The following is a 117,674-nucleotide window of genomic DNA, read 5'->3' as shown; positions in this document are numbered from 1 at the left end:
ATATTCACATCCTTAAGAGCCTACGTTTAGTGGATCTAAGTTGATGTGTCCTTTTTGTTTTTGTTTTCTCAAAAGCTTTGAAATACAGTAAGACAAAGTAGAGCTAGACCTGCGTATTTTGAACTCACAGCTTCCTTAATGCCAGAAGCAATATTTTCAAATCCAACAGTACTGTTTACTCCAGGAAATGTTTTCTTCAAAACCATGACAAAATCAAACACCACATGCTCTCAAGATCCAGCAAATGCTTTATTCTCCTCACTAATGTCTCAAAACTGTTGGAAGCCAAACCCTGAAAAAGTCCTTCAGCAAAAATGTGAACGTTTTACAGAAAAGATGAAAGAAAATGCAAGAGGATATCAGTTTCTGTTAATTGTATTTCTGAGCATTCTTTCCTTGATAAAGTCCCCAAACTTGAATAAATTAAGTACAGTGTCGATAGAAATAAAAGAAGTAATCTGTGAAGAAAATTCCAGCGAAGAAAGAATCCGTTGAGCAGTCAGCTAAGCCCTATAAGAAGAGAAAAAAAGAGGGGCAAGATTAATGTAAAAATTAACTGTCATGAAAGCCTTTCATTTATCTATTTATTTAGTAGCCAATTTCTTACTCACTGAAAAGGAAAAGAAAAAAAAAAAGCAAGCTTACTGGTACGGCTACACGGAAATGGTATGCGCTATCAGAGAACAGGGCCACCGGGAGGCTCCAAATGTGCTGATATCCCTAAATAATGAGTGAGAGAGATTCATTTCATAACCACATTTTACACTCAGTTGGAAAGATATAGGCCAAGGAAACATTCCCCTGACGACTATAGAAGGAGCTTCTGTGATAACAGCTTTGGTAGGTGTCACTAGAACAATCTGCAGCTTCTGAAGGACACAAGGAAGATGCTGAGCCAAACCTTATGGCCAGGGTCAGCCAGCAAGAGGAAACACTGGCACCTAGCTCAATGCATCCTTCCCTCAGTAGGGAACAATTCTAAATACACTTCTGCTACAAACGGGACAAAATGTCAAGGAGTCAGAAAACATTACCTGTGTCATCCCCTGGGAGAAATCTCCAAGGTTTTGACTCTTTTTGGTTTCCTTTTGACTATGGAAACATATATTCCCAAGGGTGTATTTGCACAGGAAGACAACCAGTGGCTCTGTTGTGCTTCAAAAGACAAAGGAGATGGGGGAGGGGTAAATGGAAAAGCAGCAACCAGTTCTTATGAAGCTACACCTTGATAATAGGTACTGATGGGAATGTAAGCTGGAAATCCCTTCGAAATTCACAGTAGGCATCTTATCATATAATGCTCAAGGAAGCCAATAGGTTACGTCACATTTTATTACTGTAAAAAAAAAAACCAAAAACCCTACCTTCAGATGACTACTGACATAGCATATGATAGTTTCTAAAACCTAGTATCATGACTCAGATAATCTTACATCAGATTTTTAATAATTTTTAAAACAAATTTTGGATAAATCCCTTCTCTTGTTACCGGCAGCTGAATTTGTTCTTATCTGAAACTCTTAAGACTGTGGATTCTGCAAATTCCTGATCTAGGTAGAGATTGTTGGAAATAGCAAGGCAAACAAACACAAAGAGGGAGTTGAGGTGAGTCCCATTAGAAGTCACCAACTTTTAAAGTCACCAGAGTGGAAGACCTGCAAGAAAGGATGGTTCTTTTCTGGTGGTCAATCCATTAATCGTCACTAGCAGGATGACAGTCATCCTTTTGCACAAGTGGGAACAACCTATAATCTCAGTAGAGTTTACAGTAATCCCCTCTTATCCATGGGTGATACATTCCAAGACCCCTGAAACTGCAGATAGGACTGAACCCTATATACACTGTCTTTTTCCTTATACAGACATACCTATAATAAAACTTAATTTATAAATTAGGCTTAGTAAGAGATTGACAATAATAACAAATAACAAAATAGAACAATTATAATAATATACTGTTAAAAACTTAGGAAATTATTTTTTCCGATTTTTCCATCCAATATTTTGGGACAGTGATTGACAGTAACTGGACTTGTAGGAAGTGAAGCCGTGATGGAAGGAGAGGAAACTGTTATCCGTGCTATTTTAAATCACCCATATTTGAAAAATCGTTCATAAAGCAAAAGGCCTAAATTAGTAGCTCAACGCTATCTTCTGTCACTTCTGGGGATATGACATATGATCTTATTTCCTTCTGTTGAAAGCTAGAATGAAAAGGAAATGCTATTCCAGGTTTCTCAAGGAGTGCCAGAGAATAGACCATTTAACTTGGAAGAATAGTACATTTACTTTCTCTCTGCCTGAAATATGATGAGTTCTGAGTCATGAAACAAACTGAAACAAATCTTTTCAAGGCAAGCAGTTGCGTGGAGAGATTGCCTCCTTGTATAAGCAGAGGTGGTATGAAAAGGAATATGAAGCTAGGGTGAAACAGGTGATAGAAGGGGCATGGTGAGTGACGAAAGAGGAAAACATTGCTGGGGGAACAGGGGGAGCATAAGGAGAACAGAGGAAAAGGCAAGAGAGGGAATAAAAGGAAAGAGAACAAAGGGGATATGGAGGGGGAAAGAAGAGACTAAAATCAATAGGCAGAAAATAAAACCCTCTGTCTTCATGGTGAATGACTCATTGTATAATTTTTGAGTGAAATGGGTTGAAAGTCTTAAAGTACCATTATTTAAAATATAAGATAAGAAATCAGGTGTGATAGTACATGCAAGTGATCCCAGCACTCGGGAGACAGAGGCAGGAGGATCTTGAGTTTGAGGTTAGCTTGATCTACAGAGTGAGACAAGAATAGGTTAGAGTTCTATGATTTTGGAGGAAAGGTAGATGAAATAAAAACTACCATTTATTGAATACCTTCTATGAGTCAGGAGGGGCAATAACCTTACACCTCATAGGTGAGGCAGGAGGTCATGACTGAGTAAGCGAGGCTGTGCTCGAAGCCCAGACCTACCACTTACGAGCTATGAGTTTTGTAGCACTTTTTTTTTACTTCTCTATACTCAAATGTTCCTATCTATAAAATATAAACTGGAGACAATCATCCTGGGAGGGTTGTTGTGGGGATTATATAACCATGTATTAATGTATATAATATCTGCCATGTAGCCTGTGTTCAGTAAGTGGTAGTTAGGCAATACACATTTTACAGATGAAAAAAAATGGTAGCTCAGAGAAAATAAGTGGTTTTTCCAAGGTCATAGTGATAAAAACAAAACTTGAAGCTTGGTCTACCCAATTCCAAACTCCAGTAGCTTTTTTTTCTGTGGCAGGGCAAACGGGGTGCTACCTGCATTTATTTTGCTACCAGGAGCTCACCAAAATGTACAGCCTCCTATCCAGGGACCATGTTATTTATTACACATGTTCTCACCCCAGTTTGAAGGGAGATAGCCAGAGAAAGACTATAGCTTATAAGCATCAAACCAAAGTCACTCCCACTTCACAGATGTGAGTGTACTGTTCAGAGTCCTTCCATTCCCTAGAGGGACCTAGGCTATCTCAGCCCCCATTCTAAAATCTCCTCTCTGAGCTGGCCACCTCTCCACCCATCATTAGTCAACAGGGACTGACAGCTATCTACCTCCTAACTGAGAGGCAAATTCAGACTTGCTGTTCAATTAATGATAAAGCAAAATTGTTTCTTACAGCCAGGAACTTACTTGATTTCCAGAGAGAATTTGACATTGTTGGGTGTGTTCTTATTAACGGGAATATTGTAATTATAATGTTCAGGCCTAATTTCAGAAGAGAATAAAACCACAAATCAAAATATGCAGGAAAAGCTTCAAAAGGCTTTCTGCCACTCACTATGCACTATATAAACTGCAAAATATTATATAATAGATAATAAATATAGAAAATCAAGTTCCCTTTTATAGTTTATTTGGTTTATTCTTAGAGACATACTTGTCAAATGTCACAGAGATCTTGTTCGTGTCTTTTAATTTTTTTATTTAATCGCCTACATCAGTTAGATACATGACTATGATAGCCACTTTTTCAATACCAAAATAGGGATACAATCTTTTTCTTTTCTTTTGCTTGAGACAGGCCTCAGGCTGTTCTTGAACTCACAATCCTCCTGCCTCAGCCTCCCAATTTCTGGGATTGCAGGCATGTAGCACCATGTCCAGCTTGGATACAATCTTTTTGATTTTTTTAAAAATTTACTTCTTTTAAAAATTTTATCAGCATATATTAATTGATTGTTCATGCCTTAATGTAAAATATGCCCCTGAGATTTATAAATGATAAAAAATCAAAACCAAGACCAATTACCAAAATCAAACACACAGGAAATGTAAGTTTAATAGAGATGCAGATTTCAGAAGAAAATTGAGGCAAAGACCTCAAACTTAAGATCCCACTGGAAAGGAGGCTTGGAAATAGTATCAGTTTTATACCATAAGTCACTTCCTTTTAAACAATCTTACCAGGAAATACATACTGAGTCTACTTTAATTATTATAGCACTGATTGTTATTTAGTAATGGAGAAAACTATAAGGCAGATTTTTTTATCCATAGAACCTAATATCCCAAACCCCCAAATTTAGGACAAATACTTAGGTTGAAAGGGGAGTCCCAGGGATTCATATTTAATGAAAAACCCAGTAAAATGGAATATTGGTATGATACAAGTTTTTCTTTAAATTGCTCATCCTATAGATTTTTATATAGAAAAAGAACTTAAAATTGTAAGTAAGAAAAGAGCCAGTTATTTTAGATTCCTTTTAAATAATACTAAGCTAAGTTGTTAGAAATGTGAAAGCAAAAAATACAGGGAATTGAAATAACTGGCATTTCTCATTGTATAGGAATATCAAAACAAAACAGCACATTGTACATCTCGAATATATACAATTTTTACTTATCAATTATACCTTCAAAAAAACTTTTAAAGAAAGAATGTTACTTGTGAACCAAGTTGATAACACTGTTATTTCAGTGACTGGTGTATTAATATATACTGACGTATATAAAAAAAAGATCTGCCTTTAGATCAGGAGAGTTTTGTTTCATGGGAAGCTTAGATAAATAGAATTCATTTCCTATTATGTGCCTTCCAGTATCTGCGTGCTTGAAACCCAACTCAGTTGATAGAATCCTCATCTTACAGATGAGAAGTGAATATGCAAGGAGAATAATCATTTTGTCTAAGTCCTAGTATTTGAGCCTGAATTCTCTGATTCTTTTTCATAATGTCTACTACTTACTAAAGGAGTGATCTTAGGCAAATTTTTTCAAGCTCGTTGAAAACTATATAACAAGGATAAATGATACCAACATCTTAGGGTTTTTGTGAGAATTTAATGTGCTAATGAACCATAAACAAATCACAAAACACCATAAAGTTTATTTTTATAACTTAGCACCATAAACTTGAAGCCTAAGTTCTGTCAGGAAAAAAAGTAAGGCTGAAAACACTTAGGATTTGTGACATCCATTCACAATACAGCCCTTGACTTTACTTAGTGGGAACCCAGTAAATATTTACTAAATTAAGAAAAGTAGCTCCTCATTCTTAGTGCCTACAACTTGAATTTGCGCTTACTGAAGCAAATTGCATCCTATGCTTCCAGACATATCATTACTAGTGAAACGGCATATACTGGAGATGGATGTTACTGATAACTTTTGTAATATCTAGATTTTTTTTCCTCCTTACTGAAAAAGCTAAGTAAGTTAAGCTATATTTTTCAGCAATTAAAATAATGACATTCCTTATTATTAGAATATACAAATGTCAGCTCACTCATAACTGGGAGACATCAGTAACCATGCTTTTCTTGTCTATAAACACCATGATGCATGTGCCCTCAAAGAGTCAGCCATAGAACTGCTCCCGAGGCTTTTTGCTTTGAACTTAGCCATTAAATCAGGAGGCTGGAATCACTGGGACTGTGGCTTATTGACATGTGCTAATACCAACTGTTTTATGATTACCACGTACACATTGTAACCAATGTGCTTTCACTTAAGGAACAATGGAAGCACACATTGACTTCACCATGTACTTTTAGTTTCCATTCCAGTGTCAAACCTAGACCACTAAGTAAATTCCAGAGACAACCAGGGAATCATAGGGAAGCTTACCCACCCGCACTGGAGCCTTTCACTGCAGTACTGATGATCTATTATTTGCTGGATTTCCATAATCTGAATAGAACTGATTTTTGTATCGATCCCTGAATGGGAAAGAAAGAAAGAAAAGAAAGTAAAGTCTTGTGCAGGGAAGAATATTGTGCTCCAGTACTGTCCCCAAATTGCAGGATGTAAAATGAGAGTCTTAGATAGATTCTATTTGCATTCAAATGGAAGAAGGAGAAGGAGAAGGGGCCAAGGTTACTTGTTTTGTTTTTGTTATAGCAAATTTTAGGAAAACTAATAAAAATGCAGACTACCATAAGCAACCCCCAAAACATCCAGAAGAATTTCTATACCATGGAAGTCCTACTAAGTGAAAATTTACTGAAAATAGGGGGTTCCACATGAAATGCAATGTGGTTCAGAAAATAAAACAAACTAAAAATATAGTCAATAAATTATTAAAATCCACAAGGATCAACCACAACTTGTCTGGAAGTAAGTGACAATTTCTAATGGCTCATTAATGGTCAGGCTGGCATTGGTTATAAAAGATAGCCCCATGGGAGTGTGTGATAGGTGAGGTGCAGCCTTTCTTCCTGTTTCCCACTCCAGCTATGCTTTTACAGCTTATGATTCTGCCTGGCCCCATGAAGGAAAAAAAATATCACTTAAATGTCAACTTACAGTCACTCCTCCAGTCTGGGCTGAAGAGCACATTTCTTGCTGGGAATGATTTGCTTTTGTATTCTGAAGAGTAAAAACATCTGTCAGTCTTGAGTGCTTGCTAAGAAAGAGGGGAAGCACTGCATGCCCTTGAATGTTAATTGAATGCTTCACTGCCCTTTCTTTCTCACCTTTCATCATCCAGTCCTAGTTCATTCTCACTGTCATCTAGGAAGCCATCAACTATAGGCTGAACTGTCTACCCCTCCCCCATCATATGTTCAATCTTAACCTCCTGTTCCTCAGAACACGAATATAGGGCCATTAAAGAGGCAATTAGGGTGGGTCCTAACCCAGTGTTATAAGAGCAGGAGATTAAAATACACAGGGAGACACTAGGCGTGTCCAGGCATGGAGGTAAGACCATCTGAGGATCCAGCAAGAAGGCAGTCATCTGCATGCCGAGAACAGAGGCCTCAGAAGAAAACAGACCTGCAGACACTAAGACCTTAGACTTCCAGCCTCCAGAACTATAAGAAAACAAATGTCTATGGTTTAAACCACCTAGTCAGTGGTATTCTGTTATGGCAACTTAAGCAGACTAAGATACCACAGGCCCTGAAAAAAACAGCTGCCTCCTTTCCAATGCTATAGCATTTATTATTGAACTGCCCATGGGGTCCAATTAGAGATATATCTGTTGCTATACTAAAGGCATATTATCTCTGCGTCATCACTTAACTTGTCAAATAGTTTTCTCTTTCTTGACCATTTTGGAGTAAGGAACCTCTATTAACATTCTTTGGATCCACTGTAACTCCTGGCATAATGTCTGACTCATATTATAGAAATCATTTTTCTCTAATGACAAGCTAATGATACTTTTATTCCTCATCTAATTTCTGAATTAGTAATGTTGCTAATTACAATCATTAGAGTTAGATTATCTGGGTTCTTTTCTATGGACTTTTATGTTATTATCTCAAGATTGTTTATGCTAATGGCAAAAAGGGAAATAAGTCATCAAAGAATCCCTGTTTGAATATTTCCATTTACAGGGGATTCACAACTTCTAGGACAGCCCCTTCCTCTACTGAGTGGTGCTGAATACCAGGTTTCCCTTTCATTGAGCCAGTGTCTACCTTCCGGTCCATCCCTTTGGATCTCAATTCTACTAGAGTGAGTAGAACAGGTGCTAAAGGTAACTGCTTTGCCCAGCACAAGCCTGGCTTATGTGTGGTTAGTGATTTCTTCTTCTGAGTGAAGACCAAGATCATAAATGTAACATTCAGAAAATAGGCCAGAGAAAAGTCAGAATTTGATTTCTAAACCACTGCTGGAAACCCAGAGGAAAGCAAAGGATAGAACTGTTTAATTTAATAATCCCTTTAGAGTTGGATCTAGGTACCACCAGGACCTAGCATTGAGGGTGCATTTGTCCCCATTGGTTTTTCAGCCCTGCCTACTTTCAAAGCATCTCTGTGCATAATGGACCTTGTTAAATTATAGAATATAGCTCAAGGGCAATGGAAAGAGTGAGTACAAGTAAGGAAAAAAATAAGAGCAAGTCTATCTTGACAGTAAAATAATGAAATATTAGGCTTTGTACATTAGAGTTGGAGTCTCTGAAAGGAAAACTTATAAAACAAATTGAGTGTGCCTTCCTGGTTGTTTAATAACACGAATATGAAGTAATAGAGAAAATTCTATGGGTTATATGTATTTTTGCATTGAAGGGATAATAATAATTATCCCTACAATGCATTGAGATCTATTTATTGGACATTGTTCTGTGTGCCTTGCAACAGTCCAAGAAGGCAGTTATCCCCACTTGACAAACTAACTGAGGCACTAGGTGATTGTGTGGGTAAGGAATAGAAAAGGGCTTCCAGTCCAAACTGCGTAATTCCTGAGGCCACAATTTTGCTATCCTGGAAAAATATGAAATGTGATTCATTCAGGAAAAACAAAAGTTTAAAGCCTAAAGTAAGGACTGAGTTGCAGGCAGTTCAACTGATGAATCAGAACCAGAGGCTGTGGGACCAGAGCAAGAGGAGTGGCTATACCCTTGACATAGCCAAAAAGGGACTTAAAAAACAATTTTGAAAAGATGACTATTCAGATGATAATTGTTAAGGCTAAGGAAAAAATATCTTTTTGGCAGAATTGGGATTTTAAACTCAGGGCCTTGCCATAGGGCCCTTTGTTGATAGGCAAGCATTCTAGTACTTAAGCCACATTCCCAGCCTTTTTTGCTTTAGTTTATTTTTCAGATAAGTTCTCCTGCTTTTGCCCAGAGCTAGTCTCAGATTGTAATCCTGCTACCTCCTCCTGCTGAGTAGCTGGGATTACAGGTGTGTACCACCAAGCCTGGCCTATTTGTTGAAAGTGGATAGTGAAAGCAATCATTGAGTGGGTTGCTTAACAAATCTAATGGAAGAATTTATAGTTTGGGCAGTCATGTCTTTTAAATTGACAGACTTAGATCTATGTTCAAATTTCTATGTCAAATTTCAGGCTAGAAAGTAGAAGCAACAGGGCACAACACTTGGGGAAATCACTCCTAAGCATCACCCATCCTATGGGTGAGCAACCCTCACCCATGGTGGAAGGGTTGCTTTCTCTTCTGATGGTCTGCCCTTTGAAGACTCTGCCTTGTTCACACCAATGTTTCCCCAGATAGAAAATGCGAGGTTCACTGTTTGGCTGCTCAATAAATATTTGTGGAAGGGTAGAAGGAAGGGAGCCAAGGAAAAGTAGAGGGAAAGGCCATTGTTTAACCTCTAAAAAAAAATGTTTCCTGCTACATACTCAAAGGGGGAAAAAAAAAATCCCAGGCATTGAAGCAGAGAGATGTGAGAATGGCTGTGGGAGGCTGGGTTCCTTCACCCCCTTAGCCAATGGGAGTGAGCAGAATGGAAGGCTGAGCAAGCATCTGAGCATCCAGTCCAGTATGATGCCTTCTGTTAAGAAAAAAAATGGATCTTGGGATAGGAGAATTTTCTAGAATACTGAATATTTATTTCCCTTTACATACAAAGATATATGCTGCCCCAAAGCCCTCAGACTTCTTAAATTCTAATTAATCCAATAATAATTCTCAGGCACATGTCTCCTACTATTAGGGTTTTTTCTTTTTATTATTTTTTTATTTTGGGGGGTTGGGATTTTTTTGGTGGGACTAGGGTTTGAATTCAGGGCTTCGTACTCGCAATGCAGGTGCTTTACTGCTTGAGCCACACCTCCAGTCCATTTTGCTCTGGTTATTTTGGAGATGGGGTTCTTGAGAACTATTTGCCCAGGGTAGCCTCAAACTGCAATCCTCCCAATCTCAACCTCCTAAGTAGCTGGGATTATAAATGTAAGCCACCAGTCCCCAGATTCCTGCTATTAACTTTGGTTAAGACTGCTTCCATAGAAGGTTGAAAGTTTACAGGGCAAAGAGGTATAAAGAGAAATAGAAACTAGAATTTCTCTGTTCTGTCTCTTTTCTTCCCATACCTTTTGTTCTATTTTCCTGCTGAATTTGCAGGAAAATGACTCATTATAAATTCTGACAACAGAACTACAGAATTGCTTCACATCCACAGAACTGTTTTCCCAGGTCCCTGTAGACACTATAAATAGGATTGAGTATCAGATGGGATAAAGCATTTTTTCACAGTAATAAAAAGATGAGATTGAGAAGACAAAATTCTTCAGACTACAATGATGATGATATATTTTCAAAAGCAGGAAGTAAATTTTAAATCCCCTACAAAATACCTCCAGTTCTTACTTCTCTGGAAGCAAGATTCTTCAGTGCTGAAAGGCCAATTATTGGAAAATCATAAATCCTTCTGAAGACATATGGGGGTAGCTCTCATTTTACAAATGCTTCCCAGCAATATTCACTATAAGCTTAGCATACATTGTCAGTGGCTTTCATTAGAAAACTAGACATATATTTCACAACTGCCAGATAAGACCACTCAGTACACTAAATTAGAAACTTCTAGAGAGGAGACATTTAAGACACTGTCCAACCAAACTATATCTTGCCCATGGTAGAAGATGACTATTGCACTCTTGTAAAACTGTGTTGATGGCCATATTCCAATACAGCACAACAGATATCCTCTCTTCACCTGATTGAACCAGACTCATACCAGCAAGTCAATGAACCCTACCAATCAATGGCAAAGTTCTTTAACACAGGGGACCATTTTCTTTTTGACATTCATCTTCTCAAAATTCTGATCTCTAAAACAAAATGAGTATGAATTCCAGATGTCTTTATGCTCTGTTTTATTCTTTTTAATCTCACCAAACTCTCTTACATCTAGAGAATTCCATAGATGTTTTCCCCATAGTCACTTTACTTTTTAACATCTAATTCTCCTGTCTACTTAAATCTTTATTGTTCCATGAACTAAAGTCCAATCCATCACATTCACTTGGTTCTTCAGAGTAGAAACTCAATATTCTAAAATACTTTCAACTTCCTGATTAGTCTTGCCCAGACCTTTTATTAAGGGGGAGAACAGGGCAGGGCCAAAAGATTGAGATAATTTTCTAAAAGATACTCTATGCAGATTTATACAATTAACTTAGACCCCAAAGAAAAATAATAACTTGAGCTAAATGTATCATTAAAATGCTGATTTCTTGTCACTTATTTTATTATAGTCTTATTCCTCAGGGAGGAGGCTCATAAATGTGTTTTGGGGCTTGGTAAGCTGTTGGGATATTACACTGCATCCCACTGAGAGCTTTTCTACATATTTTTTTTATTCCGTGAATTTCTTTTTTATTTCTACTCCTTAATTTTTAATTGATCTTTAATGCCTTAGAAACATCTGTTTGAAAAGAATAGTTGCCTGGTTTTCCCATCTCCCACACTTAGAAGCCCTGGGGTTATACAGTGCCCAGGAAAAAGGGGAAGGATGCACCAGCAACAGAGTACAGAGCCTTTCCTCAGACCCTCAGAAATACCCAGTGTCAGGAACATCCTGATGGCTACTGGCAAACTTGGTAAGGAGGAGGGATAGAAGGGGATTTCTAGAACCATACAGTGGATACTTTCTGCATCTCCTAGAGTTGATCTCAGGTACATGCACACCCTGTGTCCACATTATGCATATTATAGGGTAGAGTGTGCTATGTCAATATATACAATGTGTAATGATCTGATCAGGGCAATTAATAGATCCATCCCTTCAAACATTTCTCATTTGTGTTGGGAATAATTGAAATTCTCTCTACTAGCTACTTTGAAATATACAACTAAATGTGGTCAACAATAGTTACCCTATAGAGCAATAGAACATTCAAAGTTATCCCACTTGGAGTGTGCTCAGAACCAGAGCGGTATGAAGCTCTGTGAGCGTTTCAGTGAGGTGCTGACACAATGCACAATTGCAAATGAATGTGTCTAACCAAGAAGTTCACACTGAAGAAATGGAAATCAGGTTCCAATGACCAAGTTACTTTATCATAAAAATGTAACTGATAATGAAAGTATGGAGTATAAAACCATAAGTTAAGCCTATCATTAATAGCCTCTTTGCTTCAGAGTGACCATGGACAAGAGTGCCCTGACTGCATGGAAGGCTAGGCAAATGTTTATGTGGCTCCCTTAAACCAGCTGTTGTAATGTTGTTATTTGTGAGTTAATTAGAATAAATTGACTTTCTTAAAAAAAAAAAGTCATTCCTCTTATCCACCTGTAACCCAACTGGGAAATTTGAAACAGAGTCCTGTGCCTCCATTTCATCAGCTGTAAAATGATTAAATTGGCATAAATTTCCAAGGCCTTTGGAACCCCAAGTGAGGGGTTTACAGTGCTGTCTGCAAACAGCTTGAAAAGTCTCTCCCATTGATTTGCACTATTTTTCAAATAATCGGATTAATAAAAATCATTGGGGCCAGTTGTGGTGACTTGCTTCTGTAATCCCAGCTACTTGGGAGGCAGAGATAGAGAGATAGAAGGTCAAGGCCAGCACACGCAAAAAAAAAAAAAAAGAAAAAAAGAAAAAGTTAATGAGATCCTATCTCAAATGACAAGCCGAGTTTGGTGGTACATGTCTGATATCAGCTATGTCGGAGGCATCAATAGGAGAATCACAGTCTGAGGCCAGCCCAGGCAAAAATCAGGAAACCTATCTTAAAAAGTAACTAAAACAAAAAGGGCTGGAGGCCTTGCTCAAGTGTGAGAATTTGCTTACCAAGCATAAGGCCCCGAGTCTGAACCCCAGTAGTCTCAAAATAATAATAATAATGATTTGCTTAAAAACTGAAGCTTAAGTCTTCCTTTATGTTTTTCTGAATCAAATTATTGCAAAAGTATGCTAATAATGGATTCCCAGGAGCAGAAAGACAGGATGTCACTGGTGTAGCTGCTCTCTACTATTTTATCACTCTAAATCTCAGAAAGTTTTCAGGTTCTTTGAAGGCAAATGTGAATCAAATATTTCAATCCTTTCCGTTTTTCTCCAGCTGAAAGAAGGAAGAGAGAACAGTTTCCTAGAGTGTCAGGGAGACTATAAGACAGAGCTTAGATTTAATTTTTGGTGAGAGAAGCTGCTAGTTCTGTCTAGGTAGACAGCTCCAGAAACCCAGGAGCAGGTCTTCTTTCTTTCAGGGTTTCTACAGATGTGAAGTATAAGATAAACAGACACTCACTGTCATGCAGAAGAGAACAAGTCTCCACCTGGTGCAATAAGAACTGTTCTTCCCTGTGTTCTCCAATGAGAAAAGCTAGTTGCTACTGTAGTAAATTTACTCGAAAGTAAAGAGTGGACCAGTCCATGGCCTCTCTCTGTTCAGGATCCATTGTCATTAGTATATCTTTTATAGTTGGGATGGTCCCTTCTGAGGACTTCTCTCAAAGAAGGATGTCAAGTGTCCCCTGTGAGGATGTCTGAGGTAAGAAAAGAGTTTGCCAGCCACAAATTTTCACATGCTTTCACAAGGAATGAAGGCTTTAGGGAATTTTGTAATAGTACTAGATTTTTATTTTTAAAAATATTGAGAATATGATGACTGAAACTAATTCCTTTCTTCAAAATGAAGCTTTATCTTAACTCTGTAGTAATGTATCTGTTCCCAAGTTCAATCCAACATTGTTTTCATGAGAAAATAAAAGTACAAGCATTGCCTCTTAAAGGTGTAGGGGGAAAGCTCTCTGTGCCTCAATTTCCTCTCTGGAAAAAAAATGGGCATTTGTTGTAAGCTATGTGGAGTAAGTTGTTTATTCACATAAGCTACTATGACAATGTTTTGCATAAAGTAATATCCCCATTATATCATGATAATGATAATGGTAATTTATAATGTATTTATCCATGACTAGAATATGAAATAATATCAAAAGGAAAGGAAATTACATTACTGTCCCCAAATTTTATACACTGACCATATTCTGTGTGTCAGTCATTAGCACTGCTTACCAAAGTTTTGTTTCATCGTCTTCTAGGCACATGTTAGATCTGCACTTCCCCATCTATTTTAAGTCAGACATGACCAAAATCATGCCTTATTTAGGTTTAATTGCTTTGGCTAATAAAGTATAAACTAAAGTGACGTGTGTTATATTGAGGTGGCAGCTTTAAGAGCCAGAGTGCGAGACTTGCTCTCTTACCACTACTTCAGCTATTGTGTATATACGTACTGAGATGGGCTCTCTGTCAGCTCAGTCCTGAATGACATGGTAACCCAAAGTCCTCTTTTGACCTACATTTGACATATAACGTGAGATCAAATTTTTGCCACATGAAGCCCTTTTTATTTGAGAGTTGTTGCTTCAACAGCATCCTAAAGGACAAGCCATACTAATATGTGTTGCTATTATTATTACATCATCATTAATATTTTACATACTTGTTAGTATGTGTGTAGAAGGAGATTTCTAAAAACAATAAAAAATTAGGACACATTTGGAAGAGCTATATTTAAACTTACAGAGATAATTATACTCATAGGCTTTGATCAAGTTTCTAAAAATTTTTTACATGAAAACTCTGTTACTTGACGAACAACTGCATGTGTGTATGTGTGCGTGTGTATCTAAAAGGAAAAGGAAGAGATCTTCTGAAAATGGAATGCCAGCCTTGTGTTTTTCACTGACTTAAAGCTTATTCCTTCAATCTAGAGTTTCCAATTTAGGCAGGGAGCCCAGATACCACACAATTTTTGAGTTCTATATGAGCCAAAAAAATCAACCCATGTGCACGTGATTATTTTGATAAAGCTACTATTACCATCTTTGTTGGCAACAGACAAGTGAGACCTTTGCATTTGTAAAAATTAAAAGGACTTGAATCAATCAACATTTTATCCCTGGGCAGAGAATTTGACGTATAGATGACTGCCAGTTTGTGTGTTTGTGTTTTTAAAGATTTGACCACACCCCAAATAGAAGATGGGAACCACTACCTGGAACCATTAACAGACTATTCAGGTAAATATTGACAAGGGAAACAGTTCAATTTCGAAGCCCTGGTTGTTTGTCTTTGAACATCCATTACCTGCCCATTGTCTCTGATGAATTTCCTTCTCCTCGGATTGTCTTGGCACAGGACTTGAAAAGATTCTTCTCATTTCCCAGATGGGGCAGCAGAAAGTCTCCTGGCATGGCAGGATCTCACAAAAAGTAACTTCAGGTACTTGGAAGGATGTCTGAGTAGTTGCCAGGGATGGATGAGGTGCTGCAAGGTATCAGGCAGAGGGAAGGGAGCAGGAAGGTTAACCGGCAAGGCTGGTTTCTTCTGTTGACAGTTCACAAGGAACACAGGCTGAGTTTGAGGATGAGGAATGTGAAGACCTTACCTGAGAGGGAGGCTGTGGGTGGCAGAGCTGGCTCCTTAGAGCTCGTGACATTGCTGGAGGAGGAGAGTTGAATGGTTAATGAAGGAAGCCTTCAAGAATCCTTTCTCCAAAGGAACACAAGATCTGAACTCTCACCTTGGAGGGAGATTTGAATCATGCCGGTCTTGAACTTTTAAGCTAAGTATGTAAAGTGTGACTATTGTCAAGACACTGTTAAGGGAAAAAAAAAAAAGCATTATGTGGCAGATTTGTTTCCAGAAATATCTTGCACATCCAGCTGGCCAAAGATTTACTCTCACAGGCCACGCAGATGGGAGGAGTGGGGGAGGGGCAGCCATAGCTGACAGAAACACCATGGAAACCAGAACAGTTAGGGTTTTCTGCCCTGGTAAGAAAAAGCCCTAGGCTTCCTGCAACTCAGATGCTCCTGGGGAGTGCCACACTGTGGGATTTTTCCATAGAGCAGCCCCATGGCCCTGGCAGTCTATCATATAAACAGCTGGAGGCAGCCCTCTGCTGCTTGCAGGACAGAGTCAGGGCAAAGCTCACATCCCACTGGCACAGGTAGATGAAAGGAGGGAAAGGCTTAATCAGCTGTGGATACCAAATCCTTTGGTCACTCTGATATCTTCCAGAGGACTGTCTTTTCAGCACAATACACAAATTGGGCAGAGGAAAGAAAAGAAAAGCAATAAAGCACCCATTTCCATACTACGTGACTTCAATATAATGAAGGTGTCCTTTCCTCCAATGATCAGAACTCATAGATCCAAATAGAAGCTTTCCTTAAAGGCTCGGGGCTTTGGGAAGCTAATTATTGCAATGTATCCAAATACTTGGTGTTCTTCCTCTTTTGGGGGTGACTTTAGAATGTCCACATGAGCCACATAAGAGAGTGACTTTTCATTCTCACTATGTGCTGGGTTTCAAACTGGATCACCTGACTTAGTACCTTCTCCAAACTCAAGGCCTCATGATTTTGTTCCCCATCGATTGGTAGATTCACAATCTAACACTGAGTATATATAAAGAAAGGTGCCACACATTTGAATTCCACTCACAAAAAATGAGTGTTCTTAGCAACAGCTGGTGACTACCCAGCAGGCCCAGCCTTGTCTGGGAGAAGTGGTGCTGATCACCAAAGTCACATCAGTAAGAATTTGCATTGTTACCCTGGCAACCCTTTGCCCTGGTTCAGTCTTGCTTTCTTTGTTCTCCCACTCTTCATCTCTCCATTACTACTCCTCAAATCCTTTTGCTGACTTGTCTTTGGCATCTACCTCATTGTACAACTCAGAGGACTTCTAGGACTATAGAATAAAACGAACATCTGCTTTCTTCTTAGGGGCAAACCCTGGTTTTGATCCTCTTCATGTATACTGGAGACCAGAAATAAGTTAATGAGCTTAGTACCTTCCATTTATGGTTAACAATATTAGAATTCATAAGATCTGACAAACTTGTTTTGAAAAGCAGTCTCTTCACCTTGACTTGGATTTCTTATCAGCTTTCTATTTGGCTGGGAATCTGGCTCTGAGGAATGGAAGTGTGCCTGCTAAAGGTGATGCTCACCCTCTCCTGGGCTCGGAATCCCAACAGGAGAAAGGTACAAAGGATCCTGATAGGAATTCTGTGTGGTGGAGTCAAATACTAGGGGATCTCCCCATAGTGGGTGGGAGCAAGTCATATAAGCTGAGGTATAGTCAGTGGTAGAGCTTGTGCTTAGCATGTTCAAGGGCTAGGGGATTCAATCCCCAGCATCAAAACTAAAAGTAAAAATGCTAAGGACAGAGAAAGGTACCCAGAGACCTGTACTACCTTCTGTAGCTGGGAAGCTACATTAGATCAAGGGACAAGCACCTTTGCACCTTTACTTGCTTTGCTTGGGTGAGCAATTGTCTTCCCCAAGACAAGGTCCAGAAACCAGTCCTTTCCTACACTCCTAAAGCATTTTTCATTTTCACCATGTGAAAAGTCAGACCAAAAACAAGAAAGGAGTATCCACAGGCCAAGAGAACACAGGCAGGATGACCGGGGTCAAAGGGCAGGGAGCCATCACAGCGGCAGCAGGAGCCTAGAGAGCAGAGGTCTGAGTCCTGCATTCTATCTAACAAGGTATCACTCCGCTTTCCAAGCAGAAGGGCAGTGATCAAAAACTGCCCAATTTGCTTAGTGGATACTGCTCCCCTTACTGCATTTGTTTGATTCAACTGTTCAGTAAATTTGCCTACAATTTCATCATATTGGATGAATTTTCATATATCTTGGTGTCCTTTTGATATAAAATCTTCACTGAAGAATCCAGAAAAATTCTAATGAATACAAACCAGTGACCAGGGTGAATTGAACCTGATTACCTGCTCACTCCTTTCTCTCAAGTAGACAGGAAGGAAAAGGACGAATTTGAGAAAGTTATTTGCAAAGCTAAGAAAAATACACACACAAATGGCACAGCACAGCAATTGAAAAAATAAATCAAAATGGGCATAGTGGCACACACCTGTGATTCCTGCTACTGGGAAGGTGGAGGCAGTAGGATCAATGCGCTCTGTGCAAGGCTAGCCCAGGTAAAGTTAGTGAGATGCTATCTCAAAAACAATATATAAACAAAAGGGCTGGGGGCATGGCTCAAGTGGTAGGACGTTTGCCTAGCTTGTGCAAGGCCCTAGTGTCAACTCCTGATATAGCAAAAAAAAAGACATCCTTCCTCTCACACTGCAGTGTGCTTTTTTTCTTCAAAATATGAATTTAAAGGGGCTCCCTCACCTCTGAGATATCAAAGATCAGTGCTTGGTTTAAAGGACTCCTTGTCTTCAAAGTAAACAAAAGAAAATAAAACATGGGATGGTGGAAAAAGGAGCTTGACATTGCATAACCTTAAAGTTTTTCTTACCAAAATGCCATCACACCAATTAGACTTATAACCAAGGTCTGGAAAACCCAGTTAGGACACGACTGGTTTTTTCCTGAAAAAGAAACCTGTAGAAAGTTTCATTAATGAACAGTGATAAATTGGTACAACATCTGTGAGAAGGAAGCCTAAAGACCCATCCGATCCCAGCAGGGATCTTTGCTGCCTCCATTGGGATGGTTCTTGTGCTAGCCTTAATTTCCTTCTTCCTTATTTCTACCTCTGAAAACAGTCTTCAAAGCCTACCCAAAGTCCCTCCCTCTCCTTGATACTCTGGGTTACAGCAATATCTCCTTTCCCTGACATCCTGTAGGACAATAAATAGTCTGGGCCATTCATCTACCACTTGTTCTTGCAGTTTTATGAGAAAAGACAGCCTCTGATTCTGACAGTGTCAGAATCCACATGTCCATCTCATACTATTTTATATCTCACTGGAACTGATGTCCTAATGGTGTGCTACACACAGAAGGAACTCAATGAAATTCTTTGAATTAATTGTAACTAAATAGTATTATTCTCAGAATAAACACTTTCCCCTCCAACCTTCCCTTCCCAGACTATGGGAAATTAAAAGGTCTTCCAGAGATGGAAAAGTAGATCCCCACAAAAGAATTTCAGGCACCACGACAAACCATGGAAAAGATTCTTGTGGCATAAAATCCTACAAGGATTTTATTGTAAGGAATAATAGGATTCCTTCCTTTTATTGTAAGGAATCCTATTCCTTACAATACATCTGTATCTGATTCTTCTTCCTCTTTATAAGAAACAGCTCTGGGCTCTTTCTTATTTATTCGTATATTCATCCTACAGGTACTACTATGTACAACATTGTGGGGGACAAGAAGTTACAGTTTCTAGGAAGTGAATGAGACACACCTTTAGGATCGCTACATACTGGCATGAAAACTTGCATTCGGGGCCAAGAACTACAGGATCCACAGCTGTGGAGCTGGAGTATGGGGGGATCCAGTTAAAGAGTTTCTCTGCTTGGGAAATGTGCATTTCCTACTAATGCAATGAGGAGATTATGTCTGTGCCCTTGTGGGAATCCAGGGTACCATCATGCTTTTGAGTGGAAGGGTGTTAAAGGGTGATGGCAATTAAGAGAGAGCTTAAAAGTAATGCTTACTTGTATTCTTGAACTTGTTACCTGATTAAGGAAAATGTTCTTCAATGTAAAAAGAAGGAACTAACCATACATTTCTTAACAAGTACACAAATGCTTGGGGCAATCGTAACTGAGTCATCCCTAAGTCCACTGGAAGCCAATCTGGTACCAAGAAGTCAATGGTTTGTACTATTTTATATCTCACTGGAACTGATGTCCTAATGGTGTGCTATACACAGAAGGAACTCAATAAAATTCCTTGAATTAATTGTAATTAAATAGTATTATTCTCAGAATAAACACTTTCTCCTCCAACCTTCCCTTCCCAGCTGCTGAACTATGTTAAATCTCCATGATTTTGCTCAAAATGTTTTGACCAAGCAAAAGGAAATGGCCTAAGACCTGGAGTCAGATTTGGAGATATTCCTTATCAATAAAATGGAAAAAATAATGTAATGCCTGCTTATATTTCAGAGTTATGAGATGGATCCAATTAACAATGTGTTTAAGGATTACTATGGAACCTATTAAAAACCTAAATGCCAGGGTGCAGGTACCTTGCCTCAAAAGATAATGCAAAGTATTTAGCCATGCTCATTCCTTCTTTCCTTCCTTCTCCACATGCTCTGAATTATAGCTTGAACTCTAAGGGTTCCCACCTCACCCACCACTGTACACAGCAGGAATCATCTACCTACCTCTTGGAGGTGGAGAAAGAGGAAAGGAAGAGCAACCCTATCAACTGGATGAGCACTAAATCAGGATACCTCAATCTTCCTCTGGACTGTGTCTCGACCAACACTGGGAGCTGTGTGGAAGTTGAGGGAGGTCCTAGCCAGGCTTCTTAACTCCGGTAAGACCCATCAATTGCTCACAGCAAGCACTTTGATTATTAACACCTCCCCCCATTCACACACACACACACACACACACACACACACACATCCAGCTTGAGAGTACCACTCCTCACCCACATTCATGTATTTCAATGACTCAGTGATCCAAGGAGGCCCCAAGGAACAGAGGTCACCTAGAGGGTTGGTGGTGGCATGCAAGGGAAAGTCAGCTTCTCAGAAACAGCAGAGAGATCCTATCAAGACTGCATGAGGAACAAAACACTTCCACTGTTTGTCCCTTGTCAAGTTCACTGGATGATTCTGCTACACAACCATGTATGAGAACTCTCTAAAATAATGGGTTTGAAAGCACTAACAGTAATCACATATCTAGCACTTACTGTGTTCCATGCATTCTTCTGTGGCTATACATACACCAGTGTCTAGATCTTTATCATCATCCTCAATAACCCAATGAGGCAGGCACTTTCATCATTCTGATTTTTGAAATGAGGAAAAGGAGGCCCAAGAATGCTTAGTTTCTTGCCTAAAATATACAACTAATAGTTTGCAGAGCCAAGATTTCAATTTAAAATTTTTGGCTCCATTGTCTGTGCTCTTAAACACAATGCTATGCTGCCTCCTTTTTTTCTGCCTGTAAAAACAAAAAGTAAAAAACACTATGCAACTTGAAATTATTGTTATTGCTCAAAAGATCTTCATGCCTTATCAAATGAATTTCTTAGTTGGTGTCCCAGGACATCTGAGTCTAACCTATATATATATTTTTATTGTTTTATTATTCATATGTGCATACAAGGCTTGGGTCATTTCTCCTCCCTGCCCCCACCCCCTCCCTTACCACCCACTCCGCCCCCTCCCTCTTCCCCCCCACCCCCTCAATACCTGGCAGAAACTCTTTTGCCCTTATCTCTAATTTTGTCTAACCTATATTTTTAATCATATCTTCACTCTCCTCCCCAACCAACTCTAACCTAATCCTTCAATGAAGCAGCTGCCAGCTCCAAGAATTTTGCTTAAACCATTCTATCTAAAACCTATTCCCCAGCACCATCGCAGTCTGGACAAAGCACACTGCCTTTAATTTCAGGACCCCTAAATACTCCTGTAGGACACTGAGCCTCTGTTGCATTTAGCACATCAGGTCCAACTGTTCTTCGTATTTTCTTCCCCTCTTCCCTAGCTTCCTTTTAACTTCCTTAGGACAAGAGATCACATCTGACTTATCTTTGCCTTCAACTGGTTTACAGACACTGCAAGCATCAAATGGGAACTCTTTAAGGTCTACGTAAGTTCTTCATACTTTGTCCACCCTACAATTCCATCCCATCTCCACACACATCAGAGACACTGAGTCACTTAATATTTTTAATCTAAATTGTGAGCCTTCAGGGCTATCTCCAGACTAGGCTCTCCACTCTTGTAGTCATCTCACAAATATTTCTTGAATTTCCTACAGGTGCTGGTCCCTGGGGACAAAGAGTGAGGAAGGCAGACACAGGGTCTGCTGTCCTGAACCATACACTCTAGTTGATATTCTGAGATAACTGCAAAATGAATAGAATATTTGGGTAAGATGGAAGCTACAGAGATTGCAGGTGACCAAATTGCACTTATCAGGGGTGAAGTGAATGTAGATTCTATTCTCTGCATCCTATTACAAAGCCGTTAGTACAAAGAGCACCTTTTCTACACTTTGTTTTTAGCATTTTGTGATTATTGCACAATATGTGCTGGACACTGTGCTAAGAGCTTTAGCATATTTAATCATACTCTCTGTGAATTTGTCCCTAGAAAGGGACTATTGCAGCTTTTCCCTCATCCACCCGTCTCTGTGATGGAGAAGATATCCTTCAAGTTAATAAATGATTAACCTTCACTTTTTACTAGAAATGTTATCCTACTTGATGTAAGGCTTTTTTATTCATTAATGAAACCATAATATTTCAACCTTTGCAAGCAAGTAAATATCTATCTTCCCATTTGCATATTTAGTACTAAATACCAAAGAGAAAAAAGAGATTTGAGGACTCACTGAAGGCCCTTTAGGGTCTTCCAAAGCCAAAAATAAGGGACTAGGTGAGGTCAAGGGTTATATATAAACTTGCAGCACACAGCTATATGCCTGTGAAGGCTACTGAATTTCACCTGATGAAGACAATATAAACAAAACCTGGCAGGATATTTCTGAAATGGACATGCCCTAGACTCTTCATTAAACTTTTGCTATTTAAAAGACAGTTGATATTCATTAAAATAATAGTATTCAAACATCTGAAGGGCATAAGGATACAAACTAGGGAAATCCATTAGCGAATTAGCAAGAGGGTATTATTGACCAATTTCTCTAAAGATGTTTCATTTTGTGCAGAAAAATACCATATCTCTGGGCGTCCAGCAGTGTCTCATGCCTGCAATCCTACCTTCTCAGGAGGCAGAGATCAGGAGGATGGAGGTTTGAAGCCAGTCCAGGCAAATAGTTTAAGAGACCTTATTTTGAAAATACCCAACATGAAAGAGAGCTGGCGGAGTGGCTCAAATGGTACAGTGCCTGCCTAGCAAGCATGAGGCCTTGAGTTCAAACCCCAGTACTGACAAACCCCAGTACTATTCATTATAAATTTAAGTCTATTTACCTTGTTGCTTTTTTGGGAAATGGTTCTTCTTGAAGAAGATGTACTAACAGCTCTGCTAAGTTTGCTTTTTAAAAAAAAAGAGAGAATTGATTACTATTCAAATGCCTCTCTAGGAGTTATATGACAAAAGCCCAGGCTGTCACAAACATAGCAGTGTGACTTTCTTTTGTAATACAGTGATAATTTGAAAAAAGAAAAGTCAAAGCAATTGGGAGTTCTTTTTGTGAAAAAAAACCCTTAGTAAGCATAAATGAATGCATTAAACATTACATTTCTCTTTTTCTCAGAACTAGACCATAGGAAAATGTGCATTTATTTCTTTAAATTATAAAAACAAATAATAAAGATACTTTTTTTTAATCTCTGAGGACCAAGCATAGTCTTCTAAATTTAGAAATGACCACTTTTCTTCATTAAAGAAGTTATCCTTTTGTTAAAATTTAGCACTTCCAATTACAACTGCTGTTAAATAGATGTATCATATTTTATCTTGTTTCTAAAGCAGCAACAGAAAAAATAAGAAAATTATCAGATTAAAGCAATTGTGTCTTAAAACATTCTAAGAAAAGAATAAGGACCTCAATCTCAAAAAATAATGATTGCTGCTTTGCTGCTTGATCAAAAAGACCAATTAGATTGGTCTAGTTATGGAACGAGCCCACTCTTTTCTTTCCCCAAATGTCTATGAAATATTGGACATACCTAATTGAACTTGCTTGGCTGGTTGAAGATTTCCAACTTCTACTGAGGTGCTTTAGCCTGGCCAAATTCCTGTTCCATATTTCTAACTCTTCTATTCTTTCTTCAAGGTTGTTGGTTAGTTTGCAGAGCTGCTTCACTGCCCCTACATTTTCCATGAAGATCTGGTCCTAAAAAAAGGAAAATAATACAAACCACATAAATTTATAGTTTGAAGCCTCCAGGGAACTGCCATAGCCCATTCAAAGACAGAACACACCACTGAAAATGTTTATAAACTCACAACTTTAAGTTCAGTCAAGATAAATCTGGAGAGGTTCAAAACTTAAAGCAGCCTTGCTAAACTGCTGGCTGTGTGGTAAAACTGCTTCTGTTCAATTTGCAATAAAAGGAAAATATGTCCTTGTAGCCCAAGAGAGAGAATTACAGCTGAAGGACATTGTCAAGTTTAGATTCCAAAGATTTATTTTCAATGACCATTATGTTATATGTAAAGCTCATAAAAAGAAAATTAGACAGGCTTCTGACTTTCTGATGATTTGTGTGCTCATCATTAAATCTCTTTAAGAACTGACTCCAGCTCTTCCTAGGAAAGTGTGCATCAAATTGCTCAGATGAAGGAGGGAGGAATGAAAACCTGGACTTAGCTGGTCAAGTGGTACAGGCCTGTAATCCCAGCACCCAGGAGGCTGAGGCAGGAGGATCACAAGTTTGAGGACAGACTGCTCTACATAGCAAATTTCAGGACAGTCTAGGATACACAGAATCAGTCTCCAAAAAACCAAAGGGGGGGAAAAAAAGAAAATGTAAAGACTCAGGCTTTTCTATGAGTTCTGGCACCTATAAGATGTGAGGTCCCAGAGAAAATATAGTAAGCTCTTTAGACTTGGGTTTCTTCCTCTATAAATGAGAGGACAAGCCAGAGAGAGCCCAAGCCATCTCCTCCCCCTCCACATGCTTCTGGTGTTATATGAACATGTGTGTGTGTGTGTGAAAATAAAAACAAAAATCTGGGAAGCTCATGTCAATTCACACTCTGACCCGTGCCCTCTCCTCCTTTTCCTCTCTCTTTTTAAAAATGCAAAATCCAGGGCATTCTCTGGGTATCACACAGGTAGTCCTCTACAGCAAACTGACGAGCCGCAGGCTAATGACTCAAGACTGTGGTTGAGAGGTCAAACTTGAGGCTGTATTTCCTTGAGAATCTCATTGTGCAAACTGAAGCTTTAAGGGTTTCAAACCATGGAAAGCAAACACTCAAAAAGGAATCAAAGTGTGGTATATGCATGCATGGAAATGTCTTAATGAAACCCATTATTTTTGTACAATTCATATATGCTAATAAAAAGTTGGGGGAAAGGAATCAAAAGGCTCAGTTCATGCAATTTAAAGAAATGTGTGTCTTGTGAACAATTACAAGACTCTTAAATTCCGAGAGCAGCCCCAGAGATCTACTGAAGCCCCCAAAGGTCCACTCATCATGGCCTGAGACCTTATTCCAATAGTTGCCTCAGATAAAAGTGACTTTCCTCTATGCCAGTCCAAATCCCATCTACCCAGGACCTTCTCCTGAGGTCACTGGTCAAAAGGCACCCCTCTCTTCTACAGGGTCCTCAAAGCATGTAAAGTTTCATCACTTGGCCATTTGTCTTGAATCAGGTGTTAAGTGCCTATCTCCTAACCCAAATGGTGAATTTGTAGAGGGCAGGCATTATGTTGACTATTTGAGTATCTAACCAATATGTAGCACATGCCTTTGCCTATGGGAAATACTCAGTGAAATAAAAGAAGCAAATTGAAGGTAGTGAAAAGCAGAAATCTTTACTATTTGGAAAACAAAAGGACCAAGAGCTTGAACTCCAAGGCCTATACCTCAGAGACATCCTGTTTTCTTAAAAATCATCAGAAAATTTTATATTTCCCCCAAAGTCTAGTTAGAGATCCTTCGAACTCTATCCAAAAAACACAAATTAATAAAACCACTAATGTGTAGAGTTTAGTGGTGTCTAGAAAATTACATATGTTTTTGATTTTTGAGTCAGTAACCCCACTTCTAGAAATCTATTCCCTGATTAAAAGGTAGGGGGCAAAAAGCAGCCTGAAATCAACCCAAATGCCTATCAATTAGACACTTGAAAATAAACCATGGTATGTTCACACAGCAGCATATTTTGAGTGTGGTTCTATGCTGGCCCAGACAAAGTTAGCATGATACCCTATCTGAAAAATAAACTAAAAGCAAAATGCCTAGGGGACGTGGCTCAAGTGGAAGAGTATGAGGCCATGAGTTCAATCCCTAGTAGTATAAAATAAACATAATATATACAGTTATATTTGAAAGGTATTGAAAATTTAACTCATTTTTCTGAAAATTTTTAAATAAAGGAAAGAATGACACTTCATCCTACCTTCTTAGCATATTAGATATATATTTTATAAAGAAAAGTTCTTCATTTTAGAAGACCTTCAGAGAGTAAATAAGTAAGAAAAGAGTATTTTCCAATTCCTAATAAAACAAAGAATCTGGGAAATGTTTCTCAATGACTGCTAAAATCATATGTCTAGAAGTGTTTCTTTGTGTTATATACATATATAAAAACAATTGTGGAAGTTTCAACACCAACTGAATTTGATAATATTAAGGAATTACTATAAATTTTTATATATGATATTGATTTAGTGGTTCAGTTTTTAAGAGGTGATCCTTCCCTTTCAGAAAAAATTGTTGAAGTGCTTAAAAGAAAATAACATGATTTTGTAGTTCACCTTCAAAAAATCTAGTTAGTGGGGGATTTAGAGGATTAGAAAAGAGTTTGTAACTTGGGTTTCATTACTATTCTTTCCAATTTTGAACACATTGAAATTTTTTGTTAAAATGTTTAAAAATAAATTACGAAACCAAAAAAAATTGACTAAAACCCTTCTAACTTTTCTAATCCTGATGTAGGTTTTCCTTTACTTCTAAATTTATTTTAATAAAAATAAGACAGAAATCATGAAGATAAGAATAGCATTCCATGACTCTAAATCATAATGAATGCTATGTGATTATTCACTATGTGTTTGTGTTATATGGTAGAGAGCCTTCTACTATAACTATAGCTGTATTATTCATGGTAGATCACATAGTCAGTTGGTGTCTACCTAGCAGCCCAAAACAGATTCCGTTACCCTGCTGTCAACAATCTATCATGCTTGCCCTAAACTTTCCAAATCTACCCTGTTTTCTCCAGCCTCACTGCACTATTTACACTTTTTTCCTTAGTAACTGGCTTCTTCTTTTTCCAAAATGTTTGCTTGATACATTAATTTGTGATATGGTCCCAACCAAAGTAGACCATGAAGAATGATGACAAAGTCCTCTCTAAACCACAGTAAACTCTTTCTGAAATGTCTTCCAGGATTTTTAATAATGCCTCATGAGATATGAGCAATGGTTTCAACTGTCCAAGTACTTGTCAATAATGATAAACAAAACAGTTCTAATTTCTTCAACTCAAATTTTTCACCACCATATGTCTTCTGGTAGGTCCAATAGGCCAGGAGATAATTCATGTGTTTTCTTTATTTAAGAAGAAATGAAGATGGAGAGGTAATTTACTGCTACCTTCTTGACTATAATTATGACCTGCCCTGACTTTATGGATCCAATGGAATACTACCAAAAAATAAATTTCCAGAACATGTTACAAGAATTGACTCTTGTTAAAGTACTTAAAGTTTTGAAATCTGTTCTCTACCACCACAGAGAAGCCAGGTAAGTGTGTTCAAAACCACACCTGAAATCCTACCTACTCAGGAAACAGAGATGAGGAAGATCGCTGTTTGAATCCAGTTGGGTCAAATAGTTCTAGAGACCCTATTTTGAAAATACTCAACTCAAAATAAGGACTAGCAGAGTGACGCCAGTGGTACCTAGCAAGTATGAGGCCCTAAGTTCAAATCCCAGTACTGAAGAAAAAAAAAATATATATATATATAGTGAACATACTGGAAAAAATATATAGAGAGAGAGAGAGTTTTCTGAAAATGTCCTTTTCTACATGGGTGATAAGGTCCCTATAAGATGATTTGGGCAAGGAATTACCCAAGTCTGACCCACCGTTAACAGTTTTGAATGAGGCCCACTACCTTAGCTGAAACATAGCTTTACAGTTGTGATGGAAAAAGGATTAAACCAATTTTCACTATCAAAAATTAATAATGAGACGGGAAGAAAAAGTAGCAACTGTTTTAAATCACACAAGACTCTTTCACCCAGTATCAGAAATACTTGCTTTTCAGCCAAAGTACATACCAACAGCACAAGTATATTTTCAAAATGAACATGTGGGGAAGTTTGACAAGCACATGGGTACATGAAAAAACATAGGCACTTGTGAAATCAGAACGATTATCTAGTTTAAAGTGGGTCTCTTACCTAAAACTTGTCTTCAACCTTAGTCTCTGTCATACACTATGTTCTTACTAGGTGAACCATTTTCCATTTGCTGAACATAGTATATTTCCTCTAGTTTCTGCAACTAGCACGTGGTGCTCCTTCTGCCTGAATCCCCTGCCCTCCCCCACTTCTGCCTTCCTTATACTTGGCGTCATATTTACCTATATGATTAACATCTGGAGAGGGAGCTCACTGAGAACAGGGCCTACGTCTCATCCCAAGTCAATTCTTTAGCAGGCCTAGAAATTCAATATATAGTTAATAATCAAATGAATGGATATCCTCCCAGTGGTGGTTCATATCATGAGGCACTGAGAGAGCTTAATATTGCTCTCTAGTGAAATGAATAGAGTGGCTAACTTCTAGTTCCTTCTTTTACTTGAGGCTTCTCTCAGAGAAGCAAGAATAAATAAGATCTAACTTCCCTTTTCATGCTAGGAAATACTCATAGAAATGTGCGTGAATTAAAAAAACACTAGTGTTTATCATCTTCAGTGCAATGGGTTAGTAATTTGATCATACCCAACAAATTGGACTCCACTCCAGTTAGATCCTTTACTCCTGGCAGGGAATTGGCTCAAGAGACAGATAAAAACCCTCAATCTCCAGCCCCACCTCTGGGAAAACCTTGGACTCTCCTTCTGCAGCTACTTGGACCTTTGCAAGTCTGAAGATAACTGGAATACAGCCAGGAAGTGAAGTTAATGTCTCGTCTCTTTGGAACTATGACTTAGCTTCTATTCAACAACACTGAATAAGGGTAACTAACTCTGATCACACTGAAAGTTGAAACAGGCCCTATTTCTTTCTCAGTAAGAAAGTCACAGATGTGAAAACCTCTCTTTATAATAAATGATGCACCTGATGTTGCATGGACTGATGTTTTACAATAAAATCATGAGGAGAAAATAGCCTATAATTGGCATTGTAAAAATGATTGCCAAAGGGAGAGAAACTGTCTTTAATTAATGTGGCAATTGTTTGGACTTTGAATGAACACAGCTTTAGATCCTCATCCAAGAGTTTATTTCGTGGAGAGTTCACCAGGTCCTGACATGGATTTAAAAAAACAGAATCCCCAAACCAGAAAAGCAGGCTGTTGAGATGGTGTGGAAACTCTGGCTTCCAGCTGAACTTTCAAACAGGCCCCTAGAGAGCTTCTCTCACATGCATATTTCTCTTACAAAGACAGATGTGGTGTGTCGACTTCTGCCTTACATGGAAGGAGCATGAACTTCTTAAAATTATATGCATTATTGCTGCCTTTTTTTTCCCTTAGAATTCCTGTTTAAATTTGTTACTTTGAATGCAATTTTCTGTGGAAAGGGCTTGAATCCTTTGAGACAAGTTTCCAATTGAACTGGCAAGGGTTCAACTAATTATAATTGTTTGATTTCTTGGCTTCCCAAGGTGACCAGTGAGCACCTTTGCAGGGCAGTGATGGTTCCTTATGATTCCCCAGGGCCAACTCAGTAACTGACACACATAGCTCAATATTCAATTAATAAATAGAATCAATAGTTTTTATCAAACACCTGTGATGTCCTGAACATTATCCTAAATGATAAGAGAGAATAAAATAGTTAAAGCAGACACAGTCTCTGCCCTCACAGAATATATTTTCTAATGGGGGAAGATTGAGTAATAATAAATATAAAGCACAAATTAATAATATGGTTTTAAGTTGTAATTAGAGCTATGAAGAAAGCCAATGCACTGAAATTGTAAATAATTGTCACTCTGTACAGATATTACTGTAGATTTGGTGTACTAGTTTTTATTTATTTATTTTTGGTGGTACTGGGACTTGAACTCAGGGCCTCATACTTATTAGGCAGGTGCTCTATCACTTGAGCTCTCATCCCCTTTTTGCTTTAGGTATTTTTAGGTAGCGTCTCACATTTTTGCTTGGGGCTGGCTTCAAACTTCAGTTCACCAACCTATGAGGGGGATCACAGACACGTACCACAACACCCAGCTTATTGGTTGAGATGGGGGTCTCACTAACTTTTTTGTCCAGGATGGTCTTGAACTATAAATCTCTCAAGTAGCTGGGAATACAAACATGAGCCACCACATCTGGCCTTGTTAGTTTTATTGTTGAGAGCACTGGAAAAGAGTAAAATAATAGTGCTAAGTGAAAGGTTTTGTTATCATCTTGGAAAAGACAGATAAACCAGTGAAACACTGGGCTAAACAATTAACAGAAGCAGGAAACTAAATAGCTACCTAACACAAGAAAGACACACAACTTTATTTCTAATCAGGAAAAGGCAAAATGAAAATAATGTGATGCTTAGTTTCATCAATAAAACCTGCAAATTTTAAAAAATCTAATAATATCTGGTGCTGATAAGGACCTAGAAAAATGACAAGCCTCTTGCATTACTGTTATGAACTAGAAGTGACCAATAATCCAACAGCATTTCAAAAAGTTTAGGCTGGCAGGAGAGCAACGCGGTGCATCACCATGGCGACAGGCCGCCCCATGTCATCCATGTTCCAGCAGAACAGATTCAGCAGCAGCAGCAGCAACAGCAGCAACAGCAGCAGCAGCAGCAGGCACCACCACCATCACAGCCACAGCCACAGCCACAGGCAGGTCCCCGGCTCCCCCCACGACAGCCCACTGTGGCCTCGCCTGCCGAGTCCGACGAGGAGAACCGGCAGAAGACCCGGCCACGAACCAAAATTTCCGTGGAGGCCCTGGGAATCCTCCAGAGTTTCATACAAGACGTGGGCCTATACCCGGATGAAGAGGCCATCCAGACTCTGTCCGCCCAACTTGACCTTCCCAAGTACACCATCATCAAGTTCTTTCAGAACCAGCGGTACTATCTCAAGCATCACGGCAAACTGAAGGACAATTCTGGCTTAGAGGTGGATGTGGCAGAATATAAGGAAGAGGAGTTGCTGAAGGATTTAGAAGACAGTGTCCATGATAAAAATGCCAACACCCTTTTCTCGGTGAAACTAGAGGAAGAGCTAGCCGTGGAAGGCCACACAGACATTAATGCTGATCTGAAAGACTGAGATCAAAGTGTTATTTTCATTCAACAGTGCCACTGGTATTTACTAACAAAATGAAAAGTCCACCTTGTGTTCGCTCAGAAAACCTTTGTTGTCCATTGTTTGGCCAATAAATCTTCAGAAACTTGCACAAACAGGAAAGTTGGGAAGGATAGAACAGACTGCACTAAATGTTTTACAAACTGCTCGGCAGCCCCAGGTGAAGCATCAAGGATTGTTTGGTATTAAAATTTGTGTTCCAGGGATGCACCACGGGTGCGTGCCCAGTCAGCATGATACCAGAGATTTTTTTTTTTTAATTATAATTATTCTGGAGCCTCAAACAAGCATTATAACTTCTGTGGTTATGCTTTCCTTTCCTTTAATTATTTCTGTAACACTCCACACTGATCTTTGGAAACTTGCCCCTTATTTTAAAAAAATAAAGGAAAAAAAAAAGAGTTTGTTACTCTATTGTATGTTACAAAAGAACTATAGACTGTGAATGCAGTTTAAAATGACATGCCAACAAATGCCTTGTATTATATGGCACTGCCGTAATTCAAATTTGTTTTTTTTTATTTTGGAAATAAAAGTTCACTGTAATTTTTTTCATTATCATTGTTATATGATTTTTTTAAGCAAAAAAAAAAAGGAAAAGAAAATGTGAAACACAATTTAGTCCTTTTTATTTATTTGTAGATCCTGCAGCACCCTGTTGTAATTAATTTTTTAGAAGTTTCCGTTAAATGTAATATTGCTTCTCTTGTTACCATGATTCTTTTCTATTTATAAATGTATTTTGATGGGCAGTAAAACAAAGTGTCTTAAAAGTTTTAACTAGAGAAAAATGTGCTTTACACAGTTGCCTATAAAAAAATGCTCTATGTTACCCAAGCAATTCATACTATAAGCTTCACTCTTATTGTTGTATGCAATTTTTACTATCATGCAAATAAGCTTAGGTTAATAAAACTAATAGATCACCTTAGAAAATTATGCAATTAATGTGAAAAAATAATTGATGTTTGCAATGTGTCTTCCTTTGGTTTACAATCAATTTTAAAGCTACATCTGTATAAAGTTTCTGTATAAAGGTGTATTTCTTTTTTATGAGTTTATGGCTATGAAAACACCAGCTATTTTGTTACAGCTGGCTGTTTTTATAAGTGGATCACAATTTTCTTTATGCAGAGATGTTCTGATTAGGAGTGGTTATTGACTGTAACTACACAATTAAAATTGTTTGTATGGTAAAAAAAAAAAAAAAAAAGTTTAGGCTGCTTGTATTCTATACCACTCCTATATGTCCCAGAGAGAATGACCTCACTCATCTATCTCCTCCCTTTTCCTTATTTATCCTCTCTTTGGTCTTTTGTTCTCCACCTCTCAATCTTCTCAGCTTTCACAGATCCTCTTCTTCCTCTGTGGACCCAAACTGAATGTGTACTCCAACTGTGGTCTGTGGCCCTTCTTGCTTCTCATTCTAAATGAACTCAAAGCCTATAGGGCCTTTCGGGTAATAGAAAGTAGCAGTGTAAAGGCACATGCAGCCCCTCCTGGAAGAGGCACCATGTCTCTAGAACTTCTGATATTCCTTGGGCACTAAAAGTCTGAAATTCATGCCAAAATTTCCTAATTTTTACATGTAGGCAACAAACATTAATATTTTTTAACATGAAGATAAACTATCTGCAGACCAGACTTGGCTTCAGGCTTTTCATCGTGACCTCCATCCATAATCTCTCCCTTCTCAATATCTTCATCTATAATTACAACTTCCTCTCTGCCCCAAGCTAACCGCTCTCTTGAGTTCCATATTCCTGGTCACCTTCTGGACATTTTCATCTGAGTGTTCAATTGACATCTCAAAGTCAAAATTGAACTCATCTTTCCCCCGAGAAAATCCCTTTTCCTTCAGTCTTCCTTATGTTAATAGAACTACTTCTCTTCCTTTCATTGAGATTCAGAAAGGCATAAACATCAGCAAATTCTTACCAGGGGTACTACAGCATGTCAGATACTGTACCAATCAGCACAAGATCAGGAAGTATGTTCTCTAACCTCCAGCATCTCACAGTCTAGTGAAGGAGACAATTAAAAGAAAAATGACAACACAATGCGATACTCTAGATGTATCTTCAGAAGCCTAAGGTAGTGTAGAGAGAGGATCAACTAAGATGTCACAGAACTCATTAATTCATCTTAGCAGTACTTGTTCAATTCCTACAGTGTTCTAAGCCCTGGGGAGAAAGCCACAATAAAGTATCAGAGAAATAATTTTGAAAAAATAGATTTCTGCTCTCACACAAATATTTGGGGAGATTGGCAATGAATAAATAATTTCAGTCAGGAACAAATACTCTCCAAGCTGCTGTGAACAGCAGCTGAGGTTGGGGGGTGGGTGGAGTCTGTCACCAGAGGAGCATCTTTTTCTAATCAGTGCAAAGGCATTACACACTCTGGCAGTGATCCTGAACCTTATAAGCAACACGAAACTGAGTGATGCAGAGACTATTTCAGATAGGCGGTCTGGGTTCAGGTCAGAAGACACTCAAAGGCACAGCTATGAGCCAAGAATACAGGAGAGAAAGGGCTGATGTGGGAGGGGCTTGTGAACAAAGGGTAAGGGAGGCAAGGGACCCCTGAAAGGGAGGAAGGTAAACCCCAGGAAAATGGAAATGCCAGGCTTTTGGAATGATACATAGGAATGCTCACAAACACAGCTTGTGAGACCTTAACATGGCAGATTAGAGAGAGCCAGCACTTTCTTGTACCACCACGAACTTGAAACAAAATCCTCAATTTTGTGACTCAAAAGAGAGGATGGTAGCCAGGAAAAGCAAGGGAAAGCAACAGTAAACAGTAGCTGGAATTCAGATGAAACCCAGAAATACTGAACTTTGGACTTATGAAGGAAACAAAGAAATCTAACATAGAGCACTGGGGAGAATCCCCACCAGTGAGAGTATAAGCAAACGACTGGCACCAAAGGCAAGCTGCTGGAAGATCCACAGGGGTGCACCAGCAGGCACTCTACAAAAATTAAATCCAAGATGAAGATGTACTAACATGGCTGCAAGGAAAGGAGTCCAGCCTCTCTTTTAAAATACATATATCTAAATCCCAAAGACCTGCCCCTTCCTCAGTGAATGACTTGGCTTCAGATTCATCAACAGAATCTACAGTGGGGCGGTGTGGGTTGTGGGGGGTAGTGCTAATGGGAGCTCAACTGCAAAGCCAAAGGCAAAACTCATCAAAACAACAGACACGGAGATGCCAGTGAGGACTCCTGCAGTAGCAGAAGAGCTTGAAGTGTAAAACTGACCCCTGGTAAGAGGAAAAACTTAAGTACTCCATGCTAAGATAGAGAACAAAAAATGCTGCCCTCCAACAGAGGAAAGTAAACAGACAAACCAGGGGATAGAAGTTCACCCTCCTTCCCTCAGCAAAGAAGAAATATTGACTAGTGTATATTTTATTTTATTTATTATAGTGGCAGTTGTTTTGTTCTCATCTGCTTTTTTTTCTTTTATCTCTTTTTGTCTTTTGCTAGTCTAGTTTTACCCTGTTCTCTCTCACCATCATTCTAGTTTTTCCTTTACCTCCAACCCATGTTCTTTTCCTCTCTTTTCTATTTTGCTTCCTTTCTCCCTCCCTGAAAAACATGGAATGACATATTTCAAGCCCAGAGAGTAAATAACTGCTAACCAAGCATACTATGGCCTTTAAAATGGAAAGAGAACTAAAGATAATCACAAACTAAAGCAATTCATGACCATTAAGCCAACACTGCAGAAGATACTTAAATGAATCCTTCACACAAGGAGGAAGAGAGACAATGATAAACATGAGAGCTCAAAAAAACAGATGAACACATGAGAATTAGGAAAGAATCAATCACGTCCAACTCAATAAACCAGCAAGTTCCAAAGATGGCTGAGAGCAAAGGAAATGAACAAATAATAATAGAATTGGCCAAGAAAAAAAACACCAACAAAATTATAGGAATCAAAACTAGCAGGGACTCTAACCTCACACTCATCAATAGATAGATCATCTAGACAAAAAAATAAAATCAACATAAACACTTTAGAGTTAATATTACCCTCAACCAAATGGACTTAGCAGATATCTATAGATTATTCCATCCAACTGCTGGGGAATCACATTCTTCTCAGCAGGCCATGTAATTTTCCCCCAAATGTATCATACTTTAGGCCATAATGCAAGTCTGAACAAACAGAAGAAAACTGAAATAATTTCTTAAATCCTATTAGATCATATGGACTAAAATTAGACATCAGTAGCAAGAGAAACTATACAAATACATGGAGAAAATAGATAAGATGAATGTCATCAAAACTTAAAACTTTTGCTAGGCATGATGACACACTTATAATTCCAGCACTGCTAAAGCAGGAGAATGGTGAGTTTGAGGCCAGCCTGGGCTACATAGTAAGACTGTCTCACAAATAAGCAGAAAATTTTTGTATATAAAAAAATAGTATCATGAACTTGAAAAGAGACCATGGAATGAGAGAAAATGTTTGTAAACCATACCTGATAAGGGACTTATACCCAGAATAAATAGAAAACTTCTGAAACTAAGTAACCAAAAAACCAACCCAATTTGAAAATAGACAAAGTATATGAATAGAAATTTCTCCAAAGAAAATACAGAAATGGTTAAAAGATGCTCAAAACCACTAATCATTAGGGAAATAAGTTTTGATTAACTATAATGACATACCACTTTAGACAATAGGATGGCTACTGTTTTTTTAAAAACCCAGAAAATATCAAGTGCTGGTGAGGATGTGGAGAAACTAGAGTACTTGGGCAGTGTAGGTAGGAATATAAAATGATACAGTCTTTATGGAAACAGTATGGGGCAGGTCCTTAAAAAATTAAAAATAGAATTAGCAATATGATCCAGCTATTCCACTTCTGGGTATACACCAAAGACTAAAAGCAGGAACTCAAAAAGATACTACTACACCAACAGTCATGGCAGCATCATTCACAATAGCTAAAATGTGAACACAATCCAAGTGACTGCCAATGGATGAATGAATAAGCAAAACGTGATTTGTACATGCAACGGAACATTATTCAGCCTTCAAAACGAAGGAATCTGACACATGCTACAACACGGGTGAACCATGAGAATGTTGTGCTAGGTGACACATCCAGTCACAAAAAAACAAATACTGTATGATTCCCCTTATCTGAGGTACTTAGATTAGTCAAAATCATAAAGTAGCCTGACAATTGCCAGGCACTGGGAGAAAGAAGGAATGGGAGTTATTGTTTAATGGGTACAGAGTTTCAGTTTTACAAAATGGAAGAGTTCTCGATATGGATGGTGATGATGGTTGTAAAATATGAGTGTATTTAATATCACTGAGCTGTACACTTAAAAGTGGTTATGATGATAAATTTTATGTTGTGAGTATTTTACTACAATAAAGAAGGGAAAGTGAGTAAATAAATGTCTCATGGCATACCTCCAAAGTGATAGCCTGGGTCTGGGAAAGAGTAACTAAACATTTCTTCTATCCAAAATGCGTTTCTGGGAGGAAGAAGGCAGTAAGTCAACTTCTGCTAACTTGGGTCTTGCAGCCCAGAGCTGAGCAGGCCTCTGAGAAGCTGCTAAATAAGTGTTCCTAATACTTACTTCTAGGTAGAAAATGGGGGGGGGGGCGGGGAGGGCTAGTATAAAAAAGCAGTTTGCTTTGCTACACCAAGTGTGACTTGTGATAACCAGGGCTGGCAAGATTAGAATCACCTGGAGGCTGGTTAGACCTGCTGCATCTCCAATCTCACTCTGTTCCTGCTGAATCTGAACCTCCATTTTAGTAAGAGTCTCCGTGATGTGTGTGCACTTTGAACTTTGAGAGGCACTACCCACATGAACTGACAAATTGTAGATTAGTCTCCATTCAAACATATCTCCGCATTACTACAAAATTCCTATGGCAATCAGTCTTTCCTTTCAGCATCAAATATAACAATGCAATGTGAATTTGCCACCTTCAAAGGATACAGGATTTCACAAAATTGATGGACATGGTATCAGGATACTATTCAATCACTCACACTGCATCTGTAAGCAAGGAACTGGAAAACCCAGAATCCAGTAAAGGGAGCTAATCTAGAGGCCAGACGACATCCCTTCAAAAGAAAACGATTTGAATATCAAAGAATTAAGACAGGCCCTCAGGACAAAAATGATGAGGCTCATGAATAGCTTTACAAAAATGACCCACTGTATGATTGTACTGTGAATTTCATCAAAAAAACTATGCCAAAAAATTTAATACTCCTATCTTTAATCATTCTGAGAAGAAGCATAAATGTGTAGTTATTTTCAAGTTTAAATTCCTCTATTTATTTATTTATTTTTGATGGAGCTAGGGTTTGAACTCAAGATTTCACACTTACAGTGCTCTACTGCTTGAGCCACACCTCCAGCCCATTTTGCTCTAGTTACTTTGGAGATGGGGTCTCGAAAACTATTCACCCCAACTGGCCTCAAACAACAATCCTCCCAATCTTAGCCTCCAAAGTAGACAGGATTGCTGGTGTTAGTCACCAGCACCTGGCTTTAATTTCATTTTTTAAAGATGAAGTCAAATCAAATTTTTTGTAGAGTATATAATGATGTTTGGCTCTTGTTCTAGGAGCTTTTGTGCTAAGGTCTGGGGTGCACCTCAGTGGTAGAGTATTTGCCTAGCATGCCCAACACCCTGGCATCAGTCTCCCAGCACTGGGAAAAGAAAGAGGGAGAGAGAGAGAGAGAGAGAGAGAGAGAGAGAAACTGCTAAGTGGACCTTTCCCTGTGCCAGGTTTCTTCCAATAATACCTGCTGAAGAGAATTCTTACTATAATGTATTCTTTTTTCATTTTCCCTTATGGCACTTGTTTTACTATTATTATTACATAGTATAGCTGTATGTATTTATGGGCCACAGAGTGATGTTCTGACTTTTTAACAAAATATGGAATGACCAAATCAAGCGAACGAACCAAGCTGTCCATTATCTCAGAGTTTTGGCTCTCCTGAGAAGAGAACATCCTTGTAAATTCTTTTTGGAGCCTATGACCAGTGTGGGATGATTGATACCAACTAACTGCACAACTCAGTGAAGAACTCTTTCTAATGTCCCACTTCCTGGTGAGATGTTTCAGTCCACTGTTCTGACACAGAAGGGGTTTATCTGTGAGGTGACAACCATAGTGGCAGATATCTCTTCAGTAGTTAATTACCTTGTCAACCATGAGGAAGTTCTCCAGCGTCTCTCCACTTTCACAGGTGACATCACCAACCTCTCTTACAGCTCTGGGTAGGATCTCTCGTACTTCCTGGGCAATCATTCCTACATACAAAACATACTAACAGGTTTAATCATGGAAAGACCTTCTGGAAGAAAATGCTTCCTACAGCAGAATGGAACATTGACAGCCACAGGACATCTTTGGAAATAGATGTTCATCCCCTCTAAGCTCTTGCTTTGATCTACAATGCATTTGAAGCAACAAAAGAGCTTTGAGGCTTTGAGCCAAGAACCACTATAGGATTAAAAGCAGGAGTGTTGTTTTCTCTGCTTTGTTTTTTAAAGACTTGTTGCCAAATGTTGGAAAGGATGAGTAAATACTTTTAAAGCTATGTACATAGAAGGAAGGAAAGGAGGAGAATTAACTTGATTTTATTTCTTTTCCGATATAGGAAGTCTTTCCCCCTAAATGTTCCTTCTTTCTTTAGGATTCCTGGGTTAGAAATAAGCCTCACTTTGCTGACTTTTTCTCTTACCTAGCCCCACCTGCCCTTCCACCCTCTCTCTCCCATCTGGAGATTGCCCAGTGCTGCCCCTCACACAGATGAGCTGCCATCTACCCTTGAACCCTCATCTCATGAGCAAGAGGATTCAAACAGGAAACATTCAAAATACTTTGCCAGGACTTAGGGTGCAGAAATGGGGATACTGAGTAAAGAGGAAACAGAAATTCTTTAACCTTTCCTGTTCTAGCGACTATGGGCTCTGCAGAGGATGAGTTAGATCAACAGGATGTTGTCAAATGTCATACCACACAACCTCAAAACAAAGGAGGAAGTAAGATTTTGGTAGCTGACGGTAGAAAATTAGAAAGGGAATGTGTGTACCTGTTTGGTGGGCAGTGTTTATTCCCATTGCAGATGCAAATTCAGGTTTGTAGTTGTATTCAACAATCCTCATTTGGGCTATTCTCCTCAGCTGTTCATTTGTGTCAACCTAATTTAATTAAAGAAGAGCAGGTTTCACCTGTTTAGGTATTTGCTATTCAAATCAGTGCCCAGAGTGACCCAGACAGACTAGGAATAAAGACAATGAGACTGTTCTTTTCTTTTGTCCAAACTAGTTAAAGAGATATTTCTCTTGTTCTCCTCAGAAGAGTGAAGTATTAAGGTTCACATTGGTGACTTCTAGCCACTGACTAATAAACTGACTCAGGGTTTCTAAGTTACATGGCAAGAACTCCATCATCTATTACTCTTACCTCATTCTCTCCTCTGAAAAGTAGATACCCTTTCTGAGAAACGAAGTTCCTTGCTTCACAGAGAAGCAAAGCTTCCATTTACAATTAAAAATGCAAGGTTTAGTTCAAGTACCAACCTTTAAGTGTGGACAGATCCTATATTATTGAAATGCTTTTGGACATTTTGCTGGAGAAAAATTTTTGAAGTGGATTATCCAACCAACTGTTGATCTTTCAGGACCCGGATGCCTGTCTTCACAAGGAAGCCCTCTCTCCATCCCTTTGGTCAGCAAAGGCATCTTTCTCTGAGACCCCTGTTCTTGTGTCTAATGGTGTTCCCAACTGTCACTGTGAAGTTCTCAAAAAAAAAGAATATTTTTCCCCTACTGGTTTCCAGAGAAATGTTAACAACCAAGACAATAGAATGAGTTTTCCCTAAAGCTAAACATATTTTATCCAAAGGATCCCCTTTGAGTTTTTTTATGATTGATGAAAATAGCAGGATCAAATTTTAATGACAAAAACCACAAAATGGGCAGCTGTCTGTATGTTCCCCAAATTTTTTTCAGAATATTACTTGATTATAAACCAGTGGTATCTTGGCAATTTAAGATATACTGCAATAAAAATAGAAAATATATTGTATTCATCCATGTGATAGAGGAATTAAACATGCTTTGTGGTGGTGTTGTTTTAGGAAAACCTCTGCCATTGTCATCACCTCCTCCCTTTACCCACTCCATGAAGTGGCAGGAAAACTTCTCTATCATCACTTGGGGTTCTTAGTCCTTCAAAAGTTTGGCTGTCTGCAAAGATGGTGGCTGGCACTTAATTGGTTTAGTGGTCTAGCTTTACTTTAGAAACTTATTTGGGAGTATAATTTTGACTTTACTGCTGTTCTGATAACCACTATTATCAAAAGCTAAATTCTTTCAGGCATGGAAGTGCACACCTGCAATTCCAGCACTCAGGAGGCTGAGACAGGAGGACTGGATGTTGGCGGCCAGTCTGGGCTACATAGTGAGACCTGTCTCAAAACAAACACACGAAAAAGCTAAGTTCATTTCATTCATTATTTGTCTTATTTGACTAATATTGGCTACCACCTATAATATATCCACTACTAAGTATTGAAACTTAAGAAAAATTGTTGACATTTAAAAGTTTGTGGTCTTGACCAAAAGAAACACATCACAAATGACTGACTACATTACAATGAGACAGCTGCAGAGCAATGGTGGAATTATGAACAAAGAATCATGGCAGCTACAAGGAAGGACCTAAAATATTCTTAGGAGGACAAAAAGAAAGGCTTCCTACAGATGTTTAAGACCAACCAAGATCATGGCCTATTTCAGTTCCTCAAATATGTTCTGTTTCTTTCTCTTTGGGGACCGATACTCATGCCACTTTCACTCTCTCACAGTTTAAACATCCCTTCCTCAGAGAAGGATTTCTTGACCCTCAGGACTGAGAAGGGTCCCTCTGCTTTTTATGCTCATTGCACCTTTTCTGCTTCATAGCACCAATCACAATTAGCACCAGACAACTAATCATGTCAACTTCAGCCTCCATCTTCCCCTAGGTTTCACTCATACCCATGAAGATGATGGCATATTTGAGACCTTGGTTTTCTGTTCATCACCATAGTACCAGTTTCCAGGACATGTGGTAATTTTGCATGTGGTAGATGCTCAACCACTAGTTGTTAACTGAATCAATAATTTTAAATTAGGAGTGAGGGAAAGATGTAGAGGAGAGTATGGGGTGGAAAGAATGAGATTAACATAGAATGCTAGGCAAAGAGAACACTATGAACCAAGCCTAAGGCAGCAAATCCCCTGAATGATGTCAGTATGGCCAAGGCAAAGCTTGCTTGGCATTACAAGACTGCAAAGGTTAAGGCTAGAGGAGGAGGAGGCTTCCAGGCCATGTGAAGAAGGAACAGTCACAGTCTCACATTGTTCTGTGCACATTTCTCTTATCACAAGCTCCTTTACTCGGTCAATAAATATTTTCAGAGTAGCTACTATATTCCCTATACCATAAGATCTGGAGATTCAATGACTATTTCTTATTTGGAGTTTAGATTTCAATAAAAGTTCCATTCCTGCCAGGCACGGTGGTGAACACCTGTAACCCCAGCACTAAAGTGTTGGAGACAGGAAGAGCTCCAGTCTAAGACCAGCCTGAGCTATGAAATCCTATCGTAAAAATTAAAAAAAAAAAGGCTACATTTCTGAGGGGAAGGTCTATGTCCTATTCATCTCAGATCCTGCAGTGCCTAACAGAGTCTAACAACACTTTCAATGGAGAGAAAAAAAATGAATAAAAAGTGAAGGTGTAATGGCAAGACAATTCCTGACAGAACTAAAGAAAGGGGATCAATCAGGAGCCAGGAATGGCCTGAATCTACAAAGGCCCACTCCAATTCTTCACCCCCAGGCCCTTGACAGGCCTGTGCTCATTTCTTATTATCCTGCTGGTTTACACAGCCTGTGTGAACCCCACCAGTGGATGAATTGAAGGCAGGGTTGGGTCCTGTCCTCAACTGGAAAGCAGAGAGTTGTACCCTCATGTAAGATCTCAGAGAGGGAAAATGATCCCTGGATTTAAGTTGAATCATTGGCTGAATTTTCCCTGAAGACATTATTAGACACAGCAATTAGATTCTCTAGTTCTATTACCATGGTACTGGTTATGGTTTGAACATAAAGTGTCCCCCAAAAGGCTCATATGTTGAAGGCTTGGTTCCCAGCTGGTGGATCATGAGGGCTCTGACCTAATCACCTCATTTATACATTAATTGAGTCACAATTTGATGCCATGATTGAGAAGCGGTGGGAGGTGGGCCTGGTTGGAGGATGCAGGTCACTGGGGTGTGCCTTTGAGGTGCATCTTTCCCCTTTCTGCTTCGAGGGTGCCTTGAGGTAAGCAGCTCTGTATCACCATGCCCTGTCCACCATGATGTTCTGCCTTGCCTCAGGCCTAAAAGTAGTGGAACCAACCATCACAATTTGGCTCTGAAATTGTGAGCCAAAATAAATCTTTCCTCTTTTTAAGTTATTTCTCTCAGGTATTTTATCACAACAACAAAAAGTGATTAACACAGTATTTTAGATAGATTTTGGGCCAAAGATAATACTGAGAGTTAACTTAGAGACCTAAACACCTTACATAACAATGTTCTTCAAAGACAATGATCTGATTTCTAATGCTGGCTTATAGTCTTCCCCAAGCCAAAAAGAAATGGCTGATATTATACATTCCCTATGTGTACAGTTGGCCTAAGAAAAACATTGAGGCAAGGGTTGTAACTTCTCTAAACCCCAGGAGTCTACACAGTCCAGCACTGAAGGTACCAGAGTATTTTCTAGCTTACTAGAAACAAGAACCTGATTGGGTATCTGATTTGATCTTGCCCACAGCAATTTTGGAAAGTTCTGACCATGAAGATGGTTTCATCATCACACTGCCTCGTACTCAAGGTTGCTATATCATTCATTTGACCATTACATTGAGGAGAACATCTTCCAATTTATGGGTCTCTAGTCGGTCCTCTGGTTCTGGTGCAAGACCCGGCCTCAGCCTAGCATCAGGAGCAGCCTGAATGAGTGATGCCTGCTCACCCTGAGTTAAGGAATCTCTGCACGTGGCTCATGGCCTGAGGGAGACTTTGCATGCTTGACTTTCTTAAGCTTTTCATGTGTTCACTTTTGTCTCAACTAGCACACTGACTGGAGTGGTTAGGAGACAATCAAAACAATCTCTGAGCTTTTCATCTTAACTGATTTTTTTTCACTGGATTTTATTTTTAAATCTCTTGCTGCCTTTTTTCAGCCTTCACCAAAGAATTTGACTGAGGCATTCAGCTCTCAACTTCCTCATTTTTTCTGCATTGACATCACTGTTCCTCGTGTCCCTTGAGTTTTCAGCATGTCCTTTCCTCCTAATTCTGCTTAGTTCTCACTATCAGAGCTGCATTTCCTACTGCAGTGTGCAGTCCAGTCACATCAGTGACTGGGCCCCTTGCTCTGGCGGATCTCATCTTCCCAGCACTTCAGCTGCACAGGTCTCAATTGTACCTGCATCATCTTCTCTGTCTTGGATGCATGCTTGGTAAACACCAGAGAGTCCCTCCTCCAGGACTCTCTGCAGACACTTCTGTGATTAATCTCCACAAAACAGCTTTGTGGACTTGAGTGAGAAGACACACAGTCCGGCAGGGCAGCAAGCTATAGCCATTCCCCCAATGGCAGTATTGAGCAACATGCTTGGCTACTGCACTTGGCAGCAGCTCATTCAGAAGCCAGCTCTGGCTGGCAAGAGAAATTGCCTCTAGTCCCATACATGCAGTCAAATCAACCAACAGTCACTGCTATAGTTTGAATGATGGTTTGCATTTCCCCCTCTAAAATTCACATTGAAATTTCATCCCCATTGTGGTGATATTATGAGATGAGGCCTTTTGGAGAAGTGATTAATTCATGAGGTCACTGCCTCATGAATGGATTAATTTATAAAAGAGCTTAGGGAACTAGCTTAGACCTTTTTGTGCTTTTCCATCTTTTCCACCATGTGACCACATGGTGTTCAAAAGTGCTTCCTTGGCAGTAGAATCTGAGGCCCTCACCAGATACCAAACCTGCCAGCACCTTGATCTTGGATTTCCTAGTCTCTAGAATTGTAAGAAATAAATTTCTATTATTTATAAATTACCCAGCCTGTGGTATTTTGTTACAGCAGCACAAATGGTCTAAGACAGTTATCCTCCTAAAGAATTTGGAAGAATAGTTCTCTTATTAAAAACTGGCAAAACTGAGTCAGGGAAAAATGGAGATGAAATTCACACATCTGTTAGCACTCTCATCAACATTACCAATCATCTCTCTTATCCCTAATAAATGGTGGCTAGGAAAGACAAGAGTTCTAGGAATATATATTCCATAAATGTTGCAGAGAACAAGTGTATTAATATGAAATGATTTAGTAAATTAATTACATATAATATGTGTTTTGTGCACATAAAATACACTTAACCTTGTACAGGTAAAAAAATTGTTCTGCATTGATGATCTTAGAAAAATCTCTTGACCTGGGTGAAATGAATATGAACTCTCCCTATTCACAGACTACAAAACAGAGGCATAGAACATCCTGGGATAGAATATTAGGCTGCTGGAGTCAGGACAAACCTCTAGCCTTCTAACCATAGACAGTTATTGTCTTATTCCATCAAACTGCTGCAAATGGAAAGGGGACAAAAGAATTTCACATTTAGAGCCTGGATTGGGGTGACATTTTATTTTTATGGAGAAGGCTTTCTATAAGGAATTTGAGAAGTCCAGGGAAGAGTATATTTTCTTCAAAGCAAGGAGCAGAATTTGAAAACTTTGAGCAGATGAAGTTCCCTGTAAGTCTGGTGGTTGCAGGAGGGGCTGTGGAGAACAAACCCTGCTTGTTCTATACCACTTACATTTTAGTGAGACTTGGCAGGGTCTGGTGTAGCCAACTGCAAGGCTATCTTTGAACTGGTATGATCTGAAAAAGCAGACTGTTTATCTCTCTAAAATTCAAAGGCTCCATATCTAGGACTAATATTTGGAAATGTATGTGGAAACTTTTTAGTCCCAGTAGGTCACAGCTCCTCTAGCATGAGCTGCAAGCAGTATAAAAGCCTTTGGAATCCTCTCAGCAGAGAGGGACATTCCTCGCTGGGTTTAGAAAACCCAGTGCAGATTTGCACTGGAAAGGAATGCAGACTGGATGAAGGGCCAAAGATTAACAGATTAAGTCACCTATTAGCTAAAAAAGGAATAAGGAAAGGAGGGGCATTAAACACAATTCTGCCATGACCTCAACATGCTTTCTGGAGGTAAAGGAGTAAAGGTGGGAGGAGGGAGAGTGGTAGAAGCAGTGAGCCGGAAACAGAATTGACTGGAGGAAGAGCGGGAACCAGGAGTGGCCTGGCTAAGGGATAAGAATCTTCATCCTATTGCGTTTGGTCCACATAGCAGCTGTAACTTTCCAGGATGTTTCTGTACTATTACTTTAACTAGTTAAAAAATAAAACTGACTTAGGAGAGTCAGGCAGGAAGGCACATTTCCATCTTATAGATAAAGATCCTGTGTTCAGGAAAGTTCAGCATGTTATCCAGGGTCATTTTGCTGGGGAGAACCCCAAAAGGAGGAGTGGTCTCTTAAGGTCTAGGCCTGATTTTGATTTCCACTAGGCAGCTGCCTCTTCATAAAGGGGAAGGTCTCCACCCAGATCCCCAGGTCAGTAACTGCTGAGGATGGGGAGTTCCACAAAGATGATCTTAGAGCTCCTCAAAGATAACTCATGGGGAAGACAATGGCCTGCAGATCCCGTGCTAGGGACTCTGGGAAGAAGAGCCTGGAGAGATCCAGGATAAGTACAATCAGCAGCTGGACTGAGGCAGTTCTCAGAAGGGAGAAGGACCTGGAGAGGAAAAGGCAGGCTCTGGGAGTTGACAAGCATGGCAGGAGGGGCAATGGCCTGTGGAAAAATAACCCTGAGACCTGCTGTGTGTGTGCAATCAAGGACAGCTGCCTCTGCTTACTACTCCTGTCCGGTAAATCCAGTCTCTGAGTTAAGAACTGCTTTACAGTTTCAGCAGAACACTCTGGTTTCTCTTCATATCGTATAAATCTTTCGCCTTTTACAGTTTCAGCAGAAACACCCAATGGTTCCAACAGTCATCATGTTTAAAGCAATATTTTGGGTGGAAACAGGCCCCACCCAAGGCATGCCAGAAGCCAGGAGGGCCCAGCACACCTGACTGAGATGTCAGAGGAGGATTCCTTGGCCTGCCCCTGAGCTCACCTCCTGGATATTCTGCTTTACCCGGCTGTCAGAAGGATGCATGATTGTCCCCATCACTTTCATGTTGCCACAGACAACCAGGGCTTCGTCTGGGGCATCTGTGTTTATTCCTACTCGCCCATGACAGACAACAGATTCTGGAACTTGTCCTCGCTGCCATAATGCATCACTGTCATTTTCAAACTGTCCAGGGTTAGAGGCCTGGAAAAATACATAAATATATTACAATTGAAGTTACAGTAGCAGAAATTGATAATCGTTAGTGTTCAGAACAAAGGAAAACAGAATGTTATCTAAGTCTTTCACATAAGATTCCTACTCTAAGTGGGGCATTCTGCTGTGTCTGAATAACTCTGGAGCCCCAGGAGAGCCAGGGAGGCATCTCTAACCACTCTACCTGTAACAGCACGAGCTCTGTAGGCTGTGGTTTGGGACACCCTATCTTTGTTGCATTTTTCTGGAATTGAGCATGTGATCAATTATACCCAGTGGATGATAAAGAAGGAAAAGAAAACTAAAAATGACTCTCTTTTCAGGAGAAATAATAATAATAATTTAATTCAGAACTTTACATCAGAAATTTGAATGTTTTTTAAAGCTCAGATAAATAAAAAAATACCTTGCATTTATCTAGCCCCTTATAGTTTCAAAGCATTCATATTTGTAATTCCACATTCACTTGACAAGCAAATGATAATACAAATATATTTAATGTACCTCAACTATTCCCTAAACACAGATGGTACTGAAGGGAAGATAATAGCTATATTTTGTGCGCTAATCTACACTGCAATTCTAAGATGGATCTATTTTCTTCATTTTATTGATACTAATACTCTGAAAAGATAATAAATTGCTAGAGAACACATAATTCATAAGTTCTAGAGCTAGAACTATACTTACTCTGATGATGAAGTAATGATGATGAAGTTTCCCTATTTCATAGTGTTGCTTAGAAGTAGCCTTTGCAGTCTTCACAAACTATTGGGCTAGCTGAAGTTCTGGAGATTTTACTCTTAAATAAAATCCTTTGCCAAAGAATTTTCCAATGTACTGCTTTCCTTCCTTCCTGTTTCCCTGTAACTTCTGAATATATTTTCAAATATCTTTAAGTAAGGAACTCAAAATCCTCATAAAATTAATTTGCTTTTAAAATGATGATATATTCTTTTTTCTGAAAATTTTAAATTCCTAAATACCTGTATTTAAATACCAATTTTTTTTCTTCTTTTTTTTATTGTTGTGCTGGGTGGGGGTATATTGTGGCATTTACAAATATGTATATTCTTACAATATATCAAATATATCATAGTTGAATTCACCCCAAAATTATGACATATTCTTCTAAACGTGATTTTTGTGTGTCGGAGGCAGGCTGTCACAGATTTAGACAGAGTTGGAAACCCGAACATCTAAAAAGTCAGCATTAATACATTGAGTTCACTTTTGCCTTTCTAGTGGCTAAACATTGTAAGCACAGCACCTGAATTACACAGGTTCTCTCTGAACACTACTTAGAAGCCAATCGCAACGGCTTCCTTAAGGGTAGAGATTGGGAGATCAAGACACTGGATGGAGGGAAATATATTGTTCTCTATATACTCTCCTGGTATTGTTTGAATGTTTTGTCATATGCATGCGTTACACATTGAAATATAACTAAAAGAAGCCACAAGGCTTAGTTCTTAGTTTAGTTTCACTTGAAGAAGTTTTAGGTGTCTTCAACTTCCTATTTCATTTCCACCTGTCTCAACCGTGAGCCACTTAGACTTCACCTTTGACTCTTGATAGACAAAAGCAGTTAAAGAAGTCACCTGAACAAAGAGCTGGATGTGAATGGCAAACTGGCTTTGACTCGAATTCTTTCATGGTGAGCAATCAACTAAATACAAAGATGTAATACAGAAAATGCTAATGTATTTTGCTCTATGCTGATTATAATAAGCCACTTCAAGGAAACAAAATAGGACAGTGATGGATTTCTTTGTTGTCATTAGTGTGTTTTGGGACAATTATTATGATATTGGTAACTTGATATTGGAACAACAGATATAAGTAGATTTAGTTATTTGGAACAATTGCAACATTCTCACTTGGCCGTCATTAGATGAAAACTCAAATCTCTAAAATATATTCAAATTATTTTGAAAAGGGACACCTATCCACAATGATCTAAATATATAACCTGTAGGCAGGGGTCCTCATCAGAAATAAGACATATTATTATAAGATCTATGAACTTATTTCCCTTCTCCTGGAATACACAAACAAATTATAATAGACCACCTTTTTCCAGAATTATGAGTTTATAGTCATATGTGGCCCAACAAAGTGATTCATTAAAGTTTCTAAAATACTTTTATTGTTTGTTTCATAGCCTCATATATTTCGAGAAGATCTAAACATTCAAGCCTAAGTTATGTTACCAAATATCTATGTGATGTTAGGGCCTTCATTAATCTTTCTGTACCAGTGTTCTTCTCTAAAGAATAAAGACAATTATATCTTCTTTACCTGTCTCAGATGGTTATTATGGGATTAACTGAAATCATGTGTGGATGAATAATTTGCAAAAATTAGGATGAATAGTCCCAAATTCATCCTTAACATGCTCTACTGGACACAGTAATCACTGTTTAACCTGATTAAACACTTCTTGTACTCTCCTCGGCAACACACCTGCAGGGCTGCACAATACCGGGACTCTATTCAGGAAGAATGCAATGTAAAGGGTGCCCCCTGCAGGTGCTTACACAGGAAACAGCATCAGTAGTAATTTGAGACCTACTCTAAGAAAAGCTAGCATTTCTTTCCTTTACCATTGTTTGTGATTCTAAAGCACAGCCAAAGAACTTAGTGAGAGAGCTTGACATGAAAAGACACCTCTTAAGAAGTCCATTTTTTTACTTTTTGAAAGAGTTGCAAAAATGGGATGGACCTGGAGGTGCCCCCCACCAGTGCTATTCCAAGTGGAGTCTACATTTGGACACATCAGGGTCTGCCAGGAACTTGTTAGAACTACAGTCCCAGGCATCCTTGACCTATTAAGTCAAAAAACTCTGGGAGTAGACCCAGGTGTCTATGTCTGTACAAGCTCTCCAGGGAATTCTTATTCATGACACAGTTTGAGAATTTTTTTTGAGATAAGGTCTCTCCCTATGTAGCTCTAGCTGGCCTTAAACTCAAGAGCCTCTTGCCTCAATCTCCCAAGTGCTAGGATTATGAGCATGTGACATCACACATGGCTCTAGAACTACTTTTCTATGCAATACACTGCTGGTCACAACTTGCCCCTTTCATAGTTGATAGAAAGCTCTATTAAGTTCCAATTACAGGGTGAAAGAGACATACATTACTCCACAAACAGATTCCTTTGGGTAAATAAAAATTCATCTGACCTCTAGAAGAGGGGTGTGTGTGTGTGTGTGTGTGTGTGTGTGTGTGTGCTGAAAATGAGAAGGTAGGTTTGTGGTCAGAACTAGGTAAGAGTCAGTGAAAATGAGCTATTATCCAGGATGCCCTATCCCCATCCCTTGCTTCCTTATGGATTCATTGTGTCTATTGTCTTCCTTGGGAGCTGGTTTCCAGCCTCAATATGGTTTGCAGAGAAGTATAGGGGGAATTCTTAGGGATATGGCCATTTCTATTCTTCTGGGAAAGAAATGTGATAATTTGTTCATTTTTTTTTTCATTTTTCTTTTATTATTCATATGTGCATACAAGGCTTGGTTCATTTCTCCCCCCTGCCCCCACCCCCTCCCTTACCACCCACTCTGCACCCTCCCGCTCCCCCCTCAATACCCAGCAGAAACTATTTTGCCCTTATTTCTAATTTTGTTGAAGAGAGAGTATAAGCAATAATAGGAAGGAACAAGGGTTTTTGCTGGTTGAGATAAGGATAGCTATACAGGGAGTTGACTCACATTGATTTCCTGTGCATGGGAGTTACCTTCTAGGTTAATTCTTTTTGATCTAACCTTTTCTCTAGTTCCTGTTCCCCTTTTCCTATTGGCCTCAGTTGCTTTAAGGTATCTGCTTTAGTTTCTCTGCGTTAAGGGCAACAAATGCTAGCTAGTTTTTTAGGTGTCTTACCTATCCTCACCCCTTCCTTGTGTGCTCTCGCTTTTATCATGTGCTCATAGTCCAATCCCCTTGTTGTGTTTGCCCTTGATCTAATGTCCACATATGAGGGAGAACATACGATTTTTGGTCTTTTGGGCCAGGCTAACCTCACTCAGAATGATGTTCTCCAATTCCATCCATTTACCAGCGAATGATAACATTTCGTTCTTCTTCATGGCTGCATAAAATTCCATTGTGTATAGATACCACATTTTCTTAATCCATTCGTCAGTGGTGGGGCATCGTGGCTGTTTCCATAACTTGGCTATTGTGAATAGTGCCACAATAAACATGGATGTGCAGGTGCCTCTGGAGTAACAGTCTTTTGGGTATATCCCCAAGAGTGGTATTGCTGGATCAAACAGTAGGTCGATGTCCAGCTTTTTAAGTAGCCTCCAAATTTTTTTCCAGAGTGGTTGTACTAGTCTACATTCCCACCAACAGTGTAAGAGGGTTCCTTTTTCCCCGCATCCTCGCCAACACCTGTTGTTGGTGGTGTTGCTGATGATGGCTATTCTAACAGGGGCGAGGTGGAATCTTAGCGTGGTTTTAATTTGCATTTCCTTTATTGCTAGAGATGGTGAGCATTTTTTCATGTGTTTTCTGGCCATTTGAATTTCTTCTTTTGAGAAAGTTCTGTTTAGTTCACTTGCCCATTTCTTTATTGGTTCATTAGTTTTGGGAGAATTTAGTTTTTTAAGTTCCCTGTATATTCTGGTTATCAGTCCTTTGTCTGATGTATAGTTGGCAAATATTTTCTCCCATTCTGTGGGTGTTCTCTTCAGTTTAGAGACCATTTCTTTTGATGAACAGAAGCTTTAGCTTTATGAGGTCCCATTTATCTATGCTATCTCTTAGTTGCTGTGCTGCTGGGGTTTCATTGAGAAAGTTCTTACCTATACCTACTAACTCTAGAGTATTTCCTACTCTTTCCTGTATCAACTTAAGAGTTTGGGGTCTGATACTAAGATCCTTGATCCATTTTGAGTTAATCTTGGTATAGGGTGATATACATGGATCTAGTTTCAGTTTTTTGCAGACTGCTAACCAGTTTTCCCAGCAGTTTTTGTTGAAGAGGCTGCTATTTCTCCATCGTATATTTTTAAATCCTTTGTCAAAGATAAGTTGCTTATAGTTGTGTGGCTTCATATCTGGATCTTCTATTCTGTTCCACTGGTCTTCATGTCTGTTTTTATGCCAGTACCATGCTGTTTTTATTGTTATTGCTTTGTAATATAGTTTGAAGTCAGGTATTGTGATACCTACTGCATTGTTCTTTTGACTGAGTATTGCCTTGGCTATTCGTGGCCTCTTGTGTTTCCATATAAATTTAATGGTAGATTTTTCAATCTCTTTAATGAATGTCATTGGAATTTTGATGGGAATTGCATTAAACATGTAGATTACTTTGGGGAGTATCGACATTTTTACTATGTTGATTCTACCAATCCATGAGCATGGGAGATCTCTCCACTTTCTATAGTCTTCCTCAATCTCTTTCTTCAGAAGTGTATAGTTTTCCTTGTAGAGGTCTTTCACATCTTTTGTTAGGTTTACACCTAGGTATTTGATTTTTTTTGAGGCTATTGTAAATGGAATTGTTTTCATACATTCTTTTTCCGTTTGCTCATTGTTAGTGTATAGAAATGCTAATGATTTTTCTATGTTGATTTTATATCCTGCTACCTTGCTATAGCTATTGATGATGTCTAGAAGCTTCTGAGTAGAGTTTTTTGGGTCTTTAAGGTATAGGATCTTGTCGTCTGCAAATAGGGATATTTTGACAGTTTCTTTACCTATTTGTATTCCTTTTATTCCTTCTTCTTGCCTAATTGCTCTGGCTAGGAATTCCAGTACTATGTTGAATAGGAGTGGAGATAGTGGGCATCCTTGTCTGGTTCCTGATTTTAGAGGGAATGGTTTTAGTTTTTCTCCATTAAGTATAATGCTGGCTGTAGGTTTGTCATATATAGCTTTTATAATGTTGAGGAACTTTCCTTCTATTCCTAGTTTTCTTAGAGCTTTTATCATGAAATGATGTTGGATCTTATCAAAGGCTTTTTCTGCATCTATTGAGATGATCAAGTGGTTTTTGTCTTTGCTTCTGTTAATGTGGTTTATTATGTTTATTGATTTTCATATGTTGAACCACCCCTGCATCCCTGGGATGAAGTCTACTTGGTCGTGGTGAATAATCTTTTTGATGTGTTGCTGAATTCGGTTTGCCATTATTTTGTTGAGGATTTTTGCATCAATGTTCATTAAGGAGATTGGCCTATAGTTCTCCTTTTTGGAGGTGTCTTTGCCTGGTTTTGGGATAAGTGTAATACTGGCTTCATAAAATGTGTTTGGCAGGTTTCCTTCCCTTTCTATTTCGTGGAACAGTTTAAGGAGGGTTGGTATCAGTTCTTCTTTAAAGGTCTGATAGAATTCAGCAGAGAATCCATCAGGTCCTGGACTTTTCTTTTTGGGGAGGCTCTTGATTGCTGCTTCAATTTCATTTTGTGTTATAGGTCTATTCAGGTGATTAATTTCCTCTTGGTTCAGTTTTGGATGATCATATGTATCTAGAAATCTGTGCATTTCTTTTAGATTTTCAAATTTATTTGAATATAGATTCTCAAAGTAGTCTCTGATGATCTCCTGGACTTCCATGGTGTTTGTTGTTATCTCCCTTTTTGCATTCCTAATTCTACTAATTTGGGTTTTTTCTCTCCTCATTTTAGTCAGGTTTGCCAGAGGTCTATGGATCTTGTTTATTTTTTCAAAGAACCAACTTTTTGTTTCATTAATTCTTTGTATGGTTTTTTTGGTTTCTATTTCGTTGATTTCAGCTCTTATTTTTATTATTTCTCTCCTTCTATTTGTTTTGGGATTTGCTTGTTCTTGTTTTTCTAGGAGTTTGAGATGTATCATTAGGTCATTGATTTGGGATCTTTCAATCTTTTTAATATATGCACTCATGGCTATAAACTTTCCTCTCAAGACTGCCTTAGCTGTGTCCCATAGGTTCCGATAGGTTGTGTTTTCATTTTCATTGACTTCCAGGAACTTTTTGATTTCCTCTTTTATTGCATCGATGATCCATTCTTCATTAAGTAATGAGTTATTTAGTTTCCAGCTGTTTGCATGTTTTTTGTCTTTACTTTTGTTGTTGAGTTCTACTTTTACTGCATTGTGGTCAGATAGTATGCATGGTATTATTTGTATTTTCTTATATTTGCTGAGGCTTGCTTTGTGCCCTAGGATATGATCTATTTTGGAGAAGGTTCCATGGGCTGCTGAGAAGAATGTATATTGTGTAGAGGTTGGATGAAATGTTCTGTAGACATCTACTAGGTCCATTTGATCTATTGCATATTTTAGATCTTGGATTTCTGGAATATAAGGGACAGGAAACATATTCTGTAAACATGTCTGAAACTCACTGACTTGAACAATGATGCCATTTTTAAAGTTCAGGTTTTCTTTTTCTTGGTTGGTATAATGTTAAATAGCTATAGACAGAAAAGTACATTCATTTTTACTTCTGTGTTTTGGTGTTTGAATGAAATAATATCAATAAGATGTTATGAGTTGCGAGTATGAAGGGTTTAAGTTGAATCATTATTCTTCTCATTGTTTTTAAGGTTACCTTCGTGTTGTCCAGCACACTTACAGAATAGGATAACCTCTTTAATCAAAAATAAAACCTAGGAGAAAGATATAAACTCTGGAATACAATCTTTTTTAAATGAAAATTTAGTGAACAATATGACACCCAATCTATGCCAACTGTAATTTAATGCTTTTCCTATTCTTACTAAATACAAATTATAGAAACTTTCAACTTCTCAAAGTCATCATATGAGCTAGTTAATTACCACCATGCTTTGGATATGAAGAGGTGCCAATTAACAGTCAGTTTTTAGATAACAGACTTGGAGAGCCAAGTTCCCTCCCTCTCCTTGCTGTTGTGTGGACTTAGTAGCAGCCAAGCATAGCTAGCTGGGCAGGAGCTGCCAGCAGCAAATAGAGAAACCTTGTTGCCAGGTAAATTATTCAAAGTATGCAGATGACTACCAGACTGTCTGACTCAAGCATGGGTTACACAGCTCAGGACAGCACTTTCATGAGATCTAGTCTATGCTAACTTGGAAAAGAATGGCATTGCCTGTCTTCATTCCTTCTAAAGAGAAATCAGAAACAGTAAGCAGCCCAGTTCTCCAGACTTCATTTTAAATCCGATTTGTTAGCACAGCAAAACAATCCCAGATTACATCAAGTGATATGTCCAAGACAGCAATGACCCTGTAAGGGATGGACAGGTACCTCAGTGATTGGCTTGTGGCCAATGGACTGGGCCCTGCCTGTCTTTGTCTTAGAGAAACTACATTTGCCTCAGGTTTGTCAGGTTCCACAGAAACAGCCCAGGGCATGTGTGGCCTGTCCCCCCATTTCCCCTCACCCCCCCCATCCCCGGGATATCTGAGTGGACTCAACTATTTTACCTATCTATCATTGCTTCACCTCCAGTAAAATTTGGAGAGGTAATTGAAGGGTTTCCACTAATAGCTGGCTTATTATTTTTAATTGACTAAAAGAATTACAGAGGGACTTTGTTTCAGAACTGTTTGAGGCAGGCAAGGAGAAAAGCCTCATCTTCAAGTAGGCAGATCTTTTCCTAGGGCCTATGGTTAGACGCTGCCAACAGGCAGTGCACACGCCCATGGTGAATGGTTTTCCCTGTTGGAGTCTACCTGTTCTCCCTGCATCACTTCAAAGTCCTGTGATGATACAGCCCCTCCCAGAGCTGTTAGGAGGTGTTACCTCATGCCTCTGGAATCTCAGAGGTGGCCAGCCTGGACTCACACAGCTGCAGCTGCAGATGCCGGCAGCTTTATGTTTTTGTGCCTGCCAAGACTCCCATACACAGCTGCGACCATTCAACCAATGTGCTGAACCACTCCTAGGTGCTAGGTAATAATCCACATGTCGTGGGGTCACCAGTCACGTTAGGGTGTGGAAAGCCTTCTGGCACTTTCCCCACTCTGTGGGTTTCAGGTCAGAGAGATCTGGCTTGTAATCCAGGCTCAGTCATTTACAAGCTGTGTGATCATGGATAGTTATTTAACCTCTTGAGCTTCAGTTCCTCTGGCTGTAAAGAATATAAGGAAAATGTCTAGCCATGTAAAATGATGTCATGTATAGGTTGTCCACCTCAGTGCCTAGAACACTAAGTGAAAATAAGGATTTCTGAACCTCAGCACCACCAACATATCAGGAGGAATAAAACTTTGTGAGGAGGTTGTCCTGTTCATTGGAAGGTGTTGAGCAGCATCCCTAGTTTCTTAGCCACTAGGTATCAGTTGTGACAACCAAAAATGTGTCCCGATATTGCCACCTGACTCTTGAGGGACAAAATTTCTCTTGGTTGAGAACCACTGTTTAAAAATTAAAATAATAGTTTCTACTATTGCCATCATTGTCATCATCATACTTTAAGTATGTTACTGAAAATTCAAATTCTTCCCATGGGGGGAAAAGCACATGGGATCTAGAGGAATCAGAAAAGTGAACTTACCCTTACAATGATCCTTTCAGAGATGTGGGCAGACAACAGATAGAACTGGTCTTGGTTAGCAGCATACAGTCCAACCACCAACATGAAGTATCTAATTCAGAAACAGCAAACCAATGCCAACACATCAGGGAGCAGAGACTTAATTTGTGAAGTCAAATACTACCCAATAGTTAATTAACGGTGCACTTACCTAGACGAGTTTGCTCATTCAAAGATTGCCTTGTCCCTTCTGCTGTCAGTTGCACCCCCAGAGAAAAGGGAGAGCAATTGATTGAATTGCTATTGATGTGGCACCCTTTGCCCAGTTGAAGGTGTTTATGAGGTGTTTTGCAGGCCCCAGAGCAACAGGAAAGCAGTGCCCCAGTGGAGAGACCTTCTGGGGGCCTAAACTGGGCCCACCTGTGCTGACGCAGCCATGCCTCACCCAGCTGCATTTCTGGGCTCTTAGTATGACATCACTCACAAACACAACAGGAAGCCACCAGAGGTCTCTGTGCCCAGAACTATCCAAGCCCTGTGCCCTTGGCTTTAAAAGAGGGGCACTCAGCAGGGTTTGCCCACCACACTGGCTCCTTCCCACCCCGACCTGCTCTGGCCCATGTACATTGTACCTTCAACATCCGCAGGTCTTGACTTTAGCCCAAGACCTGAACCTCCCTCCAAGTGTTCCCAAGGCATCTCTCATCATTGTTATTTTAATAGCTTCTTCATATATACCGTCAATTTTAAGAGTAACAATTTTAAGATTAGACTATTTTTTTGAAAGTCAAAATAAAAACTATCTCTATCAGAGAGGTTTTGCCTTAAAAACTGCATGAAAAATTTTACCAACTTCCCCTGGAGTATTACTGGAGTTCCTGGCCAGTAGCCCTGGCTCTGGGTCTACATTAAGGGAAAATGACATAGTGTGTTTGTGTATATAAAAAATAATTTATTTACAGTTTTGAAATTCTCATTCTGTCTCTACTTTGTCCACTGGAAATGTGCATATAGTTATATAGCTGTAGAGCCCATGTGTGGGTACCAGAAGATTATCTTTCTTCTGAGAGATGAGTCTCTTGGCCCAATAGCTCTTGGGCTGGCTATTTTCAGTCCAGCATGTCATCGTCCACAGGGTTGCTAATTCCTAGGGTCTCCATTACAGTAGAACTCTAGGCTCTCCAATATCTAGAGATCAAGGTTCTCTCCTCTACCTAATAAATCAGTAATAGCAATAATTGCTATCGTTATTGTTACCAACTACCATCTTGGACTCAAAATGTGCCACGCACTGGGATAAGTACTTTTCCTACATTATTAGGACCCAAAACAACCTTATTGGAATAAGATATTGTTTTTGTACCCATTTTAATGATAGTAAATGAGTCTCAGAGAGGTTAAGTTATAAGCCTAGCATATCAAGTGTTCAAACTCCATTTTTCCCAACACTAAAACTTGTGTTCTAAACCCAGTGGGAGCATGAATCAGAATTATCTGGAAGGCTTGTTAAAATACAAATTGTTAAGCCCCAGTTCTTGAAGTTTTAGTTCAGTAGGTCTTTAGTGAGGCCTGAGACCATGCCTTTCTAACAAGCATCCAGGTCCCTACTAGTCCTGGGACTACACTTTGAGAACTACAGAGCTAAATTATGAGGCAAATTTCTTTTCTTTTCTAATCAGAAGGTTATGGTTCAGCTTCAGGACCAGCACACAGGTCAGTCATTACCTAAGATGGCAATGAGACATGAGCATATGGTCACTCTAGAGAACCATGTTGGGAATCAAGGCTGAGCAGGAGAATGGGTATTGCTGAGAGTGAGGATGGGAGAAGAAAGACATCTATAGGTAAATGAAACACATTAACAAATTAAAAGAGTCAGAGAGGGGAGTAAAGTGGCTTAAGGAGATCCAGACTGCCAACTGGTAGGGACAGGAGGAGGATCAGAGGTGCCCCAGAGGCCACTTCCTGGTTGGATGAGCTGTCTGACCACCCTGTGTTCACAGTACCCAGTACCTCTGGTCAGGATTTGGTTTTCCCTTCTTTCTCATGTTGTTTGCTGTGGTTTCACTGAAGTGTAATCGTCCCAGTGTTACTTTGGTGACCTGGTCAGCCAGTAGGTCAATTCTAAGACAAACAGCAGAAATACCAAGAGACTGTAAGAGAACAGAGTTCTTGATCATATCTAATCCACGCTTAGACTCTCAAATTCTCAACTATTCTAGTCACTTGTTAGTCAACCATCCACAGCATGGGCAGGAGTGGCCAACAGGGAAGAATAAGGAATGACTCTCAAGAGATAAGAAATACTCACTGAGCAGAAGCTCCTCCCAAAGTTCTGACTCATAGGGCCCTTGTGTTCTGTATGCCACAGATGAGTTCTGTTATCTCCACAGTGGGGAGAAAAGACACCTTTCATCTGTGCTGCTGCCACTGTTACTACAATACGCATCTCCTCACAAGCAACTTCTCTGGGTTCTTTGTGAGTACCTGGCCTTCTCCTTCATGTACATGTCCTCTCCTGCCTAGATGGGAAGCAGCTTTCTCCAAAGGAAGGTCATGCACAGCCTGCCCAGACAAGTGAGAAACAAATACACCAGGCAAGTTGAGTACTGTATTTGTTCAGTGCCTTGCTGCACAAGTAGTTTGTACAAGTTAGTCTGTCCAGAATGTAGAACCGCCTTCCTCCAAGACCAAATGGGATTGACTGAGGATCTGAGATGTTTCAATTGCATCCCAGCCAAAGGAGCCAGAGTAAATCCCACTCCGTGCCATTCTAGAGAGAGGACTCTAACTTTGGACTACAATACTGCTATGGATACTACCAGTTGTGCTACCTTTCTATCAATGTAACCTTAAAAAAGAAGAAAAAAATGAATTGTATGCACAGCAGAGAGCTAGAACCTTAAAATTTATTCAATCAGCATTGTGCTGATTTATTCAATCAGCATTGTGCTAATTTAAATGAAATATTAAAAGAAAGATCTAGTTATAATCTATATTAATGAACCAAAATTATTGTAAGGTTGTTAGTAATAAAGGATTATAAAAAAGGATGATGTTTTTAAAATGGATCTTTCCAAAAAGAACATTTTTATGGGCTGGGGGCATGGCTCAAATGGTAGAGCACCTGCCTAGCAAGGTCAAGGCTCTGAGTTCAACCCCTGTTATTGCCAAAAAAAGAAAAAGAATTTTTTACAATGGCTTCAATCTTCAAAGTATTTACCAACTTTATTTTTTTAATAAATGTGTTTCATAATATTAACATACTATTACTAATTTAGATTCAACAGTGGGTTTCATTTTAAACAAGCAAAATAAATTAGATGATAAACTTTCTTCCCAAATTATTCACCAAGGAATTCCAAAAAGAAGTTCTTACTTAACAGGATTGAAAATCTTTTTGCTTCTATCTGCCTGGGATTGTTCAATAGCAATTATTTGATTGGTGGCTTCTGCCTGTACGAGACAACAAAAATTAAATTACTTACTTAATAAATTTATCTATTAATAAAGTTGTTCAGTAGTAGAGAATGGCCAGGTACTAAGATATTTTTCCATAGCACCATGCTAGGCTCTGGGCAGGAGGTGCAAATTCCTGAAAAGATATACAAAACAATTGCCCTTGTCTAAAAACAGAGTGCTATTGATGAGAAAAGAGATAAATACCTTCAAAATTAAATACAGGATGAAATAAAGATGAAAACACAAGACAACAGAGTGTCTCAGGTAAGCAGTGAATAGAGTGGGCTAGTAGATGACTGAAACATCAGGAGTAGAAAGCAAGAGCAAGGCAGCTCAAAGGATGCATGCACGGAGTCATTCATGTATCCATTTGTTCAATGAATGCTTACTGAGGACCTGCTGTTCACCAGGCATGGCACTAAGCATTTGAGATAAGATGTGAACAAACTTGTGACCAGTGGACAATGTATGCACATATAGAATATCACAGTGAATCCCACTAATCTATATAATTTATATATGTTAATAATTTTTTTAAATGAACAAAATTAACAAAAATCCATGCTCTAGGGGAGCTTACATTCTAATATAAGGAAACAATAATATAGAATATAAACAAGTAAAACATAGGAAATGACATTCACTTGGCACCTGATCTATATTCTTCTTGTTATTCTATGAATAGTGGCAAGGCATAGTGGGATTAGTCCTGTATTCTGCTTGTGGTTATGCACATTGGAGCAATCTTTGTGGAAAGCAATCAAGCAGCCTATATCAAGAGTTTTAAGAGTTGTCACATCTTTGTAGTGTATATTCCCTTTTGGAATTCATCCTCTTGCAAAAATAGGTATACACAGATGTTCAACACAATTTTATTACCAACTATACAACTGCATAGTGGAAATAAATGAAACTTGCAATAACACAGTAATTACTATTATGCATCTATACAATGGAAAACAATAGCATCTTTGCAAACAACATTTTATGAGGTCCTTAATAATGCCATGTATCTTCACAATATAATATTAGCAATAGGAGATTAATTTTGATAATTGGAAAAAATCAGGTTATCAAATGGTAGGTCCCTTGCATTTTCATTGTGTACCAAATATTTATAATGGAATCCCATTACTTCCATATTCAGAAAAGTAGGATTAATTGCTGTTGCTTATCTGCTTATTGTTTGTATTTATTTGTTTTTATTGTTTGTTTTGTTTTAAGACCTCAATTGGAAACAAAAGTGGTTAATGTGTCCAGCCACCTGGCCCTGTTTTAGAAGATTTCATACCTAAACCCAGGCTAACCATCAAACCGAAATATGTAGGTCATGGACACTTGTCCCCTAAAGCGCTTGCTGTGATGATAATTTAATAAATACTTCTTTCTTTTTCTGCTGTACTGGGGATTGAACCCAGGGTCTGTGCTTGCTAGGCAAGTGCTCTACCACTTAAGCTATGCACCAGCCCTTTTGTTTCTTTAGGTTTGAGGTAGGTTTTTGCTCACTTTGCCAGGGTTGGCCTTGAACTTGCAATCCTCCTGCCTCTGCCTCCTGAGCAGCTGGGATTTTAGGCACGTGCCATGCAATAAATGTTTTTTGACCTCTCAGAAGTCACACTACATATGTTCTACACCCAGCTCTATCGTTTACTGCATTGGATAAATTGTGTAACATCATTAGTCCTCAGTTTCCCTTCTCTAAACTACAGAAAAGGGATATTGCCTAAATTAATGGTTCTTTGGACTTTTGAAGTCAGAGACCTCTTTGAAAATGTGGTAAAAACTCCACATGAAAATGCGCTGGTATCCATTGGAATAAAATAATTAAGAATAAATTTAGTAAAAGAAGATTTATGTTACAGTTTGAACTGATACTGTGCCAGGTTCTGAGCTCAGTCTACAGAAAGTAGCAGCTTTCACAGCTTGTGTATTGGAACTCTTATTCTTATAACCCATGTACCATTCTGAGAGGAAGCACAAGCTATCCCTCAAAAGGTCCACATGGAGAAGAGTTAAGGCCTCCTAACTATAGTCACATCTGAGCTCCCAGCGATGACCAGCTCAAGCATGTCAGGCATGTGAGTGAGCCATCTTGGAAATCGTCCAGATGATCTGCTCCACCAGATGACTATGGAACAGAGATGAGTTGTGATAGCCAAGTCCTGACCCAGTTACGTATTTGTGGTCCAAATAAATTACTGTTATTATTTGAAGTCACTAAGTTTTGAAATTGGAATAGACAATTGGAACACTTAATAAAATGTTGACTGAATTCAATTGAACTAAATAAAAGATTTACCTTAATTCCAAAAGCTTTCAAGTAAAACATTTCTATTGGCTTTAGGCCCACTTGAGTTTTAACAAATTTTGGACTTCCCCAAACTTGGATGTGGATGGTTATCTGAAAATGGTTCTTCTTTTGGCAAACAAAAGCTTCATCTGCTGGTGAGAAATTAAATCCTTTGTCTGTCACAACTCGATAGTCCACATCAGGTCTATGAAAAGAGGATCAGGAAACCAATTTCACAAATATTTTCTACACATTTTCTTTGACTGGCAATTTCAATCGTATAAACATTTCAAGAAACTATATTGTGGAGCATGCCTTTTGCTGTATTAAATCAATTGATTTTTAAAAAATTTTTACTGAGGAAATAAAAATGATATTTCAAAACATAGCTGGCTATCTCCCAGATTTTTATTTTCTCACAAAGAAGAAATACAATTTTTGCCAAATGGAAGCTTTGTTTCCTGAGACTGCCTTTCCTCTTTCTTCTTCTTAAATTTTAATTTGACTTTATAATACAGTAACAAGATGTAAGCTAGAAGCTGAAGTGACCACATAACTTAGAAGTATCTAGGATAGAATAATCTCTTTTTTTCTTTAAAAAAAGTCTCTAAATATCACCAGCAATGCCATACTTAAATAGCCATTTAGATGAATGAATGTTCAGCTCATTTGGTGGTCATATGGAAAAGTGGACTGGTCTGAATTACCAGGAATAATTTTAAAACAAATTAACCACAGCCAGTCGTTCTACTAATTATAAAGCTATTTCCCCTAGAGTGTGATCATTTTCTTTTTATCCTCCCAATTTGGTAGCAGCACTGAAAACCTACTATGGAGATATCTTCTGCAGAAAGGTATGACATGGTGATGGGGTGACAATTCAGACTTTTGCTCTACTTGTTTTATCACTGCTATTTCCAATAGCAATGCTTTGTGTATAACATGTTTAATAAAATACTTAAACTATTAATACTTCTAAAATGTTTTTATTAAGAAAACGTTAACTGCATAACATTATTAAGTAGAGAATATAAAAGTTGGAAACTAATGAGTTTTTCCTATATATGCTGTACATAGGGAACATGACTTTTAATTCCTCAAGGTTCCTAAATAAGGATTCTCTCCTCAACCTTTCAGGAAAGAAGGCTCTTTAGAACTACAAATGGAGGAGGGCTGTACTCACTGCTGTACTATGTGCAGATCTTTGTCACCTGGGCTCTCAGTGTGGATGGCTGCCATTATCATGAACAACATAGAAACTATTAATAGGTCTCTTAGGAAAAGAGTTTCCATGTTCTTTGCAAGATAAGCACCTCCCCAGTGGATTAGGTCATTAGGTCATTGATTACCTTCCAGTAGCTTATCAGTCAAAGCTTCACAATCATAGTGCCTGCCAGCAGCAAAGGGAAAATCCACTAGACAAAGAATTTGGTAAAGACTACATATCTTATGCTATCTGGAAACTTTATATTGACTCAGGTTTCTATAATTAATCTGCTAATTGTTCATCTAAAAGCTAGGGATGGATAGACTTGTATCAATTTTACTAATATTAAGACTGGTTGAGGGAAAAAAATAAGAATATTTTTTGCGATGTTCTAAGCTTCCCTATCAAAAGCTCTGAAAGAATGTGAGGCTTACAGCTCACATTCTTATGAGCATTAGTTGAAACTTCAGAACAGCTCTAAGAAGAAACTGAATCAACCAATAAGAATCATACTGCCAATCTGATTATAGAAATCTACTCACCTAAAAAAGGCAATTCTGCTTTTGACATCAAAAATGAGCATAAAGTAAACTAAATTGGATTTTTAAGAGCTTTTTTATAACACAACTTGGAAATATCATTCAGAAAAAAATTTTAATAAATTTTTAAGCCCTAACTTGTTTTTCCATAATCTAGGAAAACAATATTTTGAACAAATTAAACATTATCTGTGAAAAAATAAGTGATTTTCTATCTCAATGATGTGAATCATGAAATTAGGAGAGCCTGGTTGTTATCATATATGCCTTCCTCTTTTACTTAAAAAAAGTGAATTATGGCTAAATATTCAAAATAAATCTGCCTTTATAACTTTGAGTTGATATCACCTGTGTTCTCGGTTTTTTCCCAGATCAACAGACCAGAGATAGACTTTTAAAATAAGCATTTTTAAAAATCCCTTCATGAAAGAAGAGCTGTAACTCTTACCTCAAAAAATTTGATCAACTCAGATGCATAGAGACAGAAAAGCATGAAAGGTTTTAACTAAAATGTGTGTGAGAGTTTCATACCTTGGTACTCATACTTTAGATAGAACATTGGATGCTCCCCCAAAGATAATCAAATGAAAGCTAAGTCTCAAAACCAAGACCTAGAGATCCTTTATTTCATTTTCTGATTACACACAATAACAAAGTTGTGACATTTCAATGATACAATTAGCAGTTCACTTCCTTTTGCCTCCTGTTAAGCTCCCAGAGTCTGTTTAACTCCCTAAATTTTTTTAAAGAAAAATATTTCTTCCTTCTGGTCCATTCAACATAAAAGTCCTACTGATAAGATTTGCAATATTTGAATTGCCCAATATTTCTTATTTTATATTATACTTATTACTTGAAAATCTAATTCTTTGACCACTGATTTTTTTTTTTTTTTTTTTTTTTTTAGTGTTTCAAGAAGGCATTTTTAACCTAAGAAAACTATAGAAGTCTTAGGAAGGTTTAAAGGACATTTAAGATCAATAATTCATGAATCCACATTTATTTTTAAAACTGCAATGTCATAAAAATAGGATGAAAGTTTTCCAGTTTAGGATAATTTATATGATTTTATTTCATACAATGTGTGTGATTTATGATTGAATATAATGGTTGCAGGTTAAATATTCAAAACAGAGTATGTCGACAATGAACTTAATAATACTTAGTCACAGGGTTGAAGTTAGGGGTGGTCATTGGCAATTTAATGCAACCCCCAAAGTATTCTATGGTATTGTAAATTTTCTGCTGGATTAACGTTAGTGATTTGGGAAAGCTCCATTCTCCAGCTTTTAGTTTAAACTGAGCATATGATCCCAGAAAGATTTCCTCTCCTGACAGCATTTAGTGGGTAAATTATAATGAGTTAGAATTATAAGTCTGGGTTCCTGAAGGCCAGAAACCCATGTCCCAACTATTCATTAGTTAGCATGCAAACCACAAGATGTAAGACAGACATTTTCTCATTGGCCCACCCCATCTGACTAGGGGTGGCATCAAAGCCCAAATACTTGCACTTAGTCCCAAGAATTAACACTGCCTTCCCTCTACCCAGTCTCCAGTCTACCCCAGTATTGCTAAGACCACTTACAGTTTTTCGTAATGACTGTTTAATAAGCTATGCCAAGGAACACTGTAGTATGGCTGCCACTTCAGAGCAAGAGAGCACTGGTCCACAGGCATCCCGTTCTGTCCCTTGCTGTCATTGTCCTGTACATCACTGTTATGACTCCTACTTGTCACTGAAAAGAAATAGGTAGGTTAGATTCTTCCTACCAGACTGACTTTAGAGATTCACAGATAGCTGCGTGTAGCTAATGAGCAGACCACGTGTATGCAGAGTGACTACGGAACATATCAAGTTCTGGAAGGCAGGAGGCATGCTCCTGGCCTGTGTCCACATCTATAAGAAGAAAAGTGTGGGGTCAGTGATCTCTAAGTGGAGGGGGGAAAGTTGGTAGACACTTGTGGGAAATTCCATCCCCAATGTCTTCCTACCCTAATCCCTGCATAGTTTCTCTTAATTTCCAGTCCATGTAGTCTGGCCAGCTCCAGGAAGGTAGTTAATCCAGGTTTGATCAACCAAAGTACAGCATTTAGTACTCCAATCAGGGGTGGCTGAGTGGACTAGATCAATCCAAGTAGAGTGGATCTCAGCATTCAGGAAATGTGGGTTCCAAAATGCTCTCTCTTTTCCATGAAATTTGAAAACCTGGGAATGAATTCCCAAGAGCTTCTGTCACCATTTGAGGACATGAGGGAAAAACCAGTAGGAAACAGAGTTGAAAACAAAGGACTCCTATTCCTGATGTGATTTGAGTTCTGGGTACAATCCTAAACTCTTGTGTTATAGGAGCCAACAGATTCCTGGATTTGATGAGGTGAGTGTTTTGTTTAGGGGACTTATTTTGAGGATTCTGGGGATTTTTTTCCTGCTTTTTATTTTTTTTGGTAATTGTAAATAATCTGTCCTAACATTACAGGTCTTTATGGCTCCAATAAGCTTTTTGAACTTAGCTGAATTACTTATTCACTTATAATCCAACTTCCCTCAGCTGCAAAATAAAAATGAAAGACACGTGTGCTGTTCATCTTGCAGCATGACATAAGCAGAGAGAATAAGATAATAGAAGTGAAAGCACTTTCAGAAGTTAAAACCAAGACAGAGCAGCTCTTGTTAGTATGCAGTATTGACTATATGAACTGCCACTTTCATATGTCAAAAATAGTCAAGTAACAGCAATTTCACATGAACAAACACTACTTTTGCATAATCCTTGCAAGTTGTCTGTCTTAATTTGAGTATGCGTCTCAAACTGTACAATTCAACCCCAGACAATTTTTATGTAAAATGCTATTATTATTGTTTCTGTTTCCCTTTTCTTCTAACAGCCTATCGTCACTCAAGCCTGGCATCAGGAGTGAAAAAGAAATAGTGGGCGTGGGTTAGATCAGGTGCAGACTGTCAGCAATAACACAGAAACAGGGTATTAGCTTCTACAGAATGTGCCACTTAGCTGGAGCTTGAAGTAAATGCAGGAGTAAAGGGCTAGGTTTTCTTTTACTCATCCACTTTTGTTTCTTACATTCCTATTGAGGACTTCATAAAATCAATAGAGCTTCAAGTTGCTTTTGATCCCAAATGTCACAGGAAATGTATTTTTCTTTTTCATCTAAGCAAAACAAGTTATTTTCTGGTTTTTATAAAACACCCATGTTAGAGAGATTTAAAATTCTGAAAAACTGTTTCCCATCTAAGAACACAGCAGGTGGGCAATACAATGACTGCTCATGCCCTCACTCCTCCAAAAGCTACCTGGCCCAAAAACAAGAACAAAACCCATCTATAGTTCCACTTCCATCAAATTCTAAGAAAGCAGAAGATAGTTCTTCCTTCTTTCCTTCCTCTCTCCTACAAGGGACAGAGGGTCAAGGAAGGATCAGTTTGATCCACACCTATTGGCTAAATATGCTTAGGAAATGATTTAAGCTCGCTGAGCCTCAGTTTCCTCACTTGCAAAATGGGAATAACCTTATGCTAAAACCGAGGGCTGCTAAAGGATTCAATGAGGTAATGTCTGTCAAGCATGTAGCCCAGTGTCTGCCACCAGTAAGCATTTTAGCAATGCTGCCTGAGGTATTGTTAGTGACACCATCAATACTGACTGTACTTGTTTCAGCTAGGTGACTCAATTATTCCTAAGAAGCCTTGGGAAATACTTCTGTTCTTGGCCTCCATGTAATTCTAACTGATGTGAAGTAACTATCAGGTGTGCCTGACAGAAGACTGGCTAAACCTTTTCCTACTCAAGCATGGTAGCAAGGTCAGTGCCCAAATGCACAGCCAAAGGCCATCTTGACTCCTTCAGACACTGGTGGAGAGAGTGAAGAGGGATGCAAGGGCATTGTCACGGTCCTCAAGGATAAAGGCATTTCCTGCTCTTTCCCATCACAGTAACATAGGTATTGGAGCAGCCACTCCAACAGGAGTGCCATAGCCAATGCTTCCCTAGTTGCTGCTTGTTGGTAAGACCCTAGGGACTACAAGCCTACTCTGAAATTCCAGGCACAAGCCCGAACCCAATGCTGGAATTTAAAAATAAGTTAATAATAGTAATAATAATAATAGAGTCAGACATGATGTCACATGCCTGTAATTCCAACACTTGGGAGGCAGAGTCAGGAGGATTAGGAGTTTGAGGCCAGCCTGATTTGCATAGTGACACTCTGTCTCAAAAAAAAAAAACAATAATGATAATAATAAGTCAAGTATTCTGAGTGCTTTCTGTACTCCAGACACTGTCCCAAACACCTCTCATAGCATTTAGTTAACTCTTATGATACCTACAAGGTGAGAATACTTTTTAATCAATAAACTTTCCTTATTAAAATATACTTTACATGAAGAAAAATACACAGGTCATGAGCATGCAATTTCATACTTCTTTATAAAATGAACCTTACTATGTAACTACCATTAGATCAAGCAACGGGACATTTTCAGCCCTCTACATGCCCCCTTCCAATAATTACCTTCTCCTACCTAAAACTGACCACTATCCTGAAATCTAGCAGCACAGAAGAGTTTATAGAAATGGAAGATGACATGTTAGCTTCTGCTGTCTGATGTTATATTTATGAGATTCATCCATTATTTTGCAAATGGCAGTCCTCTGTATCATACTCCTTTGTATAAATGGGCCAGCTGAATCTACCATTGACAGCCATTGGAGATAGTTTCAGTGTATGGATATAATGAATAATGCTGTGATGAACATTCCTGTGTGTGTGCACATTTCTGTTAGGCCTGTTCCTAGATGTGGCATCACTGGGTAGTAGGATATGCTCAAGGAGATGCCACCAAACATTTCTAAAGTGGTTATAATGCAAGGATTCCTAATCTCATTAACAAAAGTGGAAACTGAGGTTCAGAGACCTGATATAACTTGCCCAGTGTCAGAGCTATTAAGTGAAAAGAGCTAAGGTTCAAGCCTTCCTCTTCCCTTCATGCTGTCTAAGGATTTCTGAGAAAATCCAACATAGAGAGAAGTAGAAGAATGGGGGCAGCAAAGCCCAAGTTCCAACCTCTGAAAAAAGTTGATAGCTTGCATTGGAATGCTTTTCAAAATATATTGTCTATTTTTCCTTAAAAAAAATCTCAGAGATGAGTGAAGTCAAAACTAGAATTGTACATTTGATAACCAAGAAAGTAATGCCCTGAGACAACTGTTACTGGAGAGACAAGACACGCATGTCTCCTGACTCTGACAGCATGCTCAGCTTGTGCACCCCTTACTGTGGGCCAAAGGTTCTGGCTCCAGGGCTGGAAACCCCTTTCATATTTGAGGCTCAAAATATGCAAGGATTGAAGCCTCCAAGGAGTGTATGGCCATGGCAGGTAGGGCCGGAAGTCTGCCCGCCAGCCACTTTCTCTCTGAGCAAGATTTTATATCTGCTCATACCAATCCAGTAACTCTACATTTCATGTTCTACAAATGAGGTCTTGGACCCCCACCCAATGACAACTGCCCACTGAAGAAAGTCACTGACAAAGTCACCTTGACTGATTTAGACTATCTTCTCTCTGAAAAAAAATTAGCCATCCTACTCCTGCCTATAAGGCCAGTGTGAGCTCATTCTACCTCTACCAATGTGCTCTTACCATAGAACTCTGTAAAAGCTTCTGGCCTTTGCAACATCAAATATAAGATCTCCACCAGAAAATGTATACTAAAACTATAATGAAAACATGGCACTTGGATTAACTAAGTCTTTGCTTTTTGTCTCCACCTCCCCCCAACCCTTGGCCCTAGGAACCTGCTTATTTTCATTCTTGAACAGTTGTCTGGAAACAATTATCTTTAGTCAGCTTTTCAGTGACCTTTAACTAGGACTTAAACAAAGGGATTTAGGGGTTCCTATCTGTTGGGACATTTCAGTTATTCTCCCAGGGCTTTTTTTGAAGATGGTGAAAAAAAATCAATGCTTTGTCTGGAACAGTGAGCAGAAAATCATCACAGGATGTAGTTAACTCTGAAATGGCCAGGACAAGTTGAGCAACAACCTGGCCCACTGAGGAAACTATTGGAAGGTTTGAGTGACTTGCCATTCATTCCCCTAGGGAGCTGAGGCATCTGCAAGAGGAGTGAGCAGATGGTTCCCTCATCTGGCTAGGAATTTGCTCAGCCTTTATGTTTTAGCAACAGGCTAGATTCAGGGATCCCTGGAGAAACCAAAGTTTGTTTATACAAGGGCTGGATGCCCAGTACAATTCTGACATAGCACTCCAAGGAGATAGCAACATGTGGGACTTGACTGAAAGGGTGATGTAATCTGCCACCAAAGGCTCCCCACAGCCCATGCAGAAGCTAAAGACAGATGTCCCTGAAAGAGTCAACTCTAACCATGGGGTTATGAAAGGAAAAGGCAGCAACTTCAATGGTCAGAAAGCCATGTTCATCTTCTTTAAGAGCAGCATAACCCTCTAGAATTTGGAGACAGGACTGGGAGGGGAAATCCCCAGAGGAAATCCTAGGCTTCTTTCTAAGTTGATTCATGGAGACAAAAAGATGGGACTTGGTACCCCAAACTTGGGGCACTCTTCACACTGCCTACATTTGAGTATTTACAGTAGCTAGTAGAATTTGGCCTGGAGTATTATTCTTTTCCTTAACATAAGGTAGGAATTTGAGCTATGGAAAGTTCTGATAATCCAAGTCTTCAGACTCCTAAACACCAACTCTTTCCCAACTTGATTAGGTCTCTGAACTCAAAACATGATGCATTACATGTCATGTAAGAAGAAAAACTAAGTAGGCTGACCAGCTGGACATCAACTCTTTCTGATAAAGACTTCTAAAATGATTTTACAAAATTTCAAAGATCTAGTGAAAATCTGCCAATCTGAAGTGTGAGGAAAGCTCACACTTCTCTATGGAGAAATCCTCTGAAGTCTTGTTCTTAGAGCACCTTCCATGACCCAGTAGCATTGGCCTCATCTGGGAGCCTGTTAGAAATGTAGGTCTCATCGCTTCTCGGCCTTTTGGCTAAGATCAAGTGTAGAAATGTAGGTCTCAGACCCCAGCTCAGATTTATTGAGTTAGAAGCTACCTTTTACCAAGATCCCTGTGTTAATCTGTATACACTGAAGTTGAGAAGAATTGCCGTCAACAAAGCAATGGGCATACCAGCAGGCTCTTTAAGGCACTGTACCACTTTCCCTGCATTCTCTAAGACACATTTCTTCTCAGATTGAAAGTCTGGCATTTCACCTGCACCAGAGAGACAGAAGGGCATCTGTTCCTGGGAACACCTGTGTGACCCAGCTGCACAAAAGATATGTCAAGAAGGAAGATTAAATTCCCAGAACCTATTGTTTGTTGTCTGTCTCTGGGAGAGAACATAATTTTGTAGGGCTGCTGAAAGACCAGTAAAAAGCCTTGATCCAATGGCCAAGACTTTGATGGCCTTGACTTTGTCATGGCCCGGGTTTGCTCACTTGGTCTGCAGGGGTGGGTCCACACTCGACTGTCCCCAGAGTCTTCCACTGTGTCTGTGTGTTTTCTCTTCTTGGTTGGAGGCAATGAGGCTCTAAAGTTAAGAAACCGAAAGGAGGGTTAGGATTCATCTTTGCTTTCCATATTCCTTTACATTGGATTTAATTTCCCAGGTCTCTGCTCTCTTCTTTCCTAAATCTAATCTCAGTAAATTAAGGTTTCTTGAGCCCTACTAGTCTGAAACATAGTCTTCTTTTATCCAATGAACCCAAGATTCATCTGCCTGAAAATAAATAAAATGACAACATTTTCAAAGGCAGAAGCCTCCTTGAGAGAGAGAAGACATAAACTTAAAATATACATGTGCAATTTGCACCTGAGAACATTTCCATATGGAGTTTTACCACAATTTTTATGGTCTTTACCTTTTAGATCCAAAACAAAGAATAAAAGGGGGAAAAAAGATTGGTGAGTGCTTAATTGACAGTTCTTGGAGACCTCATTCACAAATTTCCTTGAGTAGTCTGGCTAAGGCTACATAAGCAAACACTGCTCCCTTTCATCACCCAGAATTTCTCTATATATTTCTGACATTTTAGCTTTTTGCTGAATGGGGAACTTAGGTTTAATGAGTTTTTAATTATGATTGTCTAAGCCAGGAACACTGGGGCCTTGGCCTCACTGTGTCCTATATGCATCTCAATACTGCCATCTCCTGGAAAGGTTCCTGCTGTCCCTTCTCTCTGTGTCACTGCTGGGGGGTGATGGAGACTGAGGCTTTCTGCTGAGGTCTTTCAAAACTAAATGTCTTGCCCTTTACCCAGGGACGTGGCACAAAGGTTGCTGGTAAGAACAACTTATCCCCAGATGGGAGGATGCAGTTTGGTCCAGAGGGGTGGCAGGGTGGCTGGTGTTTGGGTAGCAGTTGTGAAAGTTGCTGTTTGTTTGAGTAGAGTCACTCATTCCAGACATGCTGTGCAGTGGGTGCACAGGCAGCAGCCCAGGTGCAGCTTTGGAGTGGAGAAAAGTAGCTGGAGTCCCCCCAGATGTAGGCTTCAGGGTCTGGTAGCAAGCACCTGGAGGAAGACACAAGTAAGAAGTGCCTCTCTTTCTCATCATCCAGAGTCCAAGAAGAATAATAGTGCAAGATATGCTGAAGTTGGATCACACTCACCTTTGACCTGTGGAGGAGAGCATGAGTCTGATGCAGAATAGGGTGGGGTGTCTGGGAGCTGGCGTTGCCTAAGGATTAGAGACGAGGATTGCTTTTTTATTTTACTGTATCCCATTATACTTCACAACTGGGAGGCAACCCTCAATGTACAGCACCACGGTGATGGTGCCAGGTACTGGGGGGCAGAGAGCAAAGCCCATCAGACCATGCCCAGTGTCATGTTCTGGGCAAGTGATTGAGCTTTGGGTCCCAGCTCTTCACTTCCCAGCTATGTGTTGTAGCCATCAACAAGTACCTAACCTCTCCAGGCCTCCATCCCCCACCTACAAAATGGGAAGAATTATTACACCCACATCACATGTTGTTACAAGAATTGTAATAACGTATACAAAGCCCAGAACATAGTGTGTTAAATATAGTGAGCTTTCACTAATAACTAATTAACACTGCTATTGTTCTTAACATTTTTCTGCCAGTCAAATGCTGTCACTAAAGCAATGGGCTTCCATTCAGAGTTCTTGGAAGGAGCTCTGGGGTTTTACAAAAGAACATTTTTAATTTCTGGGGAAAAAAATCATTTTTTTCTTTTTTTTATATATTGAGGTACAAGTAAAACTTCATTTTAAGAAATGAGCACAGCTGAGTACCAGTGGCTCATGCCTATAATCCTAGCTACTTGGGAAGCTGAGCTCAGAAGGATCACAATTCAAGGTCAGCTTGGCAAATAGTTTGAGAGACCCTTTCTACAAAAAAAAAAAACAGAGCAAAATGGACTAGAAGTGGAGTTCAAGAGCAAAGCATCTGCTTTTCAAGTATGAGGCCCTGAGATCAAACCCTAGTCCCACCAAGAAAAATGAAACAAAAGAAAGAACCAAAGAAGCACAACCTCTGATCCAAAAGACTGGCAAGTTCTTCACAATCAGAAACCTTGATTCTACATCCTACAGAAGAACTTGCTTCTCTGGCTTCAATAGAAGCTATCTTGTTCTTGGTGGACTAACGTTCCAATATAATACAAAGAAGATAAAGTTTTGCTCTTTATCATTTACTAGAAAAGTTGTATCTTCTCCTCAAGTTGGTTCCTTGAATTAATTCACTTCCTATAATAAAGGAAAAGAAATTAGACATTTACCTTCCTCTAAAACCCCATCAAAATGAATATAAAGCAGCAAAGACACATATACACAAAAGGATGCAAATACTGAAATGTGAGCTGGTTCTCAAGTGACAGAGTTTACAGTTGGAGTCTAAGCAAAGAAATTGCCTGCTAAAACAAAAGTACATTCACTCTTCAAAGAAATGTGAAAGAACCCCTGTGTTCATTGACAGCAATATGTGTTGGGAATTTTTAAATATTTCTAAATTTCACATATTTTCCTTACAGTTTACCCCCTTTTCCAAAATTCACCACAGCTATTTCTTTATTTCATTATATTTTATATCATTCCATGCTCAGAGCATTTTAATATATTTGAAGAATTTTAGCAGTTCTTTTTGAAGAATTTGAAGGAAAAATGAAAGAAAGCTACCTTTAAAACTAAGCAAACTGTTAAAGAAAGAACAATCATGAACTTGAAGAAAAATACTGTTGTTTGGGATTGATGTGCACCACTAAGCTCCTCCCTCCTCACAGTCATAATGTCAGGAATTCCAACAACTCACATTAGACTGTTTGGGGTCTTTGGGTTCTGGATTTGCCTCTTATCTAAAGGAATTTCCATAAAGTAACAGACACCAGAGTATGACAGACAATGTGGGTCACTCCTTGAGATTCTTAGCAGCTGATGGAAAACAGTGATTTGCCAAGGCAGACAGAATCCAACACATTGACCTTGATCAGCTCTTTATAAGGATTCCATCTGTTCACTGTTATATTTTTATTTCCCATCAATAAAAATATAGTTGTTATAGAGGTATTGTTATCCCCCCACATGGACTTTCACAGTAAGAATATGTCTTTAGTGTGTGTGTGTCCATAGTGCTCCAGAAGTAAGTGTGTAGTAGGCCCTCATTCATTTCCCAAGTAAATACTTGGTCAAGCTTGATTAGGGTTTGTGCACACCACCCAGAAGTTGGAATGGGAAAGCATTAAGGAAGCTCAAGTAAACCATTTCATGATAGGACAGCAAGAAACATGACAGGGAAGACCCCACACCTCCCCTTCAGCCTGCTTGTAAACTGCAGGAGCCCGTTCTCTCTTACTACCCCTTCTCTAATGCTTTAGACACTGAGAATCTTTTTCAAGAACCTTGTCTGGACCAGGCACCATGCCAACGTCTGCATGTATTATCTCATCTAATCTCTATACTACCTATATGAAAGGATTCCGTAATTGTCCTTATTCTACAAAGCAATGGACTAAACAAGTTACTCAAGATTATTTATTAAGAAAGTAGTCAACCCAAGTCAGGAGGTCTACCACCAGAGTTTGCCTTTAAAAACAGGATGTTTGAAATACAGACTATCTTAATCTCATTGATTATTATAGGTAATTTAATTTTGCATAAATTTTTTTTAGGACAGAGATGTACAGGGTAATGTTTTAGTTTAGTCTTCCTCTTACCCAATAGTTAAACCAGTCAATGAGCTCAAAGAGCCGTGAGCAAGCTCTTCTCAGAGAACTACATGTACTACCTTTTACAACATCACAATAAAGGCTTTATCAATCCCACTCTACTGCTAGCAGAACTGAGACAGGGAGCTGGCAATCAACTCCTGACTCCTTTGCCATCCAATCCCAGTAAGTCAAGTACTAAGCAAAACCCAAGATATTAGTTGCTTACACTCAAGCATTAGAATGAAATAAAATGAAGCATTGAGTTGATTCCTTCATGACACAACATGTCTCAAAGTCACCACCTGTCCTGTGAAGTCATCCTCTCAGGCCACCTCAGTGCACTCAGCCTTTTCACTCTTACCTTAAAGCCAGCCTAAAGCTCATTTTGGTATCAAGCCCATCATATATAACCACTCAAACCAAACAGTATTTCATGTGTGTGAATTGTGCTCCATTATGTTCACACAACGAAGAAATCTCCCACTGATGCTATTCTCAGAATGTACCCATCATGAAGTGACACATCATTAAGTATCTGACATGGGACTTGAGCAGTGGTAAGGAAGGGTACATGTTTCTGTGACCTCATGTAGGGCATCTCAAGCTGTAGTGTGGATATGAACCCCAGGGAAATTCTGTTCAAAATGTAGATTCTGATTCTGCATTTCTGGGTGGGGGCTATGATGCAACATTTCCACCTCTTGGTAAAATCCAATCCCTAGCCCTACTTTGAGTACGGGAAGAAAGCAGATGAAGTCGTGAATCTGAATTGAAGATCCACAAGTCTCTTTCCCAAAACTTTCCTTGCCTCCCCCACAACACACACACACACACACTTCTTGTCTTTTCCAGTACAACTTCCAGAGTGTTATGCTGTCCCCCCAAATTGCCAGCTCCCTGGCTCCAAGCAGTACTCCACACCTGGACATTTCCAAGAATATCCCATCCCCACAGCTCACCTGTGTTTCTAGTAGGTAGCTGGCTAACCTAGGAAATCAGAGAGAAACTCAGCCTCTTTCGCCCAGGCAATCAGCTGCCCCCGACTCTACCACAGAGGGAAACACAGGGTTAAGGGCAATTTGTAGATGCCTACACATGCTAATACAACTGGCCCCAGCTCTGTATATCATTAGATTTTTCACATAAAGATGAGAAAGTTCTTTGTAGCCTGTCCCAGTGCTCATACATGAATACATGTCTCCCAAAAGGGGTCTTTGTCTAAATAAGCCTGAAGAATACCGTTTCTCCTCTCCAGATACACATTAGCAAGTCAAAGACTTTGACAACTGTCAGCAAAAATGCTCATTTAATTTGGTATATGCCAGTGAGTCACAACCTAATTAATGAGCGCAGAACTTTTTTATTCACTACAGCATCTCTTGGGACAAGTTTTCAATAAAGTAATTATGGAAGTCTTTCTTACAGAACCAATAGTTCGCCCTTTTAAATATATTTAAAGATCTGAATCCAGGAGCAGTGGTACATATCTGTAATCCCAGCACTAGAAAGGTAGAAGTAAGAAGATCAAGAGTTCAAGTCCAGCTAGAACTATGCAGTGAGACCCTGCCTAAAAAATCAAGCACATAAATCTTCCTAGAATATTCAAACCTACTCCTAGCAATTTTGTAGCCTACTGGTCTCTTAGATCATTTAGGTAGAGTTGGCACTGACATTGTTTAAAAGCACAATTCATAGGCAATTTAGTAGAAGATAAGTAACAGTATTTGTAGTAAACCTAGGTCTGAATCTGAACTCTGCTCTCTCAAGCCAAAAAAAAAAAAATCTTACATCCCAGGGGTATTGGGAGAATGTAACTAACCTGCATAAAGAGCCTGGTAATTTAAAATACTCAAAACTTGTAGTATTTGTACAAGTTGTACCGATGGAATGATCATTGAACCAGTCCAACGTCCCTGCGGTCATGGACCAGATTTGTTTCTTCTTGTTCCCACTCAGATTTTTATTGCAGCTCGACTTAACTGCCTGCACCTGAGCATTTTTATCAAGTAATGACAGGTTATCTGATCATAGGACTCTTCTTAAGTGAACGTGAACTCTGACAATCTTTACAAAACCATGTCTCCAATCTATTCTAAGTCACACCTTTCAATAGATAATTTTAGATACTTTAATAATATATTTCCCTGAGCTTCATATTCCTCTAAAACATTCCCTAAGAGTAAGGTAGAAAGGAAAAAAACAGGAAATTAACCACTTCAGGTTATTATTTACATATACACATGGAAATGCCACAAGGAAACTCCCTGCATAGCTATCTTAAACCAACAAAAATGTCATTTTGCTTTTTACAAAAACAGAGAACAGAAGGGTAAAACAACTCCTGCTTGGGGGGTTGGTACAAGTGGGAGGGGGAAAAGGTGGAGAGAGGATGTGGGAGGGTGTATATGGTGTCAGTGTTGTGAACACATGTATATAAATGGAAAAATGAGACCTGTTGAAATTATTCCATGAATGAGGGGAGGAAGGGTAAAGGAGAATGATGGATGGGATGAATTTAACTATGATATATTGTAAGAACTTTTGTACATGTCAAGATGTACCCCCAGCACAACAATAATAAAAAAAAGTTTAAAAAAAAGTTAAACTATTCCCCTAAAGTATCAATGAATCTTTAAGCTACACATAAAAGAAAGGGCCTGTGTACTAGAGTCAGTAGACGTTAATTTCAGGTTTGCTACCTGTTGACCTATGCAGCATTACTTCATCTCTCTGCAGCTCAACCTCCTACTCTGTAAAATACAGATTATATTGTACCTATTTGGCGGAGTTGTTAAAAGAAGGAAATACGTAACACCAAATATTTAATTAAGTAGTAAATACGTGAAGTTCAAACAATAATGCTCAACGCTTAGTGAATGCTCAACAAAATTAACTCCCTTTTCTACCCAACTTATACCTTTCTCCCTCAACCCCTCCCAAATATAGACAGTGAATCTTATTGGGCAAACCAGGCCTGAACTGCAACAGCAATGGGGAAGCCTTTGAGTACATATCTGTGGTATGTACCTCCTGCAGGAGGACTGTTATTATCATGGACTCTAAGACCCTATGATAGATTTCAGACCTCCCTGATAAGAATACGGCCCTTTGAATAAGATTTTTTTTACTTACTCCAGCACAAACAGCTAAGGGCCTTTCTGCTAGTTATAAAGTGGTTCAGACGATTAAACAGAATTCTGGTGGACTCAGATATACTTTCTCTTAAGACAAAGACTAAAACTTGGGGGAGAGAGTAAACAACCTCTGGAAAGCTGTTCTCAGGCCAAAGAAAACTCATCTGAATTTATGACAACTGTTGGATGAGGTAAGGAATGTGAAGGTAGACACAGAAGCAATTAGTGTCTGAGTTCAGCACTTGCCATGCCTAGAGTAGAGCCGCTGGCTCAGTGTGTGGGCTCAGACACTTGGCAACACACTAGCTGTGTGTGTGTGTGTGTGTGTGTGTGTGTGTGTGTGTGTGTGTGTGTGTGTGTTTAACTTGCTTTACAACATGTTGGGGCTCCCTTCTTCCCACAGTGCAATGGCAAGGATGTTTCTGTTGGCAAAGAGCGCAACAGCCAGGTACTAGAAATACACACAAACAGGCTTTCCTGTGATAAGATTCTAGCCTGGTTTTACTCTCTGTCTTGGCAGGGCAGGAACATCTGCAGGCATGCCAAAGTAGATTCAATAACAAAAATGTAGACAATAGTGACAGAGAAGGGTCAGTGAACTTAAAGACAGATCAATAGAAATTATCTAATATGAGCAACAGAGACAAAAACTTAAAAAAGTAAACTGAGTCTGAGGAACTGTACACAATATCAAAAGGTCTAACACTTGTATTGTTGTAGTACTAGGAAGAGAAAAGAGAGATATTGGGGAAATAAAAAAGAAAGAGAGATATTGATATAGAAAAATAAATGTGAAGAAATGATGGCTGAAAACTTCCCAGATGTGGTGAAAAGCATAAATGTACAGTTTCAAAAAGTTCAGCAAATACCAAACAGTATAATTTCAAAGAAAACCTACTTATATCCAGATATATAATAATCAAATGAGTGAAAACCAATGATAAAGGAAATATATTGTTACTAAAGAAAAATTATATATGATATACATGGGAACAACCATTCAAATATTTATTTCTTATGAGAAATCATAGAGGTTTTTAGTGCTGGAGGGAAAAAAGATCCTAACAAACAAGAATTTTATACGTGGCAAAAAATTTTTTAAGAATAAAAGTACTGTTGAGCATGGTGGAATACTCCTGTAATTCCAGTAACCAGGAGTCTGGGACAGGAAGATGAAGAATGTGAGGCCAACTCTGACTACATAGTAAAACTGTCTCAAAAAAAAAAGGAAGAAAACAAAAACAAAAACAAAAGGCTTGGAGCATGGCTCAAATAGTATAGCACTTGCTTAGCAAGCAGGAGGCCCTGAGTTCAAATTCCAATACTAAAGAAAACAAAAACTCTCATACTGAGGAGTCATTCTACAATGGGGACAAGTTTTTAAAAGGGTTTAGGGGGACATGGCTCAAGTGGTAGAGTACCTGCCTAGCAAGTGCCAAGTCCAGAGTTCAATCCCCAGTACCACACACACACACAAAATAAAAGTAAAATAAATACAGTATCAGTGGAGAAACATTGAGTCCATTACAAACAGATCTGTTCTAAATGAAAGACTAAAGGGAGCTCTCTCAAAGTGGAAGTAAAAATGATACCACAGAAGTTCCCAAACGAAAAAGACTGGCAAAAATGGTAAATGCTTAAGTCCATATAATAGATTATTTTTCCTCTTCTTAATTCTTTAACATGGGTGTGAATGTGGAAAGCAAATTTTATAATATCATCTTGTACTTTTAAATGTATGTAGCTGCAATACACTGATACTAAAACCTGAGCTGGACTGGAGATGTAGCTTAGTGATACAGCACTGCCTAGTATGCATGAGACTCCACCACACCACACTCACACACAAAAAGTGTTAAACACTGAGGTATGCAGCTAAAGCCATATATATAGAAAAATGAATGCTTAAATGAGCAAAGAATTTAAGAACTAAATTTCCCTCTAAGAAGCTAGAGAAGAAGAGAAAACTACTCTCAAAACAAGCAGAATAAAGTAACTAAAAAATAAAGTAGAAATCAGTGAAATTAAGAGTAAGCACAATAGACAAAAATCAATAAAACCAAAAGCTGCTTATTTGAAAAGAGTAATAAAATTTATATACAAATGGCCACATATATGAACAAATGGTAACACCACTAGTCATCAGGGAAATGCAAATGAAAACCACGATGCTATATCATCTCACCCTAGTTTTAATAGCCATTGTAAAAAAGAAACAATAACAGATGCTACAAGTAAGCAGAAAAAGGGGAATTCTCAATTACCAAGGGTGGAAATCTAAATTCAGACAGTGATTATGGAAAACAGTATGGAAGTTCCTGATGGAACTGGATACCATCATGTTAAGCAAGATAAGTCAAGCTCAGATACAAGTATCACAAGTTCTCATTCACATGTGGACTCTAGACCTTAATAATAACAACACATGATTGTAAAAGGAAGGCTGTTTGGGGGGGCTGGTGAGGGAGAGGAAAGGAGAGAATAATGGGCTGAATATTATATAGAAGTAAATTAATATGTGCATGAAAATAGCACAATGGAACCCACCAAAAACTGTTAAAAAGGAGGAACAAGGAGGGATGGGGTTAAGAAAGAGTAATGTAGATGGGGTGAATTTAATCAAAGTACATTATATGTTTGTACATAAATATTGTACTGAAATCCCTTTGTATAGTTAATTTATGCTAATAAAATTCTTCAAAGGAAAATAAAGTCAATGGTTCATGGAAAAAAGTGTGAACTAGAACTACCATATGATTCAGCAATCCTACCAGTGGGTGTATAATCAAAGGAGATGAAATCAGTATATTGAAGAGACATCTCCACTTCCATGTTCATTGCAGCACTATTCACAATAGCCAAGGTTTATTTATTTATTTATTTATTTATTTTTGAGATAGTGTCTCACTATGTTGACAGCTACTCTCAAAATCATGATCCTTTGCTTTACCCTCCTAAGCAGCTGGGATTATAGATATGTACCACCATACCCAGCTAGAGATAACAGTAATAGTCCTGATCTAACAAAAAAAATAATTTGTAGTTATGACCTTCCAACAAAGTACCAGCATATACAGTTTTAGAAATTAAATCTACCAAAATTTTAAGGAAGAAGGAATTTCAATTCTCATCAAGAGAATCTAACAGGAGGGAAAATTCCTAATGAATTTTAGGAGGCTGTAATTCTAATATCAAAGCTAGAAAATGCAATATAAAAAAGGAAAATTGCAGGCCAATATTCTCATGAATATAGATGCAAACTCCTCAACAAAATTTTAGCAAAATGAATCCAGAATATATGCAGACTATACATTAGAACTAACTGAGGATTATCCCAGGAAAACAAGGCAGTTCAATATTCAAAAATTAAGATGGGAGCTGGGCACAGGTGACTCACACCTGTAATCCTAGCTACTTAGGAGGCAGAGATGAGGAAGATTGCAGTTCAAAGCCAGCCTGGGCAAATAGTTTGTGAGCCCCTATCTCAAAAAAACCCATCACAAAAAAGGGCTGGTGAGTGGCTCAAAGTGTAGGCCCTGAGTTCAAACCCCAGCACCACAAAAAAAAATTAAGATGAGAGGGAAAAAAATGTATGATATCAATAAATATAGAAAAATTGACAAAATTCACAATTCATTCATTATAAAAATTCTCAGCAACCTAGAACAGACTCTTCTTAAACTAAAGGACATTACCAAAAAAAGTTAAAAATAACATTATACTTCATGATTAAAAAACTGAATCCTTCTAACATGAGAGACAAAGCAAGTGTGTTCATGCTCATTATTTTTCTACTCAACATTATACACAAATTAGTAAATCAGGAACAGGGGTCAAAATGTGTATGGTTTAGAAAGACATAAAACTGCCCCAGTTTGCAGCTGGCATTGTTGTCAACATAGGAAAACTCAAAGAATGTACAAAAAAGCTCTTAAGATTGACAAATGACTTCATTAAGATAATAGGACCCAAATCCAATAGATTAAAAAGATTGCAGTATTTCTACATACTAATGACAAATAATTGGAACCTAATTTTTTAAAATCCATCATTTATTATAGCATAGCTCAAAGAAAAATGTGAAGTACTATAAATCTAACAAAATATGTGTAAAATTTGTATATTAAAAACTATAAAGCACTGATAAAAGAAATCAAAGACAGCCTAAATAAATGGAGAAATACACCAGGATCATAGATGGGAAGACTCAACTTTGTTGGTGTCCATTTGTCCCAAATAGATCTTTAGACTAATACAGTCCTAATCAAAATCCAGCAGGATTGTTTATATAGCAAAAAATCTGATTCTACTATTTATAGAGGAAATCAAAAGAACCAGAATAGTGAAATAATTTTGAAAAGGAAGACAAATTTGGAGGACTTTCACTACATTATTCTAATATGTATGACAAAGGTACAGTAATGAAGATGTAGGTATTGACAAATGATAGGCACATAGAATACAGATTCTAGAAATAGACCCATGTGAATATGGTCAATTGGTTGTTTTTTTATAGCAGTGAAAAGGCAATTCAATGGAGAAAGGCTATCAATAAATGATAATAATTAGACATCCATACACAAGTAAATTAATCTTGACACTGTCTGAAACCATACACAAAAATTAATTCAAAATAGACCATAAACCTAAATGTAAAACTCTAAAATCCTTAGAAAAAAATAGGAGAAAATTTTGGGAAACTGAATCAGCCAAAATATATATTTCTTAGATATAAAGCACAAGTCATATATGAAAAATTCTATATATTGGACATCAACAAAATGAAAGCTTTTGCTCCAAAAAGTTTCTCTTAATGATTATTTAAAAATGAAAACTGAAGTTATAGACTGGCAGAAAATACAAATCACATATCTAACAAAATTCTTATATCCAGAATATTTTTTAAAATTTCTAAGCCAAAAGATAAGAAATTAGCCACAATTTTTCTTTATGGTGGTATTAGGGTTTGAACTCAGGGCTTCATGCTTGCTAGGCAGTCACCCTACTGCTTGACTTACTCCATCAGTCCTTTTTTATGTTGGGTATTTTTGAGACAGGATCTCACGAACTATTTGCCTGGGCTGGCTTCTACCCATGATCCTCCTGCTCTCTGCCTCCTGCATAGCTAGGATTACAGGTGTGAGTCACTGGCTCCTGGCCCAATTTTTAAAAATGGACAAAAGATGTGAGCAGGTACTTCACCAAAGAAAATATGTGAATGGCAAAATAAGCACATGAAATGATGCCTAGTATCATTAATTATTAGGAAAATGCAAATTAAAACACAATGAGCTATCACTACAGACTTGGTAGAATGGCAATCTTAAATTCTTTACATGATAATAAGAAGAACTGATGATGAAAAGAAACAACTGGGTAACTCATACATGGCTAATTGTAATGTAAAATAGTACGGTCACTCTAGAAAACTTGCCAGTTTTCCAGTTAATATTTCATTTATAATTTGACCAAGCTCTCCTTATCCTAAGGATTCACTCTAGAGAAATGTATACTTTCTGCCACACAAAAATCTGTACATGAATATTTATAGATGCATTATTCTTAACTACCAAAAAGTAGAAACCATCTAGACGCCGGCTCCAAACCTGCTTGGGAAACATTCGGCAGACCAACAGGTGAGCACCAAGCATCATGTGGTATTCCCCCAGTCACCCCTGGGATAAACCAATATAGCAGCCCCCAGGGCAGACTGACCCCCCTGTCCTGAAAAAAAAAAAAAAACCTGAACAATAAACAAGGAACTGAAAACTAACACACAGCAGAGGGGACAGGGTGCTGGCACCAGAGAAGGGGATGCGGAGCAAGGAGATGATCTCCCTGCAAACTTTCAGTAAACAAAGGCTGGAAAGGCAGAAGGGCTGACAGCAGGGCAGTGATAAGACACTGCCTGAAATATGGCAGTAGTGGTCCACAAAACTCATCTCCTGAGTCAGTGAGCACCATCCAAAGTCAAACAACACTGCAAAATTGAAAAACAATTAGCAAACCATCACAACAAGCTGACAGCAGAGGGCCAGCTGATGGATCACTGACCTTGCCCCAGAGAAAGGGGGTGAGGCAAAGAAACAAGCCCCTAGTAAACCAACACAGTGAAAACCCAACTCAAAAGCAGGACAGCTGGTGGGCTACAGAGCTGATCTCCAGAACCTGAGGACAACATACAAATTTAAACTGCCACACCTCACTGAGGGAGGTGCCACTGAAAGACAGAAGAAAAACTGGCAAGACTCCCCAACCACCTGGTGAGACTAAGACAGAGCGTCTGCTTAAATATAAACACCATCAGGACTGGATGCTGAAGGAGTAACATCAGAACTACTAAGACTGAAATTCTATTGTTCCTGAACCTGGAGTATTTTTGTGTTTGTTTGTTTTGTTTGTTTGTTCATCTCTCCCTGATGATTTCTTTGTTTTATTTTGTTCTGTTAGTTTTACTATTGTGAGTTAGTTAATACTAAATTACACCCAGACCAGGAAAAGAAATAGCATATATACACTAAACTAAAAACCCAATATACCTACAAAACAAAATTAAACCAAGGGAAAGAAAACAGGTAACTAAAACCACCAACAGCCTATCAAGAACATAGTTACACAGTGCCAAGTGGACCGATGAGAAGACGAAAAAGGGATGGAAACCATTTTCTCCCAAAAAATAATTTAATACAGGATTCAGAGGGAAATGAAGAAAACGGATACCCAGTTCCAGACTCCAACTAAACAAAGATAAACGATGCCAAGGAACCCAATGATGCCCATAAGAACAACCTCAAAGAATAAATCCTACAAGTAATCACTGAGAATTTCATGGAAATGTTACTAGACATGGTCAACCAAAACATACAAGAAGCACTCAAGAAATTCCAAGACACCAAAAATAAAGAATGCAAGATGACACAGAAACAAATAAATGAACTCATAAGAGCCCTAAATAAACAAGAAAGTGAAACAGAGAATACTATAAATAGAGAGATAAATAAATTAAAGATGAAAATTGACAACACTAAAGAGGAAGTGACCCATGATATGGAAAACCTCAGAAAAAATAATGAAACAGAAATACAAACACAATGGAAGGCCAGTACAGCAGAGTAGCACAAGCAGAAGACAGAATCTCAGAACTTGAAGATATAATGGAAATTAAAGGAAAAACTGAAGAGCTGTTAGTCAAACAATTCAAGACCTGTGAAAGGACTCATTGACTCTATCAAAAGACCATGGAGAATCATGGGCACTGAAGAAGGAAAAGAGGTGCAAGCAAAAGGGATTAGTAATATATTCAACAAAATAATAACAGAAAATTTCCCAGATCTAGAGAAAGCTATGCTCATTCAGGTACAGGAAGCCTCCAGGATACCAAACAGACTTGACCAACATAGAACTGCCCCACAACATATTATCATTAAAACAACAAGCACAGAGACTCTAGAAAGAATATTGAAGGCTGTTAAGAGAGAAAAAACAAATAACATACAAAGGTAAACGTATCAAAATCACAGCAGACTTCTCAGTAGAAACATTAAAAGCAAGAAGAGTTTGGGGTGAGGTCTTCCAGGCACTGAATGAAAATAACTTCAACCCTAGGATACTCTACCCAGCAAAACTATCATTCAAAATAGATGGAGCAGTAAAAGTCTTCCATAATAAGCAGAAACTAAAACAATATATGACCACCAAGCCAGCACTACAAAAGATTCTTCAAGAAATTCTGCACACAGAAAATGAAACCAAACAAAACCATGAAGAGCAAGCAGTACCAAACCACAGGAGAAGAAAAGACAAGGAATCAGAGAGTAACATTGATTCAACTGCACACAATCAAACCCTTAAACAACAAAAACAACTAAATGACAGGAATCACCACATACCTATCAATGCTAACACTGAATGTTAACAGACTTTACTCCCCCATCAAAAGACAGTGTTTGGCAAACTGGGTTAAAAAGGAAGATCCAACAATCTGTTGTTTACAAGAGAACCATCTCATTGACAGAAACAAGCACTGGTTTAGGGAAGAAGATTTACCAAACCAATGGCCCCTGAAAACAGGCAGGAGTAGCAATACTTATCCCAGACAAAGTAGACTTCAAACTTACATCGATCAAACGAGATAAAGAAGGACATTCCATACTAATAAAAGGGGAAATAGACCAAAAGGAAATAATAATCATCAATCTGTATGCACCCAATGTCAATGCACCCAATTTCATCAAACATACCCTGAAAGACCTAAAAGCATATATAAACGCCAACACAGTGGTAGTGGGAGACCTTAATAATCCCCTATCACCAATAGATAGGTCATCCAAACAAAAAATAAAGAAATTCTAGAACTAAATCACACCATAGATCAAATGGACCTAGCTGATCTCTACAGAATATTTCATCCAACTTCTGCACAATATACATTCTTCTCAGCAGTCCATAGAACCTTCTCCAAAATTGATCATATCTTAGGGCACAAAGCAAGCCTCAGGAAATATAAGAAAATAGAAATAATTCTATGCATTCTATCTGATCACAATGCATTAAAACTAGAACTCAATAACAAAAGCAACAGTAGAAAACATGCAAACAACTGGAAGCTGAACAACACATTGCTCAATGATCAATGTGTCATTGATGAAATAAAAGAGGAAATTAAAAGGTTCCTGGAAGCTAATGAAAATGGAAACAGGACCTACCAGAACCCATGGGACACAGCAAAGGCAGTCCTAAGAGGAAAGTTTATAGCCATGAGTGCATATATTAAAAGGAAAGAAAGATCTCAAATCAATGACCTAATGCTACATTTCAAACTCCTAGAAAAACAAGAAAAGTAAATCCCAAAACAAGCAGGAGAGAAATACTAAAAAAAAGGGCCAAAATTAATGAAATAGAAACCAAAAAAAAAAAAAAAAAACAAAGAATCAACAAAACAAAAAGCTTGTTCTTTGAAAAAATAAACAAGATTGACATACCTCCGGCAAACCTGATTAAAATGAGGTGAGAAAAAACCCAAATCAGTAAAATCAGAAATGCAAAAGGGGAGATAACAACATACATCACGGAAATCCAGGAAATCATCAGACTACTTTGAGAACCAATATTCTAATAAATTTGAAAGTCTTCAAGAAATGGACAAATTTCTAGATACTTATGACCATCCAAAGTTGAACCAAGAGGATATTAATCACTTGAATAGCTCTATAAATACAAAATGAAATTGAAGCAACAATAGTCTCCCAAGAAAGAAAAGTCCAGGACTTGATGGATTCTCAGCTGAATTCTACCACACCTTTAAAGAACAACTTTAAGAAAGAACAATAGCAATTCTCCTTAAACTTTTCCATTAAATAGAAAAGGAAGGAACACTGCCTAACTCATTTTATGAAGACAGTATTACACTCATCCCAAAACCAGATGAAGACACTTCCAAAAAGGAGAACTATAGGCAAATCTCCTTAATGAACATTGATGCAAAAATCCTCAATACAATAATGGTAAACCGAATCCAACAACATATCAGAAAGATCATTCACCACAACCAAGTTGGCTTCATCCTAGGGATGCAGGAGTGGTACAACATACTCAAATCTATAAATGTAATACAGCACATTAATAGAAGCAAAGACAAAAACCACTTGATCATCTCAGTAGATGCAGAAAAAATCTTCAATAAGATTGTACACCACTTCATGATAAAAGCTCTAAAAAACTAGGAACAGAAGGAAAGTACCTCAACATTGTAAAGGCTATATATGACAGACCTATAGCCAACATAATACTTAATGGTGAAAAACTGAAAACATTTCCCCTAAAATCACTCCTATTCAACATAGTCCTGGAATTCCTAGCCAGAGAAATTAGGCAAGAAGAAGAAATAAAAGGAATACAAATAGGTAAAGAAACTGTCAAAATATCCCTACTAGCAGATGACATGATCTTATCTAAAGACTCAAAAAACTCTACCCAAAAACTCCTAGACACCATAAACAGCTATAGCAAGGTGACAGGATACAAAATCAACTTACAAAAATCATTAGCTTTCCTATACACCAACAATGAACAAATTGAGAAAGAATATATGGAAACAATTCCATTTACAATAGCCTCAAAAAAAAATATCAAATACCTAGGATTAAGCTTAACAAAGGATGTGAATGACCTCTACAAGGAGAACTGCAAACCCCTGAAGAAAGAGATTGAGGAAGACTACAAAAGGTGGAAAGCTCTCCTGTGCTCATGGATTGGTAGAATCAACATAGTAAAAATGGCTATACTACCAAAATCAATCTACATGCTTAATGCAATTCCCATTAAAATCCCAATGACATTCATCACAGAGATTGAAAAATCTACACTAAAGTTCATTTGGAAACACAAGAGACTGTGAATAGCCAAGGCAAAATTCAGCAAAAACAGCAATGCTGGAGGTATCACAATACCCGACTTCAAACTATATTACAAAGCCATAGCAATAAAAACAGCATGGTACTGGCACAAAAACAGACATTAAGACCAGTGGAACAGGAATAGAGGACCTGGATATGAATCCACACAGCTATGCCCACCTTATTTTTGACAAGGTCACCAAAAACATACAATGGAGAAAAGACAGCCTCTTCAACAAATGTTGCTGGGAAAAGGGATTATCCACCTGCAAAAAACTGAAACTAGATCCATGTTTATCATCCTGTACTAGTATCAACTCAAAATGGGTCAATGACCTTAATATCAGACCCAAAACTCTGAAGTTAGTACAGGAAAGAGCAGGGAATACTCTGAAAGCAATAGGTATAGGCAAGAACTTCCTCAATAGAACCTCAGCAGCTCAGCAACTAAGAGAAAGGATGGACAAATGGGACTACATAAAATTAAAAAGCTTCTGCACAACAAAAAAAATGGTCTCTAAACTGAAGAGACCACCCACAGAGTGGTAGAAAATATTTGCCAGCTATATATCAGACAAAGGACTGATAATCAGAATATACAGGGAACTCAAAACCTAAACTCTCCCAAAATCTATGAACCAATGAAGAAATGAGCAACTGAACTAAACAGAACTTTCTCAAAAGAAGAAATTCAAATGGCAAAAAAACACATGAAAAAATGCTCACCATCTTTGGCCATAAAGAAAATGCAAATTAAAACCACACTAAGATTCCCCTGTTAGAATAGCCATCATCAAAAACACCAGCAACAGGTGTTAGCAAGGATGTGGGGAAAAAAGAACCCTCATACACTGCTGGTGGGAATGCAAGCTAGTGCAACCACTCTGGAAAACAATATGGAGACTTCTTTAAAAATCTAAACATAGATCTGCCATATGATCCAGCAATCCCACTCCTAGGGATATACTCAAAGGAATGCGACTCAGGTTACTCCAGAGGCACCTGCATACCCATGTTTACTGCAGCGCTATTCACAATAGCCAAATTATGGAAACAGCCAAGATGCCCCACTACTGACGAGTGGATTAAGAAAATGTGGTATTTATACACAATAGAGTTTCACTCAGCCATGAAGAAGAATGAATCTTATCATTCGCAAGTAAATGGATAGAACTGGAGAACATCATTCCGAGCGAGGTTAGCCAGGCTCAGAAGACCAAAAATCATATGTTCTCCCTCATATGCGGACTTTAGATCTAGGGAAAATGCAGCAATGTGGTTGGACTTGGGTCACATGCTAAGGGGAGAGTGCATATGGGAAGAATGGGGATAGGTAGGAAATCCAAAACTTGAGCATGTTTCATTTCCCCACTGCAGAGGAGCTAACACAGTAACCTTAAAAAGACAGAGATCAATATGGGAAGGTGACCTGGAAATAGTGAAGAGGTCAGGTAGAGATGAATCAGTTCAAGTTGTAATACACTTGTGTATGGAAGCAATGCTAGGAATCTGTCTGTATAGCTGTCCTTATCTCAACTAGCAAAAACACTTTGTCTTTCTTATTATTGTTTCTTTCTACTCTTCAACAAAATTGGAGAAAAGGACAGAACAGGTTCTGCCTGGAAGCGAAGGGGGTAGGGGGAGGAGGGAGAGGGCGGGGGCAGGAGGTAGAAATGGCCCAAACAATGTATGCTCATATGAATAAATGAATTAAAAAAGAAAAGAAAACAGAAGGGCTGGTGGAGTGGCTTAAGCAGTAAAAGAGCCTACCTAGCAAGCTTGAGACCCTGAGTTCAAACTCCTAAGGACATCAATTTAACCTGGTTCTTCAAAAAAGTTAAGAAAACTGATAAACCTCCTGCCAGATTGATCAAAGAAAGACACCAACTACTGATATTGAGAACAAGAGGCTCATAACTACAGGTCCCACAGACATTAACATTCCATAAGGAAATATGAAGAACTTTATGGCAGTGAATCTGACAACTTACATGAAATGAGCAAATTCATTTAAAGACATAACTGTCCAAGCTGATAACTACCAATAGATAGCCTGAATACCCCCACATCTATTAAACATACTGCATTATGTTGCAAGGGTGAGCCTCTAACTGGGGCTGCCAAAGATTTACAAAAGAAATAGTACCCAAGTTCTTTAGAAAAATACAAGAGGAAACACTTCCCAGCTCATCTAATTATTTCATAATTTTTAAAACATCAAGGGGAAAGCACTGCTCTCATTACTTTACTTACAGGGCCCCCAAATCGAAGTCATTACCCAAGAACTCTTCCAGCAGACTTGTGTCCAAAGTGCCATTGGCTCCTTGAGCTGAAAAGGCAATTGAAAATCTTGAGAACCATGACAATTTCAGAATAGCCACTAAAAACTTTAGCAAAATTATACCCCAGAATTTTAAAGTAACTAAATAGCACAATGTATTTACTGAGAATGTGGTCTTTCTTCCACTCAAATATGTCCCATAGAAATCTCTTTAGATGGTGTTACTCTCTTCCATTAAGGCTTTCTGACTGTCTGAGCCTGGTTTCTGTGCCCCTCTTTTTTATGTGCTTCCATAACAATAAATGCTTTAACTTATAAAATTGCCTGCTCTCTTTATCTCACACACACAGGCACTTATGCATATACATATAAACACATATATAACACACACCTTCCTATTTATAATAATAAAAAATCAGAAATAAATGACTAAAGATATTAATTGACATCCAGTCAATGAAATATTGTGCAGTAATTTAAAGATTAAAAAAAAAAGCAGGCCATAAAATTTTATTCCCAGCAAATTTGTTTCCAAAGATAAAGGCAATTGACAAATTTCAAATGAAAACATTCAGAGTATAAAATCTCCATGAGCCCCCTGCCCCCTTAAAAATAAGCTCTTGACAATGAGATTCAGCCAGTCAAGAATGATTCACAAGAAAGAACTTAAGATACATTGTAATCATATATATAAATGTCACAATGAAACACCCTGTAAATTAATATGTGTTAATAAAAATAAGATAAAAAAGAAAGAATTTGGAAGGGGAAAATCCCTGGTGAATAAATAATTCATAAATCAGGATTTAAACTGAATATCTAAAGGAATTGTGACTGCAGATCAAATGTAAAAGTAGTAAACCCTGACTAAGAGAAAATTATATAAGCAATGTTAAGTTGGAAGGTTGCAAGTTGGGAAGTGGGAAAATAAGTAAAACTGATCATCTCATCACTCATATCTCAGAGCCCATCTTCACTATCTTTATTAGTCATGCTTTTGTTACTAAAAAAAAAAAAACCTACTTGAAAAGGTACTAAGGTAGAAAGGAGAAAAATTGAGGTGATGAATCGATTTGTGACATATACATATCTAATGAAACTCCCTGCATAGCTATCTTAAACAAACAAAAATATCTTTTTTTTTCATTTTTTTTATTGTTGTGCTAGGTGGGGGTACGCTGTAGCATTTACAAAAGTCCTTACAATGTATCAAATATATCATACTTGAATTCTCCCCCTCCACTGCTCTCCTTCATCACTCCTCCCCTGATTCCTGAAACAGTTTTAACAGGTATCATTTTTGCATTTACATACATGCATATACATTTTTTGCACCATATTCATCCTCCTACCCCTTTCCCATACAACTCTCCCTTCCCACCAATGCCAAACACTCCCCAACCCTGCAGAACCTGTTCCACCCTCCTGTTCTCCAATTTTATAGAAGAAAAAAACATAAAAGATTAAAAGAGAAACATGGCGATTTTGCTAGTTTGAGATAAAGATAACACACAGGGAGTGTTCTTGCATTGTTTCCATGCATGTATATATCACAACCCAAATTGGTTCATCTCTTCCAGTCCTCTTCACTCCTCTCTAGTCCATTTCCCATGGTGGCCCCAGTCAGTTTAAGATTTCTATATTCATTCCTGTACAATGAGCACATCAGCCACATTCAAGGTTTTGGTTTCCTTCCCTTGCCCTATCCTTCCCGTGTGCAGTCTCCCCTGAGTGTGACCCATATCCCATAATATTGCTGCATTTATTTGCAGCACTATTCACAACAGCTAAGCTATGGAAACAGCCAAGAGCCCCACTACCGATGAATGGATTAAGGAAATGTGGTATTTATACACAATAGACTTTTACTCAGCCACAAAGAAGAATGAAATTTTGTCATTCGCAGGTAAATGGATGGAACTGGAGAACATCATCTTAAGCGAAGTTAGTCAGCCTCAGAAGGCCAAAAGCACGTGTTCTCCCTAATATGTGGATTATAGACCTAAAACAAATGTCTCTTTTTCAAAAACAGAGCACAGGAAGGTAAAACAGTTCCTGTCTAGGAGTAGGAGTTGGCACGAGTGGGAGGGAGGAGGATACAGGGAGAGGGTGCAGGGGGGTGAACGTGGTGGAAATGTTATGTACTCATGCGTAAAACGGAAAAATGAGAGCTGCTGACACTACTCTACAAATGGGGAGAGAGAGGGGGACTACAAGAGAACGATGGAGAGGGTAAATTTAACTAAGATACATCGTAAGCACTTTTGTAAATGTCACCATATACCCCCAGTACAACAATAATATGATAATTAAAAATTTTTTTAATTACCCGAGAAGGGCTAATGTTCTAAAGTAAGAGGTTTATTTAGTTCACAGTTTGGGAGGTTCAAGGGCATGGCATTGACATTGAGCTCTGGTGATGAATTTCTTGCTGGCAGCATCACAAGCTGGCACATGGTATCACATGGCAGAAGATACTGAGTACACATGTCTATTAATGTCCATTTTCTTGTGAAGCCACCGGGATTCAGTCATGGGGTGTTTCTAGCATCATCAACACATGAATTTGGGAATCAACTGCAAGAATTGACCAGGGGAATGGGGTGGGTACGAATGACATAAAAACCATAGTATTACCTAAATCTCAATTATTCAACTTAAAAAGAAAAAAAAAAAACCCACTTCCTCTACTTCCTAAAATCATTGCTTTTGTTTTTGTTTTTTGTGGTATTGGTGTTTGAACTCAGGGCCTCACATTTGCTAGGCAGGTGCCCTATCACTTGAGCCTCATCCCTAGCCCTTCTGACTTTTCTTTTTCTTTTTTCGGTACTGGGACTTTAACTCAGGGCCTTCGCCTTGAGCCACTCCACCAGCCCATTTTTGTGACGGAGTTTTTCAAGATAGTGTCTCGTGAACTATTTGCCTGGGCTGGCTTCAAGCCTCAATACTCTGAATCTCTGCCTCCTGAGTAGCTAAGATTATAGGGGTGAGCCACCAACACCTGTTGCTTTGGTTATTTTTGAGATAGGGTCTTGCTTTATACTCAGGCCAGTCTGGACAATAATTCTCCCATTTATGCTTCCCACCATTGCTGGGATGACAGGTGTGTGTCGCCATGCCCAGTTTTTTTCCATTGAGACAGGGTCTCACAAACCTTGGGAGAACTGTTTGGAAACCATATCATAATATCACTGGGCACCAGTGGCTCACACTTATAATCCTAACTACTCAGGAAGCAGTGATCAGGAAGATGGAGGTTTGAAGCCAGCCTGGGAAAACAGTTTATCAGATCCTATCTTAAAAAAAACATCACAAAAATGGGCTGGTGGAGTGGTTCAAGGTGTAGGCCTTGAGTTCAAATCCCAGTACCACAAACAAAAAAACCAAAACTGATGTCAAAACTTGACAGAGATGAAATGCATAAAGAAATTTGCAGATTAATATCATTTGTGAATATTATACTCAAGTCCTAAATAAAATGTCATCAAATGGAATTCAACATTAAGAGATTTATCATTAAGGAGCACAAAGATGACTTGATATTAACGGAACATATACTCCCTATCCTCTGCCCCACTCTCTGGCATTCCTGGTGGAAGAATATACTAGTGTCCACTCAAAGTACACAGAGGCTTGAAATCTGAGTTTCCTTCAGAGTCCTCTGACTATGCTTTGTCTTATCACAGCAATTTGAATGGCATGAGAACCTCCCACCCAACCCTAGGATTCCAAATAATTGTATAGGTACTTCCCACAACACTGCAGCACCACTGTGCTCCACACTACCACAACCAATATCTGAAGCTGACATCCAAGGGTTAAGTTAAGGCAAGCAGATTATTTGTGTTAAGTGCAGTTCCCTTGCAATTCACTGCTTGCCAGGGATCAACAAAAGCACTTACGTCCATCATTTCTAAGGGTGCAAGGACACTGCAGGGTGGGAGTATTGTCTTTGGCAACTTCCAATCTCCATTTTTTTTTTTTTTTTTTTGCTGGATTCTCACTTATGCCTTATTTTTTTTCCTTTTTCTTTTATTATTCATATGTGCATACAAGGCTTGGTTCATTTCTCCCTCCTGCCCCCACCCCCTCCCTTACCACCCACTCCGCCCCCTCCCTCTCCCCCCCCTCATTTGCATGGTCTGTTTTGTTGTGTAAAATACTTTGCTTTTCTGAGAATTAAAATATTCACCCCTATGGGATCTCTGAAAAAATCACTATTCTCCTTACTTTTGTCATCAGGGGGAAGTTAAAAGGTTTTTCTGCTAGCTTATTAAATCTGAAATAGCTCATAGGTAATTTAATGAAGTCTTAATACATTTTGTGGGCTTTTTTTTCTAGGTATGATTTAAATATTCAATACATTAGTTCTCTGTCCTCTACATCCATATCCTTCATGTTTTATGCTGGCTTGAAAAAAAAGAATTCAGATGCTCTCTTTTTTCAGTAGCCTAGAATTATGGAAATTGTAAAGAAGAGACATCAACAACTCTATTTAAGGACATGTACCAATAGGGAAATGGGTGGAATATAGCTTAAGTTTCCCTTGGAGTCACAGGAGAAAGAGATCTCTAAAAACTATGGTATTCAGAATGGCCACAGTGTTTAGTCTTGACCTAACCTTCAAAGAAAAGATAGGATGCTGATGGCAGGACAAGACACATTATTCTTTCATTGATTCAACTAATATTTACTAAGCACCTGTCCCATGCCAAGCACTGCACCAGGTTCTGGAAACACCACAGTAAAAGAGACAGAGAGAGAGAGGGAGAGAGAGAACTTTTCTAGGGGACTTACATTCTAAAGAGGGGCAGAATAAGATATCCACAACATCTGAGAAACAACCAGCATACATTTGGATAGTGATGAAAATAAACAAGGCAGTATGACAGACTGTGGCAGAGAGACAACCTTTCAATTTAGAAGCCTCTCCAGGCGGAGTCAGCCATGCAAACACTAAGGACACAGCATGCCAGGCAGAGGGAGTGGCAAGGACAAGAGCCCAGGAACTGGCCTGCGCTTAGCCTATTTGAGAAGCAAATACTTTCAGGGGCCAGAACACAGGAGCATGGGAAGAGGAGAGGAGACCAGGACAATGGGAAGTCTTTGAAAAGGGACGTAATGTACTTTACACTTTTAAAAGGCCTTCTGGTTGCTTTGTGGGAAAAGAACAGAAAGGAGAACAATTTGAAGGTTACTGCAGTTGTCCAGGGATACTCTGAGTTTGGATTTCTTATTCTGGACTAATAAAAAGATGAACACTTTACCTGCATTATCTCATTTAATTTTCATAACAACCTTAGGAAGTGTACCTCAATATTAATTATCAGTAAGCTTAAGAACCTTATAGATAAGGCCAAGTTATTTTACATGTTAACTAGCTTGCCCAGAGTTTATAAGTGACATGATAAGAAGTCAACTTAGGTCTTCCTTTATTCTTGATATGCTCTCACCACTGCCCCATCACTCCTACTTCCATCCTGTGCTCCTCCACCTCCCCCAGCCATGCCAGCCACCTGCAAAGAGGACTGACTTGCTTCTACTGCCTCTCTGAGCTTTGGACAAGCCAACTGCTAAGAAAAGCAGATGGAGGGAGGTATCTGTTTAGTTTCCCACCAAAGCTCCTGCTGGTGTCCCATCTGTTTTATACAACATCCCAGCACACACACACACACACACACACAGTTCTTATGGTAGAAATGGGCGACTCAAAGATTCGAAGACCTGACCAATGCATCATTTGCTTATATACCCTACCACCTCCCCAGGGAGCAATGGGAGATGGGCCCCAGCTCCTAAGACCTGCCTGACTCAATTTGTCCACACACCTTCATGAATAAGGAGAGATGAGGCCTGTAGTAGTGGCTTTCTCTAGGACTGCAAAATCACATCTATGCTTTCCAGACCCAAAAGAAATTACTCACCAAGATAATTCCATAATGTCAGATAAAACTGTTTTCAGGAGGTTTTACATACACAGTGAAACTCTCAAATGGCTCTTGAAATAAATCTCATGCTTTTAAAAATAATCACTTTGCTCTAAATGCCTTAAACACTTGCTTATAATACCCAAGACTGCAAAGTCATCTTTGAATATCTCATCTCTGTCAGGGGGCTCATTTTCATGTCTTTTTGGAGGGGAGGGTACTGAGGTTTGAACTTAGGACCTTGCCCTTGTTAGGCAAGTTCTCTGCCACCTGAGCCATACCTCAGTGTCATCATACCAGGCTTATTGATTGAGATGGGGGTCTTGCTAACTTTTTGCCCAGACTGACCCAGAACCATGATCCTCTAGATCTTTCCTTCCTCTATAGCTGGGATTATAGGCATGAGCCATCATGCCTGGCCTCATTTTCATACCTTGATTCTGCCTTTTTCTAACATATCTTTTGTGGATGGGAAAGGCTGCTACATTCCTGCTCTTAGGAACACAAACTGCCCTCCCCCCACCCCAGAGTGTCAGAATTGCTGCTTATTAATTGTGCTCAAGAAGCAAGGCCCTCTATCCTCCCTTCCAGTTGCAGGATATAGCCTGTCCTGCTGCCTTGGCCTTAGACAAATAAGGAAGAGGCACTTGGTTATGAGGCTCAGGGAGTACACAGACAAATCCAAGTTGCATACACATAATCTACAAATTAACATACATATGCCTTAGGGGCCTCTCCAAGTGTGAGCAGGGCAGGCACAGCAAATACCTTCCTTTTGTTGCTCCCTGCCTCCTCTACTCACTTGCTCATCTGCTTATAACCAATCCCATGTAAAGACCTATGCTTCTCTCTGTGAGTCAGCTACCTTCCCACCGCAAGTTCCACAAACCTGATGCACTCTTGTTATTTTCTGTATCTACTCTTTCACCCTTTGTATCACAAAATGATGCCCAGAGAACTCAGACAGCAGGCAATATGACCAAATGTGTTTGTTACAACTCTTGTTGTTTAAGAATTCTCAAAAGCAGTAGTGTGGTTTACCCTTTGGGTCAAACAGTTTCCCTCCAATATGTCAGTGTTCATGAGAAATTAGAACAGAAATAGTAATAGATAGTCCAAAGAGGAGAAGTTGCTGGTAGAAACCAAATATTCCCTTTATCTCATTTGCTAAGGAGACTTTTGAAAACCCACTGAAAATAGAAACAGATCTAAAATCTAATGTTGGTGTTTAAAGTCACAACCAGTTCAGAGTTAGATGAGTAAGGATGACATTTTCCCAAAACCATTTCCTGACTACTTGTTTCATTCACTTATTTGCACATTTACTTAATGTCTATTCTGTGTTCAGGAATAAAATCAGAAACAAGCTCACAGTTCAGTGAACAACGGGACAAAGTGAGGTATAGCCATGCAAGGAGTTAAGTGTTAGGATGAGTGTGTGCTTGCAGGTGACACTTCTGAGAACTAAGCTAGGTAAAAGGAAGTGATAAACATTCCAGAAACAGAAAAGAGTATGCAATAATCAGCATCAGGACTTCAGTGCAAATGTGCCAACAGTCTGACCAGAGCCAGCAGGCAGGTGAAGAACATGGCAGAGACTGAGAGCAATGCCCTTCAGGAACCCCACTACCAGCAGCAAGCATGAGGCCCTGAGTTCAAACCTCACTATTGCCAAAAAAAAAAAAATCATACCATAGTTACGCCATGGCAACATGATACAACAGTGGAGATGTATACAAGGGATTATGGGATACCTAAATGACTCCACAGAGAAAAAGGGTTTCAGAAAAAGTCTTTAGGAATAGGGGTCAATGAGGCTGGAACTATGGACAGGAGCAGATCCTGGGCCATTGAATGCCATGAGACCTGGTACAGTGGAGATATAGTCAGCAAAGTGAAAGAATATACAACAGTATGCTGGAGCCAGCTTGCACAAACTTGTGCATCTTGTCCTAACTTCATATTTAGTGACTTACATAAGGAGCTTAAAATTAGTGATAGTGTAAATGTTTTTATTATGGAAATTGCAAACACTACAAATCAGGCTGATGCTACTCCTCTTCCCCATACATCACTGTATGTGAATAGTACCTGGGAGGATAAACCACTGGATTTTGTGACTGGCTGGAAAGAATCTAGGTGATTCCCCAGTCCCTATCTTCAGATCGGAATGAAATATGGGTGAGGAGCCTGGGAAAAAGCATGAGGAGTTCATCTGTTCAAGGCCATGCCACATCAGCGCTGTTTTGTGCACTCTTGGAGACAGAAGTGAGCAGCAAGGCAATGACCTTCCAAAAACTTCACATGATGACCTGGAATCCTGGGAACTTCCCAGTCTTCTTGGATGTGCAGTGTTATATCGATCCAGCAAAAAATCTCATCAGTTCTTCCCAGCAGAGATTACATGACCCATTGTTGTAAATAGTGACCAAACTGATAGTCTCTCTGGACTTTAACATGACATGAACTATCTGGAATTTATGTGGCTGATAACTGGAGAGATAAAATTAATTTTTGTACAACCTGGTTAAGTAAATAGTTAAAGCACATTGTGTAACAGGATGCAACCCCCACATGGGTTTTTTTTTTTTTGTGGGGGAGTCAGTACTGGGGCTTGAACTCAGGGCTTTCACCTTGAGCCACTTCACCAACCCTATTTTTGCAAAGGGTTTTTCAAGATAGGGTCTTGTGAACTATTTGCCTGGGCTGACATCGAACCAGGATCCTCCTGATCTCTGCCTTCTAAGTAGCTAGGATTACAGCCATGAGCCACCGACGTCCAGCAACCACATGGTTTTTTCAAAACTCAAAGATACAAAATTCTGGGGAAAAAACTATTAGAAACTTGGCTTCTGGGCTCTGAAAACAGAAAACATCAGGTTGCTTTCAAGCTGTGCAGATGGACTTCCTTTCCTTGCCTGTTCAGCTGCCTTATGGCAGATTACAGGACTCTCAATGGACATATGCATCTTGATTTCAACTAGATACTTAACAAAATTGCTCATTCATTCATTCATTCTTTCAGTATTCAATAAATATTTAATCGAGTACTGTGTGCCAGGCACAGAGGACACAATAGTGAGCAACACTCAGTCTCATCTTCAAGGTAGGGGAAGGGATCACAGGCAAGAAAATGAGCAGTAATAACAGAGCGTAAAACATTAGACCCATGGAGATATTTAAGATGGACATCTAATCCAAAGAGGAGGAGGAGGGTAGGTCAAAAGTAGGTGACAATAGTTACAGCTAAATTGGAAAAAGGCAGAGGGAAATACATTGGAATTATGCCAAATAAGGCAAATTTGTATCTGGGAGAATAACTGTCCCTCAGAATACTAAACTGGAGAAAATATCAAAATTATCATAAAATGACTCCATTTTCATCCTGCTTAATAATATTACCTGTAATTTGGCTATGTAAAGAGAAGGCAAACTGTCCAAGTATGCAGACAACCAAGAGGAGGTGGGCAAGGCACAATAGAGCATGAAAATGTCAGAATTTAACCTTGACTGACTGGATTGATGGCTGTCTTTGACAAGATGAAGTTTAGTAGTTAAATCCAGATGTGGTGGTGCACACCTATAATCCCATCACTCAGAGGGCTGAGGCATGAGGATTATGGAGGCTAAGGCAACAGGATTCCAAGTTAAAGGCCAGCCTGGGCTACATAGTGAGACAAGATCTCAAAATAAATAAATAAATGAAGCAAGCAGCTTTGCACTGATTTTTCCAATTATGCAAATAATAGAGAAACTTGGCTTATGAGTGACTAGATGATAAAGACATAGGTCTTTCCATTGTATCATCATGAGAAAGTATCAGAAAAACAAAGAAATTAGTATAGAGTTATAATAAATCATTTCACACAAAAATGGGATTGTGAGTTCCTGTTCCCCTGTGTACGGGTCAAATCATGATGACATGAGACCCATCCCTTAAAAGGAATGCTGACAAGTAGTAGGGTATCCAGAGGTGATACAGCAGGGCACAGGAAAATCATGAGTCAAGCCATTTGAGAGATGGCCAATGAAAATGAAGAATTCTTGAACCATGAAGTATTACTCAGCCATAAAGAAGAATGAAATTATGCTGTTGGCAGGAAAATAGATAGAAGTGTAAAGCATGATACTGAGTGAAATAAGTCAAGCTCAAAAAGCCAAATATCACATGTCTTTGCTCATATGAGGAATGTAGGTCTAAAATAATAAAATAATAATTATGAGCCTTAAGTGGAAAAGGGACACTGTGGAGGGGACATTCAATGGGCAGGGGAAGGCAAATGGAGAGGATATCACAGGGATGAAGAGGATCAAAGTGTATTACATATATGTGTATGGAGTTACCATAAAGAAATCCACCACTGTTTTTAAAAGAGAAGGAGGGAAGGGGGGTTAATAGAGTATAATAGAGGGAGTGAACTTGCTCAAAATAGTGTGTGCATATATGGGATTTTCATATGAAATCCCCTTGTACTATCAATGAATCCTAAATAAGAAAAAAGAAAGACATTCTGTATCAATATTGTGCTAAAAATTTACATTTACTTTTAGATTTAATCCTCATACCAGTCTTATCAGATAGGTACTATGTCTAATATTCCCTTTTTTTTTTTTTCAAAAAAGCTAATAGTTTTAGTGAGCTTAAGTAGTGCCCAAGTTTCACTAACACTTTGTCATCCAGGAATTCACATTTTCTACCATAACATAGTAAGTTAGGTACTTACTATGGTGAATTCCATAGTAAGTCAGCCTGGGCTACATGGTGAATTCCAGGCCAGCCTAAGATACACAGTGGAAAAAAAAAAAGAACAGTAGGTGAAGTATGCAGCTTTGCTTTGTATGCTTTATATTGACTTTTCTAATTATGCAAATATAGAGAAACTTGGCTTATGAGTGAATAGAATAGATAATAAAGACATAGGTCTTTTAGTTGTATCATCATGAGAATGACCTCACTTTCTAGCTGTTCCTGAACAACCTCACTTTCTGTAGAATAATATAAATAATAGAAGGATGTAGTGTTGGAGAAAATGACCAAAAATTAATAAAAAATAATAACATTATTAATAAAAATTAAGAACATGTTAAATTATTAATATTGTCAAGTACTTCAGCAAATGTAGGCATTTGCTCTTTATGAAATAGATTTTGGTTGCAAAGAAGAGTTGCAGTTTCTGAATTATGAAGACAGGGAAGAGGGAGGAGGGAACTAAAGATATGATACCTGGTTTATATCCATTACAATACATCTGATAGAGTTGGACCAGAGCCATCCTTCCTGGATTCAAGGGCTCTCCTCTAACTAAATGGATTAGGCTGTGTGAGCAGTAAAGAAGGCAGGTGTGTCTGCTGATGGTGTCTGCCATATATAACGTTAAAACGTTGTGAGTCTAAGTTCCCTCAGCATTGATGTCATTAAAATTCCAATGAATGTGTCTTTTACGGCGTTTCACAAACTCAGGAATCACTCAGGGTAAATAATCAGTGATTGCTGATTAACTCGATATCTTATGAGAACTGCCCTTGCTGTACTTACACAGCTTCTTTGTGAATAATCTAAAAATTCACATGAGATTCAAAGTAGGAAGGGAAAATGATTTGTCTGTTGTCTCATGCATCCTTTATTATGAGGAAAGTATTTCATTGTGTTTACCAGGAGACTATCAAATTCACACTTCTTATTTTATTTTATTTGGTGGTACTGGGATTTGAACTCAAAGCTCTGCACTTGCTAGGCAGGTACACTACCACTTAAGCCACACCTCCAGCTCTTCTTCTTTTAAATTAATTATTTTAAATACAAATTAAGCAAGATCCTCTGACATTTCTGGAAGTCTGGAAATCTATTTTTTTGGATCATTACAGCTAAGCTTCCTTCTAGTCCTACAACATGAGGATTAAACTTTCATACTTCACTCGTTTTCTTGTCAATAACATACATTAATGTTAATATATACAGGAATAAATAAAACAGCAGAAGAAAAATAAAACATGACTGACTGCTCATTAACCAATATAAGCTTTAACTATGGAAGACACATTTGGGAAACAGAAGTTGATAAAAAAAATTTTAAGCAGCATAGGAACACATCGAGTAATCTCATTGGTAATACAAAGGTGTTGAAGACTTGTTATTTATGGCTTAGTCTATTGAAAGTCTAACTTTGTCAGAGGTCAAAAAGGAGGAGGAGAAAGAAGAAAGAAAGAAAGAGGAAGAGAAGAAAAAAACTTTCCAAAGGAAGGAAGTTCTTTAGCAAAAAAAAAAAAAGATAATCCCTACAGGCTGTTCAGGTGAGTTTGGCTCACTTAGAATGTTCAGGAGAATGTGACAAGAAAGTTACACACCTGTGGCTTTCAAGGGTGCCTCAACAACAACTTTCTGTGCTACCAAGCCAAGAAGAGAGGGAGGGGACAGCCCAACAAAGCACTGACTGAGGGCTAAGTGTTCAGCCAGTTGTAGGACTCTGGTCCTCTTAGATACAAGAAGAAAAGGTAGAAAATTTGAATCCTGGAAAGGGCTGAGGCATGGAGTTTTTATTAATTGACTCAACAAATATGTTTGAATGACTACTTTGTGCCAGTCCATAGATTCTGAAGCTATAAGAATAAATGAGATGTGGTTCCTTCCTTCCCGTTATCCATAGAGGATGAACACAGAAAAAGGCAATCATATGCTTTAAAAGATGAAATGCAAAGGACTCTGGAAATACACAGGGAGCTCCTGAGGAAATGGCATCAAGCCAGGACCTCAGGAGAACAGTGGGAAGAGTGTTCCAAAAGGAAGTTGCCACAGGTGACCTGGAGGTAAGAAGAGCATGAGATTTGGGAAACTGCAAAGTCAGGCAAATCTGGTTTAAATTCCAGTTTTACTTACCTTCTCTGAGCCTTTTCCCCATCTGGAAGAGGAGATGAGTTTTACCACCTTAGAAGGTAGCTTGCAGACTAAACGTGGTAATACATAGAATCCCACTATTGGTGCTTGGCACATAAATTTGTGCCCCTTTCTTCTGTCCTTATCTGATCCCTGATTCCATTCCCCCAAAAGACAGGGCTCAGAACAATGAACCAATTGCTGAACTCAGGGCAACAGTTTCATCAAAGCAGGAGGTTGGGTGAGACCAAAAGACAGAAAACACTCTTACTTCTTTTGGGATACAGGGTGAGTTGGAGGCCAGGGGAAGTTTGTAAGATATTACAAGGAGATGGAAGGAAGGAGAGTAAAGAAAGGAGGTTTGCCCAAATACTGAACAAGTTTACTTAAGTACTTTTCAGACATGGAGCCTACAATATGGAAGCTCTTTATCAGCTGTTTCCTTTGAGTGGGCAGGGTAGGGCATATGGAATTAGAAGATAAGGGTTTCCCACCAACTCTGGAATTTATCAATGTGATTTTAGATACATCTGCCAACTTTTTGAGGCTGAATATTTTAAATCTATCAATGCCTTCCTCTCAGAGTTGTGTGAGAAACAATGAGTTGATAGAAATGAAAGTTTGTAAAATGTCAAACTTATAAACAACCTTAATACAAATGAGAAAGTGAAAAGGAATGAGCTGGCAAAATAAGCAAATGTAAAAATTGGTGACTACATATGGATTTTTGGTTTTTCCAACATTTCCATAAAAAGCCAGCAAAAGGGAGGGCAGACTCTGAGCATCGTTCCACAGACCTGACCCCTTCACTACCATGTAAGGCTATTCTAGTTCTCACACAGAAGCTGCCTCTTCCAGGGAAGTGAAGCAGATTTCTGCCTTGTCTTATCCTCAGGCAGACAGTAAGAGGAAATGGCAGTTCAAATGCTTCTTAAGGCACTAGCACGGGAGACATGCAGATAATAAATTTTAAAGTCTCCTTTTTCTAATCAAGTGGAATCAGCCTACTCATGCTAATAGCTACATCTTACTGTTTTAAATTCACCCACAAAAATCCTTCCAAAGGACATTTACTCTCAGCAGAAGAGCCTTGATTAACTGTCACCTCGTGGAATAATAATAGTTTATAAGTATCCTTTCTGTCTTTGCCTGCATGGAGAACATTTTGTGTATCTTATCAATAGATTTGTTTCAAATCAACAAACTTCTTTAATTCATAGAGGGAAGAAAAACAGAGGATCATTATCTCTACTTTTTGCATCTATAAAACCCCACTACATATATAAAATGCATACGGGGGTAAAGGACAGTAAAACTTCAAATGAGATATTCTAATCTGCTTTAGTATTGTTTTAATATAGATGAATAGAGACATAGCCATGCAAATTTTTTAATGTTTTTAATAATGTGTTTTTACGAGCTTTTAAAAATATAAGTTGTCCTGGAGTTCTTTACAAAATCTTAAATAGTAATACATTCTTTAGGGACTTCCAAACTCGTATCTACTGATTATTTGTGAACAAAAACAACAGAGGTAATTAAAAGGTTTGATCTTGTTTAAGGAAGTAAAAAATAGTCTAGTTATGAGTGTTAAAAGCCAGGTTTCCCAAACTCCATCTGTGCATGGTTGAATGACCTAACTGAAGTCAGTGGTTACCAAGGTTAGCAGATAACAAATTTTCATATGAATTTAACTCTGCCCCAGCCTTTTCTCAAGACTACTGACTGACAGATAAAAGCATTGGTTCTTAGAGCAAAAGAGGGGGTGAATATATCAAAGTACATTACATGCATGTATATGACAAGGAAACCCCTCACATTGTACAACTGATATATGCTTATAAAAGGAAGAAATGAGAAAAAAAATAAATTGGTTCTTTGACAGTGAGAGCATCACAAAGTAGTGCTAACACAAAAAATTTCTTTCCTTAAAATGAACTTGCAGAACTTCTTATAGGTTTACTGCATAATTAGCACAAAATGCTTTAGACTATCCAAGACCAGAACAATAATAATGTATTTGTTTCAACGTTGATTTTGTCTCTATAAGGAATGCCAACTAAGACTTAGAAATATATTAAGTTACACTGTTCTATCTTTTCCAAAAAATGTTGATTTTGAGACTAACATGGAAAAGTTGAACCTTTTGCAATAAAAGGAAATACTCAGTACTTTGTCCCTTGTTGCTTGGCAACTAAGGGCTATAAATGGATTTATGATTATAAAGGCTCTGGAATTAATGTGAACATGTAAAGTTATAATAACTCCATGGAGACAGGAGTATTTCCTTGAAAAAGAAATGTATGGATCTATGTATGTAATTTGTATTCATTCTTGTTTCAAAATAAAGCAAGCAATTCAGTTTTTCACACTTGTAAATTTTATAATAAAAGTGAATAACTACCATTCATTTAACCATTTCAACATGTCATCATTAATCCTCACAATCCTAAGAAATAGGTGTTATTAATTTCATTTTACAGATGGAACAAAAAACCTGAAACAAAAAGGTAAAGTAATTAGCCCAAAATCACACAACTGAAAAGCAAAAGAACTACTATTCAAAGCCAGGTTTGCTCAAATGAAAGTTTATACCATAAACAAATAAAACCACCACTAACCATAGAGATTTCTAGGAAGCATATTTCTCAGCTCCCAATATTTAAAGCTATTGATAGCTTTAACCCTATGAGAGTAACATCAATTTCAACTATTAAGTTACATGATGTTCTCCTTAGGACACATTACTATATATGTCATTCATTAATTCTGTTGCTAATACTAGGCTATCAAATACTGGGGTGTCATCTTGCTGGACTTTTTCTCCTGAGTCCGATTACTCAAAATGACAATACTGAGAGTTAACATTAGCTGGGTGTAGTGGTACATGCGTGTAATCCCAGCAGTTGGGAAATGGAAGCAGGAAGATCACAAGTCTGAGGACTGGACTATAGAACAAGTTCCAGGCTAGCCTGGACTTCACAGTAATACCCTGTGTCAAAAAAAAAAGCAAGTTAATATTTACTATTACACTTCTGAGAAAATCAAGCTGCATAAATTCCCCTGTAGGCTTTTGTTACACATGAAACTGTGCTATAAATCTGTTTTGGAGTTTTTATAGTTTTGCATTCTTATTACTGGTCTTATCTTTTGAGTTCTATAGCTGCCTCCTCTATACACATAAACCATTTCCTTTTTACTACAAACATATTATTTTATGGTGCTAAAGCTGGGCTTTGCCAAAAACTGCCAGATGGTAGTAAAGTATCAATAGCTCACAGTCCAGAATAACTTTATAGGTAAATCATTAAAAAAAAAAAGACCTGGTCATTTTAACAGGAGTCCTAAGTTCTACAACTACACTTATAGACATTCCCTTGCAACCAATTTAGAAGACAGTGTGCATGGTGGCTAGGAACACAGGCCTTCAGAGTCAGACTTCTGTGCAAATCCAAGCCCTGACACGTAATAGCAGCATTACCCTGGGCGAGGCATATGACTCCTCTGAATCTGACTCATCATCTGTAAAATGGGGATGATATCTACCTGTTAATTATGTTGTGCATATTAAAAATTGATATAGGGCTAGGGGTGCGGCTCAGTGTCAGAGTGCTTGCCTGGCATGCAATAGGTCCTGGGTTTGATCCTCAGCACTGAAAAAAAGAGGAATTAATACAGCTAAAGGTCTTAGGATGAGGCTAACATAAAATCGAGCATTCTGCCAATGATAATAATTTTCTTACTGATCACAGGCTCCTTCATAAGAATCAATATTTTCCTTATAACTCATAATACTAATTCTACTTCCTTGGGTAGTAACTGTAAGTCAGGCATGACACAAATAACTTTGCATAGTTCATCTTACTTCTCACTCCTTCCTATGTACTGAATATTACCATTTATAGATGAGGAAGCACTCAGAAAGGTCCACCTAATTGCCAATACAGCATATTAGGTATGTCATAGAAGCAGGATTTGCACCCAGGGACAAGCCTACACTCTAACTACTATGTTGCTCATTACCACATATGTAGGTTGGAATCAGGATCTCAAGGTTAATGTGTGTGATTTATAAAGATGTCCAATTTCTAGACCAGATATGAATAGCCTATTAAATGCAGCTTCAGGTGAGAAAGATGCTATAATCACACAATCTCCAAGATCACTCCTAGGTCCATTGCCTTAAGTGTTTCTTAGCACCAGGATCTCTTATTTGTACTGAGAACTATAGTTTCCACTCCTGTTTGACTACCAACATCTTCTAGTGACTTCTAAGTATTGATCCTTATTTTCAGCCCAGCTCATAACACAGTTTGAGTTTCAGCCTGAACCTCTCCTCTGTGGATTTTGGTTTCTAACCCTCTCCAGCTCTACTCTGTTTTCTACTGAGCACCACACCACCTCCACTGCCTACCTGCCAATAAAGAATTCCTTTTAAAGAGAAATAGAATTTCCCTAACAGAGGAAAATCACCACTAGGAGTAACATAACCAAAAGGAAGCCACATAAAATGCCTCGAAGAGGAGCTGATAATCCCCTCTCCAGAGGTGATTCTGATATTAAAATGTATATAAAGAAAAGGAACACAAACCAAATACTATACATAATACAGTAAAGGCCCTGCTTTTCCACAAGAAATATTGGTCAAGAATATAATTCACTGAACACATTTACATTTAATACATTTTTGAGTAACTACTACTTATAAGACACTAAACCTGCAGAAATGAAGACGACAAAGTCAAGTCCTCACCTAAAATTACTCACTGTCTTCTAGAGAGACAGACATGAAACATATAAAGTAACAACTCACAATTATTAATTGGTGCTGGCTACTAATTGTAAGGTGTAGACAAAGTGCTAAGTAGGCATAGGAAAGTTTGCTTCTTACTTTGCCCAGAGAAGCTTGCTAGATGAAGAAGCAGGAATGAGCATTCTGGGCAGAAGGCACAGTCAAATCCTAAGTGCTATGAAAAGGTGGAGTGTATTTAAGAAACTATGAAAAGGTCAGTATAACTGGTACATAGATAACAATAACAACAATATTACTGATGATGATAACAAACAGTAGTAACACAGGTACTGTTTTTATCCTCATGCTAAATGAACCTTCATGTTCATCTCACCTAGTCTCAGAGTTTTCAGACACCATTTCTATGCCAATGAATCCCAAAGTGACACAAGAAGCCCAACTCCTTCCTTGGGTTTCAGATTCAGTTATCCAACTGACTCCTCTTTATTTCTTCTTGATTGTCTAAAAGGTATCTCAAATGTAAAATATCCCTAATAAATTCTTGATCACATACACACCCTTACACTTCCTTTCACCTTCCACATCTGAATATCTAAATACATCATACTACCATCTACGATTGTTGACTCCAACAGTTGACATCATCTTTAAATGGATCTATCTTCCCCACATCCCATCTGTCTGCAATCTCCACTAATATTCCATGACATGGAGAATAAAAATCTAAACTACTGTTATCACCTACCATCCTAACCCATTGTTACTCACTGCACTACAACCACCTCAGCCTTCTGCTCTGACCCCACTCCCTCCAAACCATTCCAAGCTCAGTGACTTTGCATTAATGTTCCCTTTACCTGGAATGTTTTTCTCCAAACTGATGCAAGACTTTCTCCTGCTCATTATTCAGGTCCCAGCTCCTCAGGTGTCACCTCCTCAGAAGCTCATAATGATTGCCATAGCTCAGAAACTCACTCTCTTCCTTCATCATTCTCTTTGTGTGTCATAATCTGGTTTTATTTTTTTATAATTAATGCCCTTTTGAAATAATCTCTTTTATTTATCTCATTATCTGCTTCATTCAGCTAGAAAAGGCATCTCTTGAGAGCTTGCTTGCCACTGGATCCTTATCCATTAGGATGACATCAGGCTCACAGATATTTTTGATTGGCTGATTGACTAAACAAAGGAAGGAATCAGTGATGACCTTGCAGCCACTTACCTACTATCTAGATGACTCTTAAGCAAGCTACCTAACTTCTGTCAGCCCCAAATTTCTCCTGGGAGAATAAAAACTTCACACAGAACTGTTTTGATGGCAAGTGGAAAAAAATGATAGCTAATTAACAATGATAACAATAATAGCTAACAATGACCTCTCTACCCTAGCCATAATGCTTTGCAATCACATTTTGAGATGATTATTTCTATTTTATAAATTAAAAAAAAACTAAGGCATGCAGAGGTTTCCTAATTCCTAGTCCCAGAGGTAGTAAATGGCAGAGGCAGGGTTCACACTCAGAGTGACAGAATCAGAATCCATGTTCCTAACTATGATTCCATATTCAGCACATAATAAGCAGTTTAAAAAAAAAGTTATTAATTTGGTTGTAGATCAGGGGTTAGAAAACATTTTCTGTAAAGAGCCAGATGGTAAATATTTTAAGTTTTTCAGGCCAAATGATCTCTGTTTAAGCCACCCAACTCTACCATCATAGTATCAAAGAGGTCACAGATATGTAAATGATTAAATGTACTCTGGTAATTTTCATTGACAAAAAGGCCAAATTTAGCCTGTGGGTCACAGCTTGTGAACCTCTGTTGCAGATCAGCAAGAATAATGATAAGAAATGTTCACTCTATGTTCCATGAAAAGGTTCATTACTAAAGAGTAAAATAGTGTAACCCCATATTTGTTTTTTAAAAAAACATACAATAAACTGAGTGTGGTGATACACACAATTTTTAGCATTCAAGAAGCTGAGACAGAAGAATCTTGAGTTCAAGGCCAGCCAGGGCTACACAGTGAGACCCAGTTTCAAAAAACAAAAGCAAAAACCAAGGCAAGCAAAAGACAAGACAACACACACAAAAAAAAGCAACACAAAACTAAACAGTAGTTACCATTAAATGGTGAGATTACTAGTGATGACTATCTTTTTCTTTTAGGTTATCTAAATTTTCTATGTCCATATATGAATGCTTAGCTTCTAAGACACTAGAGTTTTCCAAAAACCCAGTCTTAACTCCAAAGTTAAAAAGGTGACAATATCACTAACACCAAAGGTGGTGAGAATCTCCTCTTTAGAGGGTTTATCTGGGTGATTTTGTTCCAAAACTCCCCAAAGATGGTAGATTTCAAATGCAATGTGTGCAGGTCAGCTCTGCTCTCTATGGCACATTTTAAATTCTATTTAAGTCACCTTCACCTCTGAGGATCCCAGCCTGAAAGAAAAAGGATTTGTTCTGGGTGCTTTGTGCCAAAGCAACATAGTTTCTAACCTCCTGCTCACATCAGATAGAAATGTTCAGATAATCCCAAATTTCATGCATGATCTGGCTGGTTCTTCCTGTCCTTGGTATGTTCTTATTCCCAGTCTCCTGGAAAGCCCATGCTGTCTACACACAGAGGTAGAAACTGCCTCACAGATAAACAGCTCCTGCTTCTCTGGGGTAATTTCAGCCATACTGGATACAACATGTCTAAAAGTCCAACTTCAGCGGTTAACCAAACCTATCTTTGGAGAAGGTAATCTTTCTGACTCATTTGATCAAAGCAGCTTAATTGTTCTCTAAAAACACTTTCAACTTAAGACTCTATCGAGGTGTAAGGTAGTGTTAGATAATTTGCCATTTGCTCCTGGGGAAGCTCAGGTTCTTCTGTTGAGACAGAGGAGAGCAGAAGGGCACTAGTTGTCTGAGGGAGTGAGAAAGTGGGGATTCCAGGTAAAAGAAAGACAAAATTGATAAAATGGCCCTCCAGCAGAAATACCCTTTGCCCATAAAACAGAGTCAGCCCTGCAGCCACGCAGGGCTGCACAGAGCTTCCAATTCGTCTCTTGGGAATTCAGAAACATCAGCCCATCAAGTTGGTTTCTCACTTTCGAGAAATATATAGGAATCTACTAAGACATTTACCATTATAGCTATGAAAATAATGAAATCTAAGGTTTTCCATCAACTAGCAATACTTTGTCTCAATTTCCTCTGTTCTATTCACAATACCATTCTGCTTTACTGGGCAGTTTCCTTCTTCCTACATTTGGACCTACTTGGCACCCCAAACCTAGTTAGAATTTAGTAACTATTTGTTGAAAATAATAGTGTTTTGCACTGCTCTTTCATTCTATAACTACTGAGAAGTAATATATGGTGGTACAATACAAGCACCTTTCCTTGTACATCTCCTCTTCTACTCAATAATTCTGCTTCACTTCCCTTAAATACTTTCTAGATTAATCCCATCTGGGAAGGTCTCTTCAGTCATTGCTTTTCTGATCCTGAGTCTTCAACATTTTCCTGAACACTGGGCACCACCATAGGGATTCTATAGAGCTTGTGGATAGCACATGTTTTTGTCTTCCCTGCATCCCCACTAACCTCTTTAGAAATAGTTACCTTGAGAATTTAAATCTTAAGCAGAGAGAGATGGGACCAGAAAATGTTAAAAGTTTGTTCAATAGCAGCTTCCTGAGTAAGTTTTTCTTCCTTATAGATCTCAGAAACTGCCCAGAGGCACCTGTCCTCGAACAGTTACTAGTTCTAAGAGCTACCCCTATGGACTTCCACAAAGAACTGGAGCTGCAGTCTGCCAGTTTAAAGTAAAAACTAATGCCATGACAAGGTCTGACAGGCAAAGCCATTTAATTCAAGATGGTATTCTCAATTCACATACTCTTTAATACAAAAGTGCTAAGAAGGAAAAATGTGTTATTTAGGGCTCTTCTTTGTCATCTTCTTCATATTTCAGGATTCACAAGTATTTTCATTCTTTTTTTTTTATAATCCTCTTTCAAAAGGTTGAATTAAAGAAAATCATTTTAACTGTCAAAGCCAATAAACAAAAAGAGGAACTATTCAACCATTTGTCCACTGGTTTCTTCATATGAATTTTGCAAAGGAAAGTCTCAACAAAATATGTATTCACAACTCACTGAGGGCACAGACTCTCAACCCAACTAACTTAGGGTTTCTGATCTTAAGCTTTTTTTTTTAAAATACAAGCTGGCTGAATTTTTATGAGGCAGGAATAAAGTACTGAAGAGAAACATCTTCATGAACCAAAACAAGATGAAGAAGAGTATTGCTCAAAATATTGCATAAGGCTGTTGTGGGGTTTATGTGCTGTCCCTCCAAAAACTGCAGAAGCTTCCTGTTATCTACCTGCACTTGGACCATGCTCTCTGGGTCTCTGTCTTGAGGTGTACCAACAGCAGACTTTGGAGGATTTCCAAGATTTTTAAAATAACTTTTAATAGACACTACATCCGTTTCAATACTCAAGTTCATTCTGCCATTTGGACTAGCTTCCACCAGCATGTGGTCACCCATGTTTGCCATCCTCTCCACAATGCTCTTCAGGGTCCTCACAGGCGGCAGGTGCACGCTGGCATCTGCAGCTTCAACACTGGGCTCTGGGCACTCTTTCCACCATCTTCTGGGGCGCACCCTCACAGGCAGGTCGTGGACCATCACGCGTGGGTGGCCAGTCTGCGACGCCAGCTCCACGGCCACCGTGAGGCAGGGGCGACGCTTGTTGGTCAGCTGGAGCTTCAGGGAGGAAGCCTTCCCTGCACTTCTCATGGCTCTGAACAAATGCTCGGCCGTCAGCTCTAAATGGATTTCATTGAGTTCCTCTGAGACGCCTTCCATGCGAAATTGGTGGAAGATGGCTCCTCGCCTCACCTCGCACCACAGCCTGGCCTCATGGACAGCCCCGGGGCCCGCGAGGCTGAAGCACAGCTTGTCTTGGCACACGCGGAGCACACAGACCTTTGCCAGCTTCGCCACCGTGGCGCTGACCTGGATGAAGAGCTCTAGCGAGCGCTTGCTGGTGATCTTGGCCTTAAACTTCATGGTGCTGCCACGACAGCACTGTCTGACGAGCGCCTCCAAGTGCTACACGTTCTTCCGGTCCCCGCAGTGCAGCCGCCTCACTCTCCCTCCGGCCCTCAGCACCGCCCGCACTCGGTTCCACATGCCCCACTTCCGCAGGCCCATTTCCGCCTGGGGCCACCAAAGGGCGGCCTCCTCGCCCCCTTCTTCCTGTCCCTACAAAAGGCTTCACCCTTTCCCCTCTAGTTATAAAAAAGCTAGCATTCTGCTGCAGAAACTTCTGAATATTCTACACAGTATGAATATAACTAAAACCATTGCTCAGATAACTAGCGCATTTTTCGTTTTCAATCCGGATATATATATACATATATATATGCAGATATAGTTACAAAAATTGTGGCATACTCGGCATACGCTTTTCAAGCTGATTTTTAGACGTAAAATGTATAACGGGCATCACAAACAAATCTTCCATTTTCATGGCTGCTCTGTTTCTCCACTGTATAAATACAATCATTTACTTATTTCCATAAATTGACATTTAGATAATTTCCACTTTTGTCCTATTATAAACACAACAATGAACGTTTTTGTACAAAACCTTTTATCCTTTTACTCAACTATTACCTGTCATTAAATCCCAAGAGAAACTGTTGGTCAAAGGATGTACGTATAAAATCTTAAATATTACCAAACTGGCCTGCTGAAAGTTCTATCAACACACCCTCCTATCAGCTACATTGGGTATTAGCAATGTATTTTACAAATCACATTGCAGCAATGTGATAGTTGAAATCAATTGGTTTCTACTTGGATTGTGAATGTGTGAATTATGCCTTCATAGTGTTTGCATCTTTCTATGAGTTAATGTTTCTTGATTTTTAACATCTCTGGTAAGAATATTAACTCTGTTCCTGTAAATATTGTGCCCAGTTTATGGTTTGGCTTCTCACATTGTTTATGGTGCTTTTTACCTTTAGGGAATATTGAATCTTTAGATGTCAAACCTATCGGTTCTTTCTTTGCTACTTCTACAAGACCTGCTCCATGTGAAATATAGGGCCATAGTTTGAGCTTCCCAAATTCAGTAGCCCACCACAGAATGTTTGCTCAACTCCACTGTTTTGAGTTATATGCCAGATCTTTGCATCTGAAACACAGGTGTCTGTGGGTGAAGGTGAGAAACCTTCCAGTGGCCCCCTGCCAGACCTGCCAGAAGACAGGTTGGGATCACATCTGGCAAATTCTGCTGGTCTCGATCAGAGCTGCCCAGATTGAGAAAGGGATAAAGCTTGAAGCAGTTGACTTTGACTGTGGTTTCACCACTGCTGGTGGTGCTGTGCAAGGAGAGGGAGGTCACGAGGCCTCGCCAGGAAGAGAGGTCTTCCTCTCCAGGTAAGATGGGGAACTAGTAGGCACTGTAAATACTCTGCTGGCATTCTAGGGAAGGTTTCTTAGAACAAAGAGTCCAAGGAAATGGAGAAAAATAACTTTGGGTGCATAACAATTCACCAAAACTTTTCTTCATTTTCAGACCTTGATTTTTATTTTTAAATGTGACATTATATTTGATTAGAAACAGTGACATATCAACAGGAACGTGACGTGAAACAACTGGCCCTCTTCATTATAATATCATTTCTAGTTTTGCTGTCCTCGTGCTAAGAAAATGTTTTAAAAGGTTCAAGGAAAGTAAATCATTAAAATCTAAGGGAGAGGATTCACAGCCCTACCACTTAAAGGAGGTGGCTGTTAGGCATAGGTGCTCAATGTTTGATGGATAGTGGGGGACATTTTAAAAGGTGACAGCTATGGGACTTTTCAGAGGAGGGGCATCACTTAAGCATTGCCTCTATTTTTTGTTTGTAATGTCTACTACTTTTTCCACGTAAGCACTCAAAGACAATGTAAGAATATGGACCATTGTATTTTCTTTTCATGAAGAATGTACTCCTGGGCTATCAAAAAGGCTTCAAATGAAACTAAAGAATTTGGTTTGGGGGCTAAAAAAAAAGCACTGTAACAATAATAATAAGCTATATATAATCAGATATTATCCATAAATCGTGGAGATTTGTGGAAAACACACCCATAGCAATCTCTGAAAATATGATAAAGAAGAACTGTATAAGGATCATGTAAGTCTAACAGCTCTTCTAAAAAAGCCGAAGGTCTTCTTCAGCTGTGGAAGGAAATGAATAGACTGTTTTTGTTTGTTTGTTTTTGACTACTGGGATTTGAACTCAGGGCCACATGCTTGCTAGGCAGGTACTCTAGCACTTGAGCCACACATGCAGCCCTAAAGTAGATTTTTTGCATTTATAAAATGAAATACAATAAAAAAGCACAAATACAATTGTAGTTTGACCTTGTTACCTACTGCTCAAATGACAATTACACATGATACAAAATCAAGCAATAACAACAAAGCAACATTAGTGTGTCTAGTATGTGCCAAGCATGATCTAGGAGGACAATGTTGAGTTGGCCACTGTTTCAGGTAGAATTTCATGTGATACATTGTAGGATTGAGGGAATGTGACAATTCTTTTAGTCTTATGTTCCTTTTTGCCACTTCTGGCAAAACCCAAGCCATGGGAACTACTGCATTATGTTGGTTGCTTCTGATTGTAGCCTAGAATCTCATTATTTCTTTGGTGTGACCATCACTCTTTAGTGTATGGCACTGCTTAGTGTTTGATCAGTTCCATTCAACCTCTAAACATCTATTGTCAGGTACTTTACAAAACAAGAGAAATGCCAAAATCACTTCCTCAATATGCTGCTGACTGTGCTGTAGCACAGCTGCCCTAGAGCACCTTCATACTTCTACTCATACCTCCTGGAAAATAACTTGAAAGGTGTAAAAATTACAGCCACATTGCCCTTCACAGGGAAGTCTGGGCCAGCTTTCTGATAGGCATTGAAGCCACACTGATGAGGGGTCTCCCAATGGCACATCACAAAGGTGCCACCATGGGCAAGTTCTTGGTAATATTTGCAATATGCCCATCATTAGAAAAATCAACTCAACAACACACAAAAAACTATACTGCCATTTTAGATCTTTAGAAGGAAGTAAACTTGTGTAACCATGCTCATAATATGCCTCTTCCTTGGAGGAAAAGATATTCAACTTCAAAAGAAGATCTTTGTTTAGTCATGTGTTTTTAAAGTATTATGAAAAAAAACAGAAAGATGAGAATGGAGCAGGAAAGGAGGTGTTCCTTTGCTGTTTTAGGATGGTTTGTGCTTAATTATACTAAGTAAAAATGTTTTAAGTAAAATCTTACATTCTTGTACTATGTTCAATAATTTTAGAAATAAGACAATCCTGACAGTTTTATAAAACATAGGATATTAGAAGGTATAAAATTTAACATGGAAGTAAAATGTATTATTATAGGCAGGTAGTAATAACAGATATGCTGACTTATTGATTCTTTTAACAACCAAGCTATAAAATGAAAATCCTGTATTTTTAAGTCACTACCCATACCATTGATTTTTGCCACCAATGAAGCAAATTTAAAGAGAGAGTTATCTAATTATGATAGCATTTCATTCAAGACAAAGTTTAAGTGAATGCCGAAAAGGTGAAACCATAACAGTGAACAGTGACACTTTCAGAAGCAGAAACTTCATGTTGGAAACTTAGCTCTTACCTTCAAAGAACTGCTGTAGAGCCTCATTTTCACCTACAACATCCATGGTGCTCTGTCCTAGTAGTATTTGCTCTTAATGAGGATTATCCGACCTCAGGAAGTAAGTACTGTCCTCTGGACACAAAACCTATGAATGCTCTTGAAAAATCCTCATTTTCTTTTTATTGGAGTGGAACATATCTTCAGCCATCAACTTGTGCCCAGTAAGATGTTTAAGTTCTCAAATGTGATTATAAAACCAGAAGAATATGCAACCTATAGAAAAAAATTCACGAAGAGAGAAGTTGTAGCAAATCCATCTATCCTAATGCAGGGAACTGTTTCTCTTTTGCCTTTTGTCTTTGTTTTAAGGACCTTTGTCCTTAGTGACACATGTAATTACATAAATGGGCAATAAATGCTTGGTCTTATCTCTTATTTGTCCTTTTACACCAATATATTTCTATCTCCACCTTTATCAACCAGATCCATTTAGCCACCATCAAGAAAAAATACAGTTATTTTCTTTAATCTAGAAAAAGGACAAATCAATATAATCACTTTTATAGTAGAATATCAGGTACTTTTAAAAGCCTGTGATAATGAAAAGTTAGGATTTGTCC

General features: G+C 38.6%; 2 protein-coding genes across 2 annotated transcripts; both read right to left on the bottom strand.

Annotated features, from left to right (window-relative positions):
• Nucleotides 1–235: 235 nt before the first annotated feature.
• On the bottom strand, nt 236–103,621 carry Myrfl (myelin regulatory factor like). Its single transcript, XM_074084878.1, has 25 exons — nt 103,600–103,621; nt 90,771–90,846; nt 72,433–72,500; nt 72,079–72,334; nt 71,261–71,352; nt 65,354–65,504; nt 62,029–62,224; nt 59,647–59,723; nt 58,281–58,391; nt 56,289–56,379; nt 46,604–46,804; nt 39,404–39,512; nt 38,509–38,618; nt 23,790–23,956; nt 23,088–23,151; nt 18,463–18,548; nt 15,705–15,779; nt 15,570–15,622; nt 15,269–15,448; nt 6,783–6,845; nt 6,109–6,196; nt 3,669–3,743; nt 1,035–1,155; nt 646–720; nt 236–510 (listed from the first exon to the last, which is right to left on the bottom strand). Exons 1-25 carry the CDS (start codon nt 103,619–103,621, stop codon nt 424–426), a joined length of 2,694 nt encoding a protein of 897 aa, XP_073940979.1. The 3' UTR covers nt 236–423.
• An 8,964-nt stretch (nt 103,622–112,585) lies between these two features.
• Hus1b (HUS1 checkpoint clamp component B) lies at nt 112,586–113,425 on the bottom strand. The gene has a single exon (XM_020167295.1). It carries the CDS (start codon nt 113,423–113,425, stop codon nt 112,586–112,588), a length of 840 nt encoding a protein of 279 aa, XP_020022884.1.
• Between the last annotated feature and the right edge of the window lie 4,249 nt (nt 113,426–117,674).

The sequence above is a fragment of the Castor canadensis genome, chromosome 8 (genome assembly GCF_047511655.1).
Source record: "Castor canadensis chromosome 8, mCasCan1.hap1v2, whole genome shotgun sequence".
Taxonomy (NCBI): Eukaryota; Metazoa; Chordata; class Mammalia; order Rodentia; family Castoridae; genus Castor; species Castor canadensis.
This window is presented reverse-complemented; position numbering and strand designations above follow the sequence as displayed.

What these genes read in the sequence shown, in the direction of transcription:
- Myrfl (XM_074084878.1), bottom strand. Translation starts at nt 103,621, where the DNA reads ATGGGGAAAAGGCTCAGAGAAG. An exon ending in CTCTCCTCCACAGGTCAAAG is followed by an intron (nt 72,335 to 72,432) that starts GTGAGTGTGATC and finishes GTCTTCCTCCAG; the next exon opens with GTGCTTGCTACCAGACCCTG. An exon ending in TAAAGCAGAATATCCAGGAG is followed by an intron (nt 39,513 to 46,603) that starts GTGAGCTCAGGG and finishes TAATTAAATTAG; the next exon opens with GTTGACACAAATGAACAGCT.
- Hus1b (XM_020167295.1), bottom strand. Translation starts at nt 113,425, where the DNA reads ATGAAGTTTAAGGCCAAGATCACCAGCAAGCGCTCGCTAGAGCTCTTC.